The sequence below is a fragment of the Culicoides brevitarsis genome, chromosome 3 (genome assembly GCF_036172545.1).
Source record: "Culicoides brevitarsis isolate CSIRO-B50_1 chromosome 3, AGI_CSIRO_Cbre_v1, whole genome shotgun sequence".
Classification (NCBI taxonomy): Eukaryota; Metazoa; Arthropoda; class Insecta; order Diptera; family Ceratopogonidae; genus Culicoides; species Culicoides brevitarsis.
This window is the reverse complement of record NC_087087.1, coordinates 33017064-33140277: the sequence shown is the minus strand read 5'-3', so window position 1 is coordinate 33140277 and position 123214 is coordinate 33017064. Positions and strand designations below refer to the sequence as shown.

Here is a 123214-nt window from a genome sequence, read left to right as displayed (position 1 = left end):
TAACTCAAAACTGCCAAAAAATTGAAATTGAAAAAAAAAAAATTTTCCTTTGACATAGTTTTGTTTTAAAAACTAAATCAAGAGAAAAAAAACTGTGTCAAAAACTGTGTCAAAGCAATTTTTGTCAAATCTTGCTCCAAATGGATAAAAATTTATCAGAGGGCTCTAATTTATCATTTTTAATCATTTTATAACTCAAAACTGCCAAAAAATTGAAACTGAAAAAAAAATTTCCTTTGACATAGTTTTGTTTTAAAAACTAAATCAAGAGAAAAAAAACTGTGTCAAAAACTGTGTCAAAGCCATTTTTTGTCAAATCTTGCTCCAAATGGATAAAAATTTATCAGAGGGCTCTAATTTATCATTTTTAATCATTTTATAACTCAAAACTGCCAAAAAATTGAAACTGAAAAAAAAAATTTCCTTTGACATAGTTTTGTTTTAAAAACTAAATCAAGAGAAAAAAAACTGTGTCAAAAACTGTGTCAAAGCCATTTTTTGTCAAATCTTGCTCCAAATGGATAAAAATTTATCAGAGGGCTCTAATTTATCATTTTTAATCATTTTATAACTCAAAACTGCCAAAAAATTGAAACTGAAAAAAAAAATTTCCTTTGACATAGTTTTGTTTTAAAAACTAAATCAAGAGAAAAAAAACTGTGTCAAAAACTGTGTCAAAGCCATTTTTTGTCAAATCTTGCTCCAAATGGATAAAAATTTATCAGAGGGCTCTAATTTATCATTTTTAATCATTTTATAACTCAAAACTGCCAAAAAATTGAAACTGAAAAAAAAATTTCCTTTGACATAGTTTTGTTTTAAAAACTAAATCAAGAGAAAAAAAACTGTGTCAAAAACTGTGTCAAAGCCATTTTTTGTCAAATCTTGCTCCAAATGGATAAAAATTTATCAGAGGGCTCTAATTTATCATTTTTAATCATTTTATAACTCAAAACTGCCAAAAAATTGAAACTGAAAAAAAAAATTTCCTTTGACATAGTTTTGTTTTAAAAACTAAATCAAGAGAAAAAAAACTGTGTCAAAAACTGTGTCAAAGCCATTTTTTGTCAAATCTTGCTCCAAATGGATAAAAATTTATCAGAGGGCTCTAATTTATCATTTTTAATCATTTTATAACTCAAAACTGCCAAAAAATTGAAACTGAAAAAAAAATTTCCTTTGACATAGTTTTGTTTTAAAAACTAAATCAAGAGAAAAAAAACTGTGTCAAAAACTGTGTCAAAGCCATTTTTTGTCAAATCTTGCTCCAAATGGATAAAAATTTATCAGATGGGCTCTAATTTATCATTTTTATTCATTTTGCAACTCTAAACTGCCAAAAAATTGAAACTGAAAAAAAAAATCCTTTGACATAGTTTTGTTTTGAAAACTAAATCAAGAGAAAAAAAACTGTGTCAAAAACTGTGTCAAAGCCATTTTTTGTCAAATCTTGCTCCAAATGGATAAAAATTTATCAGAGGGCTCTAATTTATCATTTTTAATCATTTTATAACTCAAAACTGCCAAAAAATTGAAACTGAAAAAAAAAATTTCCTTTGACATAGTTTTGTTTTAAAAACTAAATCAAGAGAAAAAAAACTGTGTCAAAAACTGTGTCAAAGCCATTTTTTGTCAAATCTTGCTCCAAATGGATAAAAATTTATCAGAGGGCTCTAATTTATCATTTTTAATCATTTTATAACTCAAAACTGCCAAAAAATTGAAACTGAAAAAAAAAATTTCCTTTGACATAGTTTTGTTTTAAAAACTAAATCAAGAGAAAAAAAACTGTGTCAAAAACTGTGTCAAAGCCATTTTTTGTCAAATCTTGCTCCAAATGGATAAAAATTTATCAGAGGGCTCTAATTTATCATTTTTAATCATTTTATAACTCAAAACTGCCAAAAAATTGAAACTGAAAAAAAAATTTCCTTTGACATAGTTTTGTTTTAAAAACTAAATCAAGAGAAAAAAAACTGTGTCAAAAACTGTGTCAAAGCCATTTTTTGTCAAATCTTGCTCCAAATGGATAAAAATTTATCAGAGGGCTCTAATTTATCATTTTTAATCATTTTATAACTCAAAACTGCCAAAAAATTGAAACTGAAAAAAAAAATTTCCTTTGACATAGTTTTGTTTTAAAAACTAAATCAAGAGAAAAAAAACTGTGTCAAAAACTGTGTCAAAGCCATTTTTTGTCAAATCTTGCTCCAAATGGATAAAAATTTATCAGAGGGCTCTAATTTATCATTTTTAATCATTTTATAACTCAAAACTGCCAAAAAATTGAAACTGAAAAAAAAAATTTCCTTTGACATAGTTTTGTTTTAAAAACTAAATCAAGAGAAAAAAAACTGTGTCAAAAACTGTGTCAAAGCCATTTTTTGTCAAATCTTGCTCCAAATGGATAAAAATTTATCAGAGGGCTCTAATTTATCATTTTTAATCATTTTATAACTCAAAACTGCCAAAAAATTGAAACTGAAAAAAAAAATTTCCTTTGACATAGTTTTGTTTTAAAAACTAAATCAAGAGAAAAAAAACTGTGTCAAAAACTGTGTCAAAGCCATTTTTTGTCAAATCTTGCTCCAAATGGATAAAAATTTATCAGAGGGCTCTAATTTATCATTTTTAATCATTTTATAACTCAAAACTGCCAAAAAATTGAAACTGAAAAAAAAATTTCCTTTGACATAGTTTTGTTTTAAAAACTAAATCAAGAGAAAAAAAACTGTGTCAAAAACTGTGTCAAAGCAATTTTTGTCAAATCTTGCTCCAAATGGATAAAAATTTATCAGAGGGCTCTAATTTATCATTTTTAATCATTTTATAACTCAAAACTGCCAAAAAATTGAAACTGAAAAAAAAATTTCCTTTGACATAGTTTTGTTTTAAAAACTAAATCAAGAGAAAAAAAACTGTGTCAAAAACTGTGTCAAAGCCATTTTTTGTCAAATCTTGCTCCAAATGGATAAAAATTTATCAGAGGGCTCTAATTTATCATTTTTAATCATTTTATAACTCAAAACTGCCAAAAAATTGAAACTGAAAAAAAAAATTTCCTTTGACATAGTTTTGTTTTAAAAACTAAATCAAGAGAAAAAAAACTGTGTCAAAAACTGTGTCAAAGCCATTTTTGTCAAATCTTGCTCCAAATGGATAAAAATTTATCAGAGGGCTCTAATTTATCATTTTTAATCATTTTATAACTCAAAACTGCCAAAAAATTGAAACTGAAAAAAAAAATTTCCTTTGACATAGTTTTGTTTTAAAAACTAAATCAAGAGAAAAAAAACTGTGTCAAAAACTGTGTCAAAGCCATTTTTGTCAAATCTTGCTCCAAATGGATAAAAATTTATCAGAGGGCTCTAATTTATCATTTTTAATCATTTTATAACTCAAAACTGCCAAAAAATTGAAACTGAAAAAAAAAATTTCCTTTGACATAGTTTTGTTTTAAAAACTAAATCAAGAGAAAAAAAACTGTGTCAAAAACTGTGTCAAAGCCATTTTTTGTCAAATCTTGCTCCAAATGGATAAAAATTTATCAGAGGGCTCTAATTTATCATTTTTAATCATTTTATAACTCAAAACTGCCAAAAAATTGAAACTGAAAAAAAAATTTCCTTTGACATAGTTTTGTTTTAAAAACTAAATCAAGAGAAAAAAAACTGTGTCAAAAACTGTGTCAAAGCCATTTTTGTCAAATCTTGCTCCAAATGGATAAAAATTTATCAGAGGGCTCTAATTTATCATTTTTAATCATTTTATAACTCAAAACTGCCAAAAAATTGAAACTGAAAAAAAAATTTCCTTTGACATAGTTTTGTTTTAAAAACTAAATCAAGAGAAAAAAAAACTGTGTCAAAGCAATTTTTTGTCAAATCTTGCTCCAAATGGATAAAAATTTATCAGAGGGCTCTAATTTATCATTTTTAATCATTTTATAACTCAAAACTGCCAAAAAATTGAAACTGAAAAAAAAAATTTCCTTTGACATAATTTTGTTTTAAAAACTAAATCAAGAGAAAAAAAACTGTGTCAAAAACTGTGTCAAAGCCATTTTTTGTCAAATCTTGCTCCAAATGGATAAAAATTTATCAGAGGGCTCTAATTTATCATTTTTAATCATTTTATAACTCAAAACTGCCAAAAAATTGAAACTGAAAAAAAAAATTTCCTTTGACATAGTTTTGTTTTAAAAACTAAATCAAGAGAAAAAAAACTGTGTCAAAAACTGTGTCAAAGCAATTTTTGTCAAATCTTGCTCCAAATGGATAAAAATTTATCAGAGGGCTCTAATTTATCATTTTTAATCATTTTATAACTCAAAACTGCCAAAAAATTGAAACTGAAAAAAAAATTTCCTTTGACATAGTTTTGTTTTAAAAACTAAATCAAGAGAAAAAAAACTGTGTCAAAAACTGTGTCAAAGCCATTTTTTGTCAAATCTTGCTCCAAATGGATAAAAATTTATCAGAGGGCTCTAATTTATCATTTTTAATCATTTTATAACTCAAAACTGCCAAAAAATTGAAACTGAAAAAAAAAATTTCCTTTGACATAGTTTTGTTTTAAAAACTAAATCAAGAGAAAAAAAACTGTGTCAAAAACTGTGTCAAAGCAATTTTTGTCAAATCTTGCTCCAAATGGATAAAAATTTATCAGAGGGCTCTAATTTATCATTTTTAATCATTTTATAACTCAAAACTGCCAAAAAATTGAAACTGAAAAAAAAATTTCCTTTGACATAGTTTTGTTTTAAAAACTAAATCAAGAGAAAAAAAACTGTGTCAAAAACTGTGTCAAAGCCATTTTTTGTCAAATCTTGCTCCAAATGGATAAAAATTTATCAGAGGGCTCTAATTTATCATTTTTAATCATTTTATAACTCAAAACTGCCAAAAAATTGAAACTGAAAAAAAAAATTTCCTTTGACATAGTTTTGTTTTAAAAACTAAATCAAGAGAAAAAAAACTGTGTCAAAAACTGTGTCAAAGCCATTTTTTGTCAAATCTTGCTCCAAATGGATAAAAATTTATCAGAGGGCTCTAATTTATCATTTTTAATCATTTTATAACTCAAAACTGCCAAAAAATTGAAACTGAAAAAAAAATTTTTCCTTTGACATAGTTTTGTTTTAAAAACTAAATCAAGAGAAAAAAAACTGTGTCAAAAACTGTGTCAAAGCAATTTTTGTCAAATCTTGCTCCAAATGGATAAAAATTTATCAGAGGGCTCTAATTTATCATTTTTAATCATTTTATAACTCAAAACTGCCAAAAAATTGAAACTGAAAAAAAAAATTTCCTTTGACATAGTTTTGTTTTAAAAACTAAATCAAGAGAAAAAAAACTGTGTCAAAAACTGTGTCAAAGCCATTTTTTGTCAAATCTTGCTCCAAATGGATAAAAATTTATCAGAGGGCTCTAATTTATCATTTTTAATCATTTTATAACTCAAAACTGCCAAAAAATTGAAACTGAAAAAAAAAATTTCCTTTGACATAGTTTTGTTTTAAAAACTAAATCAAGAGAAAAAAAACTGTGTCAAAAACTGTGTCAAAGCCATTTTTGTCAAATCTTGCTCCAAATGGATAAAAATTTATCAGAGGGCTCTAATTTATCATTTTTAATCATTTTATAACTCAAAACTGCCAAAAAATTGAAACTGAAAAAAAAAATTTCCTTTGACATAGTTTTGTTTTAAAAACTAAATCAAGAGAAAAAAAACTGTGTCAAAAACTGTGTCAAAGCAATTTTTGTCAAATCTTGCTCCAAATGGATAAAAATTTATCAGAGGGCTCTAATTTATCATTTTTAATCATTTTATAACTCAAAACTGCCAAAAAATTGAAACTGAAAAAAAAAATTTCCTTTGACATAGTTTTGTTTTAAAAACTAAATCAAGAGAAAAAAAACTGTCTTTGACATACTTTTGTTTTAAAAACTAAATCAAGAGAAAAAAAACTGTGTCAAAAACTGTGTCAAAGCCATTTTTTGTCAAATCTTGCTCCAAATGGATAAAAATTTATCAGAGGGCTCTAATTTATCATTTTTAATCATTTTATAACTCAAAACTGCCAAAAAATTGAAACTGAAAAAAAAAATTTCCTTTGACATAGTTTTGTTTTAAAAACTAAATCAAGAGAAAAAAAACTGTGTCAAAAACTGTGTCAAAGCCATTTTTTGTCAAATCTTGCTCCAAATGGATAAAAATTTATCAGAGGGCTCTAATTTATCATTTTTAATCATTTTATAACTCAAAACTGCCAAAAAATTGAAACTGAAAAAAAAAATTTCCTTTGACATAGTTTTGTTTTAAAAACTAAATCAAGAGAAAAAAAACTGTGTCAAAAACTGTGTCAAAGCCATTTTTTGTCAAATCTTGCTCCAAATGGATAAAAATTTATCAGAGGGCTCTAATTTATCATTTTTAATCATTTTATAACTCAAAACTGCCAAAAAATTGAAACTGAAAAAAAAATTTCCTTTGACATAGTTTTGTTTTAAAAACTAAATCAAGAGAAAAAAAACTGTGTCAAAAACTGTGTCAAAGCATTTTTTGTCAAATCTTGCTCCAAATGGATAAAAATTTATCAGAGGGCTCTAATTTATCATTTTTAATCATTTTATAACTCAAAACTGCCAAAAAATTGAAACTGAAAAAAAAATTTCCTTTGACATAGTTTTGTTTTAAAAACTAAATCAAGAGAAAAAAAACTGTGTCAAAAACTGTGTCAAAGCCATTTTTTGTCAAATCTTGCTCCAAATGGATAAAAATTTATCAGAGGGCTCTAATTTATCATTTTTAATCATTTTATAACTCAAAACTGCCAAAAAATTGAAACTGAAAAAAAAAATTTCCTTTGACATAGTTTTGTTTTAAAAACTAAATCAAGAGAAAAAAAACTGTGTCAAAAACTGTGTCAAAGCCATTTTTTGTCAAATCTTGCTCCAAATGGATAAAAATTTATCAGAGGGCTCTAATTTATCATTTTTAATCATTTTATAACTCAAAACTGCCAAAAAATTGAAACTGAAAAAAAAATTTCCTTTGACATAGTTTTGTTTTAAAAACTAAATCAAGAGAAAAAAAACTGTGTCAAAAACTGTGTCAAAGCCATTTTTTGTCAAATCTTGCTCCAAATGGATAAAAATTTATCAGAGGGCTCTAATTTATCATTTTTAATCATTTTATAACTCAAAACTGCCAAAAAATTGAAACTGAAAAAAAAATTTTCCTTTGACATAGTTTTGTTTTAAAAACTAAATCAAGAGAAAAAAAACTGTGTCAAAAACTGTGTCAAAGCAATTTTTTGTCAAATCTTGCTCCAAATGGATAAAAATTTATCAGAGGGCTCTAATTTATCATTTTTAATCATTTTATAACTCAAAACTGCCAAAAAATTGAAACTGAAAAAAAAATTTCCTTTGACATAGTTTTGTTTTAAAAACTAAATCAAGAGAAAAAAAACTGTGTCAAAAACTGTGTCAAAGCCATTTTTTGTCAAATCTTGCTCCAAATGGATAAAAATTTATCAGAGGGCTCTAATTTATCATTTTTAATCATTTTATAACTCAAAACTGCCAAAAAATTGAAACTGAAAAAAAAAATTTCCTTTGACATAGTTTTGTTTTAAAAACTAAATCAAGAGAAAAAAAACTGTGTCAAAAACTGTGTCAAAGCCATTTTTTGTCAAATCTTGCTCCAAATGGATAAAAATTTATCAGAGGGCTCTAATTTATCATTTTTAATCATTTTATAACTCAAAACTGCCAAAAAATTGAAACTGAAAAAAAAAATTTCCTTTGACATAGTTTTGTTTTAAAAACTAAATCAAGAGAAAAAAAACTGTGTCAAAAACTGTGTCAAAGCCATTTTTTGTCAAATCTTGCTCCAAATGGATAAAAATTTATCAGAGGGCTCTAATTTATCATTTTTAATCATTTTATAACTCAAAACTGCCAAAAAATTGAAACTGAAAAAAAAAATTTCCTTTGACATAGTTTTGTTTTAAAAACTAAATCAAGAGAAAAAAAACTGTGTCAAAAACTGTGTCAAAGCCATTTTTTGTCAAATCTTGCTCCAAATGGATAAAAATTTATCAGAGGGCTCTAATTTATCATTTTTAATCATTTTATAACTCAAAACTGCCAAAAAATTGAAACTGAAAAAAAAAAATTTCCTTTGACATAGTTTTGTTTTAAAAACTAAATCAAGAGAAAAAAAACTGTGTCAAAAACTGTGTCAAAGCCATTTTTTGTCAAATCTTGCTCCAAATGGATAAAAATTTATCAGAGGGCTCTAATTTATCATTTTTAATCATTTTATAACTCAAAACTGCCAAAAAATTGAAACTGAAAAAAAAAATTTCCTTTGACATAGTTTTGTTTTAAAAACTAAATCAAGAGAAAAAAAACTGTGTCAAAAACTGTGTCAAAGCCATTTTTTGTCAAATCTTGCTCCAAATGGATAAAAATTTATCAGAGGGCTCTAATTTATCATTTTTAATCATTTTATAACTCAAAACTGCCAAAAAATTGAAACTGAAAAAAAAAATTTCCTTTGACATAGTTTTGTTTTAAAAACTAAATCAAGAGAAAAAAAACTGTGTCAAAAACTGTGTCAAAGCCATTTTTTGTCAAATCTTGCTCCAAATGGATAAAAATTTATCAGAGGGCTCTAATTTATCATTTTTAATCATTTTATAACTCAAAACTGCCAAAAAATTGAAACTGAAAAAAAAAATTTCCTTTGACATAGTTTTGTTTTAAAAACTAAATCAAGAGAAAAAAAACTGTGTCAAAAACTGTGTCAAAGCCATTTTTTGTCAAATCTTGCTCCAAATGGATAAAAATTTATCAGAGGGCTCTAATTTATCATTTTTAATCATTTTATAACTCAAAACTGCCAAAAAATTGAAACTGAAAAAAAAAATTTCCTTTGACATAGTTTTGTTTTAAAAACTAAATCAAGAGAAAAAAAACTGTGTCAAAAACTGTGTCAAAGCCATTTTTTGTCAAATCTTGCTCCAAATGGATAAAAATTTATCAGAGGGCTCTAATTTATCATTTTTAATCATTTTATAACTCAAAACTGCCAAAAAATTGAAACTGAAAAAAAAAATTTCCTTTGACATAGTTTTGTTTTAAAAACTAAATCAAGAGAAAAAAAACTGTGTCAAAAACTGTGTCAAAGCCATTTTTTGTCAAATCTTGCTCCAAATGGATAAAAATTTATCAGAGGGCTCTAATTTATCATTTTTAATCATTTTATAACTCAAAACTGCCAAAAAATTGAAACTGAAAAAAAAAATTTCCTTTGACATAGTTTTGTTTTAAAAACTAAATCAAGAGAAAAAAAACTGTGTCAAAAACTGTGTCAAAGCCATTTTTTGTCAAATCTTGCTCCAAATGGATAAAAATTTATCAGAGGGCTCTAATTTATCATTTTTAATCATTTTATAACTCAAAACTGCCAAAAAATTGAAACTGAAAAAAAAAATTTCCTTTGACATAGTTTTGTTTTAAAAACTAAATCAAGAGAAAAAAAACTGTGTCAAAAACTGTGTCAAAGCCATTTTTTGTCAAATCTTGCTCCAAATGGATAAAAATTTATCAGAGGGCTCTAATTTATCATTTTTAATCATTTTATAACTCAAAACTGCCAAAAAATTGAAACTGAAAAAAAAAATTTCCTTTGACATAGTTTTGTTTTAAAAACTAAATCAAGAGAAAAAAAACTGTGTCAAAAACTGTGTCAAAGCCATTTTTTGTCAAATCTTGCTCCAAATGGATAAAAATTTATCAGAGGGCTCTAATTTATCATTTTTAATCATTTTATAACTCAAAACTGCCAAAAAATTGAAACTGAAAAAAAAAATTTCCTTTGACATAGTTTTGTTTTAAAAACTAAATCAAGAGAAAAAAAACTGTGTCAAAAACTGTGTCAAAGCCATTTTTTGTCAAATCTTGCTCCAAATGGATAAAAATTTATCAGAGGGCTCTAATTTATCATTTTTAATCATTTTATAACTCAAAACTGCCAAAAAATTGAAACTGAAAAAAAAATTTCCTTTGACATAGTTTTGTTTTAAAAACTAAATCAAGAGAAAAAAAACTGTGTCAAAAACTGTGTCAAAGCCATTTTTTGTCAAATCTTGCTCCAAATGGATAAAAATTTATCAGAGGGCTCTAATTTATCATTTTTAATCATTTTATAACTCAAAACTGCCAAAAAATTGAAACTGAAAAAAAAATTTCCTTTGACATAGTTTTGTTTTAAAAACTAAATCAAGAGAAAAAAAACTGTGTCAAAAACTGTGTCAAAGCCATTTTTTGTCAAATCTTGCTCCAAATGGATAAAAATTTATCAGAGGGCTCTAATTTATCATTTTTAATCATTTTATAACTCAAAACTGCCAAAAAATTGAAACTGAAAAAAAAAATTTCCTTTGACATAGTTTTGTTTTAAAAACTAAATCAAGAGAAAAAAAACTGTGTCAAAAACTGTGTCAAAGCCATTTTTTGTCAAATCTTGCTCCAAATGGATAAAAATTTATCAGAGGGCTCTAATTTATCATTTTTAATCATTTTATAACTCAAAACTGCCAAAAAATTGAAACTGAAAAAAAAAATTCCTTTGACATAGTTTTGTTTTAAAAACTAAATCAAGAGAAAAAAAACTGTGTCAAAGCCATTTTTTGTCAAATCTTGCTCCAAATGGATAAAAATTTATCAGAGGGCTCTAATTTATCATTTTTAATCATTTTATAACTCAAAACTGCCAAAAAATTGAAACTGAAAAAAAAAATTCCTTTGACATAGTTTTGTTTTAAAAACTAAATCAAGAGAAAAAAAATGTGTCAAAAACTGTGTCAAAGCCATTTTTTGTCAAATCTTGCTCCAAATGGATAAAAATTTATCAGAGGGCTCTAATTTATCATTTTTAATCATTTTATAACTTAAAACTGCCAAAAAATTGAAACTGAAAAAAAAATTCCTTTGACAATGGAAAATCCCCTTCAAAAAATCTCCTTCATTTATGTTTTTCAATGTTGATCGAGATAACTTTTATCACTGAAGATAATTCGCACAATGAAAAAATGTCTCGTAATGTTTACTGATAATTGATAAGATTTTTTTTATTATAAAAACAACCGTTTAGATGGTCAAACTGCTCTCTGGAATTCCAGTAACGGAAGAAATCCAAGCGATATAATGCGAGGTCTTTGTTCCCACAGCTGGATATGTTGGATTTATGCATGGCTTAACGCTCCACGAAACAATTCCATATTGAACCATAACTCCGTCTTTCCATGTGACAATTGGACCGCCTGAATCTCCGTTGCAATCAGCAACGCCTCCTCCGCGAACGCCATTGCAACAGTTAAAGTCATAAATTGCCAATCCAGCGGATTGATGAATTTGTTTGCAGTCTTCGTTGTTAATGACGAAATAGTCGCCGCGATGAAGTTGAACGGGAGTGTTTCCATTCTACGAGGAAAATTTAAATTAATTAAAAATTTAAAAAAAAATGACTTAAGCTTTAGTTAAAGAAAAAAATTAAAATAAGTCAAAAAATGATTTAGATTTCAAAGAAAATTTCAAGAATTTTTTTTTATTTTTTTTTTAAATTTTTTTTTTTTAAATATTTTTTTTTAAATTTTTTTTTATTTTTTTTTTTTACTTTTTTTTTTATTTTTTTTTTAATTTTTTTTTTTAAATTTCGAGCCAATTAGAATTTTTTTTTGAGAAAAAAAAATATGTTTTTTTAAATTTTCAAAAAAATTAAAAATAAAGTAAAAAAAAAATTCTTAAGTCAAAACTTAAGCAACTTAAGCTTCATAAAAAAAATTCTTACGTTATCTCGTCCCCATCCAATAACTGCAGCGGGCGTTTGAAACGATGGTCCCTCAACTTCCCATTGACTATAGGGCAATTTCACGGGCTGTGCTTGAGCTCCAAACTCAATTGGTTTGTCAAGTCGCAACAATTGAATGTCATCCGCGACGTAAGAAACATAATTAGGATGACGCACATTTTGAACCACATTATAGACATTTGGTCCGTTATAATTGCGATTTGTGACGCCCCATTGGATGGCAGTGCAAGTACAATGAGCTGCTGTCAAGATCCAATATTCGTTCAAAATACTTCCGCCGCACGAGAAGCCACTGCCGTAATAACAAGCAACGGTGAAGGGAAATTCCTCGACTGTCGTTGGCGTTCCTCCAACAATGAAGGGATTCATTTCCGTCGATCGACTAAGAGACATTTGAGCAGAAAATGCCGTGCCAACGAAGGCTAGAAGAAGAAGTTGTAAAAGTGCCATTTTGATAATTACTGAAGGGATTTCGGGGGATGTCGAGCAATTTATACGAAAATTTGGAGGTAATCTTATCGGATTTATTGTTTTTACAGATTTTTTGTATTTTTTCATGAGTAATCAATTCGCGATAATTATGTCGAAATGTAATCTGATAAGATTAAATTAAAAAAAAAAAAAAGAATTTCACACCCTTAAGATTTTAATTTTACATTAAAAATTATCAAAAAATATTTTTGCAATTCTAAAAAAATAAATTTCTTAGATTTATCATCTCAAAAGTAATTTTTTGCTAATTTTAATACCGAATCAATAATTTTTACTTCTGATATCGCTAAAAAAAAAAACAATGAGTTGTTGAAAAGTACACATTTTAAAATAAAATTTAAAACATATGTTTCTTTTCGCGAACAAAATGTCAAAATAAAATAAATAAAAACAATTAAATCTTAAATTTTTTGAATTCTTTCATTTTTTTCAGCAAAATGTTTAATTTGTAACAAAAATTTATAAAAAAAATAAATTGAAAAAAAAAATAAAATTAATAAGTAAGAAAAAAAAAATAGAAAAAGTAGTCGTCTAAAGAACGACATACTATACCGCATTTCGATATTACATACATATCTTTATTGTTGTCCTCACTTTACAATTTCATACTCCTCATTTCAATTTTCCGAACTTTTTATCAACTACAGACTTTCCATTGAAATGCATATATTTCATAATTTTGTACCCCTAATTTCACATTTTCGTAATCCTCGAAAAAGAAGAAAAACGGTCATGAAATTTTTCAAGTCAAGTTTTAATCAACTTTCGATGGATTTCAAAGCTAAAATTGAATAAATATTCATTCTAAAGATGATTTCTGTTCATATTGGGTCGATATTTGACGTAACAAAAAAATCAGAGTTTGGAGGTTCAAACTCTGATTTTTTTTGCCAGTCATTTTTTGATCACTTTTAAGCCTAAAATTGAATAAATATTCATTCTAAAGTTCATTTCTGTTCATATTGGGTCGATATTTGACGTAACAAAAAAATCAGAGTTTGGAGGTTCAAACTCTGATTTTTTTTGCAAGTCATTTTTTGATCACTTTTAAGCCTAAAATTGAATAAATATTCATTCTAAAGTTCATTTCTGTTCATATTGGGTCGATATTTGACGTAACAAAAAAATCAGAGTTTGGAGGTTCAAACTCTGATTTTTTTTGCAAGTCATTTTTTGATCACTTTTAAGCCTAAAATTGAATAAATATTCATTCTAAAGTTCATTTCTGTTCATATTGGGTCGATATTTGACGTAACAAAAAAATCAGAGTTTGGAGGTTCAAACTCTGATTTTTTTTTGCAAGTCATTTTTTGATCACTTTTAAGCCTGAAATTGAATAAATATTCATTCTAAAGTTCATTTCTGTTCATATTGGGTCGATATTTGACGTAACAAAAAAATCAGAGTTTGGAGGTTCAAACTCTGATTTTTTTTGCAAGTCATTTTTTGATCACTTTTAAGCCTAAAATTGAATAAATATTCATTCTAAAGTTCATTTCTGTTCATATTGGGTCGATATTTGACGTAACAAAAAAATCAGAGTTTGGAGGTTCAAACTCTGATTTTTTTTGCAAGTCATTTTTTGATCACTTTTAAGCCTAAAATTGAATAAATATTCATTCTAAAGTTCATTTCTGTTCATATTGGGTCGATATTTGACGTAACAAAAAAATCAGAGTTTGGAGGTTCAAACTCTGATTTTTTTTGCAAGTCATTTTTTGATCAAAGCCTGAAATTGAATAAATATTCATTCTAAAGTTCATTTCTGTTCATATTGGGTCGATATTTGACGTAACAAAAAAAATCAGAGTTTGGAGGTTCAAACTCTGATTTTTTTTGCAAGTCATTTTTTGATCACTTTTAAGCCTGAAATTGAATAAATATTCATTCTAAAGTTCATTTCTGTTCATATTGGGTCGATATTTGACGTAACAAAAAAATCAGAGTTTGGAGGTTCAAACTCTGATTTTTTTTGCAAGTCATTTTTTGATCACTTTTAAGCCTAAAATTGAATAAATATTCATTCTAAAGTTCATTTCTGTTCATATTTGGTCGATATTTGACGTAACAAAAAAATCAGAGTTTGGAGGTTCAAACTCTGATTTTTTTTGCAAGTCATTTTTTGATCACTTTTAAGCCTAAAATTGAATAAATATTCATTCTAAAGTTCATTTCTGTTCATATTGGATCGATATTTGACGAAACAAAAAAATCAGAGTTTGGAGGTTCAAACTCTGATTTTTTTTGCAAGTCATTTTTTGATCACTTTTAAGCCTAAAATTGAATAAATATTCATTCTAAAGTTCATTTTTTGATCACTTTTAAGCCTAAAATTGAATAAATATTCATTCTAAAGTTCATTTCTGTGCATATTGGGTCGATATTTGACGTAACAAAAAAATCAGAGTTTGGAGGTTCAAACTCTGATTTTTTTTGCAAGTCATTTTTTGATCACTTTTAAGCCTGAAATTGAATAAATATTCATTCTAAAGTTCATTTCTGTTCATATTGGGTCGATATTTGACGTAACAAAAAAATCAGAAAAACTCTGATTTTTTTTGCAGATTTTTTGATCACTTTTAAGCCTGAAATTGAATAAATATTCATTCTAAAGTTCATTTCTGTTCATATTGGGTCGATATTTGACGTAACAAAAAAATCAGTGTTTGAACCTCCAAACTTGTTCCTTGATTTTTGAAAAAATAAAAATGTTTCATTTTAATAAAAATTTTAATTTTAAATAAAAATTTATGAAAAATAAAATTTTATTCAAAATAACCCAATTTGATTTAATAACAAGCATTTCAAAATAAATATTTTAAATATAATATATAAATAAAAAAAATATTTATTAATCATTATTTTGAATAAATAAATAAAATATTAATAAAAAATTATTTCAATGCAGATTTTGATGAATATATTAAATTTTCGTTTCTAATAAAAAATTATAAAAAAAAAATAAATAAAATTTAATTTAAATAAATATAACGTATTTTGATTTAATATCAAATTATTTATTAAAAAAATAAATATTTAATAATTTATGAATAAAAAAAATTTATTTACTGATCATCATTTTTAATAAATGAATAAATAAATAATAAATTATTAAAAAAAAATTCAATAAAAAATGACTTTTTTTCAATAAAAACCAAACTTTATATCATCATTAATTCATTAAATTAAATAATTTAAAAACATTTATTTACTAAAATTCATTTTAATAAAAAATTAATCGAAACCGGCAAAAAGCTTAATGCTCATATATAAATATGTCAATGCGTAAATAGTACACACCACAAAAACTTTTTTCGTCACTTCTCGTTGTATTTTTGCCTAAATTACCATATAACAATAACAAAAAAAAAAAAAATAAATAAATAAACAGTGACAACGGGGAGCTTTGTAGAAGCAACAAGCATATCAACACTTGACTTTTTATTTATTTTATTTTATTCTAGTGTCGGTCTTGTCAGTCTTTTATCGACTTTTGACGCGATAAGTTGTGTGCCAACTTACCTACCGGGTATCATTCCGAAAGGAGAATGACCTGATACAACAAAAAAAAAATAAAAAATTGTGAACTTGAACTTAAACTTGCTAATTTACGATAATAAGGAAGAACTTTCTGAGTCACAAACGTGTTTTTTTAGTGAAAAAATGTTTAGAATTTTTTTCTTTTTATTATTTTGTGGATTTTCGAAAGCAAATTTATCGAGACCTCATATAATTTTCATCCTCGCCGACGATTTGGGATTCAATGATGTCTCATTTCACGGATCTTCGCAAATTCCGACGCCAAACATTGACGCCTTGGCTTATTCCGGGATCATTTTGAACCGTTATTACGTGACGCCGCTTTGTACCCCGTCGCGAGCTGCTCTCATGACGGGCAAATATCCCATTCATACGGGTATGCAACATAATGTCATCTATGGCATGGAGCCTCGGGGACTTCCGTTGAACGAAACCATCCTTCCGCAACATCTCAATCGACTCGGATACAAAAGTCACATCGTTGGAAAGTGGCATTTGGGACATTTTAAGCGAGTTTATACGCCGCTCTATCGCGGATTTGACTCTCACGTCGGCTGTTGGACCGGACATCAGGATTACAATGATCACACGGCGGAAGAATCGGGCGTTTGGGGTCTCGATATGCGACGCGGACTGGATATTGAACGAGATTTGCACGGAAAATACACGACAGATGTGATTACGGAAGAAGCTACGAAGATAATTAAGAGTCATAATGCGAGTAAACCACTTTTCTTGTATTTACCTCATGTAGCGGTGCATTCGGCAAATCCGTATAATCCACTGCCGGCTCCCGATGACGTCGTTGCTGAGATGAGTCACATTCAGGATTACAAAAGAAGACGATTTGCAGGTAAAATTTGCTTTTTTTATTCTTGAAAAAAATTTTTTTTTTCATTAAATTTATTTTTTTTATCCAAAAATTAATTTAAAATTTTTAAAACGTTAAAAATTTCTTGAAAAAAATTTTTTTGTTTTTTTTTTATTTTTTCAAGAATTAATAAAATAATTTTTTTTTTAAATAAATTTAAAAAATTAAATTAAAATTAAATTTAAAATTATTTTTTTTTAAATTTCATGAAAAAAATAAACTTTCAAGCTTTCAAGAATTAAAAAAAAAATAATTTGGATATCAATTTTTTATTACAAAAAATTTTAAACTAATTTAATTAAAAAATGCAAATTATTAAAATTTAATTAAAAAAAAAATTAAAATATAAAAATTAATAATATTAAATAATTTGGATCGAAATTTTATTAAATTATTTAATTTTTATTTTTAAGACAAAATTTAAATCAAATTTCAAAAAAATTTAAGTAAAATTAATAATTAAAAATTAATTTAAATTGAAATAAAATGAAATCAAAAATTTCAAATAAATTTGATTAAAAAAATTAAATTATTTTAAAATAAAATAAATAAATTAATTAATAATTCATTAAATTAAATAATTAAAAATTAAATTTATCAAAAATAATAAAATTAAAATTTATTAAAAAAAAATTCATTTTAATTATATATTTTTTTTTTTGTATTTTCTAATTAATTTAATTTAATTCTAATTAATTTTTGAAAATTAATTTAAAAAGAAATCAATTTTAATTCATTTTTTATTTTTTTTTTTTTTATTTTTTATAAATTTTTTGAGCCTTGAAAATGCCTTCAAAACTAAAAATTTCTATATTTTTTTAGCTGTTCTTACCAAACTCGATCGTTCCGTGGGAGAAGTCGTCAAAGCCTTACATGCCTCAAAAATGCTCAACAACTCAATTATCATCTTCAGCACAGACAACGGAGGTCCCGCTGCGGGTTTCAACATCAACGCCGCCTCAAATTGGCCTTTACGAGGCGTCAAAAACACTTTATGGGAAGGCGGCGTACGTGGCGCAGGATTAATTTGGTCTCCCTTACTCAAAAATCGTGAACGTGTCTCGCATCAATTGATTCACATCGTTGATTGGCTTCCAACGCTCTACAGTGCTGCAGGGGGAGACGTCAGGTATTTCATGAAATTAACAAATTTTCATCAAATTTGCTCAAAAAAAATATTTTTAGTGCCTTAAAAGACATCGACGGATTAAATTTATGGCCTGCTCTATCGGAAAATCTCACATCGCCCCGAACTGAAGCCTTGATAAACATCGATGACATCTGGAACAGCCATGGAATTGTCGTGAACGATCACAAACTCGTATTGGGAACAAATTATAACGGCGCTTGGGACAGTTGGTATGGCCCGGAAGGCGATCGGAAGCCAAAAAGTTATAAAATTAACCAAGTGAGAAATAGTGAAGCAGGAATCGCGTTAAAAATGTTGAATTTATTACCAAATAACGACAAGATAAAGTAATTTTTCGTGATTTCGTGCTTGAAAAATAAATTTTAATGTAAATAATTTTCAGAATCTTGCGAAAAAATGCAACTATTGAATGCCCATCGAACATCAAACATGTCGAATGTAACCCTCTGGAGGGTCCTTGCCTGTTCAACGTCGCTATGGATCCCTGTGAACGTCAAAATCTCGCAAAACAGTAATTTAAAAAAAAATTTATCTAAAAAAAATTCTTAAAAATTTTTTTTATAGATTTCCATCAATTTTGAGCTCAATTCTCGCTCGTCTCAACTTTTACAACTCAACTGCCATTCCGCCAAACAATGCCCAATCCGATCCTCGTGGCAATCCAAAGTTATGGGATTATACGTGGACCAATTTCGACGATTATCATCTCATTGAGATGGAAAATAATGGAATTATGGATAAAGTTCATACCGTCATCGAGACATCTTGACTCCAATAAATCGATTTTTTTTACTTTTTTAATTAATTTAATTTTTTTTAACAGTTTAGTACATTGTTCCTAAAATATTTCAGGATTTTTGGGCTGGAAATGTCAACTTATACGGAGAAAAAAAAGTATCTCTTAGGTTTTTATCACAAAAGACGCAAGAACTTGTTGGTTAAAAGAAGCGTGCGAAATATCAGATCGTTTAAAATGGGTTAGCGTCGGCATTTTTCATGACTAGCGTGCAACTGCTTACAGAATTTCAAGATCACAGTGACGGATTTCCGGGAATTTTTTCTAAAAATAATGAAAAATTTGAATTTTTGAGTGAAAATAAGGCAAAAAAGTGACTTACTCTTAATTTCATCTCAATTCTGTCAATTTCGCCGCCCATCAAGTCAACGATATTCTCTCCATGTTTCAGCATGAAAGACTCTACTTCATCAATTGTCTCAAAATTTTTGATTTCCTGCGAGAAATTTTAATTAAAAACGGAAAATTTTGATTTTAAGTGAATTTTTACCTCCAACAAAGCATTTAAATCCAACTTATCCAAGTAAACTCGGGTCAATTCCCTGCCATCGAAGTCCATTTCAGCCTTATAACGCACCAAAGTGTTGCCCATGTCGATTCCCTTCACATCGTGAATTGCCCTGATCATGATGTCAGCCTCCAATTCCGAGTTAATTTTGTCGATATCCTCCTGCGGAATCGATCTGCCTACCAAAGCGGCGACATTTGTGTAAATAATGAACGAAGCAACGCCTCCGAGCATGCATCCAACTAACAAAGACCCCACAGCATCAGGCACAGATGACCCCGTGACGAGCGACAATCCCATACAAGATCCCGCCAAACCCACAGAAAGCACTGCGGCAGCATCTTCTGTCAAAACAACGTTCACGCAAGGATCTTGTCCACGCAAAACGTACTCCTTGAAGGAAATGTTCATCTTTTTTGCGCCCAAACGGATGCGATTCATGGCGACGATGAGTGTAGCGCCCTCGGAAACAAGCGAACCGCCGAGAATGAGAAGAGCCCAGGTGAGATCTCCAACGGGAGCGGGGTTAAGTAAGCCAACGATGCCGTGATAGAAGGAAAGACCGGTGCCGACGCAGAAGATACCGACGCCTGATATGAGGGACGAGACGTATTTCATGTTGGAATAGCCGTAAGGATGGTCAGAATCTGCAGTTTGTGTGGATTTGTGGATGCCATACGCTAAGATGAGTTGATTGAGAGTATCAGCCAGGGAGTGAATTGCTTCGGCGAACATGCTGTGTGAACCGGTATACACCCAAGCGCCGAATTTGAAGATGAAGTTTGCAGCGTTACTGAAAAAAAATTGAAAAATTTTTTTTAAAAAGATTAAAAATGGAAATTTTTTGAATTTTTAATAAAAATTTTTGAAAAATTAAAGAAAACTTAAAATATATATGCAGAAAAAAATAAAAATTTAAAAAAAAATTTAATTCTGAAATTTTTCTTTAATTTTTTGAAAATAAAAAAAATAATAAAAAATTCTTTAATTTTTTTTAAATTAAAAAATTAAATTCTTTAATTTTTTTGAAAATAAAAAATAATATAAAATTCCTTAATTTTTTGAAAATAAAAAAAATATAAAAATCTTTAATTTTTTGAAAATGAAAAATAATATAAAATTCTTTAATTTTTTTTTTTCTTTAATTTTTTGAAAAAATAAAATTCTTTAATTTTTTTGAAAATGAAAAATAATATAAAATTCTTTAATTTTTTTGAAAATAAAAAAAATATAAAATTCTTTAATTTTTTTTAAAAAAAAAATAAAAAATTTTTTGAAAATATAAAATTCTTTAATTTTTTTTGAAAATAAAAAAATAAAATTCTTTAATTTTTTTGAAAATAAAAAAATATATAAAATTCTTTAATTTTTTGAAAATAAAAAAAAAAATATAAAATTCTTTAATTTTTTTGAAAATTAAAAAAAATATAAAATTCTTTAATTTTTTTGAAAATAAAAAAAAATATAAAATTCTTTAATTTTTTTGAAAATAAAAAAAATATAAAAGAAATTTCTTAAAAAAAAATCTCAAAAACTTACATTCCAACAGCAGTCAAAACCACTTTTCCGCTACCCCCAAATAACCCAGTTTCTTCATCGACTTCCTTCGTTTTACTTCCTATCTCTCTCCTATAATCTCTCAAACGTCTCTTTACCGTAAAAATATTCTGCTGATGTTTTTTCTTCTCAATTTCCCGTTTTAGGCACTCTTTCAGGAGACTTTCTCGCGATCCCCATACCTCGATAGCTTTCGCTTCGACATCTTTCCTCCAATAAACCGTGATGGGCGGCTCTTGTTCGTACGGCGAACGTCGTTTCGTCTTCGGAAGCGATTCCAAATCCGCTGGTTTCAGCAAAAAATCCGACATTGCTCTGACTGGCGTGATAAAATTCCGTTCGAGCGAAAGATGCGACGGATCTGCCTTCGAACGTTTCTTTGGCGATGCTGCTGGAGGAGTTGCGGGCGGCGTAACAATCGTTGCTTCCTTATCCAAATTGATTTTCAGCTCTTGTTCCAACGCGCGTTTCACTTCTTCATCCGATTTGTCCTTGACACTCGCCGCAACGCTCGTTAAACTCGCAACATCGACTTTTGGTTTCTCGATGATGACAGTTTGGAGCTTCGACTCGTCATTCAGTGTCGCCTTAATCACGAGTTTTCCCTTGTTTGTGTCGATTTCGAGATTTTGAACGCTAACTTTCTGCTTTTCTGGAGTTGCCGCAGGAGCAGTTGGAGTCGTTTTGCACATGCATCGACTGAAAATGAGGAATTTCGGCGATAAGTCTCCCTTCAAGGTACGTGCCAGCAATATCGAGAGTCTCCGATTCGTTGGCAAGTCATGGAAAAGAGCACCTTTCGCGATGTTCTCGGGACGTCGAACATGCTTCGAGAGGTGCTCCGTTGTGCGTCGCAGCATCTTGAGGCGATCTTCAGGTAAAAAGTTTTTTTTTATTTGTAAAAAGTCGAGAAAGTGACTTTTTAGGCAGACATTATTGTCGAACGAATGACGGCAAGAAAATTGTTGACGATGGTTCGGAGAATGTCAGCGAGGATTTTTTACGTGAAATTATTTAAAATTTTAATGTAAAATCCTCGAAAATTTGCTTTTAATTTTCTTCCGTGACGACCAAAACACTCACTTTTGTCATTTCTTCTGTCAAATTGAAGTTTTTTTTGCTAATTCAAGTAAATCATAGATGGCGCTTTATTTTGATGTATTTTTCCGACAAAATTCGCCAATTTTTTTGAACAAAAATTTAATTTTTTTTAGAAATTATCAAATCAATTTTTTTTAAATTTTTATAAATTTTGAGACAAAAACTGTTTTCTATTTTTTTTTCTTTTTTTTAATGAATTTCTAACTTATTATTTCTAACTAAATTATTTAATCAATTTTGAGTCAATTTCAAATTTTTACAAATTTTAGAAATTTTTCCTCATCAATTTTATTAAATTTTGTAAAAATTTAAATTTTTTTTTTTTCGAAAAATTTATATAAAGAATTTTTCACATTTCCCAACTTTCAGAAATTATCTTATAGATTTTTTTGACTTTTTGAAAATTTAGACAAAAAATTTCTTTTCTGAAAATGTTTTTTTGAAAGAAAATTTAATATTTTACATCTTTTACAAAATCGATTGTTTTATAATTTTTGCAAATTTCGAGACAAATCTGTTTTAAGAAATCTTTTGGAAAAAAACTTTTTTGAAATATTTTTTTTAACTTTTTCGAACTTTCAGAAATAATTTATTAGATTTTTTAAAACTTTTGTAAATTTTTAGAAAAAACCTGATTTCAAAAAATTTTTTAATAAAGAATTTTTACTTTTTCCAAATTTTAGAAATTATTTTATGGATTTGTTTTTTTAATTTTTGAAAATTTTGAGACAAAATCTAATTTTTGAAATTTTTTTTAAAGTAATGTCTTCCAATTTCAACTCCCCGAAAAAAATAAGGTAACCAGCATAATTTCAAAACAAATTTCTCCCAAGTTGAGTTTTAAATTATCTGATCACCCTATGGTTTTGACGACCGCCGAGTCATCCTGTTTTCGTCGTCGCAAACATTAAAAAAAGTCACGTAAATTAACTCGCTCGTCACAGAAAATCCCGCAAAATGATCATCACGGTGAAAAATCTTCAGCAGCAAACGTTTCAAATTGAGTTTGATGCCTCGCTGACGGTAAGATTCGCAAAAAATCTCGGGGAAAGAAAAAAATTTGGCACATTTTCTCGTGCTTTCTTTTTGCAAAGGGCTTTCAGCACATTTTACGAGCTTTTCGCCTTGAAATTAGTTGAAAAATTGCCCAAAAATCGGTTTTTTGATTAAAATAAAGCATGAACAAGCGTAAAATTCTTCATAAAAATGTGTCAGAAGTAAAATGTCCTTATTTGACGCCGCTTTTCCGCGTTTCCGTATTTCCAGGTTGCGAAGCTCAAGGAAAAGATCGAAGCTGAGCGCGGCAAAGATTATCCAGTGTCACAACAGAAGCTCATCTATTCAGGTAATTTTCTGATTTTTTGTTGTTTTTTTCTGCGAAAAACGAAAAAATTTCATGCAACTTTCTTTGTTTTGCATCGTGCGTGCGTGCATGCAGGTCTTATTTTGGACGACGAACGTACGGTTGAGTCATACAAAGTCGACGAGAAAAAGTTCATCGTCATCATGATAACAAAGAAATCCGAGGGAAGTGAGCCTGCTGCCGCTGCCAGTTCTGCGGATGCCTCTGTTGCTGCCAAAAAGGAGACTGAAAAGAAGCCGGAACAAAGTAGCCCAGCAAAAGCGACAAAACCCGAAGCAACGCCCGCGGAATCAACACCAACTACCGAATCAACAGGAGCTTCGGGAACAACGCCAGCCGCTGCTACGGATTCAGATTCGTCGGTAACACGCGCCGCTGAATCCGCTCTTTTGCTCGGGGGCGACGAATACGAAACGACAATTACGAACATCATGGAAATGGGTTACTCGAGAGCAGAAGTCGAACGTGCGTTGCGTGCCAGTTTCAACAATCCAGATCGTGCCGTCGAATATTTGCTTACGGGCATCCCCGAGTTTATGGAGCCTCCAGCTGGCGGACAAGCAGAAACGGGCGAACGACAAGATCCCGTTGGAGCGGCGAGAACTGAAGGCGGCGATGGTAAAAAATTTATTTTTTTCAAAAATTTAAAAAAAAATAATTTTTTACCTTTTTTTTAGATCCTTTGGCATTTTTACGAATGCAACCACAGTTCCAACAAATGCGATCTGTCATACAACAAAATCCAGAACTTTTGAATGCTTTATTACAACAGGTAAATTTTTCATTTTTTTTAACCTAAAAAAATTTTTAAAATTAAAAAAAATAAAAAAAAAATAAAAAAAAAAAAATAAAAAAAATTAAATAAAAAAATTAAATTTAAAAATTAAAAAATAAAATTAAAAAAAAATTAAAAAAAAAAAAATTAAAAAAAAAATAAAAAAATTAAAAAAAAATTAATTAAAAAAAATTTTTTTTTGTAGATTGGTCAGACAAATCCCGCACTTTTGCGACTCATCAGTGAGAATCAAGAAGCTTTTGTAAATATGCTGAATGAGGCGCCCGAAGCAGGATCCGGCGGAGGAAATGCTGCGTCTGTAGCAGAAGCTGCGGAAAATTTAGTTAATCCTCCGGAGGGAATTCCGCGCGAAAATGTCATTGCTGTCACACAACAAGATCGTGAAGCAATTGATCGGGTAAGGAAAAATCATTTAATTGAACTGAAAATTTAATTTAAAAAAAAAAATTAAAAATTAAAAAAAAAATTTTGAATTTTTTTTATAAAAATTTTGAATTTTTTTTATAAAAATTTAGAATTTTTTTTATAAAAATTTTGAATTTTTTTTATAAAAATTTTGAATTTTTTTTATAAAAATTTTTAAACTTTTTTATAAAAATTTTTAAATTTTTTTATAAAATTTTATTTAATTTAGTTCAATTTTTGGAACATTTTAGATAAGAAAAATCAAAGTTTTCATTAAAAAAATTTTAAAAATATTTTTTATAGTTCCAACAATAAGAAAAAAATCAAATTTTAAGAATAATGAAAATTATTTATAAATTTTTAAATAATAAAAAAAATTATTTTTTTTATTTTTTTAGAAAAATTTTTTATATTTTTGTGCATTTACATTTTAAAAATAAAAAATATTATTTTTAATTTATGTTTTTTTAAATTTTTATATTTTTTTAATTTTTTTTATTTAATTAAATTAATTTATTTGTTGAAAATTGGTCAAAAACATTATTTTTTAAAAAAATAATTAATTTAATTTATTTAATCAATTATTTTATTTTCTTAAATTAAAAAATTAATAATTTTTAAATATTTTCAATTAAATAATAATTTTAATAAAATAATTTTTAATTAATTTAATTTTTTTTTCTCAATTTCAGCTCACAGCACTTGGATTTGACGAACAAATGGCCCTTCAAGCGTATTTCGCATGTGAGAAAAATGAAAATTTAGCTGCTAATTTCTTACTATCTCAAAATTTCGACGACTAAAATATGTGTTTCAAGTCATAAATACATTTATATTTAGAAAAAAACATAATAAGATGGAGGATTCAATAAAAAAAATAATGAAAAAAAAAAATAATGATAGTGCATTAAAAACATTTTCATATAAAAAAAAATAAAATAACGAGAAAACACAGGATTTTATTTGTTTTGGGGACCTTTAACTTAATAAATCCATAAAAAAATATGCAAAAATAAAAAAAAATCACTTAACAAGGGGAAAAATTGCCCTACTTGGAAAGCACTTTAGGAAACGGCTTGAGATTTTGTCAAAATCAAAGAAGAAATTTTTTTGAAACTTGAATAAAAAAAAAATATTAAGAGTTTTGTTTTTTGTTTAATTGTTTTTTTTTTGTAAATTTTTTAGATTTTTTTTTTTGTAAAAATTGTGAAAAATCACAAGATATTTTTTAAAATGTAACTTTAATATTTTTCACTTTTATCGCTTTTTTATACTATAAAAGTTAAGAAAAAAAATTAAAAAAAAAAGATAAAATAGACAAATAATGCTAAAAAACATAAAAATAGCGATAATTGAACAGAAATGTATATGATTGACCCAAATGTTTCATTTTATCTGCAATAAAGTCATTTGAAAATATTTTTGTTTTTTTTTTCTTTAAATGTCAATGTGCGATTTAACCCATACGTCAAAATATCAACAAACAAAACAAATCGAAATGGACGTCGTTAGTACACAAAAATTAAGTGAAAAAGTGAATAAAAAGTCAAAAAAATCAGAAAAAAAGAAAAAACGCAAGAGAAGTCACTCCTCAAGCAGTAGCGACAGCAGTTCGTACAAATCCTCGAAGAAAAAGTCGAAAAAATCCAAGAAAAAGAAGAAAAACAAACACAGCAAAAAGGAAACTTCAAAAGATGCGCCGAAAAATACAAAATCCGAGTCAGAAGAAGAAGAAGATTACGGAATTCCGCTTGACTTGATGAACACCAAAGCAAAAGCGCCCGAAAGTCGCGAGGAATACGAAAAAAGACAAAGTGTCGTGCGGAAAGTTTACGACGAGGAAACCGGTCGACATCGCTTGATAAAAGGCGACGGCGAAGTAATTGAAGAAATTGTCAGCAAATCGAGACATGACGAAATTAACAAAGCTGCAACCCAATCGGATGGAAGTACGTTCCAAAATAAACTTGGTTTGAGTAAAAGTGATCCGAATAAAAAATGAAAAATTTTTACAATAATTTATTGCCGAGTTGTTAATTTAAGATAACCAGATGGCATGAAGCTTGACAGGGGGTGCGATTCTTTTAGTTGAGTGGCTTCCTTAAATTTTATCAAAAATTTAGATTTTTGAAAAATTTACAAAATTATTTTCAAATTTATGAAAATTAAACAAAATTTGTCAAAACTAACAATTTCCAAATTTTAATTTATTCAAAATTTTTTAAAATTAATTCAAAATTTTTCGAAATTAATTCGAAATTTGTCAAAATGAACTTAATTTATTCAAAAATTTTCAAAATTCATTCGGAATGAACTTAATTTATTCAAAATTTGTCGTAGTTCATTCAAAATTTTTTAAAATTTATTCAAAATTTTTCGAAATTTGTCAAAATGAACTTAATTCATTCAAAAATTTTCGAAATTCATTCGGAATGAACTTTATTTATTCAAAATTTGTCAAAGTTCATTCAAAATTTTTTAAAATTTATTCAAAATTTTTCGAAATTCATTCGAAATTTGTCAAAATGAACTTAATTTATTAAAAAATTTTCGAAGTTCATTCGAAATGAACTTAATTTATTCAAAATTTTTCGAAGTTCATTCGAAATTTGTTGAACTTCATTCAAAATTTGTCGAAATGAACTGAATTCGTTCAAAATCTTTCAAAATTCATTCGAAATTTGTTGAAATTCATTCAAAATTTAATTTATTTTTAATTTACTTCAAAATTTTTCTGAATTCATTCAAAATTTTTAGAAATTTTTATTTGTCGAAATGAACTGAATTCAAAATTTTTTCGAAATTTGTTCAAAATTTGTCGAAATGAACAATTCGTTCAAATTCATTAAAAATTCATTCAAAATTTAATTAAAACTCAATTTATTTTTGAAAATTGAAAAATTCAAAAATTTGTCGAAATTCATGAAAAATTTATCAAATTGACTAAAATTATTCAAAATGAACAAAAAATCTACGAAATAAACCACGCCACAGGAAACCAACGCCTTAAATCGCAACTACCAAAACCACATCGGAAACGAAAAATGAAACTTCCCATTTCCATCGTTCACACACACAAAAAAAAAAATCCATTTTCATTTCAGTCTATTTTGATTGCTCGCAGCAACCAGATCGTGTTTGTGTCGTCTCTCAGAGAAAATTCGGAAAATTATCAATTAAAAAGTACCAAAAAGTGAACCTTTATCACAGTAAGTGACTTTCCGGTGCTCTTTTCTCTCCCATCTACCACGAAAACTCCTCGAAACCATCAAATCACGTTTTAAAGAGAATTTTTTCCTTTTATTTTTTTTTTCTTGGTCCTGGTTTTGTGCAATTTGTGTATATAACACGCATGTATGCAGAAAAGTTGTGAAAATTCTATTTTCCTCTGTGTAGCTGTGTTCGTGTGTCTGTGTAACGTTGTTTTTATGATGATCCAAATGTTGATGAGAGGAAAATCTATTTTCAGAAAAATTCGTATACAGGGCAGCGAAAATAAATTTAAATTGAAATTACACACGACATGACACCCACAGCATTTTTTTTTGTCTTTTCTCAACTGATTCACTTGAGCCATTTTTGAGTCAAGTTATCAAAAAAAAAAAAAGTTAAAAAAAGCGGAAAATCTGCGCATTTCCAGTTGTTTTCAAAAAATGGCTTTTTTTAAAGGAAGTGCAAAAAAAAAAAAAAAAATGAAGAAAATTTTTAATAATTGGATTATTTAGCCATTCATTGCACCATTTTTTCCAGTTGTTGTGAATCTTCGTGTTATTTATAACAACAAAAAAAAATGCCTATCGTACAATTGTAACTTGAGAACGAGATGATGGAAGAATTTTTGCAATACCGTTGCTTTTCGGTTGATTTTTCTCATCATTATTCTATTAAAAGACTTTATACTACGAAAACGATAATAATCATTAGACATACCTACCGAAATATGTGCCGCGACAATAACCTCTAACCATGGAATCGTGCGTCGTCGTGACAGTTTTTGGTTCAGTGACGGGCCCTTGAATGATTCGCGTGACGTAATTCGTTGCAGAGGTCGATAAACCGTGAAATTTTGTTCGAAAATTAAATTTTTCATAATTTTTTTTCGAAAAAATCCCTTCAAACGCGAGATTTTTGCCCTTTGTTGCCCGTTTCTCGTGTACGAATTCCATCTGTGACGCAGTTATTGCGCTTTGTTCCATCTCCGCTTTATCGTTCAGTACTCTTTCGCTTCACAATTCTCGCCGACCGGCCTGTACCAAATCATACAAATGTATTTTTAAATATCAATTCATGTATTTTTTCTGCTCTTATGTGCTTGTGCGGAACAAAACCAATATAACATGCATTTATAAAGCGCATACGAACCGAGATATTCCGCAGCAGATTGAAATGGAGTGGCAACGAAACATGAATTTATTACTCTACATTACATTTTTATATACCTCGACAGCGATATTTTGTTCTTTTTTGCATCAATTCTCGTTTTTTTTTTGTTACAAACGAAAAGGTTAACATTCAAGAAAAATTCTAATAAATTGAGTTTTTGATAAATTTATTTTAATAATTTAAATAATAATAATAAAAAAAAATAATATTTTTTAAATAATTTTGTTTATTTATTTAAAAATATTTTCATATAAAAAAATTTTTAAAAAATTAAAAAATAATTTTTAATTTTTTTTTAATTAAATTAAATTTTAGTAATTATTTTAATTTTAAATTAAATTTTAATTTTTTTTTAATTAATTTAATAATAATTAATTTTATTTTAATAAAAATTACAAAAATTGACTCAAATAAAAAAAATATTGTGATGAAAAATTAATCTTGAAGTGATTAAAAAAAATTCTGTCAGCACAATTGAGGAGCTCAGTGATGATGTTGATTAATAAATAGAAATAAAAAGAAAGAAATATGAGCACACAAACAAAAAACAATGTAAACAGTCGAAGAAAAGAATCTAGAAATTAAAACAGGAAAATTCCGTTGAATTGCGTACGGTACAGACACAAGCGGTACTATTATAAATTTGCCGTAAGCAGTTTAATTGTTATTTTGTATCAAATTTGCCAGTGTGAGCATATTAAATGTTATTACCAATGTAGTTGTTGAATTATAGGAGCTAGAAGAGCATTACATCATTTTACAACGGGACAATTATATGATTGAAGAAATTTCAGACAGTTAAATAGCTTTCTAAGGCGATTAAGTGAAATTCTGAGAAATTTTCATAAAAGTTTAAGTTTTTAAAGTGAAAAAAAAAATTTAAAAAATTTAAAAAATAAAAAATAAAAAAATAAATTATAAATAAAAAAATAAATATATTTTTATTAATAATTTTATTATTTGAAAAAAGTTAAGAAAGTAAACAAAATTAGTTAAAAAATATAAAATTTAATTTAAATTAAATTAAATTTCATTTTAATTTTTTAAAAATTTTATAAAAAATTAAATAATTTTTTAAAAATTAAAAGTTTTAATTTAGGAGAAAATATTAAAATTTAAAAAAATAATTTAAATTAAAAAAAAAATGAAAATATGTTGCAATAAATTTTTTTATATGAAAAAAAATCAAATATATAAACAAAAATTAATTAAAAAATATTTAATATTTTTATTTAAAATTATTTTTTTTATTTTATATTAAATTTTATTTATTTTTTTAATTTTATTTAATTTATATTTAATTTTTTTTTTAATTTTTCTAAACTTGTACTTTTTTGTAATTTTTTTACATAAAAATTTTGAACTTTCCGAAGTTTAAAAAAATTATTAGATAATGCTACTTTTTTCTAAAAGTAAAATTTTTTTTAAAAAACTTTTTTTGGCTAGATTTTGGCTTTGGAGATTTTTTGGCTAAATTAAAGACTTCAAATGAAATTTTGGAGATTTTTTTTTTATTTTTGGAGAATTTGATTAAAATTTTGAATAATTTTTACGAAATATTGAAGAATTTATAAATAAATTGGAAAATTTATACAAAACTTTGGAGAATTAATGCAGTTAAAAAATTAAAAAAATTAAAAAATTAAAAAAAATTAAAAAAATTAAAAAATTAAAAAAATTAAAAAAATTAAAAAAATTAAAAAATTAAAGAATTAAAATTAAAAATTGAAAAAATTAAAGAAAACTTAAAAAAAAATGTGACTCGTAAAATCCTTTTGAAAATGTTTCTCTTTTTTAATCTCTTCAGTAAAAAATTTTTCTTTAACAAATTTTCGTTCAACAAGTTCTTAACACAAAAATTTTCAAATTCATTGAACTTTAGTAACAGGAAAAAAAGTCAATTAAAATACATTTTCAATACACTTTCCACAAATCCCTTCGTAGATAAAAGAAAACTTGTCTGAAGCAACCCGTTCGTAATAACAAAACAGGTACCCAAGTGTAGGTGTAACTCAATACCTTTAAGCATTTTCTCCTACTTCTGGATGACACTTGACCTTTTAATACCTTTTTCAATTTATTGTCGTTCGGAAACAAAACTTTGAGCATGAAATTTTAATCAACTAATTTTTCAGAAAACCGTGGCGCGCCAATCAATCCTCCAATTTTACGTCAATTTTTGTGGCATGAAATTAAATTGAGTCAAAAACACGAAAAAATCTCTTCCGTCATTTAAATTTAAATTCAATGTAATAAATCTTGTGTAGATAAAAATAATTTTTTTTTTCAATTTTTTTAAAAGGTAAAAAAAATTCTAAAAACTTGTGCCAACCAATTTTAATATGTATAAAACATAAATTTTGACAAGGTTTACACGTGAAAAGTACGAAAATGGTGTCACTTGTATAATTATGTTAAATATGAGGTAATATTCAAGCTTTGTTGTGGACTTTAGATTAATTAGCACATTTTTCGAGAGAATATTCAAAAAAAATTATTCTACGCCTGTGTAATAAATGAGCTGCAAGCATGTAACTTTACACAGGTGTTATCGATCTTTTTCGTCGAGTACGGACATGTAATTATGAAAAATTAATAGGTTTCCGCTCCGGTATGAAAAAAAAAGATTAACAGGGTGAGAGGGAGAGAAAATGTCGAATTTTCTATCACATTTTGAAGAGACAATTTTTTTACCATAAATTTGCTTGGTTTGGATTAATTATTTCATTTACTTACCTTTGGTCATTTGGGGCCTTGAATAATTTTTCACGTCTCGTCTAATTGATCTGCAATGAAAAAATGAGATAATTAATTAAAATTTATTTGAGTTTTGTGAATAAATCACAATGAGACGAAAATTGTCCTTCCTCGAATGACAAACTTTTTTTTTGTTTGTATTAAAGCACATCCTGAGGGCATTAAATTAACAATGGGTAACAAAACAACAAACTTCTCTCTCTGTGCATGCCCTCATGAATATTTTCCGTAATTTATGCGCGTGACATTTGCATTCGTCGGTCTTTTTCGCAAAATAATGGCTTAGAAAGCATTGTTTCGAAGGATTTTCTTTCCCAAAACTTAAGCTTTGAAAATAAATAAACGAGAAAAAAAAATTTTTTTTTCACGCTTTCTGCATCTAAGCTCTTTTTAATATGCCTCTCTAATCACTTCTCGTAATAAATATTGATTTACAAAAAAAAAACAAAAAAAAACATCAGGACATGAAACAGCTTGAAATTTTACCCAACACTTTTTTTCTTTATTTTTATCCACACTACGAGAAATATTTGCGGTTTTCGTTTTTTTTTTCTTCATCACTCAACGTTTCTCTTTTTTGCTACTGTTTTATTCTCTTTCGAATCTCGTTAAGATTCATGAATGTAATGCCACTTTTTGTTGTTTTGAGGTTTTTTTCGTAGACATGCACAGCTTTTCTCCTCTATGATTCACGGATAAAAACGCATCAACAACACAACACAAGACATTTTTTTCTCTCGAGACACGTAATATGGGATTTATTTTTAGAAAAATATCTGCGTGATGTATCTTTGCAATAATGGGCACTTTGATGCACAAACATACAATAAATGCTACCTATTCAACATGTGTAAATGTGATTTACTATTTTTCTTGCTGGTTAATTTTAAGTGCATGAGAAAAGTTACGAATTTCTTAAAATTAACTTTTTTCGTTGGAAATATTTTTTTAATTGAAATTTTTTCACCTGAGTTAATTTTTTTCAATAAAAAATTTATGAAAATCATTGAAAAAAATTACAATTAAACTCTTTGAAAAAATTTTTTTTAAAAAAGTTAAAAAAAATTAAAATAATATAATTATAATTAAATTAAATTTATAATAATTAATTAATTTATTTATTTTAGTTTAATTGCTAAAATTTAATTATCATACAATTTTTACATTTTTTATATGAATTTTAATATGAAAAGTTAAAAAAATTAAAATTTACATTTTTTTTAAATTTAATTTAATTAATTAATTATTAATTTTAATATTAAAATAATTTTTTACTTTATTAATATTAAATTTATTTTATTTTATTTTTTAATTAATTATTTTTTTTTTGAATTTTCAAAAAAAAATTTTAATTGATCAATTTTCGAATTATTTATTTTTACAAATTTTAATTTAATTTTTGTATTCATTTTAATCAATTTTTTTAAATATTTTTTAAAATATTTAAAATTTTTTAACATTCTTTATTCATTTAATTAAAATATATTATTAATATAATTTTCTAATATTATTTTAATTTAATTTTTTTAATCAATTAATTTTTTTATTTTAATTTTTTAAATTAATTAAAATTTAATTAAATTTTACCAAAAATGTGATGAAAAATAATAAACTTCGAACTATTTATTTTAATTTTTTTTTCTAAAATTTAGAAATTTATATAAAAAAACAGGGCTTAAACTGCTTTCGACTTTTGCTTTTGCTTGCCATATTTTTTGCCCAATTTTTGTGTATAATATCCTTAAATGTGAATAAAGTAAATTATTTTAGATTATTTTTTTCATTTTTTATATAAAATACCATAAAAACTTTTAGAAAATAATGTGCTTCTATTTTGCTTTTTTTTGCTTTTGCTATTGCTTTTGCTTTAGTTTAAGCCCTGTAAAAAAAATATCAAAAAAATTTTTTTAGGACGAATTCTTGATAAGTACAAAATATTTCCAAAACCTACATGACTTGACAAATTTTTCATATAAATAACTTATTTTTCACTTGTTATTTTTGAACTGCATATTTTCTGCAGGTAGTTGTGAATAACCCCAATGTTTAATCAAATTTATTACAACAGTCATACACAAAAAATTTACGAAGGCGTGAAATGGATTTTGAACTGTGAATGCATTTTTTAAAGTGTTTGCATGAGTAAGAGCTTTGTCATGCACGAATTTCTCTGAATGTCGAGAAAAATAATTTATGGAAGATTTTTTCAAGGAATTTTTACTCCTTTAAAAAATTCAATAAAATTTAAAAAAAAATATTTTTTTTAAATATTTTTTTTCAATTAAATTAAAATTAAAATTAATTATATTTAATAAATTAAATTTAAATAATTAATAAATAATTTTAAATAAATTAAAATTTTTAATTTATTTTTTTTTAATTATTTAATTTTAATTTAATTAATTAATTCAATATTTAAATTTTTTAAAAAAATATTTTTTTAAAAATAAAAATAATAAAAATTCAATATTTAAACAAAAAATCTTAATGAATTTTTACGAATATTAAAATTACTTTTTTTTTTCTCCGCCATGTAAATATTTTCTGGTGTTGTATGAGAACGGTTATTTTGATACAAGCATAACAGTAGCAGATAATAAAGCAATTTCACACAAACACTTCATTGGACTGATTTTATATATTTTTTTTTGTGTTGATCCCACACACAGAAAAAAAATCAACGAAGAGAAAGATTAATAAAATTTAGTGCAAAGTGATGAATGAGCATTGACGTGAGTGCTTTTCAGAATGTTCGTTAGCGGGTAAGTCCATCGAAAAAAGCCACACATAAAAAAAAATTAAAGAGAACAATTTTCTTGCAAAAATGTTTGTTTTGCTTCAAAGCACGTTGCATGTTTTGAACAGACGAGAGAGATTGTTTCAATTTATTAGATTACCGTTAAAATCTGATAATGTTATTTTTTTCGGTTGTACGTTATTTAAATCAAACGGTACACGCCAAAAGATTGATTTCTCCTCTACATTTGAATAATGTTCTGAATTTCTTGACTTTGCTTCAGGCAATCGATATTGTCGTTCGTGTAATCAAACAAGTGCTGAATAATTTTTTTTTATTTTTTTTTTCAAAATAGAAAAAATAAGAAAAAAAATCTCGTCAATATTCTCTCAAATGAGAGAATTGAACTAATAAAAAAAAACTCGCGCAAATAACGCACAAGAATGCCGAACAAAGAGGAAATAAATAGCAGAGAACACTCTCGCAGATTTATTAAGAAAATTCCGCCGGTTTTTTTTTTATTTTGGCACAATACCATAGGCACTTGCAATAGAGTGAACGGATAAACGGTTTTCTGTTGAATCATCATCTTTATTTCTTCTACGGTTGTTGACTCATAAATACTTTCGCATGTATGAGGGAAATAAAAGTTAAAATTAAAAAAAAAGAAAATACCTCAGAATCGAATGTTTCCTCACGAAATCAATTTTTTTTTCAAGTTCAGCTCAATCGTTTCCTTGTTTGAATCAATTTTTGTCAAATTTTGTTTTTTTCTGTTAAATTTGAAGAAAAAAAATTATTTTTATTGATTTGAGGCTAAATGTATTATTATCCCAAAATATGTGGGAGGAATAATTGAATTGAAACCCTCGCAATTTTTGAAATGTTATAACTCAAGATGTGCTTCACGAATTTCTTTCGGGGTTTTTGTAAGATATGCGTTTTAGCTGGTTGGAGGTTTCTGTGAAGAAAAAATAAGAAAATGTTATGGAAATTCGTGGAAAATTAAGAAAATGTAGTGTAAGGTTCATTGCATAACCAAAGGAGCATAAAATTATATTATTTCTTTAAAATGTTTGTTAATTAACATCAATGAGAATTTTCTCATTAAATTTTTAATTTTTTTTTCAACGATTTCTTATTTTTTTTAAAAACTTTTTAAAAACAAAAATTTTCTATAATTTTTTTTTTCAAGCTCATCATAAAATTTCCACGAACATTTATTATCTCTCAATCAACTTTATTATTATAAAAATTTTCCTTATGCACAGTATGTCCTTTTTAATGCATTTTATATTTCACTCACGAAACTGACTTTTTTCTCTGCTTGATAAGAAAATAATAAATTAGATCATCCAATATCCTACTTAAAAGTCAAATAAATTTCATTTCATTTCTAGTTGCATAAATCTCTCACAGCATCGTATAAAAACATTTTTTTATTTTTTTTTTAAATTATCGAGAAAAGTTAATTTAAGCGTATTTCTTCAATATTGACTGAAAGTACTTTTTGAATTATAAATCAAAAGATGAGTTAAAATGCAATGCAAATGAAATTTACGGAAAGAGAGAAAAAGAGAGTAGCAGACATTTTCTATTGTACGAAATTGCGACAAGACGAGAAGATGATTATTGCAATTTTTGCTCTTCTTCGAGTGAAATATTGATTTTTTTCTAAAAAAAAATTAAACTTTGATTCGTGAGTGAGTCTCAGCGTACTCATAACAAGGTCAGACACAAAGATTGACTTAATTTCAATGTTTCTTCTTGCGGTTCTTCGTGTCTATGTTCAGCTGCTTTGAGCAAAAAAAAAAAAAAATTTAGCATAAAATGAAAAGAAACATTAACAATCAGACACTTGAGACTTGAATGCATAAAAAAAGTTTGTGTCGTATTTTTATTTAATGTTGTTTTCGTTTTTTGTGTGGAAACAGACACACTTTGCTATAAAACATGCGGTGTTCCGTGCGGCATCGCTGAAGCTCTTTCTGGCATTGTTAGTCACAGTTGGCTGATGAAATGCAAACAATTTTATGTGTTTTTGTTAATGTCTCTGATGAATTGCTCTTTGCCGTGTTTTTTTTTCCTGCAACTTACTCAAGTGCAATGTGCTTGGCGGGACAAGAAAGTTGCACGAGAACAAGATTTTTTTTTTTTGAGTTTATCAATACATTTTTCTATACGAGAAACGTGTTATAAAATAAAATATGAAATATAATGAGGAACAAAAACGTGATATTTATTCTGGTTTATGGACTCTAACAATTGTTCTTTACTTTCAAGTTTTAAACTAGTTTTAGTTTTTAAATAATTAAAATTTTAATTCAATTTAAAAATCGGCTTATTTGCTTTGATATTCTTTCACTTTCATATTCATGTCACTTTTTTGTTTCAATAATGAGTTCACCTTGTCTCATATTCATCTTTTGCAACCACATGAAGAGAAGAACAATAAAACGCAAAACAGACCGTAACGAGACGAACAAGTCAGCAGAAATAAAATAAAGAACATCACTTCACTTTTTTTTTGTATGAACTGTTGATGGACAACAGATTTTCATAAAACAATGAGATTTGCATGAATAATAAGGCGGATGGAATAATCAAAAAAGTTTTGGGTTTTACTGTTTTTATAAATTTGAACAGGAAGTGAGTCAAATAGAGTTAAAAAATCAAGAGCTGAAAAGTTAGATCAACAACTAAGAGGTTCAGATCAAAAGCTGAGAAGTTCAGATCAAAAGCTGAGAAGTTCAGATCAAGAGCTGAGAGGTTCAGATCAAAAGCTGAGAAGTTTAGATCAAAAGCTAAGAAGTTTAGATCAAAAACTGAGAGGTTCAGATCAAGAGCTGAGAGGTTAAAATCAAGAGCTGAGAAGTTTAGATCAAAAGCTGAGAAGTTTAAATCAAGAGCTGAGAAGTTCAGATCAAAAGCTGAGAGGTTCAGATCAAGAGCTGAGAGGTTAAAATCAAGAGCTGAGAAGTTTAGATCAAAAGCTAAGAAGTTTAAATCAAAAGCTGAGAAGTTTAGATCGAAAGCTAAGAAGTTCAGATCGAGAGCTAAGAAGTTTAGATCAAAAGTTAAGAAGTTCAGATCAAAAGCTTAAAGGTTCAGAGAAAGGTTTAGATCAAGCTAAAATTGAGCTGAGAAGTTTAAATTTAAATCAAAAACTAAAAACTTTAGAGCTAAGAAGCCAATCATTGAACCTTCTCTTACTTTTTCAATTACTATAAATTACGCCCTCAATTTAAAGTGCGAATTTCGTTCACTTAAAAAAAAACATTTACATATTTCTCGCCGCTCATAAAATACCGAAAACAGTCTTAATTATGGCAACTTACTTATTTATTACATGCAGACATTTTTAATGAGTTTCTGTCTCATTCTCTCTCTTCTTCTCTTGACTTCTGGTTCTACTTAGTATTAATTTCGTTGAACCATCAAAAAATCTAGCACAATAAAATATTTATAGTATATGCCTCCAATTTGACGATCAATGCACTGAACAAGCGAAAAAAAAATGTAAACGTGTAAAAGAATGTGTGAAATATTTTCTCGACTATTTTTTTTGGACTGAACGAACCTGGTGTGTATCAATAAATAAATAGGTAACCGCATAGAGAGTTTACCAAAGAGTAACTCACAGATTGCGATGGCATGCAACTATTAATAGACCATACGAAAGAATAATTGGGTCATATTTACGGGAAATTGTTGTTGTGTTATTTTTGAAACGAAAAGAATTTCTTTGAGGAAATGCATTTGTTGCGAAATTTCGTGAAGATCGTAAAATTTCTCATAAAACTTGAACGAAAAAAATTAACAAAAGCAATAAAAGATGATTTATAAGCGAAAAAAAATGCAAATCCAAGAAAATCCTCTATCAGCATAAATTAACCGTAAATCATTTTAATGTGTCGTCATCTTTTGAAGTAAATAACATGAGGACAATGTAGAGATGCTTTTAGTAGGTCACATATCGATTTTTGTGCAAAACCCAAAATGTCATCGTTATTGTCGTTCATTGAAGTGAATACACATGAGGATTTATTTACGTTAAAAGGACAACTGACAGTTTAAGTAATTTTTTGTGTCTTTAAAATATTTTTTTCTTCTTTTTTTATTAATTTCGTTTTAAAAGTTAATGAAGATTTATTTTCAATGTCGATAGTTCATTCATTGTTTATTTTTTTTTTGTCTCAATTTGGACGACAATGCCAATAACAAATCAATAAAATGTCTATTTTTGCCCTAATTTAGACAACATAATGCCTGACATTAACATCGACACGTTCTGTTAGACAATTGAAAAAACTGGATCAATTGAACAAAATGGCATTCCATTAAAAATAAAAAAAAAACAAGTAAATTGTATGAAAAAGACGACTAGTTTGACTTTTCAATATCCATCAGGTTCCGGAGATTACAATGGTTTTGTAATCTCTTTAGGAAGACACACGTTAATGCTTTTAAACGATTTTTTTTCAAGCTAATGTTAAATGAAGCATGATTAGTCGATATACGTCAGTGCGTTTATGATGAGTTACGAACGTAAACAAGAGTAGTTTATGATTAGTTTTTAATTCATCTTTTATCCAAACAGTTAAGACTTTGGAAAAAAAGTTTGTTTATTTTGTTAAGTAAAGTCAGTCGTTTGAAGATTATTTATTTAGTTTAAGGCAATTGAAAGATAAAAATGTTTTATTTTTCTTCTTATTTAATTTTAATTTAGAAAAAAAAATAATGAAAATTTTTAGATTTGATTTTTTTTATTCAAATTTTTTTTTAGAAAGTATCAAAATTGTTAAAAATCTGAATTTATCAATATTTTAAATTTTAATTAATTAAATAATTAATTTAATTTAATTAATAAAAATGAATTTTAATTCAAATATTTGAATGAAAAATTTAAAATGAAATGTTCATTATACTTAAATTATTAAAATTTAAATTAAATTAATAATTAAAAATAATTAATTGATTAATAAAATTAAACTTTTAATTAATTTAAAACATTTAGAACAACAGCAATAATAATTTTAAAATAATAATTTTTTTATTAATTTAAAGCTGAAGTTGTCTTAAAGTACTTTAAAAAGAAGCTCCAATAATTGAGTTAAAGAAATTTTTATGGTTACTTTAGAAATTACTTTTTCTGTTTCTTTTATTCTTAAATTTAATTTATCTTTAATTTCACTTTTATTCTTATTTTTTCTTTAATTCTTATTTTTTATCTCATTTAGTATTTTTATGTTTTTTTGTCGAATTTTTATATTTATTTTTTATTTTATTTAATTATTATTTTAATTTTTTTTAATTTAAATTAATTTTTTTATTTTATTAATTTTTTTATTTAATACCTATTTAATTATAATTTTCTTATATATTTTTTTTGATTTTTTTAAATATTTTTTTTATTCATCAATTTTACTTTGATCACTTTCATATGACTCTAATCTCTAAGATCTGAAAAAAATAGAAAATTTATTGAATTAAAAGTTTTAAATACACATAATAACGAGATATTAAAGATAATTTAATCTTGTAAAAAATCCTTTAATTGCCAATTACAACACATTTTTTTTTCATCTTCTTTTATAAAACTTCTTCAACTAAAGATACCAATCTAAAAAAAAAAATAATTACGTGCAAAACGATCTTCTCATGTTTCACAACTTTTAACATCATAATTTTTCTTTTAATTGCAGATTATTGAACATCTTCATCGAGAAGTGTGAATAATTATAAAAAATAGTGTAACGAATAATTATAAAAAAAAGTTTTTGTAAAGAAAAAGTGAAAGCAACCAAAGAAACAACAAAAAATCGATCATCAAAAATATGACTACTCGACTAAAATCACAGAAAAAAATCATCGTAAGTATTGGAGTGAGAAGAGTTTATGGATGGATAGAAATTTGTATCAAACGACAGTACAATACGTAATTAATAACGAGTGCATAAGAAGCGCGGAAAAAATAAAATAAAAAAAAAACAAAAGATAAGAAAGTTGTAGTAGAAAAAATTTAAACAATAAAATTTCTTGTGTGTTTAAAAAAATTATCTAAAAAAAAAGTAGTGCACCTTGAAAAAAAAAATTTTCATAAATGAATCTATTATGCAAGAAATTTATAATAAAAAAAAATATTTTTTATAAAAAAAATAAATAATAATAATTATTATTAAAAAAAAATATTAAAAAAATGCTTGCGTGCTAACTAACATTGAATTTGTGTTCCAAATAATTTTTTTTTAAAAGAAAATTTTGCTGTTAATTGTTTTATCTTCTCTATTTAATGTTAATGATTGTTTACTACCAAGAAAAAGTAAAAAAAAAAAATTAAAATTTTTAAAAGTTAGCGAACGTGCAAATTCTTCACGTTCAATTGTGTAAATAATTGTTCATCTTGTGCATTTCAAGTTTTAAATTTTTTCTTTTATTTTGCGATTTTCTTAATACTAACTCGTGTGTTTTTTTCTTCTTCTCTTTTTTTCCCAAAAAATAAAAAAAATTAGAAAAACTAAAAAAAAATGACACTTGGAATTAATCAAAATTACTAAAAAAAATTATTTTTGTGGATTTTTATCACTTGCACGATTTAAAAAATAAAAATTAATAAAAACTCAAAAAAAAATGAGTGTCGAGGAGAATTCAAGTGAAATGGAGCAAGCAATTGTGGCTCCCGAGATACCCGAACGAACACTAATTGATCGCACAATGTCGCTAAATATTCAGTCAGAGACACTTTGTGACAATGACAACGACGACGAGTCACCGCCCGATTTGAGCGGCGTAAAAATATCGCTGCATCTGTCGATGGATCAAGGGCAGATGATGTTGCAGGGAAGCGACGGCATTTGCACCGGAAGTAAAACGAAGAAATTCCTCGAGTCAGATGATGCTATTATTAGTCAAATATTTTCGCAGACAATTTGTTCGACAGGTGTGACGCCAACGGATGAAAGTGAGGAATTCTACGGCGGCGGCGATAAATACGTGAACACGAACAAACCATCGTCTCTCGAAAGTCCAAATAGATCGCCGAACAGCAACGACGACGACGACGACGAAGAGGAAGACGACGTTGACGACGATAACGTGGTAAAGTCACGCTTGACAATTTTGAATAATCAACAGCGTCCCAGTATTGTGATAGATTGCTTCGATGAAACACCGCCGATATCGCCGCCCGAAGAAATGACTCCGAGTGCAGGTGCCGCGTTTTATTTTCACACCACGATCGTCGACGAGGACGACGTAGAAGAGACTGCAAACGATCCCGAAGAGGAGGAAGAGGATCAAAGTGCTCAGCTAAATGACGACATGCATTTGGATGAGGAGCTTTTGCAACAAGCTGTCGCCATTGTCGACAACTTTACGACAATTGTGGAGGACGACGACGACATTGTCGATCAGATTCTCGCAAGTCCCGACAAGACTGACAACAACGATGCCGTAAGCAATGAAGAGACGACCATCAACCAGACGTATAAGGAACTCGCGGAAACGGAAACTAATGAAGCGCCAACAGATTTTTTGGCAAATAACGGGTTTGAACTTCCGGAGCCAGCTTTGGTGCAAGTTAATCAAGTTGATCCGCTTGAATATACGAATGGGAAGGGAAATGGCGTTGAAAGTGACGACGATGAGGAGGAAGATGACGATAGTTGCTCTAACAATCTAACCGCTAAGACATACAGTTTTGATGATGAGGCATGTATTAACCCTTTTTTATCTTTTTCTCTATTAATTTTATCATAATTGGGTGTCGGTTTTCGCACTAATTAACTCTAATAGAAACTCAACGGAATGAAAATGGATGAAAATAATCCTTTGAGATGTTAATTTAGCTCCAAAGATGTTAATTTAATACCTTGAGATGTTAATTTAATACCTAAAGAGGTTAATTTAGCTCCAAAGATGTTAATTTAATCCATTGAGATGTTAATTTAATACCTTGAGATGTTAATTTAATACCTTGAGATGTTAATTTAATAATTTAATACCTTGAGATGTTAATTTAATACCTTGAGAGGTTAATTTAATACCTTGAGATGTTAATTTAATACCTTGAGATGTTAATTTAATACCTTGAGATGTTAATTTAATACCTTGAGATGTTAATTTAATACCTTGAGATGTTAATTTAATACCTTGAGATGTTAATTTAATACCTTGAGATGTTAATTTAATACCTTGAGATGTTAATTTAATACCTTAAGATGTTAATTTAATTTAATACCTTGAGATGTTAATTTAATACCTTGAGATGTTAATTTAATACCTTGAGATGTTAATTTAATACCTTGAGATGTTAATTTAGCTCCAAAGATGTTAATTTAATACCTTGAGATGTTAATTTAATACCTTGAGATGTTAATTTAATACCTTGAGATGTTAATTTAATACCTTGAGATGTTAATTCAATACCTTGAGATGTTAATTTAGCTCCTTAATAGGTTAAAATAACATCTCAAGGACCTAAATGAACTTCGTAGAAGTAAAAAATTTCCTCTTATCCTAAAAAAGGATTAATTTTCATCACTTTTCCAATTCCGTTGGGAATACTAAATAACAACGCAACATTCACATAAGTAACAACTAATGACTCTTTAACCGCCTAATCAATCAAAATATATCACGATGTCATTAAAAAAGATTTAACGGTTTATCATGTACATTTACAACACTTTGTTGAGCTTCGTCTATGTTTTCCATGGGATTCATTGAATGTGAACCACATTTTATTGACGGGTTACTGTCCATGAGGATTATCGAATTAGTCTGCTAAAAGCAAAATCTATCATGAAAAGTTGAATGAACGGAAAAATTAATAAGCCACCAAAAGGCGCAAAATCCAATTAGTTGATTGCTTGTACACAAACCATGTTGAAATACGAGACAAACATGTAATTTCCGTTTATTACAAAAAAAAATCTAGTTAATTTGACAGACGTGGAATTTTTTTCGTATAAAAAAAGAAATTCGTCAAATAACTTAGTTAGGATTAGATTACAATGAGAGAAAATGTTTCTGATTTTACTCTAATTTTTTTTGAGAAGTTGATAAATTTTCGTTTTATGAAAGATTTTTTTTAAATGATAAAAATTTTAATTAAAATTAATTTAAAAGGCATTAATAATTATTTCAAAATTAGGTAAATATATTTTTTTAAATAAAATAAAAATAAATTAAAAATTTATTTTTAAAATTATTAATTTTCAATTGAAATTAATTTTTTGAAATTAATTTTAATTTTTTTTTTGTTCAAAATTATTTTTTTTTATTTATTATTCTTACCTTTTAAATTTTAGCGAAAAAAATAATTTTGTGTAGAAAAATTTTTAAAAATTTAAAATAGTAAAATTTTTCACAAAAATCTGTTTGAAAAAAAAAATTAATATTTTTCAATTAAAAAAAAAAATTATAAAAAAAATTAAAATTAAAAATATTTTTAATTAATTTTGAAAATTTAATTTGTTTTTTTTTTTATAAAAATGTTAGAAATTTTCTCGAAAAAAAAATAAATAGAAGAAAATTAAAAATTTTTTTCATAGTTGTAACTGCCTTAATTAAAAAAAATAATTCTATAAAAATTAAAAAAAATTCTCCAATCTAGAATTAATTTAAAAGTTTTTTCGTTCATCAACGTTCTAATGAAAAAAATAAAAAAAAACTTTAAAATTGTTTGTCCAAACAAAATTCTCAAATGGTTTCTCTCAAAAAGTTTGTTCTACTTTTACCTTTTCACATAATCGACATATAAGATCACATTTCAGTAGCAAACACTATAGACTTTTTTTTTGGCAAAAGTTCATAAAATACGAAAAATTGGTAAAATAACAATTATACGTTCTACCTTTGCCGAAATCACATAAAACTTCCTCGTATCCTTTATTTCACACACAAATATTATTAAATTTTAAGGCATGCTCTTTGTTGTTGTTGTTTTTTGTGCTTTGCTCATGAAAAATCTCGCTTTGTTTTATAAATGTTTTTTTTCGCATGTTTTTTTTTTTGCTTATTCGCTTGTGGCTTATTTTGCGACCTTAGATCATTTATATGAATAAAATATCTCGTATCATTGAAAAAAAAATGTTTTGTGCCTAAATGAAATATAAATAATAATGTGATATGGACCCTAATTAAGGATGTTAATTAACCTAAAGAGAGATAAAAATGACATTTTTTCTTTATCCAATATGAATCATAGTAATCGTCTTTTCGGTTTAAATGACTCTGTTCGTGACATTTTTGGTGAAATTTAAAAAAATAAATAAAAATAAACAAAATAAATTTAAAATGGATCGAACCTTAATTTGTATTAAATTACGTAACAAGCATCAACTCAAGCCAAAAAATCTAAAAATCCATGAAACAGACTCAAAAATTATCGTAACTTATCGAAATGAGGCAAGTTTGCTAAAAAAAAAAATTTAAACGAGAAAAAAATTCCCCCCGTAATTTAATCAATAAACCTAATAAACTTGGTATCATTTATCGACAGCAAAAATTTTATTTAATGGCAAGGTACTTTCACGGCGCCGTCAGAGTTTTTCCAACATGATAGGTTCTATTTAAAATAAAATAATAGAAAAACTTTTTTTTTTGTTAGAAAACATTTTTTATCGATCAATTGCACCGACAGGAAAATTACATTCAAATTGTTTATCGAGGAGACCTTGAAACGCATACGTGATAGTTGTTTAAAGTTATACATTAACTGATTTGCAGTAAACACATTTGTCATACTTTCCACATGCTTGAACATTATGTTACTTTTTTAATAAGAGTAACTAGAACACAAATTTATTGATTTTATGTGAGATAAAAAAATGTTTTAAAAAGAGAGTAACAAGGAAGACGTAAAAATTTTTATTACAAGTAATTTAGACGATGTTCTTTATTATCTTTCACCAATGTCACTAAATCAATATTTGTAACAGAGCTTATACTCAGAGGATTTTTTTTAGATTCTGAAGGGTTGAAAAATGAAATTTTTTAAATTTATACAAAGTTTGTAACGCAATAACTTGAATTTTGTTTTATGAAATTCTTTACGGGTTTTTGTATTTGGTCAGAATTAGCTCTGAGAAGGTTTCTGTAAAAGGAAATTAGAAAATGAATAGGAAAAATGGTAGAAAATTGAGAAAATGTAATGTAAGGTTGATTGCATACCCTCAGGAGCATAACATTAAATTTATCTTAACAAATATTTTTAAATATTTATTTTATTTAAATATTTTTTTAAAAAAAAATAAAAAATAAAAATTATTTTTAAAAAATATTTTTATTAAAATAAATTTTAATAATTTTAATTTTTTTTTAAATTTTATTTTTTTTTTTTTAAATTTAAATTTTAAATAATTTTAAATTAATTTTTTTAAAAATATTTTTAATTTTTTTTTAAATATTTTTTTTTACTTATTATTTTTTTGATTTTTTTTTATTATTATTTTTTTTTTTGTATTAATTTTTTCCAAAAAAAATATTTTTCTTTATGGGACTACGAAGCTTTCAAGCCATTTACAATATTGAGATAAGAAAAAAATTATTTTTTTTATAATTTTTTTTAAGAAAAATTTCATTTTTTAACCTATCAGGGTCAAAAAAAATAAACATTGTCTTTTCCATTTAAAATCAGTTCACGATTTATTTATGAAAATGTTGTTACGTTAATTATATTTATTAAATATTATTATTGTATAAATTATGGTGATGGTCTTCTCATCTTGTGAAGTGTTAAATCTGTATTATCATAAATAAATACTCAAACTGACAATTTTTCATTAGATTCAGTTAGAATTGTACTTTCTTTATTTGATATAAATTATATTTTTTTATGCTTTTGTATACATTTATTTTTAAAACGCGTGTTTCAATTTTTTTTTGCTCTTGATTTTTTTTATTTATATTTGGACTATGACGCTCTTTATAATTTAATTTTATTTGAAAAATTGCAACAATTGGCAAAAAGAGATTAACTTTTTTTTTCATAAGGTCATGGACAATATTTTTCTTCTTAAAGAGCGATTTGCGTCATATATTTTTTTGCGTCATTTATCGTTGATATAACCGGAGGTACCTACATATAACCAAAAGCAGAGTTCAACGTAGGAAGAGAAAATTGTTCGCAATTATTCTATTAAAAGAACCATAACTGAATAGATATCTGAGGTAATTTTTTCGTGTTCTTGGCTCATAATTTGCTCAAATAAAAGAAAAATTTCCAACAATCCTTTTTTACTCGAAGACTTATAGTCTTTTTCATTGAATAACTTTCAAGGTTATTTGAAGGTCATTAGTTCAAAAGGCTTATAATTAAAATTTTTTGATGGAAAATTGATTGTTAGGATACAAGCTTTTATTTGAGTCTATGACCCTCGAAAAAATGAAGGCAGATAAGATGATATATCAACTCAAAATCTTGAGAGAATTGAAAATTTTCATCATTCTAAATTTAAATCCTCATATTAGTTTTCCGCAAATCAATCATACTCATATAAGATGACTGATTACCGGCTTAAAATCACATTTTACGGATAAATTATTTCATCGAGCCACAGAAATAAATCAAATTCCGAAACACATGAATAAATGTATACAAAAGCAAGAAAAGAAAAAATAAGAAAAATTCCGTATCTAATCGTCTCTAACCAACCACAATAGCAATCAGAATCTGTGGAAACGCACAGCGAGGAGGCATACGAAGAGGAACATGTCATCGAAATCGATGAGAAGGGACAGAAAAAAGTGACATCCAAGTCGAGTAAAGCCGCATTTGCGGGAAGTCGTGCGACAGCGAGCATCGAAACGAATGAAAATGGCGTCTCGACAAAGGCAACCATGGAAGCGGTCCAAGAAAAGGCAGCGAAGCAACTTGCGAAAGCAATTACCAATGGAAATATCACCATTGAAGCTGTCGAATCGACACAGGAGGAAACACAAAAGATAACCGGAACACCGCCAACGAATAAAGTGAAGAAAGTACGGAAAATCAAGAAAGGCAGCGGTGATTCGGAAAAAGAAAATATTTCTGTGGTAAGTGTTACGATTGATTGATTAAAAAAAAATATCTCAGCTATTTTCTGCGCGCCGATAATTTTTCTTTGTACATACGCTTCATGCTTCTTTTTTGACGTAACATCTGTTTTTGTCTTTTTTTGTTATATCACAAACGTCATTTCAGCGAATACCATTAAAGTATCTTCTTGTAAGTCAAAAAAAAAAAAATATTTGAATTGCATGAAGGTTTTTCGTCGCTTATTAGCTTTAGAAGACAAAATTTCTTGAAAGACAGAAAACTTTGTAAATACTTGATCCCCATTTTTTTCTGAATGTTTTTTTTTTGCATGAAATTTGATTGTGAATTTTTCTTGTCAAGCATTCATCAATTATTATGTTTAACAAAATTTGTAATGGGCATGAAAATAACACGAGAAGTCTCTCACCAACCTCGAGGCAAAATGGAATTCACACGAATGGAGATACAAAAAGCCCGGCGCCTCCATCGGCGCTTCCTAACAAACTGACAAATAACGGTAAAACGACAAGCTACTACCACACATTTAACTGCAGCCGGGACATAAAACGACGGAAAAACGGCGTCAATAACTTCCTCAATCGCGACATGACAAATAACACAATTAACGAGCTTAAGAACAACTTTGAGCGTCTGATTGAGGAGACGCAGCGCCAAGCAAAACACCGGGAACCAACAACAGCTATTATTAACAATTTACATAACAACACTAATAATCATAATATGAACGGTAATAGCATTAATAATTCACGAGTCTTCTGTAACCGACAAGATATTCTTATGAACACAGACAGAAGACACAAAAAAGTAACAAGTTACGGCGATGACTTATCTAATATTGATGTTAAGAGTTTGGTAAGTATCGCCTTTCTTTCTTTTTTTCTCTCAATTTTTTTTGTAGATTACCTGTTTATGTCGCTTGCAAAGTTTCTGTTTCGCATTTATGTTAATATTTTATTTGCTTTTGGAAATTTATTGTGTTTTGGCTCTAATCGTCTAACATATTCGCAAATACCATAATCCTGTGAATAATTTAAAATTTTGAATCATCATTCTGAGAATTGGGCTAATTTTTTTTTGGTAGTTTGGTTGTTTTGAGGAATATTTCTTGTTGCTCTTCGTACATTTTGACAGTTTTATCATAAGTTGGGAAATATAAGTTAAACTTTTGAAAAAATTTAAAAGCTTTCAAAATCAATTTTCGAAAATATTAAAAGCTTTTGAATCAATTTTCGAAAATATCAAAAGCTTTCGAATTTATTTTCGAAAATTTCAAAATTTCGAATTAAAAGCTTTCGAAAAAATTTTCGAAAAGCTTTCGAATTTCAAAAGCTTTTTTTCGAAAATTTCAAAAGCTTTCGAATCAATTTTCGAAAATTTGAAAAGCTTTCGAATTAATTTCGAAAATTTCAAAAGCTTTCGAATTAATTTCGAAAATTTCAAAAGCTTTCGAATTAATTTCGAAAATTTCAAAAGCTTTCGAATTAATTTCGAAAATTTCAAAGGCTTTCGAATTAATTTTCGAAAATTTGAAAAGCTTTCGAATCAATTTCGAAAATTTCAAAAGCTTTCGAATTAATTTCGAAAATTTCAAAAGCTTTTAAATCAATTTTCGAAAATTTTTAAAGCTTTCGAATCAATCTTCGAAAATTTGAAAAATTTAAAAAAATTTCGAAAAAAAATTTTAAGAATTTTTAAAAAAATTTCGAAAGAAAACGTTGGAAAAGGAGGAAATTTTTTTTCTAAAATTGATCAATAAATTTAATATTAAACATTTTAAGATAACTCTAATTCAACTAAAAACATGGGTTTAGTGCGGAAAAAATCAATTTTTAACGAAACATGACCAGAATTATAATGATCTTCCAACTCCTTCATCAACACTTCTTTTTCACTTGATTTGAAATTGTATTTCATTCGTGTTAAAACGGATTATGGGATACTTACCTGAATAATTTAAAATTCCGTATACAACAAGGGAAATGGTGTGATAAATGAATCGTATAAAAGAGAATTTTGTTAAAAAAAAACCACATCCATCCAAGATAAATTAGAAAAGTTTTGTGCGAAAAAAAAAAGTTCATAAATTTTTCACTCTTCACGACTTCGATCGTCACGTGTCTTAAAAAAATTCTTATTACGTAAAATTAATTTTTTTCTTTTATTTAAATTTTTCTCTCGATATTAAAAACAAAAGGTGACTTGGATCCCGAGAAAAAAGCAATCTGTTAGGGTAAGACTTGATATTTGTCTTCTTCTCTTTGTCAAATATTGACGTATACCTTAGTTCAATGTCCAAATTTGTCGTCGTGTATTGTGCAGGAGGAGCACTTGTTGAATCTCTCGACATTCAGTCAATATGTCCCGAAGATTGTTGGTATCATTTGTTTGTCTTTGAACATCTACTTCAAGGCAGCATCTCTTAAGGCTGTAATAATATTATTGTGAAAACCCAATTTATGTCGAATCATTTTTTTGTTGTGAGGGAAAAAAGCCCATTGTGTATTATTTGTCGTTTTCTTCTCTGCTCCTTCTATTTTTTTGTTAGATAGTATTCTTAACATTGTGATACGATTAAGATTATGAAATTCCAACTAAACCGTTTTTTTTTCGCAAAATCTTTGATTGTGTGTCCTGGAATTATTTTTAGTTTTGTTTTGATTGCCTTTTCTTCAATTTTTTTTTACAAAACCAATTTTTTCTCCATTTTAATAATATGATTTATTTTTTTCTTTCTTTGTATTATTTTTTCCATTCCCATGGTGTATATAAAAAAAATTGTCCAAAACCACGAAACACATCACACTTCATCACAACACACAAAAAAAAACAATTATACCGAAAATTGTATAGAGCAAAAGTTTTAGCAAATTTGATGCCTTGCAAAAAAGTGCTTCGAAAGCTAGTATCAATGGCAAGCCGGGGGTATGTATCAATTATTATTAATTTTTAAGTTTATTTTTATTGCTTTCTGTTAATATTTACTGTCTTTTCTTGTGTAAAGTCTTCTCATGTGTCGTTGCTTTATCATCCCACACACTTTGCTGTGATGACATTTATTGTTGGAAAATGTTTATGTTAGAACCCACGTCAATAGTTTAATGAAAACTCCTACAATTGTTTTTGTTCAGACGGAATGTTGTAAATTACTTCGAATTGTGGAAAATTTTATATGGAAATTTTCCGAGAATTTTTTACGAGGTTAAAAATTTTAATTTCGAAATTAAAATTTTTTTTTTCGAAATTAAAAATTTTCTTTTCGAAATAAATTTTTTTTTCGAAATTAAAAATTTTCTTTTCGAAATTAAAAATTTTCTTTTCGAAATTAAATTTTTTTTTCGAAATTAAAAATTTTCTTTTCGAAATTAAAATTTTTTTTTTCCAAATCAAAAATTTTCCTTTCGAAATTAAAAATTTTCTTTTCGAAATTAAAAATTTTCTTTTCAAAATTAAAAATTTTCTTTTCGAAATTAAAAATTTTCTTTTCGAAATTAAAAATTTTCTTTTCGAAATTAAAAATTTTCTTTTCGAAATTAAAAATTTTCTTTTCGAAGTTAAAAATTTTCTTTTCGAGATTAAAAATTTTTTTTTTCGAAATTAAAAATTATCTTTTCGAAATTAAAAACTTTCTTTTCGATTTTTTTTTCTTTTCGAAATTAAAAATTTTTTTTCGAAATAAAAAATTTTTTTTTCGAAATTAAAAATTTTCTTTTCGAAATTAAATTTTTTTTTCGAAATTAATTTTTTTTCGAAATCTAAAAATTTATTTCGACATCGAAAAAAAATTATCTAGATTTTTGACTTTTGAAGAATCTTCTGAACATTTTCCAAAAAATTAAAGCAAAGAAAATCCAAAACACTTTCAACTATTATCTCAACTAAACATTGGTCAATGGGTCAAATTAGGTACAAAATTACCATTTTCTCCTATTTTTGTTTGTTTTCCTTTTGTATCACACGTGTAAGTGTTATCCTCAAAAATAAACAAAAATATATCGGATGTTGACAAAACACAAGCTTTAGCAATCATGAAGTCGGAAGTGTAATTTAATGGTTTTACTGCTTTTGGGCACAAATTATTACAAAATTAATTTCCTTTCAAGCGAAAATCTTTAAACAAGGAAACGCAATGAACCAAAAAAGACATGAGAGTTCAAATCAAACCGACACTCAAAAAAAAATTTTTTTTCTGCGATTTTTTTTTTAATTAATTTTTTTTTTTATTTAATTTAGGCACCACTGCCTCCAATTGATAATAATTGCAAAGCATGTGGCAAAACTGTATTTCAAATGGAACAAATGAAGGCTGAACGGAGTATCTGGCACAAAAATTGTTTCCGTTGCGAGGAGTGTCAGAAGCAATTAAAGTGAGTGTTTTTTTTTTTTTTTTTTGAAAAAAATAAATATTAATTTTTTTTTTCATTTTTAGCTTTGACACATACGAAAGTCACGAAGGAAAATTGTATTGCAAACCTCATTTCAAGTCGCTTTTCTCGCCAAAAGTCGTCGAAGACAATGAGCCCGTGAAACCGCGCAAGCCACAATTGATTATTGCCGAAAATCAACCAGTTGAGTTGCCAGCCGATGTCGTTAGGAGTTCAGATAAAACGGATTCTGGGCTGGAAGAGTTGCAACAACTGAATCTAAAGTCACGTTTCGAGGTTTTCGAAAAGGGATGCACAAATGACGAACGCAAGGAAGTGCATTTAGATCGTTCGCCAAGCGGCGTGAAACGAAGTCAGTCGATTTTGAGCAAATTGGCGAGGTAATTTTTGATTTTTTTACATTTTTTAAAAATAAAAAAAAATAATAAAAAAAATAATAAAAAAAAAAATAAAAAAATAAAAAAAAAAAAAAAAAAAAATAAAAAAATTAAAAAAAAAAAAATTAAAAAAAAAATAAAATAAAAAAAAATAAAAAATTAAATTAAAAATAAAATTTTTAAAAAAAAAAAAAAAATAAAATAAAATAAATTTAAAATAATTTTTAATTAAAATTTTTTTTTTAGATTCCAAGCAAAAGGCATGGAAATCGGTAATTTAGATGTCGATGGAATCCCCATCGAATATTCGTCAGAAGAGGAAGAGGAGGAAATCGATAACGAAGAGACACACGAGCAAGTTCTCGAACGTGCAAGACGCGCACAAAAAGAAAAACCCGTTGTCTGTGCCAACATGGATGACATCAAGACACGTTTCGAAACGGGGCATGTGACAACGCGAGAGGAGCGTCGCGAGGAACAAAAACAAGAGTTGCAATCGATTCGTTCGCGCTTATTTATGGGAAAACAGGCGAAAATTAAGGAAATGTATCAGCAAGCGGTCGAACAAAGCGAACAAACGGTAACGACGAGCAAAGTGGATTGTGATGTAGACTTAGAAAAGGCCAGATCGATAAAGGAAAAGTTTGAAAAGGGCATTAGTGAGACCGATGAGAATACAACTAAAGTTCCTGACGAAGAAATGGCCGTTTTTGAGCAAGGTAAGCTTCGAGTCTCTCGAGAAATGCGAAGAAATTGAAAAGTAATAAATTTATTTTTTTTTTATTTTAGGAATTTCAAAGCAGTCACGTTCGATCTTCAAAGAATTAGATGCAAATGTTGCCAAACAACCAGCATCTCTTCCCTCGCCAAACATATCAAACAGCAAGACGACAGAAAAGCGAAAACAATTCGAGGTAGATATTGGAAAAAGAAAATATTTTTCGACTCGAGACGTTGAAAAAATTAAATTTTTGGATTTTTTGATGCAATTACGAGCAAATTTTATTTATAAAAATCGACATGACTTTAAATAATTTGCAAATTTATGAGTGAATTTGAGTTTAAAAAATTAAAAAAAAAAAAAAATTAATTTTTTTCGAAATTTAATTTGGAAAATAAATTAAAAAAAAATAAAATTTAATTTTCACAAAAATATCAAAAAATTAATAAAAAAAATAAAAAAAAAAATTAATTTAAATTTAATTAAATAATTTTAAAGAATTAATTTTTTCATAATTTAAAAGTTAAATTAAATTGAATTAAAATTATTTAAAAATTAAATTAAAAATATTTTTAATTAAAAATTAATAAAAATTATATTGGAAAATATTTGAAAAAAAAAAAAAATTAATAATTTATTCAATAATTTTTTTAAATTTAATTAATTTTTTTAAATTTTGAATTTGAATTATTTAATTAATTTTAAAAATAAGTGAATATTTAATTGATCCTTATCATCAAAAATATTTTTAAAAAATTAAAAATTCAAATATTTAAAAATTAATATAATTTTATTTTATATTTAATTTATTATTGTGAGCAAAAGATAATTTTTCAGCAAGGAACATGTGCTCAAAATCAATTCTTTGCATTAGAAAATCCGAAAATTTTATTAAATTAAATTTAAAATTAAATTTTCATATTTTTCTTAAAGCAACAAATGACTTCAAGTTGCGAAGTAGTAAAATCCGGCGAAAAAGTTGAAGATGTCGTCATTGCAACGGAAGATGTCTCAAGCAAATTCAAGTTCTTCGAAACATACAAACCGGAAGAAACCAAGAAAAAGGAGTTCAGAATCACGCCGCCAAGAGAAGGTGTCGTCAAAGTAAGAATTTTTCTTCTTTTTTATGAAATTTTATTAATTTTTAAAATTTTTTTCACACAGATGCCCTCACCTGAACAAGACAATGAACGCAAAAATGGAACAAACGGGACTGACAATTTGGAAGATGACTCATTGGTTGCCGCTAAAGCGCACACCGCTTCAAAAATGTTGTCGTTATTCCGACAGATGGAGGAAAAGAAGCACACGAATGTCGATACGGGCCCGAAACCCTTGAAACGCTTCACACCGCCTCCAGATGATAACAAGAGAATTTATCAAGATCAAGACAGCGCTGACGAATATACAGATGAAGAAGTTGAAGAAGAAGGTAAAATTTTTATTTAATTAAAAAAATAATTTTTAAAAAAATTTAAATTAAATTTAATTAATAATTAAAAATAATTTTTTTAATTTTTATTTTTTAAAAAATTATTTTTTTTTTTAATTAATTTTTAAATTAAAAAAAAATTATTTTTAATTAAATTAATTAAAATTTTAATATATTATTTTTTTTTTTAATTTTCATAAATAATTTTTTAAAAATTAATTTTAATTTTTTTTTAGAATGCGAAGAAGAAGAAGAACACATCACAATGAAGAGCGAAGAAGAAGGATTAAAAGCTGCCAAAGAGGCTGCTCGTGCCAAGTTACTCCGGGAGAAATTCGAAAAATGGGAAAAGAGTCAGATAGAGAAGGAACAACGAGAGCAAAACATGAGCTCCGTCAATTTATACGACGAAAACTTGGATGAATCGCAAGTTGAGAGTGCTAGAAGGTAAATTTTCTTTAAAAAAAAAAAATTTAAAAAATAATAAAAAATTAAATTTTTCATTTTTTAGCATCCGTGCTAAATTCGAAAATCTACATGAAACACGGACGGTGCAAAAAGAACAAATAAAAGTTAATCGATTTGTGGTAAATGAAGAAAATTAATTTATTTTATGATTTTCTTATAATTTATTTTATTTTTTTTTTATTTTCAGTAATTTTTATTATTTTGCCGTTTATTAGAGAAAATTTATTAAGCACTTTTTTAAATAAAAAATATATTTATAAAAATTAAATTGTCTACATAGACACAAAAAAAATATTTAAAAAAACTAACTTAATTTATTTTTCATTTAGAGATTAAAAATTAATTGTTTGCAATAAAGCACAAGTACTTTAAAATTTTTTGAAACTTTTTAAAAATTTTTTATTAAAAAAATTAAATAAAAATGTCATAAATGTTTATCGCATCTTACATAGCTTATTATCTTATTAAAAATATATTTTATTGAAAATAAATAATTTTTTCATAGATGTTATATTGTAATAGATTATTATTATAATAATGCTTCATTTTCGAAATCAAAAATTTATGTATAATAAATTATTATTATTTTTAAGAGGAAATTGTTCATGTTGATAAATAAAGAAAAAAAATTTTCTCTTAAATATTTTTTTTTTGTTTTTTATTATTTTTTTTATTTTATTATTTTTTTTTCTTTCAAATTTAACTGTTAGCTGTAAAAAAAATCCTCAAAACCCCCATAAAAATATCAAAAAATATAAAAATCTGCCTCTTTAAGATGTCTTGCTCGAAAACCATTCTAGATTAGATCTCTAATCGTTTTTTGAAAGACTTATTATCAAAACCGTTGCCTCCGAGCTATTTATGAAGATTCTCACAAATAAATAAAAAACCACATCTTATGAAAAATTCCTCGATTTTTTGTAATATCAGCAAAAATGACCATAAATCTTTGTCTTAAGCTTGCAAGAAAAAATAAAAAAACGAAAAATGAGCTTGATGAAGTCAATAAAAAAAAACTCAAATAAAAACAAGCATTATAATTTTTGAGGAACCAAAAGGTAAAAGTGTACATTTTTTGTACAAAATAAAAATCCTTAACATCCTAAAAAATGAACAAATATTTAAAAAAAATTATAGACTAACCCTTAATGACAAATAAAAAAATATAAAATAAAAATACGAATCCTCCATTTTGAACAATTTTAAAAAATAAAATTTTTAAACTTACAAATAAGTGTGATGATTGTATTTAGTGTATAAGTAATGATAAACCTATCCCATAGTATGCATGTACCTTAAGAAACTTTTTAGAAATGTCTTTTTGAAATCATATACGAAGAATAATCATAAAAAGTAATTGAAAAAACATAATTTAAAAAAAAATTTAGTAATTAAAAAAATTGTTGTTAAATTAAAAAAAAATAAAAATTTTGTTTTTTGATATTTTTTCTAATTAATTAAAATTTAATATTAACTTGTTGCAATATTTTGTTTAAAATTAAAAAAAATTATGTTATCCTAACAAAAAAAAATGTGAATTAAAATAAACTTTAAACAAATGAAAAGATGATAATCAAATGATAGACTTTTACTGCTTAATATATTAAATAGAAAATAAAGTTCTTTGTATAATTAACTAAAAAAAAAAAAATATAAAAGCAAAAAATACTGTGGTTTTGTAGTTTTGAAGGGAATTAAAAAAATTATTAAATTAAATTTTAAAAAATTAATTTAAATTAAATTTAAAAATTTTTTTGATTAAAATTAAATTTAAAAAAAAACTAATTAAAATAAATTTAAAAAAATTAATAAAAATTAATTTTTAAAATATTTAATTTAAATTAATTTTTAAAAATTTTAACTAAAATTAATTTTAAAAAAATTTAATTGAAATTAGTTTTTTTAAAATTTAGTTAAAATTAATTTAAATAAAATTAACTAAAATTCCAAAATAATTAAATAATTTTTTTGTTTAGTTCAAATTATAACCACATAAAATATCAATTTTAGAACCTAATAAAGTTAATAAAAAAAATTATTTAAAAAAAAATACTTCTTATGATTGTCTAAAATCGAATGAGAAATGGTTGAAAAATTAAACATAATAATTAATAATAATTAAAAAAATTTTTTTTTCATTTTTATACAAAAAAAAAATCTAAGGTAAGTAAAATTTTTACATCTAAAAAACTAAACTGCATAATAAGAACAAAAATCGTTATACTTCTATTTTATAATGGAATAAAAACAGAGTATGTAAACAACACATACTACATATATGAAACTAACTTCCGTAACTCCTGCGGGAATGGCCAAGTTGCACGCGAATTCATTAGGTCAAAAGTCGCGTTCCTTTCGGTTTATGTACCATGATTTGAAGTTTTGCATATATTGGCAGAGATGGTACATGTGAATTTTCTTCATGGGATCCAATTTTTCGAGGTTATTTTTTTTATTTAAATTATTTAAAAAAAAAATAATTAAATTTAAATAAAAAAATAATTAAATGAAAATTATTTAAAAAAATAAAAATTGAATAAATAAAATTAAATAAATAAAAAATTAATTAAATATTTGAATTATTTTTTTTTTTTTGTTTTTTAAATTTTTAATTAAATTCATTGAACTGATTTTTTATTTATTTTTTTTTAATTTTTAAAAATTTGAATTAAATTAATTGAAATATTTTTTTAAATATTTTTTAATTTTATTAATCGAATTAATTTTTTTTATTTTTTTTTTAATTTTTTATTAATTTTATATGCTTGATTTGGTTTTTCTCTAAAAAACATTTAAATTAACTATTTCTCAAATTTAAGTAAGAAAATGTTAAAATTTTGTTAAAAATCAATTTTATAGAACCCCCATAATCTTCCATCACTGCATTGATCCGCCTTGCTATCCTTTTGTTTTTGCTTAAAAAAACTCAAAGAAAAACATTATTCGCAAAAAATATTTTGTTGTTATACTTACGTTATTTGGCCGGCGCGTACCTTTTCCATCAAAGACTTGTCCAGTCAAGTATAGATTTTAACAGTAGACGGTTTGCTTTTTTTTCTAAAGGTAATTTTATCGCCCGAAAAATAAAAAATAAAATAAAAATTAACGAAAAATTCAAAAACAAAGCAAAATTTCAGTGACATTGAGTTTTATGATTAAATTTTTTTTGTCAATTATTCTGAGTGTAATGTAAAGTAAACCCAAAATTAGGAAAGTAATAAATGTAATTTACGTTGTAAATACAATCGCGCAAGAACCTTTAAAAAAAGTAATAACAATAACAATTTTGCGTGAAATAATAATTTATTATGAGAGTTATCAGGAAAATTACGGTCATAACACGCAGTGCGGGCATTTTTTGTCCCTTTTTTGAGTGACTTGATCTTGATTGGCGGTTTTTTACGTCAAACGGTTCAAAAGTTAATGGACTTTCAATGAATTTTTTTTCAAATTTTATAAGAAAAAATTTTTTTTATCACAAATTTCAACCAAAAATATCGAAATTTGTAAAAAAAAATTATTTTCTTATAAAAAATAACTTGAACCTGTTATTGAACTGTTGTTATCGTCATTAGATCTCATGCATATTAATGAACGAAATAAATATAAACAAAAAAAATCAATTAAAGTACCTTTGAGTTTGGTAACGAAAAGCGGTATTGGATTTTTCCGGCGTAATCTGCGAGACGACTACAAGAGAATTTTTTTCTGTAATACAAAAAAAAATCAGTAATGCTCAAAAATATATATTTATATTACATCAAGAGCTAATAATAAGGGTCTGAGCTCAACTAACACTTACCTCGCTCGCAGTATTTAATAAAACACAAACACACTTACAAAACTTCGATGTTATTAAATATTATTCTGCATCACGGTTCGTCAACTTTTTCTCGCTTTTCCTTCGTGAACGATTTTTTCGCGTTACTTGAACCGCTCTTCCTTTCCGTGGTATGTATTGTTGTGACTTTTATGGGTCGCATTATTGTAATATGCTGTTATAAGTTTATTTTTTTTTCTCAACCTTTTCTGGCGGTATGTTTTAAATATGTACACATATAACATTTTTTACGTGGCAAGGCACTATGTCAAACGACACACAGAGAGAAAAGTCTGAGAAAAATTACCTGTTTGGCACTTGGAACGCAAACTTACTTTTAATATTGGCTGAAATGTGGTTTTGATAAGTCTCATTTTTTTATTTACTTTTCTGCGATTTTTTAGTTTTTTCGGATAAAACGAGTGATTTGGGAAATAGTGAACGGAATGTAGAACCTAAAAATGTGAAAGATAAAAATTAAACAAAAATATTTAAAAAAATAAGACAAATTTATATAAAATTATAAAAATTTGATAAATAAAAATAAAAAATTAAAGATAATAAATATAAAAGTGATAAAATTATTGCAAAACGTTTTTCAACCAATTGGAGTCCTTGAAACGAAATATTGGAGAAATATAATCATTTACCGGCAAGTGTTTTTTTATCAATTTTCTTTAAAAAATTTTTTTTTTGTCTTTGACCTAATTTAAATTTCATTTTTTAAGAAAATTTAAATTATTTTTTTAATATTATTTAATTTTTTTATTTAATTAAAATGTAATATAAAAATTATTATATTATTCAATAATTTAATTTAATTTTTATTTTTATTATTATTTTTTTTAATTTGTTTATAATTTTTAATTATTATTTTATTTAATTTTTTTTTTGTATTTTATTTTTTTTTTATTTTTAAATTAAAATCTAAAATTAATTAAAAATCAATTAATTTAAATTAAAATTTTATAATTTTATTTATTATTTTCACTTTATTTATAATTTTTTATTTTTATTTTACTAAAAATTAATTATTGATTATTTAAGAAAATTTTATTTTTTAGAAAAAATATATTTATTTATATCTTTAATATTTTTTTTTATTTAAATAAGATTTAAAATTAATTAAAAATTAAATTAATATTTAATTAAAATTTATTTTATTTTTTTTTTTTTCATTATTTCTATTTATTTCGTTCACCGAAATGAACATAAAATAATTAAAAATAAATTATTTTTATGAAAAAATTACAAAATCAACTAATTTTCTGTCTTATCCTTCAGAAAAAATCTTCAAAATAACTTTATTATAAATTAATTTTAAATTTTAAACCAACAAAAAATTGTTAAAAACTCAAAAAGAGACATTTTCAAACAATCGCAACTGTATAAAAGATAAAAACTGACTTAACAACTCATTTTCAAGCCTTCAAAAGATTTCTTTTCTAACAACACATGTCCTGAAAACCCCATAAAACAAAAGGAAATGTGTAAGGAAATGAATACGCGCGTTGTCCGTAGACTTCATAAAAACTAAAAGTGGGTTACTAAAACACACATAACTCCAGCAGTAGCCGTTCCTTTTTATAATAATAATATAAATTTACCGACAATTATAAACAGAATAATCGCATGTGTGTTATGAAAAATAATAAGAATTAGACACGTTTGTACTTAATAACTTTTGAAATGTGAAAATTACATCTTTTCTATTTTATTTTGGTAAAAAAAATTAAGGATTGAGGTCACACACTTCCCCCTTGTTTGTAAAAAAAATTATCAGATCTAAGTTATTTTTACAAAAAAAAGAAAACAAGTTTTGATCTTTACAGAAATAAAGAAAAAAAATCCTTCACCGCTCATTACAATAATTGAATTAAAGATTTTGGTCAAATGCTCAGGGTGAACCGCACATTATCGCATTATTTAACGAAATTTTCCATTGAACGACAACCTTGAAGGTTTATTCATTAATTCTTGTGACCTTTTATTGAAATCAATGCCGAATCGCTACTCTCCGAAAGTCACGTTTATCCGAATTAAGAAGATTATTACGACCTTGTCGAAGAAAATTAAATCTTTTATTGCATTTTTTGTCAATTTTTCTGAAATATTTTTAACAAAAAAATAATTTTAATTTAATTTTTATTTTAATTTTTTTATTAAGCAATTTTTTATTAAAAAAAAATTTAAAAAAATATTTAAAAGTAATTTTGAGTCAAACTCCTTTTTTTCTGGTTGGTAACAAATATTTTTCATGTTATAGAATTTGGTAAAAAAAAATGCCGACGTGTCATGTAAAAGTAAATTAATGCTAAAATATGCTGGTTTTTAATTGTTGTTTTGTGATTAAAAAATTAGGTCTAAATATGAAAAGTATGTCCGATGCTTGTCGAGTTTTTTTTAGAATATGGAAAGAATGGCAATATAGTAATAAAGTTTTTTTATAAAGAACAAATTTTATAGCATTCAGAGGCGGAGTCATTCGAAATAAATCAAGAAAAAAAAGTTTTTTTTTATTTTTGCCAGTTTTGAGCTTCAAAAAAGACGCACAGTGGGCTGAAATTTTATATTTCTGTATAAAATTTATACTAAAAAAATTTCAATTAATTTATCATAATTTTCTTATATACGCACAGTGCTCCGAAAATTATCAAAATATGATCAAAAACCATAGATTAGGACTCGTTCGTTTTTAAAGCCCTTATTTTATACTTTTTAGTTCGTTTTTCATCTATTTTAAATATTCTTTTTAATTTTTTTCATATTTTTATTTTTTTTTCTTTTTTTTAATTTCTTAAGTTTCTTTTATTTAATAATTTTAAGCAAAAATTTTTAATTTTCCATAATTTTTATTTTACCTTAATTTTTTTTGGTTAATTTCTTTCCTTTTTGGACCATTGTGCGTATAAAGTGTTATATGAGAAATTTGAATAAATTGATTTTAACTTTCGATTGATATAAAAATATTTTTAAAAAATATTTTTTTTATTTAAAAATCATTTTGAGCCCACTGTGGATACAAAAAATCATATTGTCCATTTTCGATCGGGCTTTGCTTTTAAAAGTATTGGAAACGACAATACCTGTTGTTTCTTTCATTCCATTCCATTCACCTTTTCTTTTGATTTTTCTAAACTAGGGCAAAGGATCAATGTACCTTAGCTTTTATAAGAGACGATTTTATTTAAAATTTTCTTAAAACTTTGATTTTTTTTTTTACTTAAAAAATATTATTTTAAAATTTTATTAAAAAAAAAAAATAAAAAAAAATATTTTTTAAGTAAAAAAAAAATCCAACCAAGACGAACAAAATAAAGAACAATCAAGCGGTATAAATACGTTGACATATTTTCTATGTAAATTTACCGGAAACCATTTAAGCGACAAAGAAAAGCAGTGTCTTCCTAAAGCAGAGCTGTAACTTCTATTCCTAACAATTTTTCATATCAAAGCCTTTCGTGCCCCATAAAACTTTCACCTCTGAACTGTTTATGTAAAAAAAAATCCGCTGTAGACGTAACACTCAAGATATAAATTAGATAAAATGCAAAGAAACGACGGCATTTAGTGAGGTCATTTAAGGACTTTAACCCCAATCGATTGGCATAAACTTTCAAACCCCACAAGGAACTGTTCTCGCCATTCATGGAAGAATTTGACAAATAAATGATTCGCGTGAAAATTTTGTTTTCCTACCGTGCATTTGTTTATCTTTTTGTTGTAATTTTTGTTTAGAAGCGTGAGTAAAATTATATGCAAAAAGTTTCCTTGCTTCGTAAAGTTCATCGTCTTAACAAGAATTTTTATCTTTAATTTAAAATCTTTAAAAAAATTCTAATGAATTTACTTGTTGACAACACATTTGCGGTGCAGCGTGAAAATTATGTGTTTGACCTATTTTTTAAGCGGTAGTTAAGAATTTTTCTGTTTTTTTAAATAATTATACTATGGCTACAATTATTGATAAATGCAGTGCATAAATTGCGCTTACGTGTCTTTTGGCTCCAAATATGAAATTTTACGACAATTAACTTTTTTGCATAAAAATAGGTATTTAAAAAAAATTAAATTTGAAAAATTTGTAACATAAAAAAATTATTAAATATTTTTTTATTTATTTTTTTTTAATTTAAAAAAATATTTAAAATTAAAATTATCAAAAAAATCTAAAATTTCTTCAAAAAAAAATTATTTATTAATTTTTTAAATTTATTTTTTTTTATTTTATTCTTTTTTGAATTTAAAAATATATTTTAAACAAAAATTAATAAAAAAAATTTTTTTTTTAAATTTAATTATTTTTTTTTATTATTTTTTTTTTTAATTATTTTTTTATTTTAAAATTATTTTAATCACTTTAAAATTTTTTTAAATAATTTAAGATTATTTTTTTATTTAATTTAAATAATTTTTTTTTTATTTTTTCTTAAAATTTATTAAACAAAAAATTACTAAATTGGAACAGCCTGAAATTCATGAAATTTTCCAAACATTACTCTGAGTCACGTTCTCCTGCAGCAAATCGGACATTATTTAAAAATACGACAATTTAATTGTTCTCACTAAAAAAAAAAGTTCACTTGAGTTTAGTTTATTTTTTTTTATAAAGGAACCACACATTTATGAATGATGAAAAATGACCTTTTTAACACGAACACACACTTGATATAATAATTTCCTGTGCGGGTTTTTTTTCAAATGACGAGGATATCACATATGGCGAAATGTGCTAAATTATGATACTTTATGTCAATTCTAGCGAGCAATTTTCTCGAGTTAGTCACTTATTTATTGTACGGGAATTTTTGTGATAATGCTTCAATTTTCACGAAAGTGTTTACGAAATTTTTACTCTATAATTTTTATGGGTAAGCACATTTATTACAGTTTCAATGTTGTTATTAAGGTTGAACGAGGGTTGAGTTTTTTCGATTTTTTTTTTGTTATAAAATCCGGAGATGGAATAAGATTTTTTTTTGGTTTTAATATAAAAAAAATAATAAATTTTTCATTCAAAAAAATAAATTTAATTATAAAAATTATTTAATTATTTTTAATTATAAAAATTTATTATTTTTTTTAAATTTTATTTTATTAAAATTATTAAATAAATAAATTGTTAAATAAAAAAGAAATAATATTTTAAAAGTTTTTAAAAATTACCTAATTTTAAAATATAAAATTTTAAATTAAATTTTACAAAATCAAATAAAAATTTAAAAATAATTAATTTATATTTTTAAATAAAAAATATTTTAAAGCAAAATTAAATTTGTAACAAAATTTATTTTAATTAATTTTTTTATTTAAAATAAAAATATTTAAAGAATCAGTTTTTTTTTAATTTAATTTTTTAATTATTTTTTTTATTTTTTAAAATCTAAAATTTTAAATTAATTAATTTTATTAGTTTGTTTGTTTATTTGTCTGTAAAAAAAACTAAATTGAATTTTTCTTTTAAATATAAAATTAAAAATTTTAGAAATTTTATTTTTTTTTAAATTTAATTTTAAAAAAAAAATTATTAGAAAAGGTAATATATTTTATATTATTTATTTATATTTTAATAAGGAATATTTTATTTTATTTTTAAATAAATAAAAATAAAATAAAATAAATAAATAAAATTTTAAAAATATTAAAAAACTAAATTAATTAATTTTATAACGATTCTTAAAATATTTTTATCTTAAATAAAAAATTAAATTAAAATAAATTTAATTGTATTAAAAATTATAGTTAAAAATTTATAATTAAAAATTATATAAATTAATTAAAAATTAAATTTTTTGGGTATATTTTTCACCCCCGACAGAACGAAAAAAAACAAAAAAGATCATTTTACGTCACAAAAAATATAAAACCATAAAAAAATCGTGTCACATAGGTAACCCAGTTAAACATCATAAAAAAATGTTTGAAAGGAGGTGACAGATACAACGCTCAACACCAACAAACACATTTAACTGATCCTTATCGCTTGTTATATTTTTAATTTTTGTCGTCCTAAACTGCCATTTTTCCTTTAATTTCTTTGTTTTTTCGCTTTTCTTAACAGGTGGCAGCTTTTCATCGTATGAACATCACGCAAACCAGAATTTCCAGTCGTGTTTGAATAATAAGTACTGTAAAATTTTCGTAGATGGCAGTGATACGGCAGGAGACTTAATTGGTTCGCATTAACATATAAATAGAAAGCCAACAGCGTATGATGATAAGAAAGGAACCTTCGTCGTTGTTGTTTGTCGTTCCACTTTTTTAAAAAGAAAAACGAAGTAAATTGCCTGAAAAGCATTTTTACAGCTGATATTGTACGCGACACACAGCGTGCATTTGCGTTTTGTTGTAGAAAAAAATCATGTCTAGGGAATACGACGCAGACTCTGTTAACAGTATGAACAGGTCGCCGCCTCCTGTCAGTCCTAAGACATCGTTCTTATCGAACGGAGGTTCGCCCAACACGGACTATGATAATAATCATCGAGGCGATAACAATAATTCGGATGAAGAGGAAACTTTCAAGCCTCCCAGTTTTTTAACAACTCTCAAAAATCAACCGCGCGAACGTTATTGGGGAGTAACTAACGGTAAAAATTTAAATTTTTAACAAAAAAAAAATATTTTTAATTTTTTTCTTGAAATTTTTTTTTAGTCGAAGCTGATACGGAAGGCGAGTGGGTGATTGGACACACCGATAAAGATTTCCAGGGCTTCGACGGACCCCACGGAACGCCTCCGGGAAGTCCTAAAATGGACGATGCGAGTGAATTGTCGTCACAGATGCCAATTCAAGCCCCTACCGAAGCGATCGACACAACGCTCATCCGCTCAAAGTCCCGCACCGACATGACATCCCGCGCCAAGGCGAGCAAACAAGCCCAAAAATACAACAATTTGTCCTTTTGGAAGGCACGCAAGATAACTTTCTACAAAAATGGCGACTCCTTTTATCCGGGCTTTGAGTTTATTTTCAAACCGGGCCGCGATATCGCCACGATGGAAATTCTCCTTGACAAGCTAACGAAAAAGATGGATTTACCGCGTGGCGCTAGATTTATCTACGATATGACGGGCGATAAGAAAATTAATTTGGACGATTTGGAGGATGGAGCGAGTTATGTTGTGTCAGCGTTCAAAGGATTCAAGGTAAGTTTTTTTTTTTTAATTTTCTAAAAAAAAAATGCATTCAAGAAAAATCTAAAAATAGTGAAATTCGTTTTAAACGAACGCCTACCTTTGAATATTTATAACAATAGAAAATAATTGTTTGTAATCAATACTGTGAAAGAAAGAAGAAAAAAATACGAAAGGTATGAAAAGTGCATGAAAATACCCATAAAACTACTGACCTGTAATACATTTTGTTGTTATGAAGCTTTTTGTTGGGCATAGAAGAGACGGTCAAACATATGATGATTGTGTTGCAGTTCATGTCAAGCGTTCACTCACATGTTGCTTGAACGTAATTCTATAGCGTGATTTGAAAAATATGTTTATTTTTGTAAAGTTTGATGGAGGTGTCTTGTGATTTGTTTGAAAAACATTTTTAAAAAAATATTTTATTGCTTAAAAAAATTATTTTAATTAAAAAAAAATATTTAAATTAATTTTCATATGTATTATCAATCGTTAATTAATTAATAATTTTTTCAAATAAAATATTTTTTTTATGATTCAATTTTTTTCTTTCAAATTTTAAATAAATTTATTTTTTATTAATTTTTTTTTCATTTTAAATTCTTTCATTCATATTTTTTTTAAATAAAATTTTAATAAATTTTATTTATTTTTTTTTAAATAATATAAATTTATTTTTTTAAATAAATTGAAATAAATAATTTATTTATTAAATATTTTTTTTTAAACATTTATTATTATTTAAAAATTTATAAAAAATAAAATAATTTTATTAAATAATTTTTAAAATTGAAATTTTTGAATAAATATAAATTGAATTTTCTTCTGACATAATTTAAAGAAATTAAATTAAAAAAAATTATTGAATTAATTTTTATTTTAAAAATAATTAAATCGTGTTTTTTCATTTTTTTTATTTTTTTTTTTTAATTTATTTTAATTAATATTTAAAAAAATATATAATTTTTCGTTAAATTAAATAATTTTTCGTAAATTTTAATAAAAGTCATTTATATTAATTAAATTATTTATTAATTAAATTATTTAATTTTTTTGATTTTAATTATCTTTTTTTTTTAAATTATTTATTACATTTTTTTTAAACTTTTTTTTTGTATTTTCAATTATTTTTAATTCAATAAATTATTAATTTTTTATCAATTTATTAAAAAAAAAAATTAATTAATCGAAAAAGTAATTAATTAACAAGATAAAAATCTATCATGAATTGCAAAAAAAAATAATTAATTAATAAAATTATCTACTCATAATTTTCTTGATACAAAATTTACCTTTTTTCACATCCGGCATTGATCCGCTTTCAACTACAAAAAAAAATCAGGTGTGGCGATGATTATGTTCAATTGACCTAAATACATCCAAATCATTTTTTCTTTAAATTTCATGGTAATTTTTTTTTTCAAATCTCATTATATTGATTAACCTTGCGTTGAAATTATTTCTGACGATGGTGTGTGTGTTTCGTTTTAAGGACGATGTCTGCCCTGTGATTACAAAATAAATACAACAACATGCATGAATCTCGCAGCAGGTCAGTAGTACTTGCATCGAGAATTATTATTATGAGAATTTATTATTCAAAGTAACAATTGACCGTTGCATGCAAGATGTTGTTGTTTTAAAGAAAAAAAAAGTGAAACAAAAGGAAATGTGATTGTATAAAAAAAGTTTTTTTTTCTTATTTTTTTGTAGTTTGAAGTAATTATTTATGAAAAATGGTTTAAAAAGTACTTTCGGAAGGTGCCATTATGAATTAAGTAGAATTATTTATCAGCATTTATTATCCAAGGATTTGTCATTGTACGAAAATTGTGTTGACCTGTAAAGTAAAAAAAAAATTAACAAGAGTTGCATTTAAATTATTTTTTAATTTTTTATAAAGATTTCTGATAAAATTAAAATTAATTAAAATTCTGATTAATTAATTAAAATTAAAAAAAAATAAAAATTTAAAAATTAAAATTATTTATTTATTTTTAAATTATTTTTTTTTTAAATTTAATTTTTTTTATTTTTAATATATTTAATTTATATGTACTAATAAAATATTTTTAATTAAATAAATAAATAATTAATTTTAATTTAAAAAAATAAAAAAAAAAAATATTTTAAAAAAATTAATTTTAAATAAATAATGAAAATAAATAAATAATTATTTTTTTTTAATTTTTCTTTTTTTCATAAATTTTACAAATTTCATAATTTTTTAGAAATTTATCGAGAATTAAAAAAAAATTAAACTTTCATAAAAAATAAAACGAAAAATCGAAAAAAAATTTTTTTTTTTTTTTTTTTTTTTTTAAAATTTTTCATAATTTTTCCTTAAATTGGCAATTTTATAGAAAAACATTTTAATTTTAAAATAAAATGTTAAAAAAAATAAATAAAATTATTTTTGGCACATTTTTACCTCCATATTGACGAAAAAAATTTCATCGATTTATTTCGCACAGGTCAAAGAACTTTTCCATTTCTTCGATTTTCAAAAAATAATTCGATCCAAACTCTCAAATTAAATTCAGACACGTGACAAAATCAACGCAAAACCTTGGATCAATCCAAAATTTTTATGATATTTCACAAATTATGGCTTTAGCTTAATATTTTATACGAGACTTGTGAATTTATTATTACGACAAGGGAATGTTAAAAAGCATGCAAAATTGCTCTATAAAAAGGCAGTAACGTTCAAGTTTAGCTTTATTTGCGTCAAAAGAGGAAGCTAAATGTAAGAAAAATCAAAGATAGTAATCATCTGGCTCATAAAAATAACTATTAATTAATAATTATTAACCTACACGACACTTTCGGAAAAAAAATAATTTTTGATTTTATTCGCGAGCTATGAGCCATGAGCATTCAAGTGCGCACTTTCTCTCTCCATTCTCTTTTTTGTTTGCCTTTGAATTATAACTTATGCCGAAGAAAAACAAAAAAAGGCAACAAAAAAATTTTCCGAAAGTCATCATTTGAGTTTGACGATGGGCTTTTGTTCAACGACTGACAAGAAAACCTGTGAAAAGCAAAATTTTCGAAAATGCTCGAATAAATTTATTAAAACGACACAAAAAGCACAATATAACTGCCCACTAGTTATGCGTCGTACACAGAATTGAACAGCTTTTTTTTGTATAAAAAGGTTCATGTTAAAGAACAGAACAACGAGTATGTTGTTGTTGTTAAAAAGTGGCAAACGGAATAAAAATAATTGTATTTTGTGCTAATATGATTATTATTATGATATTTTAGACCTAATTCAATGTGAAAATAGAAATGCCTCGACAGTTTTCTTTGTGACTTTGTCGCGTAACTTTCGTTTGAATAACAAGAAGTGCATTTAATGGAATTATTTGAAGAACAAACATTTATTCTATTTAAACAGTGAAGTGTTTTAAAATTATTTAATTGATAAAGAAAAATTTAAAAAAAATAATTAGTGAAAATTTTAACGGAATATTTGAAATTCAAATAACGACAAAACAAAGGTCAGTTAATTTAAATTTAAAATCCATACAAATTTTGAAACGCAATAACTCAAGTTTGGGTTCAAGAATTTCTTTGAGGTATTTTGTAATTTATTAGAATCAGCTGTAAGATGGTTTATGTGACATAAAAAGCAGAAAATGTATAAGAAAACTCGTGAAAATTGAGAAAATGTGGTTTGATGTTCATTGCATACCCAAAGGAGCTTAAACTTAATTTTTTACACATCAACCGATTTCATCGAAAAATAAATGGCATGAGATTTTTTGATGGTTTTGTGTTAGTTAAGCCTAAAGTAGTCCAAAAAACCTAAATTTAAAATTCTAGAACGAACTTCAGTGTTTCTATGCATTTTTAGTGAGATTTAGTATGTCAAAGAGGTACTTGAATATACCCAAATGCACTAAAAATGCTGAAGTTCGTTTTAGAATTTTAAATTTAGGTTTTTTGGACTACTTTAGGCTTAACTAACACTCATGCCATTTATTTTTCGATGAGATGCTGAAATTGGTTGATGTCAAAAAAATCAAGTTTAAGCTCCTTTGGGTATGCAATGAACATCAAACCACATTTTCTCAATTTTCACGAGTTTTCTCATACATTTTCTAATTTTTCTTGTACATAAACTTAACATAACATAAAACCATCAAAAATCTCATGATATTTATTTTTCGATGAAATTTTGAAATCGGGTGATGTGTGATGAAGTAATATCAATTGCATACCTTCAGGATTTGATTTCTTGCCAATTATAAAAATTTTTTGATTTCATATTAGAAAACGAAATTGAATAAAGGCAAGGAGAAAGAAGTAGGCAAAAAAATTTCAAAGGAAAAAAAATTCTTTGGTAGAACGAAATCTACAGGTCCTTCAATGATTCGTCATTTTCCGAATGACATTGAATTTAATCTACAAAAAATGATCTAATAACCATCAACGAATAAACTCTTCCTTGAAAAAGTTCAGTGCTCTTCTCCATTTCGTTTCACTTTCAATTCTGATTCATCTAAAGGACTTTCTACTGCGACGAATTACTCATGCCGCTCATTTAAAAAGTAGTTACAAGGCGAGATTTGTTGATAAGAAAAAAATCTACGAGACGACGACAAGTATTTTACAACCGCTGGTCGACTTTTAAGTGCACACTGTCTAATTATCGGCGTGGTTGTCGGACTTTCCCTTTGTGACGACGTAAAAACAATTGCCCCCAAGTAGAATAATTACAGTTATTTAGGTCATTTTCCTTTTCTATGTACTTCGTTGCGATGTATATCGGTTCTGTACACGCGTCATAATCGCAAAACTGGGGCAAATCAACGCCATCGTTCAAATATTTGCCTTTCTGTTAATTAATAGAATTAATAAAGAAAATCTTCTTTTTTTAATATTGACAGTTGACCTAAAAAAAACAAACATTTTCACACATTGTTATGAGGCATTATCAAATCCGCAGATCCGGATTGTCTGTACAACAGTGCCAAATCACGTCATTTTTGTTGTTATTTTCGACAACCCAAACAGCAATTTTTGGTTATTTTTGGACATTTGAGTGCCGCATAATATTTTGCTTTATAAAAAGTATGTTAGCGTGTGGATATTTTTTTGCCGGAATTTCTTGATGTTAGTGGTTTACTTTTTTTTATAGAATTTTCAATTTAGAAAACATTTGACTAAAAATAATTTTTTTTATTGTTTTTTTGTCGAGACAATAAGATGTCATCACTTTTGTGACAAATTTGTGACCTCAATTCGTAATTTTTTTTGTAATAAACTGAAAAGCGATTAAAAAGGGGTGAATAATAATAAGCCGAAAATGACCTTTTCTTCTATACAATGTCACTTTCGTCGTGTTCTTTTTAAAAAAAAATATTTTTTTTTATTGAGCATTAAATTTTTTTTTTAAGAAAAATGTGTAAAAAAAATTACAATTGAGGCGAAAAACATGAACTTTTTATTTCTTAATTAAAACTAAAGGGAATAATCTGTAATAAAAAAATTTTCCTTGACATGTAAAAATAATAACAATGTACCTTGTAACATATCGACGAGTGTTACGGTCTATCAAAAAGCAACGGCCTTCACACGAAAAAAAAAATCAACATGTGAGACCTCATAATTTCGTTTCGCTTATCGGTGTGGAAATCTACTTCGTCTGAAAGTTATTTATTTTGAGTTATTTTTTGTGTTTTTTTTATTTATTTATTAGCAATTGTCAAAGTAGTATAAGAACTTTTTATTAAAAAATTATAAAAAAAATTTCAAAAGAGCCCAATGCACATTTTAAAAGAAATTGACCCAATATACATTTTGAATTTTTGTCCCAAAGCAAAATTTAAATTATTTAACATTTTTTCTTTTAAATTATTTTTAATTTTTTTGTCCCAATAAACATTTTAAAAATTTTACCCAGAGCACATTTTGAATTTTCATGAATTTCTCTTAAAATTTTTATTTGAAATTTTTTCCCAATGCACATTTTGTGTTTTTATCCCAATGCAAAATTAAAATTTTGCAAAATTTTTTTTAAATTTTTTCCCCAATGCACATTTTCACATTTTCTAAATACTTCTAATTTTTACCCCTGTGCACATTTTAGATATTCATCCCAATGCAAATTTAGAAAATTTTGTCACAATTTACGTTTGAAAAAATTTTTCCCAATGCACATTTTGAGTTTTTATCCCAAGGCAAAATTTATATTTTGTTAAAATTTTTATTTAAAATTTTTTCCCAATAGACATTTTAAAAATTTGACCCAGAGCACATTTTGAATTTTTTACCCAATGCAAATTTTGTCGCATTCTGTATTTGAAGTTTTTGTCCCAATGCACATTTTCAATTTTCATTACAAAACTTTTAAAATTTTTACCCCTGTGCACATTTTATATATTCATCCCAATGCATATTTTAAATTTTCCCAATGCACAATTCAAAATTTTGACCTATAGCACATTTGAAAAATTTAATTTTAATTTTTTATTAAAACAAAATTTCATAAAAAAGGTTCCTTTCCTATAAAAAAATATGAAATTTAAATCACCATCGATATCCTGTTTAATAAAAATTCGTTCGATTTGTACCTCTTTCGATCAAAATATTGTCAATGTTTGTGTTTGCATGTTCTGCATGAGTTATAACTGCCGCTTTGATAAGCATTTTCTTTAAAAACAACAACAAGTCCTGCTACTGAGTAACCAAAAAACCACAACAAACACAAGATCCGCCAATCAGAAAATTGTGACAAAAAGTTTGAAATAAAAAAAACCGAGCATGCGTCTTGAATCGAAACAAGTTGAAAATTGTACAAACAGAAGTTGGAAAAAATGAAAATGGTGGCGTTTTATTTAATTTTACGTTGTTATAAACAAATCAAAGCTTTTGCTATAAAAAAAAAAGTTGCCATAAAAATTTTGCTATAAAAACTTTAAACTTTTTTTTCAATGAACGATGAATAAATTTTTTAACAGATCAACGGATTGAAATTTAAATTTCTTATCAGCATTTGTATCGAATTTTTGATTTTTTTTGTCAAGGTGAAACAAATAATTTTCCGCCTCCTAAAAATTTACATTTTTCATTCAAATAATTTTCCTTACTAAATTATGCAAAAAAAAAAACAAAGAAAAAAAATTATCTTTAAAGTTTCCTTTTAACCTTTTCGGAAACATTTTCACGTGAAGACATGAGAAACAGCTTTTTTGAACTTTGGGGTTTCGCAAGGTCATTTTGGGCGATCGATTCACCAAAAAGAATGAATGAAAGATAATTGCCAAAGATAAAATTGTGTCGATAAATAAAGTAACGGAAAGGATGGTCATAAATGATAATCGTTTTCCTCGCGATCCATGACGCCTTCTTTCGGTAATTTACGAATTACAAGTCAAGCTCAATTAAAACAAAAAAAAAATTACCTCATAAAATTCTTAAATTTGGTCTTAAACCATTTTCACGTCTCCAAGGACATCTCCGATAAAATATTATAAAGTTTGTCGCCTATTATATGACAAAACACTTAACAAAATTCTCCATATGCAAATCAACGTTGAACGACAACAAAAGAAGTAATTTTAATGAAGTAATTATCCTGAAGGTATTTTTTGTGTGTGGATTGTTTTACAATGTGTAGTAAAAAAAAAAGTTAAGTTGAACAAAAGGGGGTCAAAAATACTACTACGATATGTGTCATTGTTTGTTGGACAAGTTAATTATGAAAAATGAAGGACACAGTTCAAACTTCAGGTCACACACACGAAATTCTAATTAAGTTTTGTTAATTATTTTTTTTTTGTAAATTTTGGCAATGAACTACTTTTTTTGGTGAATTATCTTCCTGTTTCACGAAAAAAATAAGAAGGATCTTTTCATGAGATTTCAAATCTAATTAAAATGATTTATTTTCTATGATAATTAATTATTATTTTTATAAAGATTATCAAAATAAAATAAAATATAATTAAATTTCGAGCTTCACATCAAAGTTTTTTCTTTTTAATTTAAAATAAAAAAAAAATATATATAATTTAAATTTATTTAAAAAAATTTTTTTTTAAAAAAAAAAAAATTTTAATTTTTTTTTTTTCATATTTTTTGTTTAAAATATTTTTTAAAAATAATTTTCTGACTGAATGCATCAAAAAATTTATATAAAAAAAAGTAAAAAAAAAATCATTAATTTTAAAAATTAAAAAAAAAGTTAAATTATTATTTTAATTTTTAAAATTAATAAATTTTTTGACTTATTTTTTTTATACAAATTTTTTAATGTGTTCAGGCAAAAAATTATTTTTCAAAAATATTTTAAACAATAAATATAAAAAATACCTTAAAAATTTTAAATTTTTAAAAATTTTGTTTTATTAATATTTATTCAATTAATTATAAAAATAAATTAAAATTAATTAATTTAATTTTTTTATTATTTTTTTTAATTTCAATTTTATTTATATTATTTTAATTAGTTAAATTAAATTTTAAAAAATAATTTGAAATCATTAAGAGATTTTCATTTAAAAATTTTTAAAAAATTTCCGAAAATTGAAAAAAAATATTAAAATCCATACAAAGTTTGAAATGCTTTAACTCAAATGTTGCTTCTCGTATCTCTTTGAGGATTTTTGTAATAAATTTCTGTCAACTATCAGAAAGTTTATGTACAAGAAAAATCAAAAAATGTATGTGAAAATTCGTGAAAAATTAAGAAAACGTAATGTAAGCTTCATTGCATACCTCAGGAGCCTAAAAATTAAATTTTCATCAAAGTAAAATTTATTGCATACTTTTAGATGTTAATTTTTTCCATGAAAATCAACAAAAAAATTTTTTTTTTTCATTCATTAATTTTTCTTCTTCGCAAAAAAAAAAAATGTTAAATAGCGAAGATTAACACATGAGTCAACCCGAATAAACAAAACATAACATGGAAATGGTTCTAACAGGCGGAAAATTATGTGCACACCATCAACATCATAATAATGTGTGTTGGTAGTCCGGTTTCTTTCAAAAAAAAAATATAGCCTTCACATTTGTTGATTTTCAGCTACGATATCACATAATTAAGGCAAAAAAAAAAATAATAAAAAAAATTGTGGTGTGAAGGCCTCAAAATGACGAGATTTTTGTTCGACACACATGTCGCCTAAAAGCGTTCGTAAATTCTCAAAATTTATTGCCGCACTCTCCGTGTGTCACAAAGTTCATTAAAACACTTTGTCGACGCAAGGTCATTTTCTTTCTTTTCATTTTTAGAGAAAAAGTAACAAAGAGTTAGAAAAAAAACATAAAAATTTCCATAAGATTCGTTGACAGATACCTGAGAGAGCGTCAAGGACAGTCTTAATGAGAATCGGATCAATTAGACGATGAAATCAATAGATTTTGTGTCTGTGAAGCACGCGACTCGAGTCTCATCATCATTAATTACCGTGATTTATGGACAATTCTATTAATTTATTTTGCATATTTTTGCCTCGTCGAGCTTCGAGTCGCACAATAAATTGTAAAGCTAAACGATAAACTGATAAAAATCGTAGTTTTTCACCCCTTTGCAAAGAGCGCAAAGCAAACGCAAATGGTTAAGTCCCACGAACAACAAAAAAAATTGAAAGTACTGACAATTATCTCTGACTTGGCGGCAGAAACACGAATGAAAAAGGAAGAATGAAATGAATAATAAATAAATAAAACGTGACAATTATCACACTTTACCTTGAAATTTGAATAGTTTTTTGTTTGTCGTGTTTTCAACAAAATGCTTCGGAAGATTAGAGCGGTTAAAGTACTCAAGCTTTGTATTTATTAAAAGTTTAGCAATTATGAAAAGTATAAAAAATTATTAAAAACTTAATAATTATTCAAAAATTAATTTTTTGCTATTTTATTTTTTTGTTCATTTGATTAAAATTTTAAAAATTAATAAAAAAAATATTTTTTTAAAATTTTAAAAAAAAAATAATTTTTTTTTTAATTTTTAAAAAATAAAAAAAAATTTTTTTTAAAATTAATAAAAATCGTTAACTTTTTTTTTTTAAATTTTCAAAAAATTTTATTTATTAAAAATTAATAAAAAAAATATTTTTTTTTTAATTTCATAAATTTTAATAAATATGTTAACTAAAATTTTGTGCTTTCAATTTTTGACAAATATTCATTTTTTTTATTTATTAAAAAATAGCTTATTTATTTTTTTCAACAATTTTTCATTAAAATTTAACAAAAATCGACGAATCTTTTAAAAAATTTCAAAAATTTTAATACTTTTTTTTAAATTTAAACTAAACTACGTTTTTAATATTATTTTCAATTTTTTACCATTTTTTTTAATTTGTTATTTAATTTTCGAAATTAATTTTTTTTTCATAATTTTTTTATTTTTTTAAATATATTTTTAATTTTTCAAAGCTAAGATAATTTTATTTTTTGATTAATTTTAATTTATTTTTTAATTTTTTATTATTATAATTTTTTTTTTTTTTTTTTTTAAAAAAAAAAATTTTTTTTTTTTTTTTTAAATTTTCAAAAATTCATTAAAATAATGAATTTGGAACAAATTAAAGTTAAACTAAGATTAACTTTCAAATATTTTTAAAATCCTAAATAATTTTAATTAAATTTCTAAATTAATTTTATAATTTTAAATTATTTTTTAATTTTTTTTATAACTTGTATTTTTAAAAATTTTACGTTAAGATAACTTTTGTTTAAAATATTTTTTGATTTTATTTTTTTTATTTTATAATTTATTTATTTATTTATTTTTTTTTTTTTATATTTGTTTTAATAACTTAAAATTATCTAAAATTTTATATTAAAATTCATCATTAAAAAATTTCAATACAAAAAAAATCATCACAAGGGAAAATCCATTAAAAAACTCACCAAAAGTTAATTAACCGTGTACAACAAAAAACTTTCCCCTCACGTGATTTTGACAACGTCCGAAAAATAATTTACATAAAATGAAGAAAAGCAAAGAACAAAAAAAAATCGCCACAACACTTGTCTATATATCATATCGAAGTGAAAAACATGAATCGACCGTACCTGTATAGAGCCGAGATCGTATGTCGATTACGTTATTCGTAAAATACACTGCGGTTGTATAACAATTATTTTATTAATGTAAGAAAATTTTATGCGCGTGTCCATGCCACATAAAAAGCTACATTGTACGCGAATTGACTGAAGGATTTTCGAAAGGAAGGCGCCTTCTTCATGTACGACGAACAAATTCGTGTCTTTAAGTGTGTGAGTAAGGCTCGAAGCCGTTAAGAAATTCCATCGGTAGTCAGTCTTTTGTATCGCGCATCAACGTCAAGTTCTATTTCATAATTTCTCTTCGAAAATTTTTTTTATAGAAAAAAAAAATAATTTTATTATAAACAAATTTTGAGGAAAAAAAATTATTTTTACGAAACCTTGAAAAAAATATTTTTTTGGATAAGTTTGAAAAATAATCCGCCGGATAACACAAAAGGACATCCATTTGTAACGAGAAAATATACAAACAAAAGCAGAACGGATACCAACTAAATTAAGATATTCATACTTTCATTTCCCGTTTACAACGAATTTATACTTGAAACAAAATAATTGAAAAGGAAAACGGCGGAAAAGGACGTGTGTGTGCAAAAAGAAAACACTGATCACGCAATCTCGTCCAATCTCGACACGGAGCCATAAAAAAAATAATAAACAACCAATTCCTTTTAACGTTAAAAAAAAAATAAACCATAAAAAAATAACATATCACACACGCATGTGTCCTTAAACGAGTGAAACCCCAAAAAAAAAACAAAAAAAAATAACTCACGCAGTGCGTTGTTCCTGCCAATAGTGTTAACGCCTCTTAACGGATTTTTTACAAGGATAAATATTTAATAATAAAATAGAGCGCAAGTAGCTCTTGGTAATTTAGTTCCTATCTAATCGTGCTATCGTTAAAATCGTGAACACAATAATGAACTTTAGGAAGAAAATTTAAAAAGATAATTTTTTGCATCGAAAAAAAAAGTTAGTGAACTATAAAAGTAATAAATAAACACAAAAAAAAATAAAATAAATCTAAATGATTGATAGTGACGAAGATCCACCATTTGTTGTTTTGGCACCTCCGCCATCCGTTATGTATCACCCGAACTACTATCCGCAGGTTATTATCGATTTCAATATTCATCTGGTTGGTATTTGATCTCGTTTCATTTCTTCTTGGATGTTGAGTAGAAATCGTAACTTTGTAGTAGATCAGTGGCAATTTTTATCTTTTATTTAAAAAAAAAAACTTTCATGGGCTAAAAATATTTTTTAATGATTTAATTTTTTTTAATGAATTAATTAAAAAAAAAAAAATTATTAAAATTTATTTTTTAAATTAAATAAGAAAAATAAAGAAAAATTAAAAAAAAAATTTAAATTAAATTTTAAAAAAATTTTAAAAATATTTAATTCAAAAAAAATTTATTAAGAATTTTAAATTTTATTAAATTAATTAATTAATTAAAAAAATTAATTAATTGAAAAAAAATTGAACAAAAAGTTTTTCTTTCAAAAACTCGAAAAAAATTAAATTTAATTCAATAAAAAATTAAAATTTATTCAATAAAAAATTTAATTTAATTTAATAAAAAATTAAATTTAATTCAATAAAAAAATTAAATTAATTCATTAAAAAAATTAATTTAATTCAATAAAAAATTAAATTTAATTCAATAAAAAATTAAATTTAACTCATTAAAAAAATTAAATTTAATTCAATAAAAAAATAAATTTAATTCAATAAAAAAAATTAAATTTATTTTTATCAAATTTTTTTAATAAAAAATTAAATTTAATTTAATTAAAAAATTTGTACAAAAAATTTTTTTAGCCCATGAAAGCTTTTTTAAAAAAGACTTAAAATACCCACAAAATCAATTTTTAGCATTATTATTCAATATTTTCCGCGATGACGACTGCATAGCTCGTACATTGGCATCCAAACAGGCAATCAATCGATTCTTTTTCCCCGTAATTTCAAACAAAAGCATTTTTTCTTGATACTTGACGCTCGTGTCGATCGGTAAATAGCCAAATTGTTCGATGTTAATAACCACATCGGCAGAATATGATCCTTTTTTCAAGGGACATCGCATAGGCGGCGTGATATAATCTCCCAATCCGTGTTTGCTAAAGGGAATTCGCTCGAAAAAGGAACACAGACCGGGAACGCGAGAATAATTGTAATAACGACACTTGGAGGTTTTGAGACTGCACTTGCTTGTGTTGATATGAAGTTCAATTGGGCTGCGAATGTTCTCAAGAAGGTCAAAGTTGCCGATGATACTCAAATTGTGACGAGTTATTTTGAATGTTGTGTTTTTGGAAGGTTTGAGGAGTGTCGAAGCAGTTGAACAAAAACTCGAGTGCTCGATTTTGAAATAAACGGTTTTCTGAAAATTGAGAAAAAAATTTTTAAATATTTAAAATAATAAAAAAAAAAATAAATTAAAAAAAAAAATTGAATTTAAAAATAAAAAAATTTAAAAAAAAAAAAATTTTTTAAATTTCATAAATTCTGAATTTCAATTTTTTTTTATAAAATATTTTTTCTTTTACTTTGATTAAATATTTTTAAAAAAATTTTTTTGAATTAAAAAAATATTCAATTAAATTAAATAATTTTAATTAATTAATATTAAATAATTCTATATTTTTTTTAAAGAAAAATTAAAAAAAAATTAAAATAAAATAAAATTAAAATTTTTAAAAAATTAAAATAAAATAAAATTTAAAATTTTTTATTAAATATTTAAAAATTATTAAAATAAAATTTTTAATTTTTTTTAAATATTTATTTAAATATTTTTTTTTTAAAAAAAAATTTAATTAAAAAATAAATAAAAATTTAAAAAAAATTAAATATTAATTAAAATTATTTTTTCTCAATTTTTAATGGAAAAAAATTTTTAAAGTTCAAAAATCTATTAAATATTAAAAAATTCAATCTAGATTTTTTTTTTTGAATTTTTGTTACAAAAGTTTGAAAATAATTAAAATTTAATTTAAAAAAAAATATAAAACAACACTTACCGCTAAAATTTGATGCAGCAAAAAAGCTAAAAATAAGATGAAAATTTGTCTCTTTCCCAAAAACATTTTTTTTCTGCAAAAAAAAAAATATGTCAAAACTCTTCAACAGCAAAATACCTTCTGAAGTGTAAAAAAAAGTTCAATTTCCGGGCACTAATCGCAGTAAATTTATCAAAAAAACAACATTAGTGTGAACATTTAGACAAATCACATAGATCTTGATTACACAAAAAGCTTATTTAGTCAAATTTGAAACAATTTCCTAACTTTTTTTTCAAATTTTTTCTTTCACAGCCCGCAAGTTACGGCAAGAAGAACGGCGTTTGGTATGCTTCACCCGGAAATCAAGGCTGGGGAGGAAAATCTGGAGCTGCTGGAACAATAGCTCGCAAATCATCCATTGTCGAGGCAGACAACATGCCGTCAAATACCGTCAAGCCATCCGCGGGACGAGTAATTCGCATCATCAACAGCAATGATCACACGGTCCAGGTAAAAATGTTTAAATCAATACCGAATTGTGTCACCGCGACACACTTTCGTTGACCATTTCGGTGTCATAAATTACGGAAAAACAACAAAACTGCAGGAAAAAAAAATATTGGGCTCTTCTTGGCTGCTTGACGTCGACAAATGTGCGTGTATTTGTGTCTCGGTACAGTAACTGCATAACGAAAGCGAAGCGGCGACGACGAAAACACACACATGCCAACATTTCCTCTTTTGTTTGTGCCGCGCTGCAAAAAGTTTGCATATGTGTGCAAAACGACACACTAACACACAAACCGATCGTTTACTTTGCGAGGGTGCACGAGACGTTGTACCGCTAAAATTGACGTGAAAAAAAGAAATTATTTAAAATTTTAATGAATGGCGTAAAATGTACACGTAAACTTTTCTCTTTCTTTCTTTTTTCGTAAAATGTAAAACTTTACAAAGTTTTAAAATGGGGAATTTTTATTTATTTTTTCGATTCAAATTACGAAAAATGATAAAGTCAAGTCACCCCAAAGAAATGTTCTTTTATTAGTTCAACGAAAATGTTCAAAGCTCAAGGAAAGAATTAACTCTTCACAGTCTACCATTAAAAAAATGCATTTAAAGCGACAACAAACATCATAACAATACTTTCGTGTACTCAACATAAAAAATTAGCATAAGTGAAATTTTTGCATAAATCAATATTTTTAATATACAGAAATTGTAGTATTCGTCGTCGTATGATTTTGTTGCAATGCATGTGAAGAATGAACAAAAAAAAAAGAAAATAAAAAAATAGATTTGATGAAAATCTAAACACGTGACACTTTTTCATCGGATTTTTATGAAGAAAAAAATTATACATGCGATTCTCAGTCTCATCAATTTTATGAAATTTTATGTGATATGAAATGAAGAGGTAAAAGGATAAATCGCATAACTGTAATTTTTTACAAATTAAAAAAAAATTTTAAGTTTTTTACAGTTTTGAGTTGTAAAAATTAATTTTTAAAATATTTTTTCATTTTTTAATTTTTTCAAGCACTTAAAAGTTAAAAAATTTAAAATAAAAATAATTTTTGTGCAGAAAAATTTGCTATTAAATCTTTGAGAGATATTTTAGAAAATTTTTTGTCGAAAAAAAATTAAAAATCGACCATTGATGAAAATTTCATAAAAAAAAAATTATTAAAAAAAAATAAAAAAAATTATAAAAAAAAATTATTAAAATAATTATTAAAAAAAAAAATAAAAAAAATTATTTAAAAAAATAAAAAAAATAAAATAATGTTTTTATTAATAATTTAATTAATTTTTAAAATATCAATTTAATTTTTTTATTAAGAAACAATAATTTAAGATCACTTAAAAAATTAAAGAATTTAAATTTAATAAAAATAAATTAAATTATTTTTTTTTATTTTTTTTTTGGTTCAAATTAACTTTTTATGCAATAAAGAATCATGAACAACACAAAATAATAAAATAAAAAAAAATTATTTGGAAAAATTTTGAAATTTTTGTATATTTATGCGATTTGACATAAACTTCATATTTAAAAAAAAAATTAAAATTTCTTAATGTATATCAGAAAATTTTCGTCTTTACGCATATTTTCTCATTCTTAACTAAAATTCATCTAATTTTCAAAAACTGCAGTTATGCGATTTACCCTTTTAGCTCAAAAATTGAAATATTTTTCTTTAAAAGTATCGAAAATTTTGAATTTGTTTTCAACCTTCTCGTATTTTGTTTTTTTTTTTATTTCGAAGTATTATTCATATGTATCTTATGAAAAAAAAATTCGTTCTATTAATATTTTTAAAAAATTTTTAATTTTATATTTTTTTAATATTTTTAACAAAATTTTTCGGAATAATTATTTTAATAAAGTTTCATTAATTTATTTTATGATTTTACGAAAAATTATTTTAAAATTTATCTAAATATTTTTATTTTTTTAAATAATTTAATTTTTAAATATTTTTTTTTAATAAAAAAAAAATCTAAGAATTCAAAAAAATCAAAAATATTGTTATACTTCAAAATTGATTTTCCTTTAATTATTACAATTTTTTCAATTTATAACGAATTTTTTTCCATAAGAAATATTATTACCGTATTTTTTTTTTTTTTTTGCAAAAAATTTAAAAAATTTTCCAATTTTTATACGATTGAGACTTACATTGGTTGATAATTTTTTTATTATTTTTTTCCTTATTAATTTAAAATAATTTTTTATGAAAACGATAATTTTTAAAAGAATCAAAAAATAAAAATAAAATTTTTTATCGTTAAACTTCAAAGAAAAAAATCTTACCTGATTGGTCAATCGATGAATGAATGAATGTTTCGTATTAAATAGTAACTGAGGAGAGCATTTTTCCCTTGAAACAATAAAATTACATTCCATTGAACATTTTTATTACTTTTCGCACGGGAGGGAGGCACATATGCAACGTAATTAACTTCAATCTTGAACTTGTTTTCATTCATTACAATTTTACATTTTATTGCTCCGTTTTTGTTGTTGGGCCAAATGGATGGTTGTTGTTGATTTTAAAAGCGATCGAGACGGCAGTACCTTAATTTACATAATGTTGCTCCTTTCTCGTGTGTCTTATTACGAGACCAACCCATTTACCGCCAACTCGAAACAATTTTACGGATAAAATAATAAGCTGCTGGCATCAACAGCGATATAAAACTCATAAATAATAATTACATGCATTTTTGTGGTGATTAGAGGCCTCACCTCATAAGGAGTGTTTTTATGCATCCTTCGGCATTTTTTTTTTCTTTCAAATCAAATCATTGAACCTTGAAAAGTGTTTCATTCAAGTTTTTTTCTCGTCTTCTTGAATTTTCGTGTAGTGTCGTGTGCTGCTTAATTTACGGACAAGCCAACCGTTCGAAGAAGTGGTTGAGGATTTGGGTCAAGTGTTAAAAATGACTGCGGCAAAACGGATGTATGCCGTGGGCGGGCAGGAAATTCGGAGTTTTTCACAGTTGCGAAACGAGTTTGCGGATGTAGATACCTTTTATTTGAGTTCGAGTGGCGTCGGGACAGGAGCACCTGGTTCGCCATTGCGACGATCACGATCCCGAGCTGGATTACAGGCAACTGCAGGTCCTGATGATCCCGTACGAGGCACAGCGAAGCAGAGAGCTCGTAGCAAAAGTCGCCCGAGGATTCTTTATGCGCCCGATAATGAAGTTGTTCGAGGCGGTGCTGCGGAATGTAAGAAAAAAATTAAATTAATTTCTTAAAAATAAAAAAAATTAATAAAAAAAATAATTAAAAAATTAATTAAATTAAATTTTTTTTTAATTTTAAATTAATAAAAATTAATTAATTATTTTTAATAATAATAAATTAAAAAAAAATTTAATAAAAAAAAATTTTTTTTAGATTCCGGCGTAAAAGAAGAGCCCACACGAATCACAATCAAAGGCATGCGACGCACATTTTATCCGCCCATTCATCATGCGCCCGTGGATAATTCGCCGCCAGATAAAAAATTACTTCTGCATTGGGTGCATGGATATCGCGGCACAGATTCTAAACGAAATCTTTGGGTACTTCCAACTGGAGAACTTTTATATTGGGTTGCAGCTGTTGCTATTTTATACGATCGCGAAGAGGAATCTCAACGACATTACACGGGACATACGGAAGATATTATGTGGTGAGTTTTTTTATGACTTTTCAATTTTTTGACACATTTTTAAAAACTAAAAATAAATAAAAAGGAAAAAAATTTAAATTTTTATAAAAATCTTTTTTTTTTCATAAGATTTTTAAAAAGATTTTAAAATTAATTCAAAAAAAAAATATTTAAAAAAATTTAAAACAATTTTTATAGATATGAATTTTTTTAATTTTTTCTTTAAATTTTTGATAAGTTTTATTCAAAAGATAAATTTTATTATTTTTTTTACAAGCTCTTAATTCAGAATTTTTTTTTATATTAAAATTAAAAAAGTATTAAAATATTAAATTTCCTCTAAAAAATTGTAAATTTAAAAATTTTAATTTTATTCAAAGAGATAAATATAAAAAATTAAAATTATTTTTAAAAAAGAATTTTTTTTTGTTAATTTTTTTTTAATTGTAAAATGTTCAAAAATTTATGTAAATTTAATTATTTTGGAGATAGATTTTAGTTTTTATAAATTTTAATTAATTTTGATAAACTTCAAAGAAAAATGAAAATCTTAAAAAAATAAACTTTCTTCAAAAAGACAAAAAAAAATTGAAAAAAAATATTTTTTAACTTAAAATTTTTTAATATTTCATTAAAATTGATATTTTAAAATAATTTAGAGAAAATTTTATTTCTTTAGAAAGCAATTGAAATCTTAATTTATTTTTATCAACTTTAAAGAACAGTAAAAATCAATCTGTAATTTTTTATTTTTTTTTTAAATTGTAAAATAATTAAAATTTTTAGGTAACCGATATTTAATATAAAGAATCGTAAAAATTTTTGTTCAAATAGAAAATTTTTCATTAAAATTTAATTTTTGTATAATTTTTTAACAATTTATGTAAATTAATTTGTTCAGATTGAAAATTAACTTTTATGGATTCTAAAGAAATTTGATGTTAAATGTAAAAAAAATATTAAAAATTATTTTCTTCAAAATTAAAAAAAAAAATAAAAAATAATGATTTGCAACTTTTAACATTTAAAAAAATTAAACATAAAATTTTATAATTTTTTTTAAATTTTTTTACAATTTTTTATTTAATTTAATTTTTAATTAATTTTAATTGACTTTAAATAATTAAGAAGTAAAAGTTAAAATATTTATGAATTTTTCTTTAATTTTTTTTTTAAATTTTAAAATTTTGACTTTTTTCAAACGAAATTTTTTTATTAAATTAAAAAAAAATAATTACCTTAAAAAATTCTCACTTCAGCATGGAAGTCCATCCATCACGAGAACTGGTTTGTTCGGGACAACGTGGCGGCAGAGATCGTAAGTCACAAGCACACGTGCGCATCTGGAGCACCGAGTCACTCCAAACTTTGTACGTTTTTGGCATGGGTGAGTTAGATACGGGCGTGTTGGCTGTCGCATTTTCCCAATTAAATGGCGGCAGTTACATTTGTGCAATTGACGCTGGCAGAGAAGCTATACTTTCCGTATGGCAATGGCAATGGGGTCATTTACTTGGAAAAGTTGCCGTAAGTACATTCACCTTTTATTTTCATGCAATTCACCTCCTGACACAAAATTCTGGAGCGAAAACAAAAATCAGGAATTTAATTAAATATTTCAATTAGACACGAATTTAAAAAGTTTTTTTCAAAATTACTATTGGAAAAATTACCGCACATGCAAATTGAAAGAACTTTGTCCTATTTTTTTCCTTTTTTTGTCCTATTACACCAATTCAAAGTTTGAAATTGCTTTTGTGGGAGTAATTTTTACGCCCATTTTCCTTTAAATTTCTCTATTTTAATTTTAAAACTTTTCCTTTTTCCGAAAATGTAAAAAAAAATTAAAAAATCGAAAATTAGACACTACAAGAGGGAATATCAGGAGTCGCTTTTCATCCGTTGGATGATAATTTGTTAATAACGCACGGTAAGGGTCATTTGGCATTCTGGCATCGAAGAAAAGACGGCTTCTTTGAACGAACAGACATCATCAAGCCGGTAAGTTTGCCTCGAAAAAAGTAGTTTTAGCACTTTTTGACGCACTTTTCTCTTCATCTCACACTTTTTCCTTTAAAAAAAAAATTAGCCATCACGCACACACGTCACGAGTTTACAGTTTGAGGCAGATGGCGACGTCGTGACTGCCGACAGCGACGGATTTATCACAATTTACAGCGTTGACTCGGAAGGCGCCTATTTCGTGCGGATGGAGTTCGAGGCACACACAAAGGCAATCGGGTGTTTGGTGATGCTGAGCGAAGGCACGTTAATTTCGGGCGGCGAAAAAGACCGAAAAATCGCTGCTTGGGACTCGTTGCAAAACTACAAAAAAGTCACGGACATCAAACTTCCGGAGAATTGCGGTGGTGTCCGTACAATTTACCCACAACGTCCGGGGCGTAATGATGGTAATCTGTATGTTGGCACTACGCGCAATTGCATCATGGAAGGTTCGTTGCAACGACGTTTCAATCAGATCGTGTTCGGGCACTCGAAGCAGCTGTGGGGTCTTGCTGCGCACCCAGAGGAAGATCTTTTCGTGACGGCGGGACACGATAAGTATATCGCACTTTGGCGACGACACAAACTCATTTGGGTGGCGCAGGTTAGTAAATTGGTGAGCAAAAATTGTGAGGGAAAAACGCGAAATTGATTGTCACAATGTTTGTCCTGTGTTTTTTCGCAGAGTTCGTACGAGTGCATTTCGGCGGCATTCCATCCATTTGGCTCGGCAATTGCTGTTGGCAGTACGGAGGGACATTTGATTATCATTAATGTCGAGAATGGAGCGACAATGTTGACTATTCGGGTCTGTGGATCGCCTCTCAATACCATTGAATATAATCAAAGTGAGTTTTTTTTTTGTTAATTTACTGAAAATTTCTTACAAGATATTTTTTAATTTATTTTTTTGTGAATTCTCGAAAATCTAAAATGTAAGAAAATAAGAATTTTCATTAGATTTTTAACTTACCTATTGATTTTAAAAATTACAAAAAAAATAAAATTAATTTCCATAATTGCTTATTTTCCAAAGTTTTAATAAAAAATATTAAATTTTATTAAAAAAAAAATAATTATAATTTAAATTGAATCATTTAATTAATTAATTTTTTTTTTTTGAACAAAAATATGCAAAATTTCAAAATATTTTTTTTTTCTAATTTTTTAAACAATTATCAAAAAAGTAAGAAAATTATAAATTTTTATTACAATTTTAAATAATTATTTTCAAAAATGACAAAAATTTTGTTAAACTTAATTTAAAAGTCAATATTTTTTTATCTTCCAAAATTTGCATGAAAAATATTAAATTTCATAAAAAAAATAATTTTTTTTTCTATGAACTAAAATAAGCAAAATTTTAAATTTATTTAATTAAATAAAATTTTCAAAATTATTTTTTTTAATTTTTTTAAATTTAAAAAAAAATATAGAAAAATTTTGCATTTTCTAACATCAATTTTTTACAAATTTTTTGCAACATTTTTTTTTATCTCATCTCCAATTCAAAATTTTATGAAAATTTAATTTTTTTATCTTACATTTTTTCAATCATATAATTTCAAAAATGTCGAAATTTTCATTAAAATCAGTTGATTATTTTAGAAAATTAGAATGAAAAATATAAAATTAAAAAAAATTTCATTAAGTTTTTAAAGTTTTTCCTTTAAATAAATTTTATTTTCTGAGTTTAACGGAAATTTTATGAATTTTAAGAAAATTTAAGATTTTTTTTTACCTTTTTTAAAAAATTAATTAATTAATGAAATTAATAAATCAATTAATGAAAAATGTTAAATTTTGTTTTAATGAACAATTTAACGAAAATTTTTATAGATTTTTCAATTTGAAAGAAAATTTATTTTTTTTAAATATTTTCATAGAATTCTTTAAAATTTTGCATTTAATGTTCAATATTTAAAAAAAAATTATAATTTTTCATATAATTAGATATGAAATATTTTAAAAAATGTCGAAATAAGAAAATATTGACTTTTGAATTATTTTTTAATTATTTTCCATTTTCTTTAAACGAAATTGTTTGAAAATTGAAATTTTTCGTTTTTTTAGATATTTGATAAAAGTTATCATTAAAAATTGTTTATAAAAATTTTCCAAAAATTAAATTTAAAAAAATTTAATACATTTTCGACAATTTTATGAGCTGAAAAATAATTTTTAATGCAATATCTGCAAATTTTCTTTTAAAAAATAATTTTTTCTGTAATTTTTAAAAATAAAAATTTTTTAATAAATTAATTTTACTTACATAGTTGGTGATATAATTGCAATTGGATCTCAAAACGGAAGCATTTACTTGTTCCGTGTCTCCCGAGATGGTTTCTCCTACAAGAAAATCAACAAAATCCGCGGCTCTCAACCGCTCACTCACATGGATTGGAGTATCGACGGCAGTTATTTGCAAACCGTAACCGTAGACTACGATCTCCTCTTCTGGGACGTGAAATCATTGTCGCCCGAAAAGAGCCCCATCGCCATGAAAGACGTCAAATGGTTCACACACAACTGCGTAATCGGTTTTTGCGTCGCCGGCATGTGGAACAATCGCTTCTATGCGGCGCCCTCAACAATCACGACATGCAGTCGATCGCCAGCTTCCGACGTTTTGCTCAGCGGCGATGCCGAAGGCTATCTGCGTCTCTTCCGCTATCCGACGATAACGCCGCGCGCCGAATATCAGGAAGCCAAAGTGTATTCGGGTGTGTTGGCGTGCACGCGTTTCCTCGTTGGCGGCAAACTCGTCGTTACAGTTGGCGGCACAGACGCCTCCCTGATGGTTTGGGAGCTGCTCGGAGAATAGCCCTTGTGGCCCCCGTGGTGCACGACAAGTCGAGCAGCTACTCCTAGTCTTAATCCTAATTATAATCTTCAAGAACAGCGACCCAGTATTGTATCTTCAGTCGGCAATAGCGATACAACCACAAGCACAGTTAACAACAATAACTGGGTAAAGCATAAATATCGATATTATTGGCGATGATGACATTTTATTAACTTGTCTCTTTCTCTCTCCCCCCGTTTTTTGTTTTTTTGCCTTTTATTTTTCCAAAAATCCGGTTTTTATGATTTTTCACGCCTCTCTTGTACATACACTCCCCCAAAACTCGAAAAATTTAGGAAAATCAATCAGATGCCAACACTGAAGATACAGATATGATTGGACCCGAATACGCTGTCCTGCTACCTGACTCGTTTGCTGTTCTTGATTCATCATTTTAACATAAAAATTAAGATTTTTAGAATTAACATTTTCACAAAAAATACCATTTTTTTGATTTTTAGTAGAAAAAAATTCACCATCACGCAAAAATCACGAAGAACGACTCAAAAATGTTTGTCCATGTCCATTTAACGATCTAGTCAAAAAAAAAATCCGTTAAAAAATTGATAAGTTAGCTAGAAATGGGTTTCCTAAAAATTTGTATTAGAAAAAAAAATAAAATAAAAATATATAAAAAATAACCTCTTACAAAAAATAAATAAAATAGACAAAAAAAATAGTTGAAAATAATAAATTTAATACAAAAATAAGAAAAGTTTGTAATAGCGATGCAAAAATGCATTTATTACCGCTATAAAAGTAAGGGTCAAAAAAGCGCTTTTGCACAAAATAAAAATAATATTCACAATTTTGAAATCCAAAAATAAATAAATTTTTTTGACTAAAAAAATTCAGAAATTAATCCTCAGCAGTAAAAGCAGCTGCGCTGTTTATTTTTTAAAATATTTAGAATTTGCTTGTTATAAAATAGCATGAATTAGGAGGAAAGATGAAAATTGTAAAAAAAAATTTAAATTAAATGTTTTAGTTGTAACAGTTATTAGTTGTCAGTTTTCAAAAATTTGTTTTTTAAAAGTTAAAAAAAAAGATTTAAATTTTTCACATTTAAGAAAATAATATAAAATTTTTTAATTATGAAAAAAATTTTAATTTTTAATTAATTTTAAAATTTAAAAAATAATTTAATTGAATTTATTTTAATTAATTTTTTTTTTCTTTTTAATTTTTTTATAAACTTTTAATTACATTTTTCTTTTAAAAAAAAGTTTTTAAATTTTTAAATAATTATTAAATTTTTAAAAAAATAAATTTTTTTTTTTAATTTTTTTAATTTTTAATTTTTAAAAATTTTTCCTAATTAATTTTTAAAAAAATTTACAGCGTTGAAAAAATGGAAATTTTAAAATTTTGTATTTTTTAAAAATTTAGCGAACAAAAAAGTTTTAAAAAAATTTAATTTTAAAAAAATTGCATTTAATTTTTAAAATTTGAACAATTTTTTAAAATTTAATTTTATTTTTTCAAATTTTGTATTGTTTTTTCGCAAAGAGTTCTTTCGGCGGCATTCCATAAATAAATTAATTAATTTGGAGCATATGTTGAATTCGGGTTTGTGGATTTTTCTTAAAAAAAAATTTTTCATAAAAAAAATATTAAATTTTATTTAAAAAAAAATATTTTAAAAAATGTCAAAAATATGAAAATATTAGAAACTTTTGAATTAAAATTTTAATTTTAATTTTTAAATTAATTTAAAATCATAAATTTTTTTAAAATTTGGAAATTGAAAAATATTTTTTCATTTAAAAAATTGTTTGAAAAATTGAAATTTTTCGTTTTTTTTAATATTTTTTGGAAAATTTTAAAATTTAATTTTTTATCTCATCTCCAATTCAAAATTTTATAAAAATTTAATTTTTTATCTTACATTTTTTTAATCATAAATTTGATAAAAATTAATTTTTAAATTTTAAATAATTTTTAAATTTTTTTTAAAATTTTTCCTTTAAAAAATTTTATAAAAAAATTTAATTAATAATTTTAAATTTTAATTTTAATGAAAAATGTTAAATTTTGTAAAAAATTTAATGAACAATATTTGCGAAAAAATGCAAAATTTTATAGATTTTTCAATTTGAACTTTTTTAAAATTTAATTTTTTTTTTATTTTTTAATATTTTTTTATAGAGTTCTTTAAAACTTTGCATTTTAAGCAATTTTAAAAAAAAAATTTTATAATTTTTCATTAATTAGATAAAAATAAGAAAATCTTTTAATTATTTTTTTTTTGAAAATTGAAATTTTTCGTTTTTTTTTAGATAATAAAAATTAATTAAAAATTGTTTAAAAAATTTTTCAAAAATTAAATTTAAAAAAATTTAATACATTTTTGACAATTAAAAATCATTTTTGATGCAATATCTGCAAATTTTCTTTTAAAAAATATTTTTTTTTTGTAATTTTTAAAAATAAAATTTTTTAATAAATTAATTTTACTTACATAGTTGGTGATATAATTGCAATTGGATCTCAAAACGGAAGCATTTACTTGTTCCGTGTCTCCCGAGATGGTTTCTCCTACAAGAAAATCAACAAAATCCGCGGCTCTCAACCGCTCACTCACATGGATTGGAGTATCGACGGCAGTTATTTGCAAACCGTAACCGTAGACTACGATCTCCTCTTCTGGGACGTGAAATCATTGTCGCCCGAAAAGAGCCCCATCGCCATGAAAGACGTCAAATGGTTCACACACAACTGCGTAATCGGTTTTTGCGTCGCCGGCATGTGGAACAATCGCTTCTATGCGGCGCCCTCAACAATCACGACATGCAGTCGATCGCCAGCTTCCGACGTTTTGCTCAGCGGCGATGCCGAAGGCTATCTGCGTCTCTTCCGCTATCCGACGATAACGCCGCGCGCCGAATATCAGGAAGCCAAAGTGTATTCGGGTGTGTTGGCGTGCACGCGTTTCCTCGTTGGCGGCAAACTCGTCGTTACAGTTGGCGGCACAGACGCCTCCCTGATGGTTTGGGAGCTGCTCGGAGAATAGCCCTTGTGGCCCCCGTGGTGCACGACAAGTCGAGCAGCTACTCCTAGTCTTAATCCTAATTATAATCTTCAAGAACAGCGACCCAGTATTGTATCTTCAGTCGGCAATAGCGATACAACCACAAGCACAGTTAACAACAATAACTGGGTAAAGCATAAATATCGATATTATTGGCGATGATGACATTTTATTAACTTGTCTCTTTCTCTCTCCCCCCGTTTTTTGTTTTTTTGCCTTTTATTTTTCCAAAAATCCGGTTTTTATGATTTTTCACGCCTCTCTTGTACATACACCGCCCCCAAAACTCGAAAATTTAGGAAAATCAATCAGATGCCAACACTGAAGATACAGATATGATTGGACCCGAATACGCTGTCCTGCTACCTGACTCGTTTGCTGTTCTTGATTCATCATTTTAACATAAAAATTAAGATTTTTAGAATTAACATTTTCACCGAAAAAATACCATTTTTTGATTTTTAGTAGAAAAAAAATTCACCATCACGCAAAAATCACGAAGAACGACTCAAAAATGTTTGTCCATGTCCATTTAACGATCTAGTCAAAAAAAAAATCCGTTAAAAAATTGATAAGTTAGCTAGAAATGGGTTTCCTAAAAATTTGTATTAGAAAAAAATAAAATAAAAAAATATAAATAACCTCTTACAAAATAAATAAAATAGACAAAAAAACAGTTGAAAATAATAAATTTAATACAAAAATAAGTAAAGTTTGTAATAGCGATGCAAAAATGCATTTATTACCGCTATAAAAGTAGGAAAAAAGGGTCAAAAAAGCGCTTTTGCACAAAATAAAAAATAAAATAATAAATAATCACAATTTTGAAATCCAAAAATAAATAAATTTGGATTTTTAACAATAAATCTATCCATTTGACTTCCGAAAAAAATTCAGAAATTAATCCTCAGCAGTAATAAGCAGCTGCGCTGTTTATCCAATTTTAGAAAAAAAAATTATTTATACTTTAGATAAAACTTTGCTTGTTATAAAATAGCATGAATTAGGAGGAAAGATGAAAATTGTAAAAAAAAAATGTTAAATTAAATGTTTTAGTTGTAACAGTGATTAGTTGTCAGTTTTCGTAAAAATGTAATTCCTATAAAAAAAATAATAATTATAAAAAAAATATGTTTTTTATAAACAATTCTTTGTTACAAAGGAAAGTTAGTTAAAAAAAAAGATGAAAGCTAATATGTCACGTAACACTTTTTCACAAGAATTGATTAATTTGCCTTAAATTATATAAAAACAATGTTTAATAACACTAAATAGTCAATTAAGAAAATAATATAAAATAAATGAAAAATAAAGCAGCCTTAGAAAAATTCAAAAGAAAAGTTTTTTTTTAATTTTAATTTTTAAAATTTAAATTTTTAATTAAATAAATTAATTTTAATTTTTAATTAATTTTATAAAATTTAACAAATTTTAATTTTTAGTTAATTTTATTAAATTTAATAAATTTCAATTTTTAATTAATTTTATTAAATTCAATAAAATTTAATTTTTTAATAATCTTTTAATTAAAATTTTAATAAATTTTCAATAATTTTTTTAATAAAAATTTTAATTTTTAATTAATTTTATTAAATTTAATAAATTTTAATTTTTAATTAATTTTATTAAATTTAATAAATTTCAATTTTTAATTAATTTTTATTAAATTTAATAAATTTTAATTTTTAATTAAATTTAATAAATTTTTATTTTTAATAAATTTTAATTTTTAATTAATTTCATTAAATTTAATAAATTTCAATTTTTAATTAATTTCATTAAATTTATTAAATTTTAATTTTTAATTAATTTTATTAAATTTTTATTTTTAATAAATTTTATTAAATTAAATAATTTTTAATTAATTTAATTAAATTTAATTTATTTTTATTAATTAGGTAATTAAAATAAATTATTATTTTGAACTCAGTTTTTTTTAAATAAATTTATTTTATATTTTCAGGGGTTAATTTCAAATAAAACACAAAACTTTGAGTCATGAATTCTTTATTTTTTAACATTTTTAAATAAATAATTATATTATATTACTTAAGAATTTAGTCATTTATCACATAAGTACTCTTAATATATATTTTTCCTCTTTTTCCAAATCAACAATTATCTTCATATAATTTTTTTTTCTGTTTGCTATGCCTACAGATGATAAATGATGATGACAAAAACATAAAATAGGTAACATAAGATTCAATTTAGGCTCATTCATATAATTCTTGTAACTCTTTTCTAGCAATTCTCAACATTCTTATCAAAAAGTTTATCTAACAAACTGTTACTTTATGTTTTTTTCTTAAACGTCTCTCACAAAAATCGCTACATTTTATTTACAATTTTTTTTTAAATTAACTTAAATTCTAGCAAAAGCTTCAGAGCTTCCATTCTCACTTTCTGTTTTTTTTTATTTTATTTATTTATTGATTGAAAATAATTTAACACAATCCATTTATTTTTTATTTTTTTCTTCAGAATATATAGCTTAAACATATATTTTTTTTATTTAGTGACATTTTGCTTTACAGAAGATTTTTTTATGGGTGATCTATTTTTTTTTTTGTTTTAATTACATTTTCCATCCCTTTATTTTTTTTAAATTTTTTCTGAACAAACCAACGTTCAAAGCGTAATTCCCCTCTCTCCTGTGGTTACTATTTTATTTATTTTGTGTTTTTTAGGTTTATTTTAATTTTTTTATTTCATATTTTTTCGGTTTTATTTTTTTTACAATTTATATAAAATATAGATGAGCTATGGCATTCGAATTCTGTCACCAATTTCCTTCTTTCTTCAAAAAAATTTAATTTTATTTCTTATTTTCTAAAAGAGAGCTCTAAGTTAACTCTATAAGAAAAATTTGGCTTTAACGGCAGTTTGATTTTCAGACTGAGATGTTTTTTTTAGTTTTTTTTTTCAAAGGCGCGAATTTTCAAATTGACTGCCTCGTTTATTCTTTATAAGAATTTTTTTTTTGATTCACTTCGAAATTTATGAAGGTACATTGAGTAGGCATCGTTGCTTACACAAATTTCTTTAATTTTTTTTATTATCTTAGATAAATATTTCTTAAACACATTGATATTTATTTTTTTTCTGTGTATATGTCTCCGAATATTTTTTTTAAGGTATTTTTTTCAAGGTTTTCATATTTTTCTCTTTTTTTTAGGTACATTTCATCATAATTTTCGTCAAAAAGTTTAAACTTCGTCAGTTTGTTCGGGACCTGGATCAATGAAAATACTTGTGACGCCTTCGGTGCATCCGCCATCGCCAACCATTTCGTATCAAATGCTGCTTGAACGAGCGACAGTGCAAAATCCCGATGTAGTTGTTTGGATTTGGAGCTGATGATGGTTATTGTTCTTCGTGCTCAAGTATTTTGCGGTATTGTGACCATTGTGTTGGGGAGTCTTGCAGCAAATGTTGCTTCCGTTTAAGCCGTTACACAGAATTGGTTGCGTTGTTGTTAGTTGAAACTAAAAAAAAATAATTTAATCATTTTTTTGTGATTTTTTGAATTTTTTTCTTACTTCATCCTTTCTTTTGCAAAGTTTCGTTTCGATCCATGGCCATCGTAGGGTTCGGAGTAAAGTGTTACGAAAGTCTTCGCTGAACAAACAGTAAATGTAGAATGTGATGGAATAGTTTATCAACTCGAGTAAGTTGACCATTGCTCTGAAAACCTAAAAAAAATTATTTTTTTAAATTTAAATTAATTTAATTAATTTTTTAATTTAATTTTTTTAAAAATATTAAAATTTTTATATTTTATTTTTAAGCCAATAAAATGATCAAAAATATTTTATTCATATTTTAAAAATTTTTCGAAAATTTATTTTTTTTATTTTTTAATTTAAATTATTAATTAGGTATTAAAATAAATTAAATTTAAAAAAAAATTAAAAATCTTAAAATTTTAATTTTTTTATTATTTTTTAATTATTAAATTTTTAAAAATTAAAAAATATAAAAAATTCGTAAAAAAATACGTAAAATCTTTGAATTAATTTTTTTTGAATATTTTTACTTACTTGATAGGAAAATTTGGAGAGATTCTCTTCTGACAATGTTACATGCAAAATAGCCATGGGAGAGACACATATCAAGAAAAGTAAGGAAGTGCTTCCTAAAAATTAACAATTTTTAAAAAATTCAATAAAAATCATAAGCAATAAAATTTTTTACCTAAAAGAAGAATTAATCGACGTTCTTCAGCAAATTTTCTGGGATCATCGTCTTTGTTATTGGTTGTTATGCGACACAAGGTCATTCGTCGTCGTTTCTCACATGTCTTTCGGTAGACGATCATTATACGCAAATTAAGGCCCGCAATTAGGACGGTTGGAGCCAATTTAAACACTATTTCCAATATTACTTTATATACCTGAAAAATTGAATTAAATTAAATTAATTTAAAATTTAAATTAAAAAAAAAATAATAAAACTAAATTTATTTTAATTAATTATTTACAAATAATTAATAAATATTAAAATAATAAATTTTAAATAAATTTTTAATTTTATGAAAAATGATTTTAATTTTTTTTTTAATTTTAATAATTTTATTAAATTTAACTTTTTTTTCCAAAAATTTAAAATTTGTTTTATAATAAATTTTAATAATTTAAAAAAATTATTAAAGTTAAAGTTATTGAAATAATTTTTTTTAAATTAATTATTTTTATTTTTTTAATAATTTATTATTTTAAAATAATTTTTTTAATTAAAATTTGAATTGATTAAATTTTATTTTAATTAAAATCTTTTTGAAAATGATTTATAAAAAAACTTACCGAATAAAATAATGTCTGTAAAAATTCCACATTATCACGCTTTTGATAAATAATTGATCCATCTGGCGGTAAGACACATGTAACCAATTCATTGCGAAAGACACTTGGTAAATATATAATAAATGTTGCTAATGGTATCAGTATGACGGTTAACCTACAAAAAAATTATTAAAAATATTTTATTATTAATTTCGTTAATTTTTTTTTTAAATTTAATTATTTAATTAATTAATTAAATTCAAAAAATTTTTTTAAAATAATTAAATTTTATTTATAATTTAATATTTTTATTTATTTATTTTTTTTTATCATTTTCTATTTAGGTATTAATTAATTAATTTATTTAAATTATTTTTTTTATTTATTTTATTTTTTTTTTATTATTATTTTTTTTAATTTAAAAAAATTTTAATTTATTTCCAATTTTTTATATATTTTTTTTATTTAATCCAAAAAATTTCTTACCTTGGAGGCCCCATAACAGGTCTCATGTAGCTCGGATGGCAGACAGAAACATATCGTTCGACAGTTAGCACGAGCAACATTATAACTCCAACACCCAAACAAGCATTTCCCAAAAACAGTTCGAGATGCGTTGAATAAAATGCTTGAGAAAAACTCTGCCATCGTCCCGTGTCTTTGTGAATTAACACACGAATCGCAAAAGGTATTGCAAAAATAATTGCCAACAAAGCAGCTGCTGAGTATCCTGAAAAAAAAAACAAAAAAAAAACGGAAAACTTAGTTCAAATGAAAGCTTTGACATGCGCAGTTACAAAAAAAAGCTTGCAAGGTTTCAAAACAAAAGACTGTTGATCAAAATTCGTAATTTTCTACCTGTTTACGAAAAAAAATTTAAATAACAAAAAATTTCACGTTAAAATTATGACGTCAATATTTTCCTTCAAAAATTTTCCAATAAAAGCCTCGTGTGTGTGTTTGTAAAAATATTCCGACATAATAGCATAATTATCACATTTTATCAAGGCTTTTTTAATCAACGACAGACCAGCGTAGTATGAAGTAACAACATGTATGCAAAATATTGCTTTTTTTATATTATTATTATTATTATTATTACACAATACAAGCGATTCGTGAGTAAGCTAGCAACAGTAGGCACTCCAATGAAATGAAGAAAAACTCACACAGCGACGTTGTTGTTTTGGAAAGTACTATTTTTATCGCATTTTGGATAAAAATAGCGGATTTTATGCAGAAATTGACGTTTGTCTGTATCTGACAAAAAATTTTGAAAATGTGCATTGGGCCAAAAATTCAAAATGCGCATTGGGTGAAATATTTTAAAATGCTCATTGGGTTCAAAAACTGATCTTAATGAATTTTCAGAATATGAAGTAATTTAAAATGTGCATTGGGGTCAAAATTTAAAATGCGCATTGGGTTTAAGTTTAAAAATGCTCATTGGGTTAAACTCAAATGAATGATATTTTTAGAATTTGCATCGGGTCAATATTTTATAATGTGCATTAGGCTCAAAAACTCAACTTGTTGAATAATAAAATAATTCAAAATACGCATTGGGCTCAAAAAATAAAAATTTTTGAATATGAAGTAATTTAAAATGTGTATTGGGAGAAATTGCTTCTTTGAATTTGAATTCTGTTATAAGTTAAAAATATGCATTGGGTGCATATCACGTGGTTAATATTTTCAAAATATTCATTTTGTTAAAAATGTTAATTGTGCATTGGGTTCAAAAATTTAAAAGCGCATTGAATCAAAAGTCTTAAATATGTATTGGGTCATAAAATAAAATCGTTTAAATTTTTCATATTTCACATTAGGTCAACATTTTAAAATGTACATTGGGTCAAAATTTTAAAAATGTGCATTGGGTCAACAGTTCAAAATGCGCATTGGGCTCAAAAACTGAAGTTGTTGAATTTCAGAATATGAAATAATTCAAAATGTGCATTGGGACAAAAATTAGAATTTGAATTAACTCATAGCTTTAGAAAAATTTGCATTGGGTCAAACCACGTGGTTTCAAACCAAAACACGACTCCATGGGAAAAAAATTCTTCTGATGACAACTTTCTCCATTTTTCATTTTCTTTCATTTCGAACATCGCGACAAGTTTATCTTTATGTACATTACTGCGATTGAGTACTTTTGCAATCATAATCAAAAACCTTTGTTTACTAATGAAAAATGATATGCGTACCACATACGTCACACTGTCAAGTATTACAATATTGCTTTTTCTGTTTTCATAACAATCATTAGAGAAAATGTAATCGTCTGTTTTTCACTCGCGATGCGCGTGTAATTTTCCCATATAAACACCATGCGACCTTGACCACAGAAACAAATCATTGAAGTTAGGTCGTCAATGAAAAAAGCGCGCGATACAAACTTTAAACTTTTTTTTTAAATATTTCTTGCAGTTCTATTTTTAACTTTTTTTTGCCTTGTTCTGACATTCAAATTTTTTTTTTCATTTAATATTAACACGAAAATCGATTAAAAGTTTCTTTGATGATTTTCTATGGATTTTCCCGAATGAATAATTAACTAAAAATCTTCCTCGAGCTTATCGTAGTTTTAAAGAACTCTTCAAAAAAAAACATGTTGATTTATCTTCAATCTTGATAATAAGTCTTGAAGTGTCGTTAATGACATTTTGAAGATATTTATCGTCGTGAGAGTATATAAACTTTACATTCCCATATTTTAAGTTAGTTTTATAGTTTTAATCACTGTGAAAAGACTCAAAATGAAATTATTCGCCATTTTTGTCGTCATTTGCATCGCAAGTGCCTCAGCTACAGACTTTCTCGGATGCAAGAAAGGCAAATCGCCAGTAGCTGTTGATGTCGAAGGTTGCACAAAAACTCCTTGCAAATTGAAGCGAGGAACTGACGTTGATTTTCTCGTGACTTTTAACTCAGGTAAACCTATTTTTCGACCTTAAAAAGTTTTTTCTAACATTTTTTAATTACAGAGGTCGTTTCCCAATCCTTGAAACCAAAAGTTCTCGCCCATGTTCAAGGACTCGATGTTCCTTATCCTCTTCCTCCTGAATTTGCTGATGCCTGTAAACACCTCACCGAAGGCGAATGCCCTTTGCTGAGCAACACTAATGCCAAATATCAAATTAGTTTTCCCGTTAAGAAGGAATTCCCAGCTGTACGTGTGACAGTTGAGTATTCTTTGCTAAACGAAAAGGATGAGGTTGTCACCTGCTTCCAAGTTCCCATCCAAACTGTTTGAAAAATTGAATAAATTTCAGGAATGAACGAAAAATGTCATTTTTAATTCGCTTTCAATCCTTTATCTCGTGATAAGATGAACAAAGAAAGAATTTCTATTTTATTCAAAATCAGTTCGCATGAGGTTGCAGCATTTTTTTATTGTTAGGTTATCATATTTCTTTTGAGCCAATCATTGCCATTAAGAGCACAGAAAGAAACTATAAATTGATTGTATGATCTGCTAAATCTTATCGCGATGACATTGCCAAAAAATTCTATCAATGGGTTTTTGGTCTCATCATTTTTTTCGTTTCATTGAAAAAAATATAAAAAAGCCAGGCGTCTCCATTTTTCGAATTTCTTACCGCATTTCGAAGAAAAAATGTGGTTATAGTGCATTGGGATAAAAGTTTTTAAAATTTTATACAGGCAAACATTTTGAAATGTGAACTGGGATAAGAGTTCAAACTACACATTTCTAATGAATTGGGTCAAAAACTAAAAATGTGAATTGGATAAAAAAAATTTAAATTGTAAACTGGGATTAACATTTAAAATGTGAATTGGATAAAATCAAATTGTAAACTGGGATAAAAATTAAAAATGTGAATTGGATAAAAAAAAATTCAAATTGTAAACTGGGATTAAAATTAAAAATGTGAATTGGATAAAAAAAATTCAAATTGTAAACTGGGATTAAAATTAAAAATGTGAATTGGATAAAAAAAATTCAAATTGTAAACTGGGATTAAAATTAAAAATGTGAATTGGATTAAAAAAAAAATCAAATTGTAAACTGGGATTAAAATTAAAAATGTGAATTGGGTTAAAATTTATTTGAAGACAATTTTCTTACAAATTTTTGTTCAAATAAATCCATTTAACGACAAAACAGTTTCTAACCAGATTATTGCGATTAAATTGTAATATAGACGCCTTTGACGTGATTTAATCAAACAATAGACCTTTAATATAATTTTCTCTTCAATTTCATTGCTTATCCATATAGCTAAAAGTTTATCGAGCAGAAGTGTGATAATATTATTTAAAATGTTTTTTCGACGATCAACACGAACTTCACATTAACCATTCACCTATTACGACAACGCAAGAGATGAGTTTATAACCTAACGCGATTATCTTGCATCCCATCAAAAACAATGCAAATATTTACTTTAATAGACCACATTCAATCTGTTTCTCATCTCTTTTAAATCTTTCTTCTTATTATTTTCTCATTTTTTTTACTCGTCTCGTCTCACTTTTTTTCGTATCATTGTTTTCTTTTTGTTATGATAAATCCACAAGATCAGTATCTTCGCTGGCTTGTCGTGTAAGTGTAATAAATCATTTTGATTTTTATTTTCATTTTATGGCTGAACAAAAAAAGTAAGAAAATATTCTAAAGAGACAAATAATGATGATAACAATGATGATTATTTCTTGATTTGAATCTCTCAGACTTAGATGAGTAGTTAAGAAAAAACAAAATGCGAAACAATAATTCTGCACGATTTAATAAAAATTACTCTGATCACTTTATTATTACTTGTCGTGCGAAAAAAAAACAGAAGAAGTGATAAATGACTCGCTCGTTGGTAATAAACTATCGTGACATTATGGAGTTTGGTACTTTGTGTCTTTTAGTCAAAATAAAGAAATTTTTTTATGAGAAAATATTCTCTTGGTAAATATTTGTTTTTTTATAAAAATTTTCAAACTCACAAAAAAAAAAAAAAATTTATCTCAAACAAAAAAAATCTAATGTCCAGTCAACAAAGTATTTTTTTTCTTATCACGTTTTTTATGCGACAAAAAATCTAAACGAATGAAAAACAAATTAAAATCCTATCTAAAGGTCATTTAACTCGGGTACAATTTTGGGAGGAATTTATTTTTATTTTTTCGTAATATTATTATGCAATTTTTTTTGTCTTTATCTCTTTCTATTTGTTTCAAAAAGTGAAACACGTGCGCAAGATGGAGCAATCGCCACTTATCTAATAATACCTTTGTGCTTTGAATCTGTTACAGACTTGTTCCAGACACACAGATTGCCCTATATATTTTTTCTTGGTATTGTTTTTTGTATTGTTATGCTTTTTTGTTATCTCATAGTTTATTTAAGCTTCGGTTTTAGATTAAAGAGATAAAATTTTATAAAGTATTATAAATTTTTTTTTAATAAAAAATTTTAAAAAATAATCTTTAATAATTTTTTTTATAAATTAAGGAATTAATTTAAATAATTAATAATTTAAAAATTTAATTATTTGAAAAATTTTTTTTTTTTTTTAAAAAAAATAAAAAAAAAAAAAATATTTTTTTTATTAATTTGCAAATAATTTTCTTTATTTACAAACAAATTTAGAAAAAAAATTCATTTTATTTATTTTTTATTAATAAAAAATTTAAAATTAAAAAAAAATAAATTTAAATTTAATTTTATTTTTTAAATTAAAAAAAATAAATTTAAAAAAATATTTTTTTTATTTAATTAAAATTAATGAAATTATTTCCTTAATTTTTTTAAAAAACACGAAATTCAAAAAAAAATTATTTAAAAAAAATTAAAAATATTTTAGAATACTTTTACTAAAATTATTCTAAATTTCCTTCCAATTTCGGATATTCATGCTACATCAAAGAAACGCAAGATTAACTTTTCTGTGTGTACGAGACAAAAGCAACAAATGTAAGTAAATATTAGATAAAATGGATGAACTGAACATTAAACATGCAAACGAGATAATCTCCTTAACAGGGGAAATTAAGTTAATATATTCAAAGATTTTATAAATAAATGAAGTTAATCAAGCAAACATTCTAAATAATTTAAATTTCTTTTACAGCATTTAAGCCTGAAATAAATAGGTTTAAATCACAACAAATTTAAAAGCTAATTTTTTTCAGAAACGACCTTGAATGCATGTTCGTGAATTTTAATAGCAAAAAGAAAAATATATGCCGGGTATTTTTCTGAAAATTAAAAAAAAGTCCGGCATGTAAAATAGAATATGCCGCATAATTTATCATCATTCCCTTTTTCGCATTTCATTAGCTTTTGGTTATGTACTGAGTTGAGTAGTAAATTAATGTTGGTTAAGTTTATTTTGTTCTTTCTTTTATTTTTTTAATAAGACCTTTTTCTTCTTGTTTAAATTAAACACATAAAATTACATTTTTGGTTCAACAAAAAAAATAAAGAAAAATTAAACAAAAGTTATTTAATTTTTTGGTAATTTTTTTAATTAAAAAAAAAATAAGAAAATAATTAAAAATTTAAAAAAATATATAAATTTTTTAAAATAATTTTGTTTATAAATTTATTTATTTTTTTCAATTTTTAAATATTTTTTATTCAAAAAAAAATGTTAAAAAATAATAAAACATTGAAAAAATTTTTAATATTTTTTTTTAAAAATTAAAAAAAAATTTGTCTAAATGTTTTTTAATAAAAAAAAATTAAAAACAAATTTAAAATATTTTTTTAATTTTTTTTTATTTTTTTTAATTTTTTAAATATTTTTTAATTTTTTTTTTAATTTTTTTAAAATTTTTTTTACATGCTTATTCAAGATAAGTAATTTTTAATACATTTAAAACCAAATTTCCATAAATTCCATATCGATTTAATCACTTAATAAATCTTCCGCATGTCAAAAATTGATTGAAACCAACTAATGACCCGTTAATTCTTACATACAATGGAGACGCCTTGTTAAAACTAAAACAATCAATGTCAACAGAATTTCGAATATCAACTTGAGTTCAACCTTATGTGTGCCATACCAATTTTTCATCATCCGTCTCGCGTCGTGGTTTCTATGTTAAACGTTACTTAACATGAGAGCAAACTAAAAATGTGATAGATTGTATTCAAGCCGAGTATAAATCATCTATCTTGATTTGCGTGACTTTTGGTTGGTGTTTTTGGGGACTTAAAGTCTCTCTCTCTATTAAATTTTTTATAAGTTTTGTGATTTGTGACTCGTGAGATTAGATAGAGGAAAAAAAATGGAAAAAAAAGTTTTTATCTTCTTACAAAAAAAAAGAAATTCATCCAAAACAACACTTTTCCTCTTTAATAAATAAAAAAGTGCGTAACCTTGAACGAGTTAGCAAACGAGCACGCATGTGGCAACAGATGGTTTGTATCATTCTCCGCGTCTTACAGTTAATTGTGGCAAGTCGCAGGGGATGAGTTTGGTGATAAATGGTTTTATTTTAATTAAATTACCAACTTAGAAGACCGTGGATGGAAAGACGGTTAGAATCCAACAAAAACAGATCATCGAAAAAATATCGCCTAATTGAATATCTGCCTTGAACACGTCCTTCACACATGACTCGCACTCAATACATGCCGAATAATAAAACAAGAAAAAATAGTATTTTTCATGTCATTACAGGCATCGCTTGTTTTTTACACACTCACTCAGAAAATCAATTTACCAAAAAAATGCGGCATATCATCACACCGCCATATTATCTCGCCATGAAAAAAAATTGCGGTTGAACATATTTTTTTCTGTCTTTTTCAGCCCATTTTCCAAGCCACAAACATCGTTTAACGCACATGATAATTGATTATCGCTTATTATGCTTTATTGCTTTTTTTTTGCTTCTTGTCAATTCGAAGCTTATCTAAATTAATATGAGCATTAATTGTTTGTAACTTGACAGAAAATTGAGTAATTAATATTCAATTGTGGGTGATTTGAGCTTTTTTTTTGAAAATACTCACACTCCCCTTAACGTGATGAGAATCTTTCTACAAGGATGTATCAATTATGTTCTCCTTACAAAAATAGAAATCGACGGGGAGTAATTCTCATCAAAAAAAATAGTGAAAGTGTTTTCTGTGTTTATGTTTACTTGAGCGTAAAAATACTGTCGGAAGTCGCCCACGTTTTTGTCTTGAAATTAATCGGTGTTTGTCTATGTCTTTTGAGTAATTGAGTAATAAAATATCGTATTGATTGTTCAATTATGGGCTTTTATGTCATTTCGTAGTTTGTGTTGTAGAAGGAAAAAAACTAATTTTTCATCGATGTAACAACTTGAGGGATTCCAATTGATCGATTGAAGCTCGTGTTTGGAGCACAAGTATTCTTTCGAGGTACATCGATTTCGTTTTAAAATTAACATTAATCTAATCAATACAATCAATATAACATTTTCGTCAAAAAAAAAAATTACACAAGACATCACATACTTCTACTTAATTCAAAATCTTAAAAGGAGATAATTCATAGAAAACATCGCTTTCTTCAAAAATACTTCGTTTCAGCTCTCTTTTAAAAACATCCAAAGAGCCAGTGTTTCTGAATTCGTCATTCAATGCGTTGAATTCGACAGATGCTTTCGTGATGGGCGCCATGCCATTATTGATTCTCGAGATTGTCGAGAAATTTTAGAAATGGTTTCAAAAGCTCGGATTTTATGAACTTTAGGTCTTATCTCTCATCCGAAGATTCATAGTTGAACTCAATTCATATCAATTTGACAAATTAGAATCCTTATCCTACCATGAGTTCAACTATGAATCTTCGGATCTAAAGTTCATAAAACTCGAGCTTTTGAAACCATTTAAAAATCTCTCGACAATCTCGAGAATCAATAATAACATCTCTGACCTCGTTCAAATGAATTGTTATGGTATTGTACAAAACTTTTAAATCAACCATAACAACACCTTTTTCTATCTTCATCTCATTGCATTTCCTTTTAAATCTTAGCGGTAGACCACTTGTTGGTTTCAATGAGAAAAAAATCAATCAAAAACTGTGTGTGTGTGAATGCCATAAAATAAAATGAAAAATAGATTGGCTTCTCGTATGAGACTCAACTATTTTACGGTCTACTACGCATGCAACAATTTCACACAGCAAAGATGTAATGGAATTTTCTCCGAGGGACAATCACTTTCATTGAATCTCTTTAAAGCAATGAAAATTAATCGCAGCTGGATTCAATCCGTTGAAAATTTTCTTTTTATTGAGGTTTTGTTACTTTCATAGCACTTTCGGATAAAATGTCATCAAACGTGTCAAAATTCCATAAGAAGAAAAATTGTCGTAAAAGCTTGTCAGTCAATTGTCAGCTTCCTATGAGGATAAATATTGCCTTTGGTATTGACATTCATCATGTCTAATTTCCCCTAAAAACAGGATGTTTTGTCATGTCTAAACAAATATATTTGCAAAAGTCCTCAAGTAAAAAAAAAACTGAGCGTATTTGAGTACAAATCACTTTGAATATCCTTCACTTCAAATTTCCGTTGAAAACAAATGTTTCTGACTTCAGCTATTACTTTTTCCGTTATTTGTAATGTTTCAGGCTTATCACAACCTTGTACAACAAATTCTTCCTTGACATTTACATTCCTTCCCTTTAATAGCTCTTGAAAATGTGACATAATGTAAACGTGCCTAAAGTGATGATCTGTTTATTATTTTTTTTTTTCGTCGCAATGACTCTGCATGTTTTGTTTCAACTGGAATTCGGATGGAATTTTGCGGTGTCTTGCGGTTAAAAGTGCGGTTAGTTTGGGACAACTATATCAACTTGCGGCGGCATCTAAATAAAATAATCAAATTTCCATGGATCCGTTCAACTTTATCCTTATCTTGAAACCGCAATCTACTAAGAGGCATGTCAAGTTTAATTTTTGCTTTGTATAAACGCTAAACTAATCTTCTGTGCAAATAGGGACAACTTCCTGTGTTAACCAACATGTCAACCGCCATGTCAACCTTGACACGTGAATTCTAATGAACATTTTGATTTTGTTTAATTAACATTGCTTTCTTGTAAGTCTTTAATTCCATGGAAATTTTGAACCAGCCGGCAATCAACTTACCGGTTAAAAGTTAATCTTCTGTTTGGGATCTTTTACTTTGAAAATCCATACGAGCTTTGTAACGCTTTCACTCAAATTCTGCTCAAGGAATCTGTTCAGAATTTTTTGTAAAGTATTTCTATTGACTTCAGGAAGGTTTTCGTGCAAAATAAAATTAAAAAATTAACAAAATTCTAAAAAAAAATTAAGTAAGAATTTCAAACCAAAAAAATTAGGAAAATTTGAATAAATTTACCTTAAAATCTATTCCAATTAATTCAAACCAAGCATTTGAATTAAAAAACTGTCGTCAAAAAAATTCCTTTGGTAGAACGAGGTTAACGGGTCCATAAAAATATCAATTTCTAAGCTCAATGGATTTTTTTTCCAATACAAGGTCCATTTCTGACTAATGTCGAGACTAACTAATGTTGTAATTTCACGTGTAATCACATATTTAACCCGCTTTTTACTTAATTGAATATGAAACGAGTTACATTTGTCATATTTTTCAATACAAAGACTTTTAGGTCTTCTAATGCCATTTAGTAATATGCTGCTCATGCTTGTAAAGTGAGCATTAAAAAGGATTAAGTGAGGTCGTTAACGACTGACGATGGCAATAATGATTGAATTTCATCTAAATAGCCGTATTTTGTTTCATTTTTTTCCACATGAAAAGAGCTTTTACCGCGATAAATTTTATCTTTTTTTTTTGACTCAAATGTCTTTATTTCTGAAAAATGAGGAATAAATTATCAGAAACCCTTAAAAATATTATCATTTGAGTGCAAAAATGAATCATTAAAATGATTTATTATCATCGAGAATTTTGTTTGTTTCTCAGATTAAAATTGTTATGCTAACCGTACAGCCTTTAATCGTTTCTTATCCAAACAAGAAAGCATCGTATGAACAAACACTTAAACAATGAACAAAAAGGCTTGGAATATCTTCTCATGCATAACCAAGCGCGTCATTTATCAAAAAACACTTCTTTGGTGTCATGACACTTAATAATGAATTGTATAAATAAAACTTTTTATTATATTACGATAAATATTGAACTTTTTACACATGATCTGGAGTTGTAACAAACATGAATTAATCATTCTGGGATTTATTTTTATGGCTTTTATTGCGAAATGAGGACATTGACCTTTTTTGCTTAGTTACAAAAAAAAATTTAGGCAAAAATTATCTATTGATGTCTACATGAGCGAAAAAAATCGTTCAAACAGAATGAAGTAGGAAGAAATAAATTGATAGGGAACAAAATTAATTGATTGTTGATAAATCATGTTCACGTGGGCTTCAAAAAAAGAAATTGTCGCTAATTATTTTTTTTTTAAATAATCGAATTAGTTGTCATGGGAGCTTCTTAATTTTGTTAAAAACAAGATTTTATCATTTTTTTTCTTCACATCATTTTTTCTCTTCAAATCTTGCTTAATTCCCATAAAAAAAGCAAGATTTGTAGAGAAAAAAAATTATGTGAAGAAAAAAAAATATAAAAAAAATTGAAATTTGATAAAAAACCACGTGACTTATTTTTGAAAGCCACGTGATATATCCAAAGAAAATTATTGGATAGATCACGTGGTTATTCAAAATAAGTCACGTGGTTTCTTAAATTTGAATTTGTTCATAAAAAGTTTCTTCTGAGATCGCAATGATGCCTTTCTTAAACTTCAGCTAACCACGTGGTTTTTATTTAAAATTTAATACCAGTTTTTCACATTTTTGGAGCGAAATTCAAAAATTTTGGCGCGAAATTTAAAAATTTTGGTGCGAAATTCAAAAATTTTGGCGCGAAATTCAAAAATTTTGGCGCGAAATTCAAAAATTTTGGCGGGAAATTTAAAAATTTTGTCACGTGGTCAACAAATACTTCAATTACTATCTAACTTGATAAAAAAAATAAATAAAAAAAATTTGCAGACTTACCTCTCATGTAAATATAGGCAGTCCCTCTCATATTTCTCCTTGTCAGCACAATCAAATTAAGTACATTTCCAATAATTCCCAAGGCGCAAATCGTTGGTAAAATAATCCCATATATGATCTTTTGTAGGTTTTCGGTTGGGGCATCGTACTAAATAACGAACGAAAAGAAAAAATGAAATTGCCATAAGACAATAAATTTCTTTCAATTTCTTACCCCATTGAGTATGTGATCCATCGTAAGATTCGTTCCGCGTTGCGAAATGCACAAATTCAGATGAACACTTTGTTGCGGAAGGTACATTTCCGTTCGTTTTTCTTCCTCTTCGTCAGACATTTTGATGTTTTACGTTTAAAAAGAAAAATTAAATTCACGTTCTATGCAACTACAACGACATTTGACGACAATTCAGGAACCATTAGGCCATTCAGACAAGACATCAATATCAATAATGTACGACTGTTACTTGGGATGTTCATCTTTGTGTTTTTTTTTTGTTGTTGTTTCCTTCTTTGTTCTACTTGTCCCTTATATGAATACAAACGATGTAAATTTATAATGTTCTTTTTCGGATGTGTGTAAGAAATGATGGCATTCCTAAGGGAGAGATAATCTAGTTTTAGTTATGGGTATCAAATAACATGCAGACAACATTAGAGATGATGATAGAAATTAAGAAGAGAGAAAAAAAAACAGGCGACAAATCTTTTGATGATATTTTAGTGTCAGATGTACATTTATTTTTCGCCATGCCACAATTTCAAGTAAATTAATGGGCTCACATTAACCTATATTATTTTCACTTTTGTACTTTTTTTTTTAACAAAACACAATGCCAACAAAAATTGTTATGCAAAAAAAAACGAGGACTACTTAGAATTTTGTCCCAAAAATAAAATATTTTTTTTACCTATGGAGGCTGTGCATTCGTTTGATATGCGTTACTATGGTGTATTGCGTAGGAAACGAAAGCAACGTGAAATGACAATCGGAAGACTGATTTTTTGGCAAGCATTTGTTTACTCTCGTTTTTGGCAAACAATACTCGATTAGTGTTATTAAGAAGCCAAACTTTTTGTGGAGTATTTGTTTCATATTGAATATTGTTTTTGGTCAAAGATTTTTTGAGTTTATAAAAAAAATTGAAAATGAATAAAATTAATCAAAAAATTAACAAAACAAATTATTTATGGTATAAAATTTTTTAAAAAATTTCTAAAAAAAATTTGAAAATTTTTTAAAATTATTTAAAAAATTTTTTTTAAATTATTTAATTTTTTTTTTTTTTTTTGAAAATTTCTTAAATTTTTTTAAAAATTTTTTGAGTTTATAAAAAAATTGAAAATGGATAAAATTAAAAAAATTAATTTAATTTCTTTGATTAAAATTTGAATTTTTTTTTTTTTAAAATTTTTAAAAAAATTTAAAATTTTTTAAAAATTTTTTTTTAATTTAATTTTTTTAAAAAAATTTTAAAAATTTTTTTTAAATTTTCAAAAAATATTTTTAAAATATTTTTCTAAAAATTAAATTTTATTTTTTAAATTTTCTAAAAATTCTTTTTATGAAAAAATTTAAAAATTTTCTAAAAATTCTTTTTAAAAAAAATTTTAAAAATTTTCTAAAAAATTTTTAAAAAAAAATTTGAAAATGTTCTAAAAAAATTTGAAAATGTTCTAAAAACCTTTCTATTTTTTTTAATTACTTAAAATTTTTTAAAGCTTTCTTAAGTGATTATCAAAAGTCATTAAAAGCAACCAAACTGGTTTTAAGAATCAAGGTCATTTGAAGGTCAAGGTAAGTTAATATGTCTCATATTCACATTTTTAATTTTTTTATTCATTTTAGATCGAAATATGAAATCATCTAAAAGCAAAAAGTACGAAAATTATTCTTCGAAATGTAAAAAATATCAAAAGAAGATACTTCAACAAAAATCGCCCGCTAATTCAAGTTGTATTTTGTAACAAAACTCGTCATCCAACAAATGAAGTATTAATGTGTCATTTCCTAAAGTACAAAAAGCTTTTAAAAGCATCTAAGAAAAGCCGCCCTTTTTCCCACTTTTAATCCTTGACCTGACCTGAAATCCCTTACACTTTTCTCCAAAAGCAATCAGTGCCCCATACACAAACTGATAGAAAACAAATAAATTAATGCAGGGAGGATAATCGTTTTTTCGTGTTTCATTACTGTAACAATTACAAAATTTTTGATTGCATTCCATTCTAGTGGTTTTTATGGTTTTACTGCTTTTTTGGTGAAGTTGCTCCTTTAACATGTAGCATGTATTAGAATAGTTGGCAACGACACAAAAACCTTATAATTTATTATTACAGTGAACGAAAACACAGTCCTAATGGCTTTATTTATGGACGAGAGGAAAAAGTTTGGCTCTCTACACAAATCGTTGAAATATGCAATTTAATTGTTTGTTTTTTCAATGACTCCCATTCGGGGTGCCATGATGTCAATATGCACAAGTCTCTGTTTCTCTCATGTCTAGATAATCTCGGCATGAATATGTGAAATAATTACGAAAAGTTTTAACGTAAAATTATGTAAAATGAGAAGGTTTTCCCGTTTTTCGGAGATGTTGCATAAATGCAAAAGTTCTGCTAAAAATTTCTCATGTGTGTAAAAACGATAAATTTTCATGCATTGTAAATTTTATTGCACTATTCGCATAAATGTTGTTGCTTTTGTTACTCTTGTTATTTTTGTCTAACCATCTCTTAATTATTATTCTACAAAAATAGTTTTATTAAACATTGTTTAATTTTTTTTTGCCGTTAAATCTGCGGTATGAAAAACTATTTATTTATTTGGTCAGAGATTTGTGGCTTGAAACGGTGCGAACAACATTCTTCAACGCGAAACAATTATTTATAGCCCAAGACGAAGAAGACGACGAAGCAAAAGTTTCACAATAACAACAACAAAGAATTAGGTCAAAGAACAATATTCACCGTCCTTTTCATCCGAAAAAAAAAATTATTCAACACGAGAGAGGAGAAGTTAATAAAAAAGTGTGGTAAGAGATTTACAAAAATAAAAAAAATAAATAAACTCAAGGAGACGGTGCACAGTGGGACAAAATTACCTTTTTAAAGCCCTTGGGGTCTTGAAATTAAGACCCTCAAACTTTTATATTAAAAATTATCGAAATTTTTATTTTTTTGAAAAAATAAAAAATTTCAAAAAAATAAAAATTTCATAAAATCTTCCCTATGGGCAAAAAACGGATCAGATTGATCCCTTAAGGGATCAGGTTGACCCCTCAGGAGTCAAATTGATCCCTTAAGGAAATTTTTTGATCCCTTAAGGGATCAATTTAATCGGTTAAGGGCTCAATTTGATCCCTTAAGAGATCAACCTGATCCCCTTTCGAGTTGTTCATCCGCAGACCCAAAATATTTGGACCCCTTAAGAGGTCAATATAATCCCTTAAGATATCAAATTGATCTTTTAAGGGTTCATATTGATCTCTTAAAAATAATCTCTTGAAGGGTCTGCGGATGATCAACTCGAAACTGGATCAGGTTGACCTCTTAACGGAACAAATTGATCCCTTTAATGATCAAAAAATTTCATTAAGGGATCAATTCGACTCCTGAGGGGTCAACCTGATCCCTTAAGGGATCAATCTGATCCGTTTTTCGCCCATAGAGCATGGAAAAGTTTGAGAGCCTTATTTTCAAGACCCTTAAAAAAGTTAATTTCGTCCCACTGTGTGTAAAAAAAGTTACTATGATGAATGTCGAAAAACACGTCATGTCAGTTTTGGTACGTGATCTGCTGCTAAAATTACCCGTAATTTGTACCAATTTGCAATTAGAATATCTGTGTCACTGAAGTCTTCTACTTCCCCATAACTATTTAATTTTATTGCATTTTGAAGTTCGTTCATTCCGTTTCATTACCGAACCAGACGCATTTCTTCTTACTCGGTTTTAATTTACTTTATACTTTACACTTGCACACGATTGAAATGCAAGAAAGTAATTCATTTTAATCATAAAATTACATTAAATTACGTTTACCATGCTGCAAGTGAACGATTTACGGAATTCTTTTGGGAATCGCGTGTGTCTGCCTTGAGTTCATTTCTAAGTAAATATTTGTTCGTATGCACGTGTTTGTTTGTAAGAACGTTTGTACATGAGAAAAATAGCCCTATATCAATATACGAACAACTTTATCTTTCATTCTGCTTCACTGAAAATTAGCCAAGTCAGAGGTTTTCAACTTGAAGAAAAAAAGTTGAAATGGAAACGTTTTGAAATTTTTGTTTGAAGATCTCTTTTAGTTTAAAATGTTAAAGAGTTTTCCTTTTCGCATTCCTGTTTATGTGAAGAGAAATAGCTGAAAAGGTGTTGAAATGTTTTATTTTCTTTTCGTTTTTTTCTCGTACAGCGATTGAATGAAATACGAGAAACAAATGAGAAACGGTTCCGGTTGATCGATTGTGAGACCTTTTTTGTCTTTTCTTTCGAAAACGGGGTTTTGAGCGTGATTGATTGTCAAGAATTTCAATTTTCACATTTTTGTACTCCTCATAATTAAAAAAAATTTAAAATTCAAACAAATTTTACATTTTTGTACTCCTCATAGTTAATAAATTTTAAAAATTTAAACAAATTTTACATTTTTGTACTCCTCATAGTTAATAAATTTTAAAAATTTAAACGAATTTTACATTTTTGTTCTCCTCATAATTAATAAATTTAAAAATTTTGACAAATTTTACATTTTTGTACTCCCCATAATTAAAAAATTTTAAAAATTTACACAAATTTTACATTTTCGTACTCCTCATATCACAATTTCTTACTCCTCTATTAATTTTTCATTAATAATGCTATAAAAAAATTGACACAAATTCTTTGACTAAAATATTTCGCACTAAGCTAAATTATTTCTGATCAATTTAATACATTTTCATGAAAATTAAAAAATTATTAAATATCATTTTCTCCTTGCAGTCAATTTCCATGCTCCAAATTTCTGTTTGTTCAGAAGCCTTATCGACACAAAAAAAGAGGTTCAATGAAACGACATCATTTCCTCTTTTTTTTTCGCGCGGTAAATAGCTCGTGCATTGCCAATCAAAGAAATCTGTGGGTGTAAATACATCCTTAGAAGTTTGTTTATTCGCGTTAAGTAGATTTTTACGCTTTGTAGACACAATGGTAGAAGGTGAGAGAGCGTTTAAGCAGCTACTTATTTGCCGCACCCCGTGGCTTGTGTTTTTGTTTCTCATCATCATCTTTGGCAATGTAATAACAATGCTAACAAATCGTTTTTTAATGTTTTGGAAAATTGAAAACGTTAAATTATTTTATTATTAAAGCTTTTTTTTGTAACAATGTCCTTTGGCTATGAGTTAATTTTCGAGTTTATGAGAATGAGGTCTCATTGTCACTATTTTATGTTGTCATCATGGAGTTGATCGGAAATGAATGTTCAATGGCATTTTCAAGAAAATTTTTAAAAATGGCTTTTTTCATGTATAAGGTGAAATTTTTTTTCAAAAATTCAAGATAATTTTTTTAAATAAAAATTTTATTTTTTTTTTTAATAAAAATTTATTTATTTTTTTTTATTTTTTTTTTGTTTAAAAATTATTTTTTTTTAATTTTATTTTTTTATTAATTTTTTATTTTTAAATTAAATAGAGAGTGTTTGAGAGAGCGTTTAAGCAGCTACTTATTTGCCGCACCCCGTGGCTTGTGTTTTTGTTTCTCATCATCATCTTTGGCAATGTAATAACAATGCTAACAAATTTTTTTAATGTTTTGGAAAATTAAAACGTTAAATTATTTTATTATTAAAGCTTCTTTTTTGTAACAATGTCCTTTGGCTATGAGTTAATTTTCGAGTTTATAAATGAATTGTCACTATTTTATTTGTCATCATGGAGTTGATCGGAATTTTCAAGAAAATTTTTAAAAATGGCTTTTTTCATGTATAAGGTGAAATTTTTTTTCAAAAATTCAAGATAATTTTTTTAAATAAAAATTTTATTTTTTTTTTTAATAAAAATTTATTTATTTTTTTTTATTTTTTTTTTGTTTAAAAATTATTTTTTTTTAATTTTATTTTTTTATTCATTTTTTATTTTTAAATTAAATAATTTTTTTTAATAAAAAAATATATTTTTTTAATTTCTTTTATTAAAAAATTTAAAAAAATCAAATTGTTTTTTAATAAAATTTTTTTTGTATTAAAAAAATATAAAAAATTAAAAAAAAAAAATTTAATTTTTTTTTTTTCAAATTTTATTTTAATTCTTTTTTTTAGTAAAAAATTTTATTTAAATTTTTATTAGGTATTTATGAAGAATTTAAAAAAAATATCACAAAAATTTTTAAATGAAAAATCCTTCAGAAGAAAATTAAAAAACGGATAAAAAATTATTTTACGAATACTTTTAAATCGCATCTTCTGTGAACATAAAATATGACGCCGCCGGGAAGTATGTGTAAAACATGTTGTTAAATATCAAAAAAGACTGGAGGAAATGGATTTTTTATATTTTCTCGTATTTTTAACCATTTCCGAGAAATGCGTAAACAACGACTACTAAAACGTGATGGAATTTACCCAAGAGATTTTTTTTAAGTCAAAAAAGGAAATTTACTGCGCTTTTGACATCTTTTTTTGCGGTTTATGCTTCAAACCTTTAATAAAAAAAATTTGATTCAAAGCTATTACAAAAGAGAAAATCGAAATGAAATAAGAGCGAAGCGATAAATAGTTTAATGGCTTAATTACTTGTCAAATCTTCATTTAATAATAAATTGATAAGTGTTATCGTGTCACGACATCGGCAATAATAAATACGTTTGTAAACAAAAAATTGTAGTCTCGCGATAAGGTTTTCATTATTTTCATTATTTTTTCGCTGCTCAACAAAAAAAAATTAGTGTGAGAAATTGAAATATTAATGATATTTGGGTTAAGCTTATGCTTTAATTTCAATGCTTTTTTTGTTATTAAAATAGATTTGGGTCAAAATTAGTTACAGTTCAGAATCAATTCAAATTATTATTTGGGACTTATTTCCATTAACTTTTTCCAATCAGTAGCATTAAAATTTTGTAAGTACATAAATTGACTGCTTATGCCATTCTATGTCTTTGAAGTTAGGCTCTCAAAAAATTAAAATGTGTCATAAAAGTTTTGCTTTCATCTTTAATTTACCTTTATTTTTTCCTGGAGGGAGAAAAAAATTAAAAGAAAAGTAAAAGCTTGTTGCTATAGATATCACTGTAATTGTACCTATCTACCCACGATTTATCTGAAAGAAATTTTTCAATACAATGAAGAACAGAGGCGGAAAATTTTTCTACAACTTTGATTATTAATTTGAAAAAAATATTTCACTTTAATAATTTTTAGTGTTTAATTAATCAAATATTGTAGTTTACAAATTCTTTAAAAAAAGTTATTTAAAATAATTAATTTTAAACAATTAAATAAAAATCAGAAAGAAAAATAATTTCAATTAAATAAAAAATTTTATTTATTTTAATTTAATTTTAAATTTTTAATTTAAAAATTTTATTTCAAAAATTCTTAAAAATAAAAAAATAATTATAATAAATTATTTTACTTAATTAAAAATTAAAAAAAATAATTTTAAATAAATAAAATTTTATTTATTTTACTTTTAACTTAACTTTTATTTATTTCAAAAAATTATTTTTAAAATTTTAAAAATATAAAAAAATAATTAAATTTTTTTTTTTGATTAAAAAATTAATTAATAAATTATTATTTAAATTTTTTTCATTTTTATTGTTTTAAAAATTTATAATAATATTTTTATTTTTAAAATTATTTTATTTTTTTTTTTAATTAAATTTTTTAATTAAACTAAAATTTAAATTAAAAATAATTAAAATTATTGAAATAATTCAATTTTTTAAATTAATTTTTATATTTATTAAAATTTTCCAAAAATTTAATTTTTTAATTAATTAATTAATTGAAATTTAAATTATTTAAAAATATTTTTAAAAAATAAAATAAAAAATATTAATTAATTATTAATTAATGTTTTAAATAAAATATTTATAAAAAAATAATTAAATATTTTTAATTAATTATTTAATAAATAATTTTATTTATTTAAAAAAAAACGAAATTAAAATTCCTTCAAAAAAAAATCAAATTTTCCATCTCTGACTAAGCAGTGCACCACAAAGTTAATTACCGTACTTATAATCGCCCACACCGAGAGCAAATCTATTAATAGCCTCTATTGAAAATTTGCATCAGACAATGTTGTCATTTAATTATTTTCACGCGACTTTGAGAAGAACCTTTTAATTAATTTTATTTTAAACAAATGGGCCGCTAACGACTTGAAACACATCTTCATGAACTTTTAAACAAAGTCTCAACTTTTTCTTATTTTTTTTTTTCAAAAATAATTGCCAAATTATAAAAGATTTTGAACTTTTGCTAATGTTTCCTTTTTTATCTGTTGCACTTAACGAAACAATCGAGAAAACAAAATATTTTCTAATAAAAACTTCCTCTTTTTCGCTGGAATGCGAAACGCGCATTTAATAAAGAAAAATCAAAATGTTTCTCTTAACAAATTTATTATGTTTGTTATTCGCAACTTTGCTCATGTACAACTTCCGAGAAAAGAGTCTTTATCAATATTTGACTAAACTTGACAACGAACGCTTATTTTTGTTTTGTTATTTTTTTTTCTTTATTGTTTGTCTTCAACAACGACCGACGACACTCCCATTGTTATTTTCTGTTATTATTAAAATATTAAATTTCTACACATTTTTGGTGTATTAAAGGTTTTCACCTCGTAATGCGTAGTTAATTCGATTTTCCCAAAGGCACGTGTAAAAATTAATTTATCCCAACTTTGTTCGGTACAATTCGTAACTTGATACGAAATTTTTTCTTGTAATGATTGCTATTAAATAACTATTTTACACAGATTATCGAATCACTTTGGAAAAGTATCTTCTCGAATTACAAGTTAAGCTAATTTCAGTGAAGAAGAAAAAAATTGCTAATAATAACAATCATAAAAAAATCATTTTTCTGTCTATATTGGCAGTGCACCGAGAAGAATAATAATCTACGTTACATAAAATAAAAAGATTTTTTACTTTTGTCTGCGCTTTTTCATCTTCTTTTTCGTTTTTGCAAGACATTCTCTTTTGTTTGTTGCTAAATGTATAACTTTTCTCGTGCTCGTAAGTACTTATTATTATTATTATCCACGGAGAGAGAGCTGCAATTGAATCTTTTTTTCTAAAGAATTCTTTTTTTTATGGGACGAGAGAAAATTTACCGTCTGGCAGTGTTAATTTCAAGAGCGAAAAAAGGAAAATTGAGCTACTCGAATTTCAAATTTCACCCCAGCTGCGGATTTAATACTTTCTTTCGTTCAATTGGGAGACCTGAACTGAATAGAATAACAATTGTTTGCTTTTTGTAATCCTGTGTTAAACTTCTATTTAGTGCGTTTTTGTTTTTCATTTTTTTTTTCTTGAATTTAAATTTTCTTGATTTGTTGTAATTTTTTTCATTTAAAAATTTACATAAATGAGGTTAGTTTTTTCCTCGAGCTTCCTTTAAAATGGAACAAAAGAAGAAAAAGTAAGTAATTTTTTTTTTAATTTTTTAAAATTTTTTATTTATTTAAATAAAGAATAAAAAAAATCTTTTTATTTTTTTTTGCTAAATAATTTTTAAATATTTAATTATTTTTTCATATTATTATTTTTTTTTATTATTTTATTTTAAATTGAATTATTTTTTGGATTTTTTTTTTTTACTTTTTTACTTAAAATTTTTGAAAAAACTTTTATTTATTTTTTAATTTTTCTTAAAATTTAATTTATTTTAAACCTCAAAACATTTTTATTAAAGTTTAACATTTTAGTCCTCAAAAAAATTATTATTTTTATTTTTTTTTTTTTATTTTTTTTAATTTTTTTGTTTTAATTTTTGATATTTTTTTCAAATTATTTATGCTCAAAATTATTTTTTTAATTTTTTTCTAAAATTTTTTTTTTCTTTCAATTCTTTAAATTTTTTTTTAATATTTTTGCTCATAATTAATATTTTTTTTTTCTAAAATTTTTTTTTTTTTTTAATATTTAAAATTTTTAAAATTATTCGTTATTTGAATTTTTTGAAAAATTTTCAGAAATTTTTTTACCATATTTTTTTTTTAGTTTTTTGAAATAAATTGAAGAGCTTTCTTTAATCAGAATCGGGAGCAAAATTCATAATCGATAACTATAAAGAACCGTTTATTTAGTGTACAATTGAAATCCCACTCAATTGAACACCTTTAAATGCTTTTCATGTAATAAAAGAGCAGATCTACTTGTAGGTTAAAGTGTTTGCACAAAGCACTTATTGAAAATTATCGGCAGGCAATCATAAATCTAAGTAGATTGAATGCTCTTGAAAAGTGTTGTTGACTTTTTTTCTTAGACGTCGACGCTTGACGATAAAGTATCGTGCCTTTACAATGATTTCAATCGCTTTGTTTACTCAAGATATTACTTAATTTAAGAGAAAAAAATTCTCTACATTTTTTTGTACGAACAAATTGAAAGTTAAATGAGTTCAAGAGTAAAACAATAAATTTATTGTTTAATTTTCTGTTTGTGACATTCTCATTAGTGTTATTTTTAACTCGTTAAAAAAATTTGAACGAGGTACAAAAATTAATTTTACCGCAAAATGGAGACGCCTTGCTATTTTCACAAGATTCTAGAAATTTTAAACGATTTCTTGTAAAAATTTCAATAGCAACATTGTTATCGACATTGACGAAGGTCCGTAAACAATATGTTCCTTTGTAATCCTAATCAATTAAAAGTCCAAGTAAGAATCCCAACAAAACGTTTAAAACTTTTGCCTCGACATAAAGACATAAACAAATTAATTTTACAGCGAAACAAAACTCAAAACCCAAGAAACAATTAAAGAAACTTTGTTGTCGTTTTCAGTAGTAGGTGCATGTTTAACAACTTTATAGTCATAAAAGTTCAGTCTCGTCATTAAAAGACAACATCGTCATATACTCGGCAACAAAGTATACCTACGAGTTCTTCATAGTTTGAAACTTTTCAGGTCCTTGTGGGATGCTAAAAACTTACAAATATCCACGATGCATTAATGAAATGCGTCAAATTCTTGCAAACCATTAAAATTAAGTTGTGTATTATGCAAAAGACCGACTAAAGTTTGTGTACGTGTAAATTAAGCCAAAATAAGCTGCTTTCGCTAATAACGTTACAACAAAAATAACAAGTTGAAACGTTTTAACGAAGTGACTCTCTAAAATGTATTCACTTTTTGAAAAACCACGTGACTAAATTTTAAAATTTCTTTATAAAATTTGAAAAAATCACGAGAAAAGTTTATGAAAAATACTAAATGAGTTTAAAAAATCATTTTTTAGAATTCTTAAAACCAATCAAGTGATTTTTTTAAATTTTATGAAGCAATTTTAAAAATTTGGTCACGTGGTTTTTTCAAATTTTCTTTTTTCTTGAAACTTAAGATCAAAATTGAATTTATTTTTTCATAAAAAACGTAAATGCTCTAAAAAATTCGAATAACGAAGTGACTAACTAAAGTGTGTTTACATTTTTAAAAAACCACGTGACCAAGTTTTAAAAGTTTTTTGATAAAATATGAAAAATTAAGCAAAAAATGTATAAAAAATACTAAATGAGTTTAAAAAAACATTTTTTTATTTTTCTCAAAATTAAATTAATGATTTTTTCAAAATTAAAGAAGAAAATTTTAAAATTAGGTCACGTGGTTTTTAAAAAAATGTTTTAAAGCTATAAATAAGTTCAAAAGTGATTTTTTTTCTTTAAAAAAAAAGTAAATGCCCTAAAAATTGAATTAGTTAAAAATTCAAAGGCAGACATAAATGAGCACATACTGTCTGGAATCTAAAATATTTTGCAAAAAATCTTTAACTTTATTGAAAAAATCTTTCACGTACAAGAATTAATCTAAAATTTTATCAATGTGTAAAAATGTGTAAAAAAATATTTTGTAGTAAAATCTAATTTTTGGCTGTCGGCAAAATGTTTGCGGAAATCCTTTCACTGTTACATTTGTCAAAAAAAAAACATTTTCAAACCCAATTAATCTTCATAGAATTGTAAAAAAAAATCATTTTTCATCAATACAATTCAAAAAAAATCCTCAAATGGAACCAATAGTAATTCAATATTTGTCCTTTTCAATCAGAATACGAAAAATGCTTGACGACCAACATTGTCAGATTATTATTGATGTACATAAATTCAATAAATATTGAAGTATTGATAAGCTCAACATCAATACAAAACACACAAACACGTACAACATTAAAAATTGATGTAAAAAAAAAAATGTTGTACAGTGGTACCCGCACTGTCCCTCACTCTCGAAAACCTTGAACGTAAATTGATTTTTTATCGTATTTTTTTTTCTTTTTTTTTGTTTTTGCCCATAATATTGGCACTTAATCATTTTTCGTGTATTATTTTTGGATCTTAAGTCCTATTCTGGTTTGGATTTAAGAAGGAAGGTAACAAAAAATTGATATATGCGTTTTTGCTAAATGCGTGAAAATAACCAGAAAAAAACGATATTAATACAACAACAACAACCGAAAAAAAAAGTATTATGGAAAAATCCGTAAATCCTTTTTTAAACACAAATATTTGTTCAATATATTTTGAACGACTTGGACCGTAAATTTTGACTTAGTTACAAATTCACACAATATTTTTGGAAATAAATCACGTACGTGTGGGTTTTAATAGGAAATTTGTCTGTAAGTTTATTTTTGGCAAATCCGGAATACGGGGCAGGATGTTTGTGAGTTTGCACAAGCAATAATTGCGCACCTAAAAGTTTTTTTCTTTAGTTTAGTTCGCCTTTGTGTTCAATCAAAAACTTGACAAGGCCAATCAACACGAAAATACATTTTTATTTTTTCCATAAACAAGCTCTTTTACGCAAATATTTACCAATCAAATATGGGTGTCAATTGCTATTATTATTTTCCTCTTATCGAAGAATTCAAAAGCATGAAAAGAGCGAAATAAACAAAATAAACACACCTTTTTTCGCTTATCATGAAAAAATTTCAAGTATTTATTAATAACTTTTTTTTTTCTCTTTTATAGATTCATCTTTTGACCATTCATCACGAGAAACGATGGACCGCCGACAAATTCTAATGCAATTTCAATGTTCGCCGCATCTCGTGAAAGAAAACTCAAATGACTCCCAGAGAGATATGACTTGCTATTTGTCCCTCAAGTCGTTGTCTGGGCGCAAATTTCAATGGCTACTGATCTACATTTTCATATCTAGAGAGCACTTTTTCACATGTAGATGTACATATGGGAGAAGAATGACGATGACAATCTCGACATGTGTTTCGTGTTATGAATTTATATGAGTCAAGTCTCTTTTTTTTTCGCTCACAGTTGCAACACAATATGGGTCGTTCGTTGTACAAGTACATTAGAGTGTCATAAAATATTGTAAATTCCAGCGAGTACATTTCTTAACAAAGAATACGAGTTCAAAGTGAAAAATGAAATAAATGTAACGAAAAAAAAAACATAGAAGATGAAAGAGACACGATTTTTTGTGGAGTCTGATATAGTTCTCACAAAGTTTCTCATTAGTTTTTTTTTTTTTGCAAAAACATGTAATATGTATTTTTCAATAGAGAGTTCAATTTATCGGAAATTTTTAATATCGGGTTTTCGAGAGTTTTTAAAGCCCTTACAAAAAATTAAAAATAAAAGGTAAGTAAAAACTTCAAACTTAAATAGCAAAAAAAAATTTAATCCTTTAATTTAAAATTTTAATTTCAGGAGAATTTTTTGGCTCGAGATGTTAACCGAAATAAAAACTTAATATTAACCTCTTAATAAAGCAATCGATCCTTTATATATGGAATTCCTTCATATTCCTGATTTTATAACTTTTCTTGTAAAGGTTGACAAGAGACAACTGAAGGTTTGATCCATTTCTTATTTTGACTGATATGCTGATATGGATACAAATGAGATAAAAATCGTAAATGACTGATGCAAAAGGAAGCTGAAAGAGAAACGGAAATAAATACGGGATCATAAGTGCAAATTTTTGGTATACTATTGAACGAATGAGACATGCCAACGATTTCGATATGTTGACACAAACCTTCAATTCTGTCATGAATCACAAAACGACAAATATATCAGAAACGAGCAAAGACGAACTTGAACATCCCTCTAGTTCGAGAAGTACACATCTATGACCGGAAGAAGAATTTGGATTCAAATCCCGCTATCCCAAACAAATTACTCACAGAATAGTTTATTTCAAGAGGGCTTGAACTTTTTCAATAAACTCCCTGTAAATGTCTGCCGAACCGAGAACGTTATCTACTTTAAATCAGAAGTGAAAAAAATCTTGACTAATGAATACTGATCCTTCAGTACGTTCCTTAGATCCTACGCCCCTTAAGTTAAGACAGCTTTAAGTATTAGAATAAGTCAAAACTCCAAATTGTC

At 25.7% G+C, this 123214-nt stretch overlaps 9 protein-coding genes across 11 annotated transcripts; 6 read left to right on the top strand and 3 right to left on the bottom strand.

The window, feature by feature from the left end:
- Positions 1–11165: 11165 nt before the first annotated feature.
- On the bottom strand, positions 11166–12336 carry LOC134835529 (mite allergen Der f 3-like). The gene is made up of 2 exons (XM_063850409.1): positions 11866–12336; positions 11166–11498 (listed from the first exon to the last, which is right to left on the bottom strand). Exons 1-2 carry the CDS (start codon positions 12334–12336, stop codon positions 11166–11168), a joined length of 804 nt encoding a protein of 267 aa, XP_063706479.1.
- A 3578-nt stretch (positions 12337–15914) lies between these two features.
- Positions 15915–18716, top strand: LOC134834254 (arylsulfatase B). Its single transcript, XM_063848843.1, has 5 exons — positions 15915–16771; positions 17612–17918; positions 17975–18265; positions 18322–18450; positions 18504–18716. Exons 1-5 carry the CDS (start codon positions 16042–16044, stop codon positions 18706–18708), a joined length of 1662 nt encoding a protein of 553 aa, XP_063704913.1. The 5' UTR covers positions 15915–16041; the 3' UTR covers positions 18709–18716.
- Positions 18625–21888, bottom strand: LOC134834253 (proton-coupled zinc antiporter SLC30A9, mitochondrial). The gene is made up of 4 exons (XM_063848842.1): positions 20783–21888; positions 19226–20036; positions 19058–19171; positions 18625–18999 (listed from the first exon to the last, which is right to left on the bottom strand). The coding sequence occupies exons 1-4, from the start codon at positions 21658–21660 to the stop codon at positions 18955–18957; spliced, it is 1848 nt and encodes a 615-aa protein (XP_063704912.1). The 5' UTR covers positions 21661–21888; the 3' UTR covers positions 18625–18954.
- Positions 21889–22780: 892 nt separating this feature from the next.
- On the top strand, positions 22781–25870 carry LOC134834703 (UV excision repair protein RAD23 homolog A-like). The gene is made up of 6 exons (XM_063849450.1): positions 22781–22924; positions 23168–23246; positions 23340–23882; positions 23942–24036; positions 24245–24457; positions 25158–25870. The coding sequence occupies exons 1-6, from the start codon at positions 22859–22861 to the stop codon at positions 25266–25268; spliced, it is 1107 nt and encodes a 368-aa protein (XP_063705520.1). The 5' UTR covers positions 22781–22858; the 3' UTR covers positions 25269–25870.
- An 84-nt stretch (positions 25871–25954) lies between these two features.
- LOC134834704 (ADP-ribosylation factor-like protein 6-interacting protein 4) lies at positions 25955–26487 on the top strand. Its single transcript, XM_063849451.1, has one exon. The coding sequence runs from the start codon at positions 25964–25966 to the stop codon at positions 26465–26467; it is 504 nt and encodes a 167-aa protein (XP_063705521.1). The 5' UTR covers positions 25955–25963; the 3' UTR covers positions 26468–26487.
- A 1104-nt stretch (positions 26488–27591) lies between these two features.
- LOC134833817 (LIM domain and actin-binding protein 1) lies at positions 27592–55227 on the top strand. 3 transcript variants are annotated; one of them, XM_063848272.1, is made up of 14 exons: positions 27592–27674; positions 40048–40215; positions 47009–47380; positions 47724–48236; positions 50235–50306; positions 51615–51748; positions 51811–52146; positions 52390–52862; positions 52933–53057; positions 53798–53968; positions 54029–54296; positions 54533–54743; positions 54808–54883; positions 54952–55227. In XM_063848272.1, the coding sequence occupies exons 2-14, from the start codon at positions 40180–40182 to the stop codon at positions 54952–54954; spliced, it is 2790 nt and encodes a 929-aa protein (XP_063704342.1). In that variant the 5' UTR covers positions 27592–27674; positions 40048–40179; the 3' UTR covers positions 54955–55227. The 3 variants fall into 3 exon arrangements, with proteins under 3 accessions (XP_063704342.1, XP_063704343.1, XP_063704344.1); XM_063848273.1 differs by lacking the exon at positions 47724–48236 and adding an exon at positions 47529–47552; XM_063848274.1 differs by lacking the exon at positions 47724–48236.
- A 9896-nt stretch (positions 55228–65123) lies between these two features.
- LOC134834962 (echinoderm microtubule-associated protein-like CG42247) lies at positions 65124–89180 on the top strand. The gene is made up of 11 exons (XM_063849798.1): positions 65124–65174; positions 65240–65733; positions 80086–80283; positions 83146–83512; positions 83684–83960; positions 85199–85466; positions 85803–85940; positions 86029–86547; positions 86629–86791; positions 88220–88914; positions 89085–89180. The coding sequence occupies exons 2-10, from the start codon at positions 65338–65340 to the stop codon at positions 88765–88767; spliced, it is 2874 nt and encodes a 957-aa protein (XP_063705868.1). The 5' UTR covers positions 65124–65174; positions 65240–65337; the 3' UTR covers positions 88768–88914; positions 89085–89180.
- Positions 89181–94943: 5763 nt separating this feature from the next.
- Positions 94944–108990, bottom strand: LOC134835016 (probable G-protein coupled receptor B0563.6). Its single transcript, XM_063849862.1, has 8 exons — positions 108849–108990; positions 108635–108782; positions 97090–97333; positions 96625–96778; positions 96017–96215; positions 95863–95957; positions 95362–95514; positions 94944–95307 (listed from the first exon to the last, which is right to left on the bottom strand). Exons 1-8 carry the CDS (start codon positions 108966–108968, stop codon positions 95116–95118), a joined length of 1305 nt encoding a protein of 434 aa, XP_063705932.1. The 5' UTR covers positions 108969–108990; the 3' UTR covers positions 94944–95115.
- On the top strand, positions 99345–99888 carry LOC134835048 (NPC intracellular cholesterol transporter 2-like). Its single transcript, XM_063849899.1, has 2 exons — positions 99345–99540; positions 99594–99888. The coding sequence occupies exons 1-2, from the start codon at positions 99366–99368 to the stop codon at positions 99860–99862; spliced, it is 444 nt and encodes a 147-aa protein (XP_063705969.1). The 5' UTR covers positions 99345–99365; the 3' UTR covers positions 99863–99888.
- Positions 108991–123214: the final 14224 nt, after the last annotated feature.

Coding starts and splice junctions, on each gene's coding strand:
- LOC134833817 (XM_063848272.1), top strand. CDS start 40,180: ATGACTACTCGACTAAAATCACAGAAAAAAATCATC. Junction 47,381..47,723: donor AAAAAGAAAATATTTCTGTG/GTAAGTGTTACG, acceptor TTTCTTGTCAAG/CATTCATCAATTATTATGTT. Junction 51,749..51,810: donor GAGTGTCAGAAGCAATTAAA/GTGAGTGTTTTT, acceptor TTTCATTTTTAG/CTTTGACACATACGAAAGTC.
- LOC134835016 (XM_063849862.1), bottom strand. CDS start 108,968: ATGTCTGACGAAGAGGAAGAAAAACGAACGGAAATGTACCTTCCGCAA. Junction 95,958..96,016: donor TCGATTAATTCTTCTTTTAG/GTAAAAAATTTT, acceptor GTTAATTTTTAG/GAAGCACTTCCTTACTTTTC. Junction 95,515..95,862: donor TCTCCAAATTTTCCTATCAA/GTAAGTAAAAAT, acceptor AATTTTTTTTAG/GTTTTCAGAGCAATGGTCAA.
- LOC134834253 (XM_063848842.1), bottom strand. CDS start 21,660: ATGCTGCGACGCACAACGGAGCACCTCTCGAAGCATGTTCGACGTCCC. Junction 19,172..19,225: donor ATTTAAATGCTTTGTTGGAG/GTAAAAATTCAC, acceptor AATTTCTCGCAG/GAAATCAAAAATTTTGAGAC. Junction 19,000..19,057: donor GAATTGAGATGAAATTAAGA/GTAAGTCACTTT, acceptor CATTATTTTTAG/AAAAAATTCCCGGAAATCCG.
- LOC134835048 (XM_063849899.1), top strand. CDS start 99,366: ATGAAATTATTCGCCATTTTTGTCGTCATTTGCATCGCAAGTGCCTCA. Junction 99,541..99,593: donor TCTCGTGACTTTTAACTCAG/GTAAACCTATTT, acceptor TTTTAATTACAG/AGGTCGTTTCCCAATCCTTG.
- LOC134835529 (XM_063850409.1), bottom strand. CDS start 12,336: ATGGCACTTTTACAACTTCTTCTTCTAGCCTTCGTTGGCACGGCATTT. Junction 11,499..11,865: donor TTGGATGGGGACGAGATAAC/GTAAGAATTTTT, acceptor TTTTCCTCGTAG/AATGGAAACACTCCCGTTCA.
- LOC134834962 (XM_063849798.1), top strand. CDS start 65,338: ATGGACGATGCGAGTGAATTGTCGTCACAGATGCCAATTCAAGCCCCT. Junction 85,467..85,802: donor ATTTACTTGGAAAAGTTGCC/GTAAGTACATTC, acceptor ATCGAAAATTAG/ACACTACAAGAGGGAATATC. Junction 86,548..86,628: donor AACTCATTTGGGTGGCGCAG/GTTAGTAAATTG, acceptor GTTTTTTCGCAG/AGTTCGTACGAGTGCATTTC.
- LOC134834703 (XM_063849450.1), top strand. CDS start 22,859: ATGATCATCACGGTGAAAAATCTTCAGCAGCAAACGTTTCAAATTGAG. Junction 23,883..23,941: donor GAGAACTGAAGGCGGCGATG/GTAAAAAATTTA, acceptor CCTTTTTTTTAG/ATCCTTTGGCATTTTTACGA. Junction 24,458..25,157: donor ATCGTGAAGCAATTGATCGG/GTAAGGAAAAAT, acceptor TCTCAATTTCAG/CTCACAGCACTTGGATTTGA.
- LOC134834704 (XM_063849451.1), top strand. CDS start 25,964: ATGGACGTCGTTAGTACACAAAAATTAAGTGAAAAAGTGAATAAAAAG.
- LOC134834254 (XM_063848843.1), top strand. CDS start 16,042: ATGTTTAGAATTTTTTTCTTTTTATTATTTTGTGGATTTTCGAAAGCA. Junction 17,919..17,974: donor GCTGCAGGGGGAGACGTCAG/GTATTTCATGAA, acceptor AAATATTTTTAG/TGCCTTAAAAGACATCGACG. Junction 18,451..18,503: donor CGTCAAAATCTCGCAAAACA/GTAATTTAAAAA, acceptor TTTTTTTTATAG/ATTTCCATCAATTTTGAGCT.